General features: G+C 46.6%; 28 protein-coding genes and 1 non-coding gene across 34 annotated transcripts in view; 15 read left to right on the forward strand and 14 right to left on the reverse strand.

The window, feature by feature from the left end:
- Positions 1 to 25,351: 25,351 nt before the first annotated feature.
- Positions 25,352 to 29,572, reverse strand: NCU08331. 2 transcript variants are annotated; one of them, XM_011396008.1, is made up of 4 exons: positions 28,750 to 29,572; positions 28,115 to 28,652; positions 25,696 to 28,060; positions 25,352 to 25,633 (listed from the first exon to the last, which is right to left on the reverse strand). In XM_011396008.1, exons 1-4 carry the CDS (start codon positions 28,761 to 28,763, stop codon positions 25,524 to 25,526), a joined length of 3,027 nt encoding a protein of 1,008 aa, XP_011394310.1. In that variant the 5' UTR covers positions 28,764 to 29,572; the 3' UTR covers positions 25,352 to 25,523. The 2 variants fall into 2 exon arrangements, with proteins under 2 accessions (XP_011394310.1, XP_011394311.1); XM_011396009.1 differs by having other exon boundaries at positions 28,115 to 28,680.
- A 437-nt stretch (positions 29,573 to 30,009) lies between these two features.
- Positions 30,010 to 31,731, forward strand: NCU08330 (hypothetical protein). The gene is made up of 3 exons (XM_957450.3): positions 30,010 to 30,692; positions 30,774 to 31,278; positions 31,335 to 31,731. Exons 1-3 carry the CDS (start codon positions 30,557 to 30,559, stop codon positions 31,564 to 31,566), a joined length of 873 nt encoding a protein of 290 aa, XP_962543.1. The 5' UTR covers positions 30,010 to 30,556; the 3' UTR covers positions 31,567 to 31,731.
- A 190-nt stretch (positions 31,732 to 31,921) lies between these two features.
- Positions 31,922 to 34,575, forward strand: NCU08329 (mitochondrial ribosomal protein subunit L23). The gene is made up of 2 exons (XM_957449.2): positions 31,922 to 32,186; positions 32,377 to 34,575. Exons 1-2 carry the CDS (start codon positions 32,110 to 32,112, stop codon positions 32,984 to 32,986), a joined length of 687 nt encoding a protein of 228 aa, XP_962542.1. The 5' UTR covers positions 31,922 to 32,109; the 3' UTR covers positions 32,987 to 34,575.
- Positions 33,070 to 34,634, reverse strand: NCU08328 (hypothetical protein). The gene has a single exon (XM_957448.2). The coding sequence runs from the start codon at positions 34,461 to 34,463 to the stop codon at positions 33,282 to 33,284; it is 1,182 nt and encodes a 393-aa protein (XP_962541.2). The 5' UTR covers positions 34,464 to 34,634; the 3' UTR covers positions 33,070 to 33,281.
- A 4,736-nt stretch (positions 34,635 to 39,370) lies between these two features.
- Positions 39,371 to 41,314, forward strand: NCU08326 (mitochondrial carrier protein LEU5). The gene is made up of 2 exons (XM_957446.3): positions 39,371 to 40,030; positions 40,123 to 41,314. The coding sequence occupies exons 1-2, from the start codon at positions 39,785 to 39,787 to the stop codon at positions 41,047 to 41,049; spliced, it is 1,173 nt and encodes a 390-aa protein (XP_962539.2). The 5' UTR covers positions 39,371 to 39,784; the 3' UTR covers positions 41,050 to 41,314.
- Positions 41,315 to 41,405: 91 nt separating this feature from the next.
- NCU15631 lies at positions 41,406 to 41,521 on the reverse strand. Its single transcript, XR_897886.1, has one exon. It is a non-coding gene; the product is annotated as a 5S ribosomal RNA (ribosomal RNA).
- A 1,194-nt stretch (positions 41,522 to 42,715) lies between these two features.
- pho-5 (phosphorus-5) lies at positions 42,716 to 44,943 on the reverse strand. The gene is made up of 2 exons (XM_957445.3): positions 44,333 to 44,943; positions 42,716 to 44,269 (listed from the first exon to the last, which is right to left on the reverse strand). The coding sequence occupies exons 1-2, from the start codon at positions 44,804 to 44,806 to the stop codon at positions 43,031 to 43,033; spliced, it is 1,713 nt and encodes a 570-aa protein (XP_962538.2). The 5' UTR covers positions 44,807 to 44,943; the 3' UTR covers positions 42,716 to 43,030.
- A 1,456-nt stretch (positions 44,944 to 46,399) lies between these two features.
- Positions 46,400 to 48,985, reverse strand: NCU08324 (DNA-binding protein HGH1). Its single transcript, XM_957444.2, has 4 exons — positions 48,805 to 48,985; positions 48,585 to 48,734; positions 48,403 to 48,516; positions 46,400 to 48,329 (listed from the first exon to the last, which is right to left on the reverse strand). The coding sequence occupies exons 1-4, from the start codon at positions 48,823 to 48,825 to the stop codon at positions 47,547 to 47,549; spliced, it is 1,068 nt and encodes a 355-aa protein (XP_962537.1). The 5' UTR covers positions 48,826 to 48,985; the 3' UTR covers positions 46,400 to 47,546.
- Positions 48,986 to 49,184: 199 nt separating this feature from the next.
- On the forward strand, positions 49,185 to 51,412 carry NCU08323 (bystin). The gene is made up of 6 exons (XM_957443.3): positions 49,185 to 49,968; positions 50,030 to 50,158; positions 50,222 to 50,394; positions 50,463 to 50,681; positions 50,736 to 50,876; positions 50,953 to 51,412. Exons 1-6 carry the CDS (start codon positions 49,349 to 49,351, stop codon positions 51,111 to 51,113), a joined length of 1,443 nt encoding a protein of 480 aa, XP_962536.3. The 5' UTR covers positions 49,185 to 49,348; the 3' UTR covers positions 51,114 to 51,412.
- Positions 51,413 to 51,555: 143 nt separating this feature from the next.
- NCU16789 (hypothetical protein) lies at positions 51,556 to 53,349 on the forward strand (the record flags this gene model as incomplete). Its single annotated transcript, XM_011396090.1, has 5 exons — positions 51,556 to 51,631; positions 51,927 to 52,726; positions 53,012 to 53,094; positions 53,170 to 53,193; positions 53,319 to 53,349. 5 exons carry the CDS (start codon positions 51,556 to 51,558, stop codon positions 53,347 to 53,349), a joined length of 1,014 nt encoding a protein of 337 aa, XP_011394392.1.
- Positions 53,350 to 54,514: 1,165 nt separating this feature from the next.
- On the forward strand, positions 54,515 to 56,498 carry NCU16790 (hypothetical protein). Its single transcript, XM_011396091.1, has 2 exons — positions 54,515 to 55,389; positions 55,470 to 56,498. The coding sequence occupies exons 1-2, from the start codon at positions 54,802 to 54,804 to the stop codon at positions 56,109 to 56,111; spliced, it is 1,230 nt and encodes a 409-aa protein (XP_011394393.1). The 5' UTR covers positions 54,515 to 54,801; the 3' UTR covers positions 56,112 to 56,498.
- A 6,295-nt stretch (positions 56,499 to 62,793) lies between these two features.
- Positions 62,794 to 63,194, reverse strand: NCU08321 (hypothetical protein; the record flags this gene model as incomplete). Its single annotated transcript, XM_957441.1, has 2 exons — positions 62,794 to 62,936; positions 63,056 to 63,194. The coding sequence occupies 2 exons, from the start codon at positions 63,192 to 63,194 to the stop codon at positions 62,794 to 62,796; spliced, it is 282 nt and encodes a 93-aa protein (XP_962534.1).
- Positions 63,195 to 67,375: 4,181 nt separating this feature from the next.
- Positions 67,376 to 72,129, forward strand: NCU08319. 2 transcript variants are annotated; one of them, XM_011396006.1, is made up of 4 exons: positions 67,376 to 67,926; positions 68,979 to 69,755; positions 69,842 to 71,182; positions 71,247 to 72,107. In XM_011396006.1, the coding sequence occupies exons 1-4, from the start codon at positions 67,879 to 67,881 to the stop codon at positions 71,379 to 71,381; spliced, it is 2,301 nt and encodes a 766-aa protein (XP_011394308.1). In that variant the 5' UTR covers positions 67,376 to 67,878; the 3' UTR covers positions 71,382 to 72,107. The 2 variants fall into 2 exon arrangements, with proteins under 2 accessions (XP_011394308.1, XP_011394309.1); XM_011396007.1 differs by lacking the exon at positions 67,376 to 67,926 and having other exon boundaries at positions 68,950 to 69,755; positions 71,247 to 72,129.
- Positions 72,130 to 72,856: 727 nt separating this feature from the next.
- On the forward strand, positions 72,857 to 73,994 carry NCU08318 (hypothetical protein; the record flags this gene model as incomplete). Its single annotated transcript, XM_957438.2, has 2 exons — positions 72,857 to 73,291; positions 73,414 to 73,994. 2 exons carry the CDS (start codon positions 72,857 to 72,859, stop codon positions 73,717 to 73,719), a joined length of 741 nt encoding a protein of 246 aa, XP_962531.1. The 3' UTR covers positions 73,720 to 73,994.
- Positions 73,995 to 74,284: 290 nt separating this feature from the next.
- NCU08317 (hypothetical protein) lies at positions 74,285 to 77,951 on the reverse strand. Its single transcript, XM_957437.3, has 3 exons — positions 75,947 to 77,951; positions 75,271 to 75,870; positions 74,285 to 75,181 (listed from the first exon to the last, which is right to left on the reverse strand). The coding sequence occupies exons 1-3, from the start codon at positions 77,771 to 77,773 to the stop codon at positions 74,543 to 74,545; spliced, it is 3,066 nt and encodes a 1,021-aa protein (XP_962530.3). The 5' UTR covers positions 77,774 to 77,951; the 3' UTR covers positions 74,285 to 74,542.
- Positions 77,952 to 78,205: 254 nt separating this feature from the next.
- On the reverse strand, positions 78,206 to 83,417 carry NCU08316 (DUF221 domain-containing protein). The gene is made up of 2 exons (XM_957436.2): positions 82,232 to 83,417; positions 78,206 to 82,173 (listed from the first exon to the last, which is right to left on the reverse strand). The coding sequence occupies exons 1-2, from the start codon at positions 82,579 to 82,581 to the stop codon at positions 78,606 to 78,608; spliced, it is 3,918 nt and encodes a 1,305-aa protein (XP_962529.1). The 5' UTR covers positions 82,582 to 83,417; the 3' UTR covers positions 78,206 to 78,605.
- A 1,339-nt stretch (positions 83,418 to 84,756) lies between these two features.
- On the forward strand, positions 84,757 to 87,390 carry NCU08315 (monooxygenase). Its single transcript, XM_957435.2, has 3 exons — positions 84,757 to 85,732; positions 85,818 to 86,018; positions 86,119 to 87,390. Exons 1-3 carry the CDS (start codon positions 85,690 to 85,692, stop codon positions 87,210 to 87,212), a joined length of 1,338 nt encoding a protein of 445 aa, XP_962528.1. The 5' UTR covers positions 84,757 to 85,689; the 3' UTR covers positions 87,213 to 87,390.
- Positions 87,391 to 87,420: 30 nt separating this feature from the next.
- Positions 87,421 to 89,306, reverse strand: NCU08314 (hypothetical protein). Its single transcript, XM_957434.2, has 3 exons — positions 89,179 to 89,306; positions 88,273 to 89,093; positions 87,421 to 88,183 (listed from the first exon to the last, which is right to left on the reverse strand). Exons 2-3 carry the CDS (start codon positions 88,633 to 88,635, stop codon positions 88,121 to 88,123), a joined length of 426 nt encoding a protein of 141 aa, XP_962527.2. The 5' UTR covers positions 88,636 to 89,093; positions 89,179 to 89,306; the 3' UTR covers positions 87,421 to 88,120.
- A 718-nt stretch (positions 89,307 to 90,024) lies between these two features.
- NCU08313 (riboflavin biosynthesis protein Rib7) lies at positions 90,025 to 91,434 on the forward strand. The gene has a single exon (XM_957433.2). The coding sequence runs from the start codon at positions 90,271 to 90,273 to the stop codon at positions 91,234 to 91,236; it is 966 nt and encodes a 321-aa protein (XP_962526.1). The 5' UTR covers positions 90,025 to 90,270; the 3' UTR covers positions 91,237 to 91,434.
- On the reverse strand, positions 91,284 to 94,423 carry NCU08312 (Sec1 family superfamily). Its single transcript, XM_957432.2, has 5 exons — positions 93,990 to 94,423; positions 93,882 to 93,919; positions 93,524 to 93,809; positions 93,324 to 93,463; positions 91,284 to 93,261 (listed from the first exon to the last, which is right to left on the reverse strand). The coding sequence occupies exons 1-5, from the start codon at positions 94,027 to 94,029 to the stop codon at positions 91,654 to 91,656; spliced, it is 2,112 nt and encodes a 703-aa protein (XP_962525.2). The 5' UTR covers positions 94,030 to 94,423; the 3' UTR covers positions 91,284 to 91,653.
- Positions 94,424 to 94,844: 421 nt separating this feature from the next.
- NCU08311 (hypothetical protein) lies at positions 94,845 to 95,392 on the forward strand (the record flags this gene model as incomplete). The annotated part of the gene is made up of 2 exons (XM_957431.3): positions 94,845 to 94,848; positions 94,902 to 95,392. 2 exons carry the CDS (start codon positions 94,845 to 94,847, stop codon positions 95,390 to 95,392), a joined length of 495 nt encoding a protein of 164 aa, XP_962524.3.
- Positions 95,393 to 96,855: 1,463 nt separating this feature from the next.
- Positions 96,856 to 99,108, forward strand: NCU08310 (purine-cytosine permease FCY21). The gene is made up of 3 exons (XM_957430.2): positions 96,856 to 97,455; positions 97,554 to 97,721; positions 97,800 to 99,108. Exons 1-3 carry the CDS (start codon positions 97,106 to 97,108, stop codon positions 98,926 to 98,928), a joined length of 1,647 nt encoding a protein of 548 aa, XP_962523.2. The 5' UTR covers positions 96,856 to 97,105; the 3' UTR covers positions 98,929 to 99,108.
- On the reverse strand, positions 98,334 to 101,827 carry mlh-1 (mutL ortholog-1). Of its 2 annotated transcripts, none has more exons than XM_011396005.1 (3): positions 101,352 to 101,827; positions 99,017 to 101,292; positions 98,334 to 98,924 (listed from the first exon to the last, which is right to left on the reverse strand). In XM_011396005.1, exons 1-2 carry the CDS (start codon positions 101,445 to 101,447, stop codon positions 99,133 to 99,135), a joined length of 2,256 nt encoding a protein of 751 aa, XP_011394307.1. In that variant the 5' UTR covers positions 101,448 to 101,827; the 3' UTR covers positions 98,334 to 98,924; positions 99,017 to 99,132. The 2 variants fall into 2 exon arrangements, with proteins under 2 accessions (XP_011394307.1, XP_011394306.1); XM_011396004.1 differs by having other exon boundaries at positions 98,334 to 98,957.
- A 1,105-nt stretch (positions 101,828 to 102,932) lies between these two features.
- Positions 102,933 to 103,889, forward strand: NCU08308 (hypothetical protein; the record flags this gene model as incomplete). Its single annotated transcript, XM_957428.3, has 3 exons — positions 102,933 to 103,039; positions 103,326 to 103,498; positions 103,795 to 103,889. 3 exons carry the CDS (start codon positions 102,933 to 102,935, stop codon positions 103,887 to 103,889), a joined length of 375 nt encoding a protein of 124 aa, XP_962521.3.
- Positions 103,890 to 106,706: 2,817 nt separating this feature from the next.
- Positions 106,707 to 111,061, reverse strand: NCU08307. 2 transcript variants are annotated; one of them, XM_011396002.1, is made up of 3 exons: positions 109,173 to 111,061; positions 109,098 to 109,105; positions 106,707 to 108,698 (listed from the first exon to the last, which is right to left on the reverse strand). In XM_011396002.1, the coding sequence occupies exons 1-3, from the start codon at positions 109,775 to 109,777 to the stop codon at positions 107,500 to 107,502; spliced, it is 1,812 nt and encodes a 603-aa protein (XP_011394304.1). In that variant the 5' UTR covers positions 109,778 to 111,061; the 3' UTR covers positions 106,707 to 107,499. The 2 variants fall into 2 exon arrangements, with proteins under 2 accessions (XP_011394304.1, XP_011394305.1); XM_011396003.1 differs by having other exon boundaries at positions 109,040 to 109,105.
- Positions 111,062 to 113,367: 2,306 nt separating this feature from the next.
- Positions 113,368 to 115,485, forward strand: NCU08305 (hypothetical protein; the record flags this gene model as incomplete). Its single annotated transcript, XM_957425.3, has 5 exons — positions 113,368 to 114,205; positions 114,621 to 114,686; positions 114,935 to 115,000; positions 115,232 to 115,268; positions 115,457 to 115,485. Exons 1-5 carry the CDS (start codon positions 114,074 to 114,076, stop codon positions 115,483 to 115,485), a joined length of 330 nt encoding a protein of 109 aa, XP_962518.3. The 5' UTR covers positions 113,368 to 114,073.
- A 7,756-nt stretch (positions 115,486 to 123,241) lies between these two features.
- NCU08303 (LON domain serine protease) lies at positions 123,242 to 127,223 on the reverse strand. Its single transcript, XM_957423.3, has 3 exons — positions 124,180 to 127,223; positions 123,785 to 123,954; positions 123,242 to 123,679 (listed from the first exon to the last, which is right to left on the reverse strand). The coding sequence occupies exons 1-3, from the start codon at positions 126,733 to 126,735 to the stop codon at positions 123,592 to 123,594; spliced, it is 2,814 nt and encodes a 937-aa protein (XP_962516.1). The 5' UTR covers positions 126,736 to 127,223; the 3' UTR covers positions 123,242 to 123,591.
- A 1,432-nt stretch (positions 127,224 to 128,655) lies between these two features.
- Positions 128,656 to 131,042, reverse strand: NCU08302. 2 transcript variants are annotated; one of them, XM_011396001.1, is made up of 3 exons: positions 130,853 to 131,042; positions 130,705 to 130,790; positions 128,656 to 130,642 (listed from the first exon to the last, which is right to left on the reverse strand). In XM_011396001.1, exon 3 carries the CDS (start codon positions 130,557 to 130,559, stop codon positions 130,188 to 130,190), a length of 372 nt encoding a protein of 123 aa, XP_011394303.1. In that variant the 5' UTR covers positions 130,560 to 130,642; positions 130,705 to 130,790; positions 130,853 to 131,042; the 3' UTR covers positions 128,656 to 130,187. The 2 variants fall into 2 exon arrangements, with proteins under 2 accessions (XP_011394303.1, XP_011394302.1); XM_011396000.1 differs by having other exon boundaries at positions 130,705 to 131,042.
- Positions 131,043 to 131,487: 445 nt separating this feature from the next.
- Positions 131,488 to 132,481, forward strand: part of pp4 (protein phosphatase 4-like) — a 2,387-nt gene continuing 1,393 nt past the window's right edge. The window contains exons 1-4 of the mRNA XM_957421.3: positions 131,488 to 131,917; positions 132,006 to 132,129; positions 132,192 to 132,282; positions 132,360 to 132,481. The exon at positions 132,360 to 132,481 is cut by the window's right edge and continues 1,393 nt beyond it. Coding sequence (XP_962514.3) covers positions 131,901 to 131,917; positions 132,006 to 132,129; positions 132,192 to 132,282; positions 132,360 to 132,481 — 354 coding nt within the window. The 5' untranslated portion in view covers positions 131,488 to 131,900. The remainder of the gene's footprint in view (positions 131,918 to 132,005; positions 132,130 to 132,191; positions 132,283 to 132,359) is intronic.

Raw genomic sequence — 132,481 nt, forward strand, 5'->3', positions numbered from 1 at the left:
AAATATAGTTCTTAAAATTAAATTATACTTTATCGCTAACTCGGAACCTCTCTACCGGCTAATAATTATAATTAATGAACCTCTCTTATTCTTAAACTGCTATAGCTATTGTAATTTAATATAAATCTATAATTTATAATAACTTTTCAATAAACTATTAAGCCCGGATATCGGTAGGTGTATAGGAATTTCTAGTAGTTTCGGGGACTATTAGAACTATTAATTCTAGGTTAAATCCGTAGACTATAAAGAAGGGAGATATGCCGATTGAAGTATTAATATAGCTATTAATAGTAAGCTACGCTAATAGGTACTATTCGTACTAATTATTTTAAACCTAATTAATATATATTCTTAGGAAGGTTTATATTTCTTAATTTATTTATTCCGGGCCGCCGTTAGTTTAGGAATAATAAATAGTATTAAGAAGCTATTTAATTTTAAGTAATTTATAGAATTTATTTTAAAACCGCCCGGTTTAATTAGAACCCTAATTATTAATTATAAATTATAGCTATCTATAATACTTTATAAAGTAATTTATAAATCTCTCAGTGTAAATTTTGGCGTTTATTAATAATATTAATTCTAATATTATATTCTTACTAAGGCGGTCTTTAATAACGAATAGGTAAGTATTACCTCTAATTAATGGAAGGTCTATAATAAAGTTTATTTAAACCTTTCGGAAGAATTAATCCAATACTAGTATTAATTAAAGTAACCCCTTCCTCTAAGCTCTTTAGTATTTAATAGAGCTATATATATAGTAGTTGTATAGGAACTACCTTATATAAATTCCAAATAATAGCTAGTAAAAATAATGGATTAGGGCTATAATAGTACCTTCTCTATTAGGGTACCTGAGTGCTTAAGAGTTATATATAATTTAGATAATATAGGTACGGAATATATTAAGCTCTCGGTCGGTATTAAATAGTTTTATAATTTCCGCTTCGGTAGTTACTAGGTACCCGGGGATCTACAACCTCCTTTAATATTTTAAGCGCCTAAGGTTATTAATAAAATAGTTAACTATTTAGACTTTAAATTTAAAAGAGGGAAGTAAGTCCCTTGCGTCATTCTTTACTACTTTGAGGATTTGCTAATATATAACGTCCCTTCCTACTATAGAGTTTTAGAGCTATTATAAATCCGGATTTTTAAAGACTTTTATATTTTTCCTCCGAATTATTCGAGAACCCCGAAGACCTATTACTGAAATACGGATATAATTGTATAAAGCGGATTCGGGAATAAATTGGAAATTTCGAACCTCTCTATCGCCTTCGGTAGGACGGTCCTACTCCCTCCAAAATAATATATCTAGTATTACCGCTTCTTTACCCGGCTAATATTAGAATTCGAAAGAGAATTTGGAAAGGTATTCGGCCTAATAGGCTTGCCGTTTAAATAAATATTACCGAATTATAAAGTATTTTAGGTTATAGTAGTTAATTAAAATAGTAAAATTATTGTAATTACGTAATTTGGTTTACTACTCCTATAGGTAGTCGACGATCGCTAGTATTTCTTTATTATAGATAAAGTAGTTATATTCCGTTAACTTTAGTTTCTTCGAATAAAAGGCTACTATACGCTATTAGCTATCTACTTCCTATATTAAATAGCCTCCGAAAATAAACCCGCTATAGTCGGCCTCTAAGAATATTAAGTGTTTAGAGTCCCACTCGGTAAATATAGGCATTCGAATAAATAGAATCTTAAATAATTAGAATACTTCTTTATACACTATTAACTATTTAAATAGGATTCCTTTGCCGGTTAATATTATAAGTAGTACGACTATTATAGTAAATTCGGGTATAAATATTTAATAATAATTTACGAATCCTAAGAAATTCTGAACCCCCTTTTAGAATATTAGAATATTCTATTCCAAAATAGCCTTAACTTTCTCGGGGTCTACTTAGATACCTATATTAGTATAAATAATAAATCTTAAATATTTAACCTTTTTAATAGCGAACTTATATTTATTAGAATTTAAATAAAGCCCGGTATTTTAGAGACGTTCGAATACTATACGGACCTTCTATATATAGTCTTCTCGAAACCCGTTAATAAAAATAAGAATATTATTTATATACGCCGAATAGAAATTATTAAAAAATTCTCGTAATATTTAATTAATATATTATTAGAAAGTAATTAGGGTACTGTACAATCCGAAGGGGACTATTAATTACTCGAATAGGCTGTAGCGCATTTAAAACGCTATTTTATATTCTTCTCCTTCTATTATTCGGATTTTATAGAAGGCTTATATTATATTTACTTTAAAAAACTACTTTATTCCTTTAAGTATTCGGAATATTTTTTAGATTAATAGTAGAGGGTACCGGTTTATTTGAATAATTATATTAAAAATTCGGTAATTATAATAAAAGCGAAGGCCTCTGCCCGGCTTCCGAACGAAGAGAACGGGGGCTCTAGTAGCCGAACTATTAGCGTAAATAAAACTTTTATTTATTAAATCCTAAAGAGTCTTCTTAAATATTAAGAATTCCTCCCGAAATATATTGTATAATAAGTTGAAGGGGAGCGGGAGATCCCTACCATCGGGCCCCTTCTTTAATTTAATTTTCAAATTAATTCTAAGCTTATAATTATTAAGACGGTTAACTTCCTACTTCCTAAAGAAGGGAATAAAATCTTAGAAATCCTTAGGAATAATTTATTAGAGTTCCTTGTCGGTCCGGATTTATTTAGGTATTAAAGCCTTCTTAATATCTTTTAGCCGAACAGTAAATATAGAGGTTTCTATAGTAGCCCGGCCCGCCTTTTTCCTTATTTAACGAATATACTTAATAAAAATAGTAATAAAAATGTATTTAACTCCTTAAAGTTCCTTAAGGAATAGAATATTAATTTAAAATTTATTAATGTAATTTACCTATAACTATGTAATATTATACTAAAGTCTCTTCTTGTAAGGGATTGAATATATTTAGTTAATTATTAATTAGGGTTTTCTGAGAATAATAGGGTATTTGAGTTCTAGGACTATATATATGTAAATTAGCGAAACGTAGCTTTAGAATTCTATAAGGAAATAAGTAATACCCTAGATAAAAGTACCTTCTATAGTCGCTATAGCGCTTCGGATTTACTGAGCTAGGATTAGTATAACGGGGATTTGGAAATTCCGAATAATATTTTTACTAATAGCGGTATAATATTAGTAACCTTTATTAATAAAAGCGTAGAATAGATTAGTAGAATTAATAATAATTAGTATTAGGGTTAGTCCTATTTTTATTTAGGTTTTAAATTCTTCTACTTTATTTAATATATTAGGGGTAGATTCTAATACCCAATTTTGTACTAGAATTATTCTTTTTCCTAATTAAATTCGGAGTTTAAGATCCTAGATATTTGAAATTCTTCGTTAAGTAGCGGGGCTACTTAAATAATTTAGATACGTATTCCCTTACTTTAAAGGTTTATAGCCGGTAAGTATAGGCATTTAGTAATAATATAGCTAGTAGTACTACAATAAATATACCGTCCTTTAGTACAGCGTTTTTCCCTTTCGTCCTATAATACTTATTTAGCCTATCCTTTTAATTAAGCGGAAAGCCCCTTACTTCGAGCGCTATAAATATTAATTATACTTATAAAAATATTATTATCGGTATTATATTAAGTTTTAGAGGGTGTAGTAGAGGAAGAATTACGAATTTAGTATTAGTAGTTAGAACGATCCGAGCCGGCGGCGATAGGAATGTATATTCTAATTTACCGGTTATTTTGGTTACTATTTTGTAAATAATTTTAATAGAGCGTTTGGAACTCTATAGTTTTTTTATACTTATAAACGATATTTTAGAACTATTCTACGTAAGTAAAGTAGTTGTTAGAAAGTTTAATAGTAAAGAGGTAATTATTAAACTTTTTATTAATAGTACGACGAAGGAATTCTAATTTGGCGTAGTTATTCTAATTGTAACCGCCCGCTTTTAAGAGTTTATTATTAAAATTAGTAAAGAATTCGGAGAACGGTTCGCCGTCCTTCTACTTTATTTTAGTGAAATTATTGAGGGCGTAATCCTAAGTATAATAAGTATTAAAGATTTATTAGATTTATTCGAATAGTTCGGTCGGGTCTTTGTTGCTGGAGAGGGTACGGGCGGTTTAGTAACCCTCTAGCTGTTACTATTTATTAATTGGTAGGGTATTAAAGATTTCGATTTATACGGTATTAGGATCGGTACGTAGACCGGCCTTGAAGTTTATATTATACGTTTTAATTAATTTATTATAATAGAAGAGGAAGGTAGTAGGTTTATTATCCTATTAAGGGAGTTCGAGTAGCTTCCGTTAATATAATTTACTAGAATTACTATTAAAATTATTATTGGCATTAAACTTCTCTTTATTCTTACTACTATTATTAGAAGAATTTTACTTAGTAGGGTACATAAATTCCGGCTTTAAAGTAGGTTAGGAGTAAATAGAGAAAGGGATTATAAATTTGACCTTCCCTTTCAATTCGGAATTCGCTTATAAAATTCGGAGTAGATTGCTGAGTAGGTCGGTAATATTAGGGGGTATTTTAGCATTCCTAATTATTGGAGAATCGTAGGAAGTTTCTATATTAGTATCGGTATTATTATTATTGTTCGGTATAGAAAAAGAGACTATTCTAATACTAATATACGCCGTACTATTAGCTACAAATTATCCTCCCTTTTAGTAATTAACTAATAAGAGGGTAGAACCTAATGTAAGGGGATAGTAGAGCGATACGTAGGTGCTAGCCTTATGTATGTATATTAAGGTTCTACGAAGAAAGAAAGGATAAAATACTACCCTCTGGGTCGTTCGAGTGCTAGAATTTAAATGGCCGTACACTTTCTAGTAGCTACCTTATAGCCTAAGGTAATTAGAGAATACTCTAGAAGACCGGGTGCCGGAGGCTTAGTACTGTGGCTCGAGTTAGCTAGAGCAGTCTCAATACTAACTGCCGTCTTAGCACTCAAGTCTAGCCAATCAGAGCTAGATGTCTGGTCGGGCGCCAGTCCTATAACATCTACCAATAGGGATAACCGGCGCTTAATTAACGCTTCAATTTACCTCTCTTAATATAATATTAAATTATATTATTTACCCGGGAAATTGAATTTCGTACCTAATACTCTAAGCAGGTTAATAATTATAAACGATATATAACTATAATTAGAAGGTACTTTAATCCTAAATGATATTTAATTAATAATTAACTAAATTTACTTTACTATCGCTGAAATTATAGTAAATAACGATTTAAAGAACTAATTTATAACCACCTACTAAAAGAATACGAAATATATTATAATCCTCAACAATTTAAAGGACTTCAAACTAAATAATAAGGACGTTACCTCTTTTCATCGCCCAAGGTACCTGTTCTTTATAATTAATAATATAATTTATATTAACTAGCTAAATAAATTAAAGACCCTCTATATCCTATACAATTACGTATAAAAGATTTTAAAATTAGTATATAACGAAAAATACTATTTTAATCGAAATAAAATACTATATAATTTAAAGGGATTTTCTATTATTAATAAAACCTACTTAGTTAAGAAATACGTACGAAATTACCTATCGTACAACTTTAATTAAATAAACCGCTCCCCGCTTATAAGTAAATTTTAACCTATCTAACCGAAGTTCGATAGTACCCTCCCTATACGTACAGTAACTATTAACTTTATTATTAATTTATTAAAGGTTTCTACTAAAAATTCCCTATAGAAGCTCCCTAACTACAATATTTTCAATTCGCTTATACCCACTACTAACATTATTTCCAAACAATTACTTCTTATCCTTAGCTACTCCACCTATATTATAGAGGAGTAAAGTACTATATTCGTACGTTCGCTAATCTTATCCGACTAGGGTCTACTATTAGGGATTATCTCTAATCGCAATAGGAAGTTCACTTCTAACTTCTAATAAGGAATATAAAAAACCTTAGGTATAAAGTTATTAATAACGATTACTTATTACCTATAGGGAAACGGAGTATTAGAACAAAAAAACCAAAGTATTGAAATCGCTATTTATTTCTATGTATTTAATTACCCTAATAATAATTAACTCTTATTACTACTATCGTTATAATGGAACTTTAATAGCGTATATATTAAAGTAATTAAAGCCTCCCTATATAAATATCTCTTTGGATACCGTTTATATAGCCTACTAGAATCCTTCAACGACCTTACTTTATTATAAGAATATAATCCGGTACTCTATAATTATATTCGAGAAGAGGCTAGATTCGCTATAAATTTCGCTACTACCAAAGCTAAGTAATACTACGATCCGGGCCGGAAACCTATAAATATTAAAGTAGGAGATAAAGTCTTTCTAAAATTTTACTATAAATACTATTTACGAGACTAACTATTATATAAATTCTCTTAATAGTACATTAGTTTATTTAAAGTAATTTAGAAGATTAGTTACTTAACTTTTAAATTAGAGCTTCCCTTTAATATAAAAGGTATTTACCTAATTATTTCAATTGTATACTTTAAAAGAGTCCCTTATAAGGAAGATCCTTTTAGATAGGTTCCTCCGCCTTCGGGACTAATAGAAGATTCCTAAGAAGATTCGGAATTAGAATTAGGATTGAAATATAAGGTAGATCGTTTAGTCGCTTATAAGGAAGGAAGAGGAGGGAATATAAAATATTAGATTAAGTAGAAAGGGTATAGTAATAAATATAATAAGTAGCAATTAGAGGAGTAGCTTAAAAACACCCCTCGGCTAATTACTAAATATTAGACGAGGCGTAGCAACTAGCCTATTAAGAAGGATAAGAGGGATTCTAGGAAGAAGGAATCTAGTAAAAAGGAATTTAATAAGAAGGAATTTAGTAAAAAGGCCCTTTAGAAGAATATAAGGAAAAAGGATTAAAGTACTATTAAAAATAGTAGTCTTTTTATATATAAGTCGGGATTTATTACTAAATATATATAATTAGTTATAGAGTAGGGTGCTAGGCTAGTATAGAATTTAATTAAGCCTTACCTAGTCTAGTACTATAATTAGGGTACGCCTAGTACTGTAGATAGGTACAAGCTAGCCGCCTTCTATTAGCAGGTAGGCCGCGGGAAGTGGGACCTACCCCTACAAACTAGGGTAAATCCCTGCCCAAACTAGGGTCCTTATATAAAAGGATCCCTAACTGGGCCGGCCAATAGCCGTAAAACTTCCTACTACATTTCGCTTTCTTACTTTAATATTATTAATTATATTAATAGATATTTGGAGTTAAGAGCAAACCTAGCGAACCGTAATACCAATATATTTACGCTCAAAAAACAATCGGTAGAGTAATTTACAAGGCTAGGGTTTAATTACAACCTCTATATAATATTTAAGGACAGTATTAAAAACTTCCTTAATTTAGTATATAGCACTAGTAATATAATTAAACTATAATAAATATACCCTCTAACCCCTATTACTATAATTTAACTAACTAGTATATACTTTAAACCTACAATTTAATATTATACTTAAATACAACGTTACTAGAATTTTCGCTTCTATAGCGGGTAGTACTATTACTAACGGTCCTAACAAGCAACAACGATATTACAAGTCGATTTATAACGAAAGAGGGGGGTTTCTAGCATTTTAATATTATTATATAAATAAATACAATTTCTAACACTTCTAATACTTCTAACATTTTTAGCATTTCTAGTATTTTTAATATACAATTTAATTTAATACATATAAATCCATCTCTCCTTTCTATACTTTCTACCGCCGCCTAAATATAGTACCTATCTTTTTATATTTAATTAATTTATTAATATATAATTCGCTATACTTTTTATTAATATTATTAAATTAATCTATTACTAATTTTACATTCTTAAAATAACTACAAATCTATTACACTTTATACCCCACATCCTACACTAATCGCTTAAGAAACGTAATAAAATCGTCGTCTAATATTTTATTACCGCCCTCGTTATAATACACCCTCTTAAATTACCGTTTAAAATCGCTAAAATATACCTCAATAGGGTTAAATTCGGGAGAGTACAGCAACAAATACTACAATAGAACCCCCTTCTAATTATACGCATATTAGAATTTAATACAGGGGTACTAACTAATATTATCTATTACTAAAATACTATTGTAATTAGGAAATAAATTTATTTTAAGGAATAAATATTTTACTATCCAATTTTAAATTCTAGTTAAATCTATTACACTTCCAAATACTAATATATTAAGTAGCCTATCTACTACAATAGTTAGGAAGAAGTAATACTATATACTATATATAAACTTATTTAATACTATTATAATAATACTATAGGGTACCTAACTAGTACAACGAGTACCGTCCCTTCGGTCTATACTAAACTAATACGGATTATTTTATATATATAGATTAGCTCAGTAATTAACAGTGCATGCAGGTCGCTTAACCGCCCTACCCGCCTGCCGGGCTGTAGGGTGGGTCCAAACGATAAAATAAGGAGGTGGGTCCGCCTAGATGGATTATATTAATCTATCTACGTACGGCTCCCACTCTTCCTAATTCTTCCTTCTATATTACGCTTTATATAGGAATAATATTATTACTTTTGCATATTAATTGTAAGGTTGTTCTTTAAAGCAAAAGCAGTCTATATTATATAGTAGTTACAACGACTTTAATCCAATTACCTTTTCAATTATCCCCTTCTCTATTAATCGAATTGTAGTAAATCGTATAAAAACCTACAATCCAATTGAATTGTAGTAGGTTAGAAAGTATTGCGTTGTAATTAATTCAAGTAGGTTGTATTGCTCCCCCACCTTTAAATAACCTATTACCGCTTGGTTGAATTATAGTAGACTATAGCGATACGTACTTCCCTATTACTGTTAATTAACTAAATTGTAGTAAGTTAAGTAATATTCACTTCGCTTAATGAATTTTAAATTTTTATACAATTTATTACTTAGATTTAAGGCTTTTAACCGCTAAATTATAGTAAGCGTATAAAATACCCTTAATGCGAAAGGTTTCCCTCTACTCTCGAATTTGGGTAGATAGTAGGTATTCCTAATCTTTTATATTTACTTAGTTTTATTTCGTACTTAAATACTAATAATTGAAAGTCGATTCGGATTATTGACCGATATAGTGTCTCGATAATTAAATAAACTACCTAATAAGGGTTTACTGCCTAATAGACTAAAATCCGACGTTGGTATAATACTGCCCTCGAAACGATTTATAATTCCCTATAATCTTCGAATATTAGTGCGAAATATGCGTTTTAAATTAATTAGTAAATAAACTATGCTTGTAATTAGCGAATTAATTAGTTATAAATTTAAAATAATTAATTTACCCCTTGAGTAATAATTTTAAAGTTAAAATAAGGAAAAGTTCGATTCCGTTAGGCTGCCTATGCCTATTGCGCTTAAAAGGATTAAGAATAATATAAAAATAATAATATACGTATTGAAAAAAATTAATAGGAATATATTTAAATAAAATACTTAGTATTAAAGAATCGATTGTAATACTAATTGCTTACGAATAAAAATAGATGAGATTACAAGTTGTATTAAGGATATTGAAATTACTCTTAGTAATTTTAGTAAATCTAACGATTAGAGGTATTAGGCTATAGAATTAAGGATAAATATTATAAAATAAAGTATTAATAGTATGTTTAATATTATAATAGTAAAGATAGATAATCTTATAATATATTATACCCTAATAGTACTATATACTTAATTATTAAATAACTATTCTTCTTAATATTTAATATTTCCTTTATTAAAAATATTTACTACCTAGGTGTAAGGTGTATAACTTAATAGTTTTACGCCTACAATTTAAAGCTATTTGGCTAAAATTATAGTCGATGTAGTAAAGGATTTTACCCTTAGGCCGCTAAGTAACCTTATTTTACTACCGTACAAACGCAATTCCTACCAATTCTCTCCTTATTACTTTAAAACTATTAATAAATAATATAATAATACTTTTCCCCTACTTAATAGTTTAAAGGGTACTAGTATTGTCGTTCATTATAGAAATTTATTAATTTAAGGAGGCCAACCCTCCTTTAAACTATTCTTAGGATTTTCTAATTCCCCTAAGTAAAATAATTCGTACTTAGTAGTAACGGGTTTTCTACTAACTATAATTAAACTATTTAAGTACAAATCCCTATAGGTAGAAGATAGAAGTCGGACCCTAACCCTATTGCGTAGGAATCCCCTATAATTAATAGCGGCCTAATTGGCGATTCCCCCCTTCTAGAACTAGGGCAAGGCTTCTATTTATAACTTTTAAAATATTATAATTCCCTTCTATCGAAGTAAATAGCCAACAGTACCTTAGCTTAAGCCTCTTACCGCCCTATTAGTATTGTAAGGTAAATTACTAGCAATAATCCCAACCTAACTTTTATATAAAATTTAAGCCCTAATTATAGTATTTATATTAGCTTATTAGAACCTAAAGAATCCGTAGCAGTTAGCCGCTTAAACTATAATAGTTTAGCCGTAAATATCCTTAATCAATTTAACTTTACTAACTATTAAACTTATTGCTCCAACCTTATTCTAAATTACTAGTAATAGAATATTGTATAACGAATTATATAAAACTATTTAGGGTATAGAATTTAACCCTATATTTACTTCGCTTATTCCTTAAATAATTTAATAATAGACCGAAGAATATCCAAACCTTCGTATACTAAATAAATACAAGCATTTTATTTCGAAAGGATTGGCCCCGCCGAGTAGCGCCCTAACCGAACCCCCAGCGGGCCCGCCTCTAAGTAACCTACTTCGGAACTATATTAGAGGGGGTAGAAACCCGGATAATAGTAGAAGAAATAATAATAGCCCGGGCAATTATAGTAACGGGCGTAATCTTCTGTAATACCTATTTAGCGGAAACCGCCCCTCTCGTAAATTATAGTTAAATTCCTATAGTTTAGAGTTTAAATTAAAGAGAAAAGAGATTAGATAATTCTACCCTTATTAGGAAAATCCTAATAATTTTGGAATAGTTACGGACGGATGTAACTTAATTTATATAGACGTTTTTTATTTTATTAATAAATTACAATCCTTTATAGAGGACGACCTTATAGCCGAATTAGCCGAGCGGCAACTAATATCTATATTCCAAATTCTCTTAGGTAGCCCAGCTATATATTAGTAGAATATAGAAATATCTCTAGAAGCTAAATATACCCTTAATGTAGTTCTTTCGAAGATTTACTTAATATACTAATTAAACGATAGACCCCTAACCCTACTATTATAATAAGAAAATTTACCGAAGGATCTATCGCCCTTAAGGATATTACTACCGACGAAAATATACTTTTAAAATTTATTTAAAAGCAACTACATTACGCTCGTACAATAGGCATTTTGGGTAAGGATTTAACTAATTGGGCCGGTATTATAGTATAAATATAATTAAAAATAGATTTATATATTTAAATATATTTAAGGCCACCCAAATACAACTCCTTCGGCAAATACATTAAGGAAGTCAATAAGGCTAAGGCTATTTTAATAACTACCGCTGCTAAACGGTATCCTTTTATTAAGTACGTTACTTATTTATTATAAAAAGAGAAAGATACTAATACTAAATTAATAAATAAACTGTTTTAGAAAAACTTTTTTGCTAATAAGAAAGACTATTGGGGTAGTAAGGATAATTATAGTAATAGTTATAATTAAAGTAACTAAGATGGGTCGGACTGCAATTGGTACAACCAAAATAATTAGAATAAAAATAAAGAATAAGCGTATTATATCGCTAATAATAATAACGCGCTAGGAAGTAGCGATTAAACCTACTACATTAATACGGACGATAGTGTATTTATAATCTCGAATTCGGATAATAAAATCGCGAACATTGTTTGTAATACTACCCTTATATATTATAAATATTATAGTATATTCGTATTAGAACTCGAAGCTAAGCGGTATTAGAGGCGATACGAACTAAGCCGATGGGCGTAAGAAGAAGCAATAGTTCTTAAACCTATAAGAGATAAATATATCTATTGTAGTTATTAAGCTACTTTATAGAACGCTCTATTCTAATATACTAAGCGCTATTTAAAAGTTAAAGAAGGCTCGATTGAGGGTATGCCTATTAACCTATCCTATTTCGCCTACAATAATAAAGAAATAGAACCGGAATTAGAATTTTATAATATTAAGGAGGTATAGTTATTTAACGAATAAAATATTGAAAGTAGTTTATTATTAAACTATATTTATCTCCGAATTAAAGTTAAAGCGGATCCTGAATCTACTAATTCCGAAGTATATATCGATCCCGGTATAAGAAAATTAATAATCGACTATACTTTCCTATAAACGCTTAATTATATAATTAAATATAAGAACCTTCGCCGGATTAAAAGTATTAGAGGATCCTAAATAATTAAGGAATAAGTAACCTTCTACTTTTACCTAATTGGTACGAAAGATAGAAAGCTTACCTTTATGAAGCTAGTAAAATTAGCTTAGGTCGTCGATAATCTATCTACGAAAATACTCTTAACTAATAACTTTATAGATATTAAAAAGGGTCGTATCGATTATACTACTAAAATAATCCGCTTCGGAACTATAAATAGTTTTACCCTACTATTTTTAATTGACTATTAGTACATCCTATATATTCGCAAAATTACAACTTTAAAGAAGGTAACCCTACTACTAGGATAGTAAATTTACTTACTGGTAAATTATAAGCCCCTTCTAAAAAGCCGGAGTTTTTTATTTAACATAAAGTACTATTTAGCCGCCAATATTATTATTAATACTAAAATACTAATAATAGTTTTAGTTAAAAATAATACTAATAGTACCGCGACTATTAATAAGAGGTTCAATATTAGTACTATTACTAAGAATAACGAAGGCGCCTTCTTTAAAGCTTCTTAGGAAGGTATATAACATATAACTTCGTTAGATCAAATAATAATTGCAATATACGACTATTATAATAGCAATTAAAGAATCTGTAATATTATACTTAGCCTCCTACTAATACCGGTAGGAGGAGAATTCGAATTAAACCTATTAATATAGGCCGTAGCCTTAGGATTAAACCCTACTTCGGCTATAAGCGTTTATTACCTTAATATACTCTTTTAGAAGGTAGCGGAAGGAAATACGCTATACAAAGACTATAATAATAAAAAACTATACGTCCTAGAAAAGTATTCTATATTAGGAATATATATAAATAGTAATATTCCGGATGAAGTCTTAAAGTAAGGCGTTTATATATATAATAAATATATAAAGGCCTAACTATAGGAATTTATAGATTTAATCTATAAATATAAGGATATGTAGGAGGAAGGTTGCGTTGTGGAAGTTAAGGAGGAGGATATAATAAAGGTCCTATTGGTAGAAGGATAGTAAAATTAAAAAATTAGTATTAGAATATACTTACTAAATAAGAAAGATTAGGCAATAGTAGATAAAATATTTAATAAACTCTATACTTAAGGAAAAATGAAATAGTATAAAGAAGCTACCCCCTTTACGTATTTAGTCTTTGTAGTCTAGAGAATAATTAAAGATAAGGCAAAAAGCCGTCTAGTAATCGACTTTAAAGTATTAAACTATATTATAGTACTAAATAATTACCTTTTACTATTATAATTGGAGGTTATTATTTGCTTAAGAGGTAAGAAATTTATTACGGTAATTAACGTAGTGTTTTTCTTCTATTAATTTAGCGTTTAACCCCCCTACTGTAATAAATTTACCTTTATTAACTATTAGGGACTAGAAATACCTATTATTATATTAATAGGCTTCTACAACTCTCCTACCTATATTTAACGCTTTATAGACTACTTATTAGTACCCTATAAAGCGTATTATTAAACCTTTATTAATAATATTGTTATTACTTCCAATATTTTAGAAGAGTATTTTTAATATCTTAGGAATATCTTCAATCTATTTACAAAGAAAGGGATCTCTATCTCCCCGAAGAAATCCTATTTAAACTACCTTAGCATTAAATTATTAGGATTTAAAGTTGATATATTAGGATTAATAATTATAGCCGAATATATAGCGGTTCCAAAGAATTTAGCCTTCCCTAACTAATTTAAAGCGTTAGAGTATTATATTGGTAGTTTTAGGTTTTTAAGGCATTTAGTACTATATTACGTCCAATTATTTAAACCTTTCTAGGTATAAAAGGTTAGCTTATTAGCCAAAAGTCGAGAGTTAGGGAAAATAGTAATTAGAAATACGAATAAGAGGGCCTACTATTATATATTAATTAAATTTAACCTAATACTAGCCGAATTAGAATTATTTTATATACTATAAGAAGCTTTTTACAATACGGATAATAGAAAGAAGCCTAATATCCTCTACTATTATAACCCGGATAGGCAATTATTTTTGTAAGTAGATAGTTCGTTCGAGCGTAGGTGTAAGGGGACAGCAGAGCGATACGCAGGTGCTGGCCTTATATGTATATATTAAGGTTCTACGAGGAAAGAAAAGGATAAAACGCTACCCTCCGGGTCGCTCGAGTGCTTAAACTTAAATAGCTATATACTCTAGTGGCTGCCTTATAGCTTGAGGTAGCTAGAGAATACTCTAGAAGACCGGGTGCCGGAGGTTCAATACTATAGTCCGAATTAGTTGGAGCGGTTTCAATGCGGGCTGCCGCCTTGGCACTCAAATCTAGCCAATTAGAACTAAATACCTAATTAAGCGCCAATCCTATAATATTAACCTCCCCCTTTTCTCTCTAATTATAGTCGCGCATTATAATTAATATTTATATTACCCTTATTTTACCCCTCTAACCCTTATACCCTTTTTTTTATTCCTTTAACGAATAATTATAACTATATTATACGTATACCTTTAGCCCAACCTTAGAATACCTTTAAATATTTATTACTAATTTTTAATTATAATACTAATTCTAATTATAATCCTTTTAGACTCCGGCCTACTATTCTAATTCGTTACCGCCCGGCTATAACTACTCCTACGCCCGCGCCTACGCCCGTACTTGCGCTTATTCCTACGCCTATACCTATTCTTACGCCTATGCTTATTCTTACGCTTATACCCGCTCCTACGCCGGCTATTACTATTCTTATACCTACTATTATTACTACTTTAACGCCTACGCCGGCTCCTATTATTACGCCTACTTTAATTCCCACTATATTAGTCTCTCTAGTACCCTAAACCCCTAATAGTAATGGCAGCGGCGGTGGTAACTATTATAAATTTATTAAAGCCCCTATTAAAAGTACTATAATTACTTAATATTCCCGCTATATAGTACTAGAGGATTATAGTACGTACGTACCTAATGAAGGTAAGGGTTATTATATATTTTATATGTATTTTAAAAATTCTGCTATTTATTAGTAATAGCCCTCTACTATTTAAGAATAGTATTCTTCCTAATTGGAGGAGGGCTACTTAGGCGGTAAGGTTCCGTTTTACTAATTTTTCCAATACGCGGTAATTTCGGTTCAAAATTTCGAATAATTAGCGGCCGAGGGCTATATAGCTTTATAAGTTTTTTTAAATCCTTTTATTCTATTTTAATTACTAATTCGATTTTAAGAATATTATTTACTTTATATTTAATTATTCTGTTAGTAAAGCGCTACTAGCCCCCCTTTCTACTGTTATAATACTTCTAATTACAATTCCGGATACCTCTTCGTCCTTAACCCTAATTTTAATTATAATATTCGAGAGACTAGAGGCTTTAAAGGAGAATCTTAGGGTTCTTTATATAAATTAGGGTAATTTAATAATTTTATAATTATTATTATTCGTTAAATTATCTTTAATTAATTACAAATTAATTACTTTAATAAATACTATTATAGAATTTACTTAGAATATTAAGTATACCGTTATTATAATTACTATTTATTTAAATACCTTTATTATTAAAATTAATATTTAGATATTTAAAGTAATTTAATCCTTCTAAGAAAGGGTAGTGGCCGGGGCGGTAGGTACTATTTTTAGTGAATTAGTTGTAGAGTTAGAGGTTTGCGTTAGGAAATTAGAGGAGTAGTATAGGATAATAGAGGGGGATAGGGTATTACTAGGGGAGGAAGAGTTATATATTTATTTAGGTATATTATTTAGTAGGGAGGAGGTAGTAAATATTAGGGAATTAGAGGAGGAGGAGGAATTAGGGGAAGGGGTAATAGATATTTAGGTATTAGAGGAGGATTTAGTAGTATTAATAAAAATAGTATAATAGGAGGAGAATATTCCCGAAGAGAAGATTCGGTTGAAGAAAGTAATTCGGTTTTCGGATTTAGTAAAAGAAATTACCTCTCCTCTAAAGAAGAGAAGAAGATTATAGGTTCCTAGTGGTAGTATAATTATAGTATTATTATTTTTAAATAATATAATTAAATTAAATACTAAGGCGGCGTTAGGTACTAGAGAATTTTAAATATAGCGGGCTAGTATTAGCGGCGTTTTAAATTAGCGGCTATATTTTTTACTTCCGGGTACTAATTTTATTTATTTTTCTTACTCTACTAATATCTCTCCTTTCGTAAATTTATTTAATAGTCTATTATTAATTCGAACGTCCCTATATTACTTCTTAAAGAATTTAAACGCTTCGGTATTTTAAAAATCTCCGAATTAATATTATAAAGGTTTATAATATCCTTTCTACTTTATAAAGGCTATCTATTTAATTGGGGGCCCTCTAATATATAAGATCTTTTTTATATAATATTCTTTCTCTCTTTCTATAATTACTAACGGTAGTTAATTGTTAGCTATAATTTAACCCGGTAGGGGATTTCTAGTAGCCTATTAGAGGAAATTAATATAAAAAACGTTATAAATATTATTTAAGAGGCTTAAGAGCTCTATAATTAAAGGTAAGAGTATTTTCAAAATTGTGTACTTAGTATATAATTAATTTAATTTCTTTTTAAATTTTAATAAAGTATAGTTCTTAAAGTTAAACTATACTTTATCGCCGATTTAGAACCTCTCTACCAATTAATAACTACAGTTAGCGAACCTCTCTTATTCCTAAACCGCTATAGCTATTATAGTTTAATATAAATTTATAATTTATAATAGTTTTTTAATAAACTACTAAGCCTAAATATTAGTAGGTATATAGGAGTTTCTAGTAATTTCGGGGACTACTAGAACTACCAACTCTAGGTCAAATTTATAAACTATAAAGAAGGGAAATATATTAATTAAAGTATTAATATAGCTATTAATAGCGAATTACGCCAATAAGCACTATTCTTACTAATTATTTTAAGCCTAGTTAATATATACTTTTAAGAAGGCTTATATTTCTTAATTTATTCGTTCCGGGCCGCCGTTAGTTTAAGGATAATAAGTAGTACTAAAAAACTATTTAATTCCGAGTAATTTGTAGAATTTACTTTAGAACCGCCTAATTTAATTAAAACCCTAATTACTAATTATAAACTATAGTTATTTATAATACCTTACAAAATAATTTATAAATTTTTTAGTACAAACTTCGGTATTTATTAATAGTATTAATTCTAATATTATATTCTTACTAAGACAGTCCTTAATAATAAATAGGTAAGTATTACTTCTAATTAACGGGAGGTTTGTAATAAAGTCTATTTAAACCTTTCGGAAGAATTAATCCGGTACTAGTATTAATTAGAACAACCCCTTCCTTTAGGCTCTCTAATACTTAATAGAGTTATATATATAATAGTTATATAGGAACTACTTTATATAAATTTTAAATAATAGTTAGTAGAAATAGCGGACTAGGGCTATAATAGTACCTTCTCTCCTAGGGTACCCGAGTGTTTGAGAGTTGTATATAATTTGAATAATATAGGTACAAAGTATATTGAATTTTCGGTTGGTATTAAATAGTTTTATAATTTCCATTTTAATAATTACCGGGTACCCGGAGATCTACAGCCTCCTTTAATATCTTAAGCGCCTAAAGTCGTTAATAAAATAGTCGGCTATCTAAATTTTAAATTTAAAAGAGGGGGGCAAATCCCTTATATCGTTTTTTATTATTTTAAGGACTTACTAATATATAATATCCCTTCTTACTATAGAATCCTAGAGCTATTGTAAATCCGGATTTTTAAAAATTTTTATACTCTTCCTCCGAATTATTTAAAAACCCTAAAGACCTATTATTAAAATACGGACGTAATTATATAAAGCGGATTCGGGAATAAATTAGAAATTTCAAACTTCTTTATTATCTTTAGTAAAATAATTTTACTCCCTCTAAAATAATATATTTAGTACTACTACTTCTTTACCCAACCAATATTAGAATTCAAAAGAGAACCTAGAAAGGTATTTAGCCCAGCGGGCTTACTATTTAAATAAATACTATTAAATTATAAAATATTTTAAATTATAGTAATTAATTAGGATAGTAAAACTATTATAATTATATAATTCAGCCTATTACTCCTATAAGTAATTAATAATTACTAATATTTCTTTATTATAAATAGGGTAATTATATTCTATTAACTTTAATTTCCTTAAATAAAAGGCTACTACCCGCCGTTAACCGTCTACTACCTATATTAAATAGCCCCCGAGAGTAAACCTACTACAATCGGCCTCTAAGAATATCGGACGCTCGGAGTCCTACTTGGTAAGTATAAGCGTTTAAATAAACAAAATCTTAAATAATTAGAATACCTCTTTATATACTACTAACTATTTAAATAGGACTCCTTTATTAATTAATACTATAAGCGGCGTAGCTATTATAGTAAACTCGGGTATAAATATCTAATAATAATTTATAAATTTTAAAAAACTCCGAACCCCCTTCTAAGACACTAGAGCGTCCTATTCTAAAATAGCTTTAACCTTCTTAAAGTCTACTTAAATACTTACACCGGCGTAAACAATAAACCCTAAATATTTAACCTTCTTAATAGCGAATTTGTACTTATCGGGGTCTAAATAAAGCCTAGTATCTTAGAAATACTTAAATACTATATGGACCTTCTATATATAATCTTTTTAAGACCCGTTGGTAAAAATAAGGACGTTATTTATATACGCTAAGTAGAAGTTATTAAAAAATTTTTATAATATTTAATTAATATATTATTAAAAGGTAATTAAAGTACTATATAACTTAAAAGGGATTACTAGTTACTTGAATAGGCTGTAGCGCGTTTAAAATATTATTTTATACTCTTCTCCTTCTACTATTCGGATTTTATAGAAAATTTATATTACGTCTACTTTAGAGAATTACTTTATTCCCTTAAGTATTTAAAACGTCTCTCAGATTAACGGTAGGGGGTACTAATTTATTCGAATAATTATATTAAGAATTTAATAATTATAATAAAAGTAAAAGTTTCCGTCCGGCTTCTAAATAAAGAGAATAGGGGTTTTAGCGGCCGAATTATTAGTATAAATAAAACTTTTATTTATTAAATCTCAAAAAATCTTCTTAAATATTAAGAGTTCCTCCTAAAATATATTATACAATAAGCTGAAAGGGAGTAGGAGATCCTTATTATCGGGCCCCTTCTTCAATTCAATTTTTAAATTAATTCTAAACTTATAATTATTAAAACAATTAGCTTCCTACTTTTTAAAGAGGGGAATAAAATCTTAGAAATCCTTAAGGATAATTTATTAAAATTCTTCATTAATCCGGATCCGCTTAAGCACTAAAACCTTCTTAATATTTTTTAACCGAATAATAAATATAGAAATTTCTATAGTAATCCAGCCCGTCTTTTTCCTTATCTAACGAATATACTTAATAAAGGTAGTAGTAAAAATATATTTAACTCCTTAAAATTCTTCGAGGAATAGGGTATTAATTTAAAACTTATCAATATAATTTACTTATAATTATATAATACTATACTAAAATTTCTTTTTATAAGGGACTAAATATATTTAATTAACTATTAATTAAGGTTTCCCGAAAATAATAGGGTACTCGAATTCTAGGACTATATATATATAAACTAATAAAATACGGCTTTAGAATTCTATAAAGAAATAGGCAATACTTTAAATAGAGGCACCTTCTATAATTACTATAGCGCTTTAAATTTACTAAACCGGAATCGGTACAATAGGGATTTAGAAATCCCGAATAATATTTTTACTAATAATAGTATAGTATTAATAACCTTCATTAATAAAAATATAAAATAAATTAGTAGAATTAATAATAATTAATATTAGGGTTAGTCCTATCTCTATTTAAGTTTTAAACTCTTCTATTTTATTTAATACATCGGGGGTAGGTTCTAGTACCCAATTTTGTACTAGAACTATTCTTTTCCCTAATTAAATTCGGAGTCTAAGAATTCGATTATTTAAAATTCTTTATCGAATAGTAAGGTTACTTAAGTAATTTAAATATATACTCCCTTACCTTAAAGATTTATAATTGGTAAATATAGGCATTTAGTAATAATATAGCTAATAGTACTACAACGAATATACTATCCTTTAATATAGCGTTTTTTCCTTTCGTCCTATAATACTTATTTAGCCCGTTCCTTTAGCTAAGCGGAAGACCCTTTACTTCGAGCGCTATAAATATTAGTTATACCTATAAAAATATTGCTATTAGTATTATATCGAATCCTAGAGGGCGTGGCGGAGGAAGAACTATAGGTTTGGTACTAGTAGTTAAAACGATTTAAACCGGCAGTAATAGGAATATATATTCTAATTCGCCGGTTATTTTAATTACTATTCTATAAGTAGCTCTAGTAGAACGTTTAGAATTCTATAATCTTTTTATATTTATAAGTAATATTCTAGAACTACTCTATATAAATAAAATAATTATTAAAGAGCTTAATAGTAAAGAGGTAATTACTAAACTTTTTATTAATAGTATAATAAAAGAATCCTAATTTAGCGCAGCTATCCTAATTGTAGCCGCCCGCTTTCAAAAACTCGTTATTAAAATTAGTAAAAAATTTGGAAAACGGCTCGCTATCCTTCTACTTTATTTTAGCGAAGTTATTAAAGGTATAGTCTTAGGTATAATAAGTACCGAAGACCTACCGGATCTACTCGAATAATTTAGTTAAATCTTTATTACTGGAGAGGGTACGGGCGGTCTAATAACCCTTTAATTATTATTATTTATTAATTAGTAGGGTATTGAGGATTTCGATCTATATAGCGTCGGGATCGGTACGCAGACCGGCCTTAAAATTTATATTATATATTTTAATTAATTTATTATAATAAAAGAGGAAGGTAGTAGGTTTACTATCCTACTAAGGGAATTCGAGGGGCTTCCGCTAGTACGGTTTACCGAAGTTGCTATTGGAATTATTATTAGCACCGGACTTCTCTTTATCCTTACTGCTACTATTAGAAGAATTTTACTTAGTAGGGTATATAAATTCAAACTTTAAGGTAGGCTAAGAGTAAATAAAGAAAAGGATTATAAATTTAACCTTCCCCTTTAATTTAGGATTCGCTTACAAAACCCAAAGTAAATTACTAAATAGGCCAATAGTATTGGAGGGTATTCTAACACTCCCAATTACTAGAAAATTGTAGGAAGCTTCTATATTAGTATTAGTATCGTTATTATTATTCGGTATAGAAAAAGAGACCATTCTAATACCAATATACGCCGTACTATTAGCTATAGGCTATCCTTCCTTCTAGTAATTAACTAATAAGAAGGTAAAACCTAATATAAAGGGACAATAAAGCGATACGTAGGTATTAACTTTATATATATATATTAAGGTTCTATAAAGAAAGAAAAGGATAAAACGCTACCCTCCGGGTCGCTCGAGTGCTTAAACTTAAATAGCTATATACTCTAGTAACTGCCTTATAGCTTAAGGTAGTTAGAGAATACTCTAAAAGACCGGGTGCCGGAGGTTCAATGCCGTAGTCCGAATCAATTGGAGCGGTTTCAATGCGGGCTGCCGCTTTAGTACTCAAGTCTAGCTAGTTAGAGCCAGATGCCTGGTCGGGCGCTAGTCCTATAATAGTAGGTTTGGTGTAATAGCCTTTTATTTGAAGGATAGATACGAATAGTGCCTAAATATGTAAATACTAGCTAGCTAAATATTGTCCGTTATATTTTTGAGTAAATATTTAATTAAGGTAGAGATAAAATACGGCCTATTGGAATTAGAGGTTGCTTACTTAGTCTAGGCTATTCGAAGGTTTAAAACGACGATTTATTTAGTAAATTAGCCGGTAATTGTTCTAACCGACTATTCTACAACTAAAAGGATTATTAAATAAATAAACCTTCGAATAATATTAATAGATTGGGTTAATTAATACTTTATTAATATATTTATTTACTTATTATAATATAACTTTTAGATCTTCTACATCCTTAGTAAATTCAATTTCGTGCCGGACGCCCTTAGCCGCTTGTATGCAATTAGCAACGACGGTAAAAATCCCAATAGAGAACCCGCCTTAGATAATTTGTAGAAAGATGACGAGGTATACTTAGTAGAGGAATAAGCCCTCTTTATAATAGAGGCGAGGATATCCGACGATTTCTACGAACGTTTAATAAGAGGGTACTAGGAGGATAAGAAGTTTGTAAAAATTTTAAAGGATTTTAAAGGTTTTACTAAGGATAAAGGAGTAATTTTGTAGGCTGGTTACCCCTTTATTATTAATAATTATTTTATTTACTATAATTGATTAGACGGATTTTAGATATTAAATATCCCTTTTAATTATATTAAGGAAGTATTAAACGCTACGTACGACGAAAGATATTATTTCGGTAAGTAGTATATAATATATAATTTAAGAGATTTAACTATTCCTCACAAAACGAGCCTCGTTAAAAAGTATTTCAAATATTATTTAGACTACTAATTAAATTAAACTAGTAGGGACCCGCTAAATAGAAGTTACTAAACTATCCGTCCCGAGAATGTATATTTACTACCTATAAGCGTTATCGCTATCGATTTTATTACTAATTTACCGGAAGTCTCTATAAAGAATTTGCTATAGAAAATCGACGGCTACAATATCTTTAATTCCCTTATAACTATTACTAATAAAGTAATTAAGTAAATACTACTTATTTTTAGACATTCTATATATAGCGCCGAAAAATAGGGTAAAGTATTTGTAAAGCAATTTATCTTATTCGATTAGGGGATGTTAAAGGGTATTATTTCGGATTAGGATTGTAAATTTATATCCGAATTGTAGATAGGGTTATAGAAGGTATAGGGTACTAAGTTGATAATAATAACCGCCTATTACCTATAGGTAGACGGTTTATTAGAATATAAAAATTAAATAATAGAAATCGCTATTAAATTCTATTATTTTATATATCTAAATTCCAATTAGTACGAAATTCTTCTAGTACTTTAATAGAATTTTAATAGCGCCCTTACTTAGCCAATTAATATATTACTATACGAATAGCTTTATAATTTTAAACTATTAGGACTATTGGATACCCTATTACTTATAGAGTATAACCTTAAAGCTCCCGTTATTAAGGAATACTTAAAGTAGGATGCTATATTCGCTATAAACTTCGCGGCGGCTAATACGAAGAGGAAATACAATAACTACTATTATAATATTTAATTCTAGAAGGGAGATAAAGTATTCCTTCGGCTATACTACGGATACTATTATTTTAGTAATCCCTTATACAAACTTTTATAATAATACTCGAGGCTGTATACTATATTCAAAAAGGTTAGAAACTTCGCTTACTAGCTCAAATTATTTTGTAGAATGAAGATTCATCTTGTAATATCGGTTGCTTATTTATTATTAATACCTAATAGAAATAATATTTTCGGACGAAATTTGCTACCCCCGGGCCTAATTAAGGACTTATAGTACGATAACGAATACGAAGTAGAAGCTATTTTAAAATATAAAGAGGTATAAAAGAAATTAAAGTTCTTTATTAAATAGAAAGGTTAGGGATATTAATATAATTGCTAGATAACGGAGAAGAGTCTAGAGAAGTACTAGGAATTATTAATAGAGTATTAGGATTGTTAAGGAAGAAAACTTAGTTAGAAGCGTAGAAGAGGACGACTTAAAGAATTGGGAAAAAGGAAGGCTTAATCGTTGGAGGCAGCTAAGGATAGCTGCTTTTTCGTCCGGCGAGCCGGGACTTAATACGGATTATTTTATATATATAGATTAGCTCAGTAATTAATAGTATATATAGGTCGCTTAACCGCCCTACCCGCCTGCCGGGCTATAGGGTGGGTCTAAGCGATAAAATAAGGAGGTGGGTCCGCCTAGATGGATTATATTAATCTATCTGCGCGCGGCTCCTACTCTTTCTGATTCTTCCTTCTGCATTACGCTTTATATAGGAATAATATTATTGCTTTTGCATATTAATTGCAGGGTTGTTCTTTGAGGCAGAAGCAGTCCATATTATAAACTTATTATAAAATACAAATATTTCTATAGTAAATAAAAAGATCTTTAATATCCATTCGACTACTAATATAAGGAATTATTATAATACCTTTATATAGAATTACTTCTTCTTCTACTTCTCCTATCGAAGGTGCCGCTATACAATCTCAGTCGAAACATATATATTATACTCGTTAGTTAAAAAGGCACAAATTTCATTGAAGTATAAATCGGGTTTCAATATAAGGAAGTTTATAACTTCCTTTATAATATTAATTATAATTAATAAAATATAAGGAGTAATATAGTATATACTATACCTCAAGCGCCTATATAGGAAGCTTTTTAGTATTTTAGAAAGTTTGCAATAGTAAAAATACTTTACTAATATCTAATAGAATACACTTATATTTCTACGCACTCCTTATACTTATATTAGTAGTTTTAGCAACGTCGTTAGGATACTCGTTATTTATTAATATTATTATTATTAATACCTTTTAGCGGATATTAAGGTAGTGTACTATATTAATAATAGTTTAAAAGATAATGTAAATATTAAAATAGATAATTGTACGACGTAGAGCATTAAAATATTGACTTTTTACACTAGTTTTAACTAAATTTCAATATTAAATAATTAAATTAAGTTGTGTAAAGCGATGTCAAATGGCTAGATTTGTTAAATGCGGTGTGTGTGTGTGCACGCATACACACCTCTTGCCAAGACTGTATAGGCGATTGAGTGTGGGAACGGCAGGGGTAAGCCGAAGCGCCAAGAATCGTATGACTGTATAGTAACAGTGAACAGCCTCTGGACACTCGGACGAAATGACTCGGGAATTTTAAATAAAGTGTTATTACAAGGAAGAAAAGACTATACCAATCTTAAGACTTCAATTAATTTAAGCTAAGGGTATTCTGTAATAGTTGGGCCAGAGCAGGCAAATAACAATATTGTTTTAAGGTTATGTTGTTACTGCGTGCCAACTTTCCCAATTATGTTCCAAACTCCAGCATTGCTGTCGTAACACTCACACAAAGCCCCTCATCCCCTTGAAGGCAGGAAGACTCGACTTTTTCTTCTCAGGCTTATCTTCTTTCTTGTCCTTGCGCTCCTTCTTGAGAGCGTTCGCAAGTACCCCTGTTCCACCTCACAGTTAGCGGCTTTACTTAACCTAAACGTGGACAGAGATAGTGCCTTACCCTTTCCGTGGTGCCTTTCGACAATTGGACTGGTTCTTTGAGACGAGCGACTGGACGTATCACCGCTCATTCCAGCTCCAGGGGGAGTTCCTGGACGGCGTATCGAAGTTGGTGAGGAAACGGAGCTTTGTCTTGTTGCTGGTATTAACGAGGGGGTAGCACTTCGGAAGATACCTTCGACACTATCTGTGTCAGAGAATCCTCGATTTACCGTTCGAGATATAACCGGACTGCCTGATCTAGGCGTCATTGCTTCTGATCCGCCATACAAAAGAGCCGATTGACTCTCGTTGGCAAGAATTTTGCTGGACAGCTCTTCATTCGTAGACCTGAGATCCAGAAGAGACCCCTCCAACTCGGTACATTTTCGCTTCATTACATCGCATTCTCTCTGTAGCTCCATCTGCTTCGCTCTGCTTGTAGCGAGAGCGGATTCGAATACGGCCACCACATTGTCGACGTTCCTGCTTTGACTCTCCTTGACAACCTTGGCCAACTGATCACTAAGGTCTGCAATCCGCGATTCGTAGTGCTTCCTCATTCTCTCGATTTGCAGCTCGTGTGCGGTAACTTGCTGCGACAACTGCTCTGCCCGAGCTTCGGCCAAGGTAGCGCTCTCTATCGCTTGTTGCATTTTCAATTCCTTGCCGTGGTATGCACGCTCTGATTCGGTGAGACGCGCTACTTCACCCTTTAGCCTGTCGATCTCTTCTGTGCTAATGTCAATTGCCTCGTTGCTCTGCTTGTACTGCAGCATTGTTTTCTCGGCCAAGTCAGCAGCGCTACGCAGTCGCTCGCACTCTCTCTGGCACTCTTCAAGCTGGTGTGTCAAGGCGAGCTTTTCCGCTGCCCACTTCTTCTGTTCCTCGCGCAACGCCCGTAACTTGGTCGAGAGATCACTCTCCCACTTCTTAGCAATGCTTCTGCGGTGGTCAAACTCCTTCTTCACTTGTGCTTCGCCTCGTTTGGCTTCGTCAAGCCTTTGTCTCAGACTTCGGTTTGCCATGACAAGATTTTGCGTCTCAGCTTCGGTGGCAGCTTCTCTGACTTGTTTACGACGCAGTTCCCCCATATGTATCATGTGTTGCTGCTTGATATATCGCTCAAACTGCAAATCATTGAGAAGTAACAGATTCTGGTGGTAGAGAAGTGAGACATAATTGTTTGCTTCACCAGCGGGCAGTGGTTGGTTGAGAGAATCAGACGATGTCTCAACCTGCCCTTGGCTTTTATCCCCTACAACCTCCTGGGTTCCGAGGGCTAGCGAGGGTACACTGGCATTTGCTAGTGACTGACGAAGCCCAGATATGCTGGCCTTATACGTGACAAGCCTATCATGGAGTTGCGTGTGTGGAGCCGACTGCAGTTGATGAGGTGAGAGGACAGGACTCTCAGCAACTTCCTGGCCACCAAGGGAAACCTGATCAGACAAATGATTTGTGCTATCAGCTTGCTGACTTGCAGCGTCGATGATCGGACCATGCAAAGAAGGTTCTCTAGATGGTTCAACTTGTGAGCGCACTATGCTGGGCGTGGACTCAACCCCAGATGAAACACCTCCACGGTCCAACGACCCATTGAGGATGGCCTCCATGTCGTCTTCCCCAAGTTCTTCTCCAGCTACTTGATCCAAGCCCACGGGTAGTGGCGTGGTATTGCGAGCATCGGGAGAGTTGTGTTTAGACTCTAAGGAAAGAGCCATACACTCAGCAAGAACTTCATCCGCCTCACTGTTAAGCCATCGGCTCATATCCGTCTTCTCCGAGTCAATTGTCAGGTTGTAGAAGTTCGGATGCAAAAGGTGTTGTTTTCTGAATCTCTCGGACCTATCCCGGATTTCCATGGCCTGGACATCGATATCGTCGTCGTTGTTCGCATGACGCAAGTATCGCTGTGGCTTGCGGATGTAGTCGAGAAAATTTATGGGATATAAGCCGTACAGGACAGTAAAATACCCTGACAGGTAGGGGATCGAGCTTCCGTCATGATCTGGATCAAGAAGCACTCTCTCCCAGGTAACTTCACTGGATCCGCCTTCCGGCCCGATTTCGGTGTGCTCTTGCGCAAAATAGCTATCCCTATCCCAGAATAGAAGTCTAGCGTAAATGTTGAACAGTTTGGATAAGAACGGTACGAGCGAGCTGGGTATGTAAGGCAGAAGCATGATTAACGCCACCAGAGCCATGGTGACAGTGGCTGTCGACTCGTCTTTTTGTAAAGAGTTGAGAATGTTGTTGAATAGTGGTGATTGTAGAACAACATGAAGGTGTGGAGGTTGGCTCTGAACGAAATCGCATAGCAAGCTCAATGCAAAGTTACGATATTCTCTCTTAACGAAATACCGATCCAAGCAAGTCATGAAGCCCTATTGAGCGATTAGTCAAGAGCAGCATATGCGAGGAAAAGGGCTAATGCCAACCTTGGGATCCTTCTTTCCGAAGGCCATTAAAGCCTTCTTCACCATGCGGTCCTTGAAGTCCGCCATCGGAACACAGTTTATCTGGCTTGCACGGGCGTCCATCCATCTACTCAGCAGACGTTCAGTGAAGGGAGCAAGGCTAGCCTCAGACGAGTTTGACGATCCATCGAACTGGTCAATCATGAGCAGGTCCAATGTGTTCGAGGCAACTTCACGAGCCAAGCCCTTTTCTTGTCCGACGTATTCCAAGACGGGGTCAAGAAGTCTATCCCACCACTCGAAGATCCTGGCAGGCGTCTTCATGGCGGGACGAAGTTCCCGTAGAATCGCAAGAAAGGCGGCATATTTTTCGGGCTGGTTCTCGACGTTCTTGGTGTAGATGGCGAGAAGCTCCTCGTTCAACCGGTCTGCAGCTCCATCTTCGGCGTGCTCGTGCCGATCCAGATAATTGCTAATCAAAGTGGTGAGCTCATCGGGGAGAGGTAGGTTTGGTGTCTGGATGAAGCTAGTGAGAGCCTTGGTGAGATCCTTGGCAGACCTAGTTCACGATTATGGCTTGTCAGACTCTGCATCAATCATAGGGACCTGTAAGTCGATGCTGGACAAGCGATCACTGGATGCTCGGGCAGACTTACCCAGATGAGGCCATCGTGATCGGCGGGGTAGCGAGCACATGCACTCAAAGGTACGGTCCTGTCGCGTTTCGATGTTGGGAGCTTCCCGAGTCGCCGTTGGTCATTGGGCGCCCAGGGCTCTCGGAAAGCCGTAATACGGACCCGCTCTCTCTTGAAGCGGCAATCCAAGGATGAAGGTTCCTGTGAGATCAGGCGATTGAAAGGGAATGACAGGAACGAAAAGCTGTTGAGTATGCGTGTTGGAACTCGGAGCACGATATGAGGGTCTCAGTGGTGTACCCAACCGAGGCTGGCGAATTGGATGCCACAATCTCCGCCCAATCTTCCGGCGATCACTCCCGCAAGGCTGCCAGACTGTCCCGCACGATCTGAGGCTGCTCGAGGCGGCTCCGGAAGTGGCGCTCTGCAACGGCCCCTCCTTTTCGCTTATCAGAACTGTACGCTCTGGACAGCCCAGATGTCAGACCGACAGGTCTAGTGGTACCTAGCTTGAGATACCTATCTTGAGGTACCTAGGTTGTATCTCCCACGAAGGAGCTGTATCAGGCACCTCTACGCTGTGGTGATGTTTTGCGTAACCGCGGCGGTAACCAGTTAGTCAGTGAAGCTCCAGCTCCCGACCCCTGAGATGCAACAGCGCGACACGGCAATTGGTCTCAATGCCTCGATCAGAGTGATGGGAGGTTCAAAAAAAGGGACGGGAATGGCGTGTTCTTGATCCAACTGCCTAGGCGGTCTAGGTGGTCAATTGTACCGTGATTTGAATTGAGCCAGGGGGCTTTGGTCGTTGTTCCTGTCTTGCCCTGTCGTCCCAGGGGTCACAATGGGATGTTTGGTCGCATAACGAGTGGAATCCATCCGTTGAATCGTGCCACTGCCTGCCCTGGGGGCCCTCTCGACTGCAGGTGGCTCCCGAACACGTCCACTCCAAATTTCAACAGCTGTCCGGCATGCGGCACCTGCCCAAAGAACAGACCACACATCAGGTCGTCCAGCTCCACTACGACTGCGGGGCAGCTGCGATGGAAAAAGGACCCGCCTGTCAGCAGGTGACCCCCGGTCGCTTCCGGGCTTGGTGCCCGTGCACCAAGCTCTTTTGGCTCAACGCTACCCCGCATTTTCAACGCACGTCAGGTCCCACCAAGTGGGGTTCTCGAACAACCTAAGCTCCAGGACCTGGATGTGCAGCGGGGGCGGGTGGTACGACTGCCGCTACGGCACGCACCATTCCTTTCTGAGGTGTAAGTGAGGTTCCATCCAATTCACCATCGAGGTTCTCTGCCGCAAAGCTTGCCGGCCGCGGATGCAACCGACTGCTTGCGGACCGGAGGTGCACCTCATTGACTGGTACTCTGCTCTTCCCCGGAGAGGGAGCGGACGATCTGAGCTTTCATGTCCAGGTTGGTACGTCTGAGCCCTTGCTCGATCCCATCCCCTCCTCACGTGAGGTGATCATCTGGCACGATGCCCTCTTTCTTGTGAGTGTAGTCATCATGGTTCCTATCCCCCTCCTCAGCGGGCTCTGTCCATTGAGGTACGTCTCGCCTCATTTAAGAAGGAGCTTCCCGTGCACCCCGCGGCCACCCATTTTGTCCTGTTCAGTCCATCTCACAAAGGTGATATCATATACGTCTCTACAGATTCATATCAACACGCGATCTTTGAGAGAGCATTCCATCCTCCAAGACATTTCACAATCCTCGAATTCTATCTTTGTCGGTAGTTCACGGCCTGCCACATCGTCAGACCATTGCAATCCATTCTTCTCACTTACTTCTGACTTAAACACCACAACAAGGTCGTCAAGATGGCACACAAATCGTCTGCAGTGGCTGATGAGCCCATTGACGTTCTCTTCGCCCTGCATCCCAAGTTTAACCTCATGGACTTTGCTGGCCCTCTCGAGGTCCTTACCACCGCTCTGCACGAGGCCAATGATCCTTGTAAGTCAGCCATACGTCATACCCTCGATCCTTTACGTCCCTGTCGAGGACCAAATGGCTGATGTTGGGTTTATGATACAGCCTCCAGAGCCTTCGAAATCACCGTCGCCGCCGGCGAGTCCACCGTTCTCTCAGACCAGGGAGTCGCCATCCAGTCCCAGATCACCTGGAAGGAGGCCCACGAGCGCCTATCAGAATTCGACGTCCTCGTTGTCGTCGGCGGCAACGTTAATGATGCCATCTTGAAGGCCAAGGCCGAGCCCATGCCCCTCATCACTGCCTACTCTGAGATTCAGAAGGCCGATCCCACTCGCGAGCGTACCCTGCTTTCTATCTGCACCGGATCCATCTTCTTGGCCGAACTTGGTATCCTGTCTGGTCTTTCTGCGACCACCCACCCTGACTATATGACCCAGTTCGAGAATCTCTGCAGCCATTCGGCAGTCCGTGATCTTACCGAGCGTACCGATGTCATTGAAGATGCCCGATACGTGGTGAACAACTTGCGCTTCGACATTGGAGACGAGGATGAGAATCCCTACGTGCGACGCAAATCTGACGCTGGCCGCCGTCCTTCCAATGCCCGGTGAGTGCTGATACCTTCGTTCATCTAGCAAGAAACTCTACTGAAACCGTTCACAGAAAGGGATCTATGTCCTTCAAGGGTGCCACGCGTCGCGAATCTATTGCCCGCCGCGCAGCGATGCGCCTAGGTGGACTCCGTGTTATTACGAGTGGGGGAGTGACCGCTGGCCTGGATGCAGCTCTGTATCTGGTCAGCGTTATGGTTTCTGAGGAATCTGCTAATGAAGTTGCCCGTGTCATGCAATGGACTTGGACCAAGGGCGTTGTTGTTGATGGTCTTGATGTTTAAAGCGAGGCGCCGGTAGTTACACAAGATGGTCTCGGTTATGGAAGGGAAACCGCTTCACATGGAACTGTATTTCATCGAAGGATCAAAAGGCATACGAGGACAGAAATAATCATTTGAAATGAAATAAAAGCTGGTAATCAATCTCTTCTGACGATGCATCCTGCAAATTTCTCCCGTCGTTCTTCCGTCGTCGCGGTTGAAGATGGAGCAGGGAGTATGGCGCAGGGGTCTTTCACCCAAAACTAAAGTTTACACTAAGGTAGTCTCTAGGCCCACTCAGCCCACTTTCACCGGTGCGGGAGCTTGAGAGCTCCACTAGGTACGCGGAGGATGTTCTCCACCAGGTCCCCCTCACGAGGCCGCCAGCTGGCGTCGGTCCGGGGGGGATGCGGAAAATATTGTCGAAACCGGGAATCGCCAATCTTTCAATCGGCCGGCTGCTCCAGATTCTCAGGTGCTGTGAGTACGGATCCCCGGCGCGATCTCACTCATTGACAAGGCGCATTCCCTCCCGTCCTTCGTATACCCACCAGATCCGGCACAATGGCCTCCGTAGCGAAAACGGGTGCTGAGGCACTGAGGAATGCCCCCTTTAGGGTGGGCAAGAAGCAGATCTTCCTGTAAGAAAGATATACCAAATCTGCGATGCGATTACGCTCGTTATACCTGCACAGTCCGCCTCTCCCTCACTGCAAAAAGCTCCCGTTCTGTTCCCCTAGAGTTCGTGATATCGCAGACATGACACCCCATCCATCCGTCTCGTTTACCAGACTTCGGAGCCGGCCCTAACAAAGTGATGGTAACCAACAGGCCAAACCACGTCATCACGTTCGTCCGCCCGCTGCCCAAGCAGCCGCCTAACCTCGCGACCTTCATCGTCCCCCTCGAGTTCAACAAGCTCGACCTGCGCGACTACCTCTACCATGTCTACAACGTCGAGGTGACGGGTGTCCGCTCCTTCGTCAACCAGCGCATGCACGAGCAGAGACACGGCGATGTCGGCAACTGGCGCCGCCCCAAGTCGCAAAAGATGATGATCGCCGAGCTGGCCAAGCCGTTCGTCTGGCCCAAGCCGCCCGCTGAGGATGCCCGCGAAGCATTCGACTACGCCATGTGGAAGAAGCAGAAGACGGCGCAGGAGCAAGATACTAAATTCCAGGGCATCAGGGCCCAGGGTGAGGTCGTACCGCCGTCGCAGTTCGAGGTGACCAAGGACCGCAAGGCTATCAAGGCACGGCAGAGCAAGTTCCTCTCGGGTGAGGAGACATGGGCGCCCGGAAAGGTCAACGCATTTCTGAATTCGAAGATTGTGCCGGAGGAGGAGGGATGGTCCGAAGTAGAAGAGAACCTGCCTTTGGATGAGTCGGCGGAGTCTGCCGCGGAGGAGAGCAGCAGCAAAGGTTCGGAGACTAGGCAATGAATATGAGGGCCAGCCTTCTTGACTGTGTTGCAGCTATCGCATTGGGTTCTGGGCTGAGTAGGGAATGGGTGGGACGAAGGGAAGTGACAGAGCGGGGAAAATTTAATCGTTCATACAAAAAGAAACGATAATCTTGGAGCGGATAGAACTGGCTTGGCGGGAATCTGATTGTATGATATATGACGCACCTGTTGGACGGGACATTTGCGATTTTACCGTGTAACATGTAGGATACGATATAGAAGTAGACCGGGAGCAGCACTAGAAGGCGTTCCGGTTGTCTATACTGCTTGCCTCATCGTTCTTTTAATGGAACGGGCAGCCCTTCTTCTTTTTCTTCTTCTTTTTCCGCAACGAGTTCTACCCAACGACTACGGTGCTGAAATAGCAGACACTGGTCGCCCCAGCTCCACCACCCTGCCGTCAGGTTCCGGGCAAAAACCTCCAAAGCTTGATAATCGGGCGGCAGAAGGTCGGCGAACAAACCTCGTAAATTGGGTTTCCTGGAATGGAGGTCCGGCACTGTTACGATGACCTTGGTCTCTATAGGGCTTCGTTTCTTGACACCCGGACCGGTTCCACGTTTCCTCGCGAGCAGAAGTCGTTCCCACGGTTTCCTCCAGGCGCAATCAAGACTCACAATGGGCTCTCCGCCGGTGGTCACCTTCAGCCATATCCACTCGCCGATCAGTTCGACTTGCCACTCATCGAAGATACCCTTTGGGCATGTGAGAAGCTCGGCGGCTCGCGCCGAGTTCGTAACCCATACAGCTACGAGACCGTCCTCGGATAAGTGCGATGCGACAGGAATCTGGGAAAGAAGGTCCCTTATAGAGTCCGCGTCACGCGCCGGTTGGTAGATGCCCCTTTTCCTCTTTGCGGATCGGTTAGGCCAGGGCGGATCCATGAGGATCAGATCAAATTTCTTGGGCGCCGTCGCGAGAAACTGAGATCTCCGAGACTCCACCGTGCCAAGCAGGTAATGAGATGCCTTTGGAATGGTGTAATGGGAGAGGTCTGGCGGCGCCTCACCAGAGGCATCGTCAAAGCTTTTGGCATTGTCTGAGACGTTAAAAACCTCTCCGTCAGGACCCCGCTTCCCGTTCCGGTTGACTGCCGTCGTTAGGCGATTTATCCTTGGCAGACATTGACGCGGTAAACACCATTCTCCGTGATAGGAATGCTGAATGTCTTCCAAGGCCGACTCGGCAGCGGAACGGGCCATCAGTTTCGCTATGTGATCGGAAGCAGATGGAGCAGCGCTGGCCGGGGATGATTGCGATTTCGACTTGGGCTCCGGAGTCGGAAACGGGGAGGACGGAGGTTCTGCCGAAATCAGGGTCCGTAGCTTCAGCGGAGTAAGCGCGCCATCATCAAGCTCTCTTGGGAGAAGCTGAGCTTCCTCGATTGAACGAGGCAGATCCAGCAGGAACACTGTTCGATTATCGTTGTGATATAGAACAGATGAGTGAACCATAGTCACTGAACTGATCCAGCCTAGATGGAATAGAGATCTGATCAAACCGGTTGTGCCCGGGCTGGGGGTGAAGGGACCCCAGTTTGTCACTGCACCCCGCAAAAACAGAAGCAGAGACGGGAGCCGGAGGGCGGAGGGATAATTCAGGTCGAAATCCAGGGCAAAGAACAGTAGGATTCCCGACTGGTCGTTAGTAGTGCATCCGCCGCAAGGTTCCGTCCAGTCACGATCATGTGTTCCCACACTCAATCGCCTGTACAGTCTTGGCAAGAGGTATATATACGTACACACACACACACACCGCATTTAACAAATCTGGCCATTTGACATCGCTTTACACGACTCAACTCAATCGTTTAACATCGAAATCTGGCCAAAACTAGTGCAAAAAGTCGATATTTTAATGCTCTACGTCGTACAGTTATCTATTTTAATATTTATATTATCTTTTAAACCGTTATTAATATAGTACGCTACCCTAATACCCGCTAGAAGGTATTAATAATAATAATACTAATAAATAACAAACATCCAAATAATATTACTAAAACTACTAGTATAAATATAAGGAGTATATAGAAATATAAGCGTACTTTATTGGATATTAGTAAAGTATTTTTACTATTGTAAATTTCCTAAAATATTAAAAAGCTTCCTATATAGGCGTTCAAAGTATAATGTATATTATATTACTCTTTATACTTTATTAATTGTAATTAATATTATAAAGGAAGTTATAAACCTCTTTGTATTAAAACCCGATTTATACTTCGACGAAATCTATACTTTTCTAACTAACGAATATAATATATATATTTCAACCGAAACTGTACGGCGGCACCTTCGATAGAAGAAATAGAAGAAGAAGCAATTCTATATAAAAGTATTACAATAATCCCCTATATTAGTAGCTAAATAAATATTAAAAATCTCTTTATTTACTATAAAAATATTTATATTCTATAACGAATTTAGTACAAACCGAAGGGACGGTGCTTGTTATATTAGCTAGGCACTCTGCAGCGCTATTATAATAGTATTAAGCAAGTTCGTATATAGTATATAATATTACCTCCTTCTAATTATTATAATAAATAGGCTATTTAATATACTAGTATTTAGAAGTACAACAGACTCAACTAGGGTCTAGGACTAAATAGTAAAATACCTACTCCCTAAAATAAATCTATTTCCTAATTGCAATAGTATTTTAATAATAAATAACGCTAATTAATACCCCTGTACCGAACTCCAATATATATATAATTAGAAGGGGGTTCTATTATAGTATTTACTACTGTACTCTCCCGAATTTAACCCTATCGAAATATACTTTAGCAATTTTAAATAGCAATTTAAAAGGGTATATTATAATAAGGACGGTAATAAAATATCAAATAACGATTTTACTACGTTTCTTAAGCGATTAGCGTAGGATGTAGGGTATAGAGTATAATAAATCCGTAACTATTTTAAGAATGTAAAACTAATAATAAATTGATTTAATAATATTAATAAAGAGTATAGCGAACTATATACTAATGAGCTAGTCGAATATAGAAAGACGGGTACTATATTTAGGCGGTAATAGAGAGTATAAAAGGGAAAAATAGATTTATATATATTAAATTGAATTGTATATTAAAAATACTAGAAATACTAGAAATACTAAAAGTGTTAGAAGTACTAAAAGTGCCAAAAATCGTATTTATCTATATAATAATACTAAAATACTAAAAACCCCCCTCTTTCGCTATAAATCGATTCGTAATATTATTATCGCTTACTAGGACTATTAGTAATAGTATTACCTACTATAGAAGCGAGAGCTCTAATAATATTGTATTTGAGTATAATATTAAATTATAAATTTAAAATATATACTAATTAATTAAGTTACAGCAATAGAGGTTAGAGGGTATATTTACTATAGTTTAACTATATTGCCAATACCGTATATTTAATTTTAAGGAAGTTTTTAATACTGTCCTTAAATACCGTATAGAAATCGTAACTAAACCCCAGCCTTGTAAACTACTCTACCGGCTACTCTCTAAATACGAATATATTAGGCAGTGCTTCCTTATTCTAGAATTTATTCCTCAAAGTAATTAAAACTCTATATACTAATACTACTTTAATTAATAACCTAATACAATAACGCTTATAGAACGCCTTAAAAAACTCGGTAATAATCTCTTTAGCCGGCCGACTAAGTAGAGCGGGGGGTAGTAATAATAAATAAAAACCGAAAGTCGAAGGTACGGGCGGATGTAATACAAATAATTCTCTGGCCTCCACTAAGAAATTTCTAATTTTCTTACCTTTATCCTCCTTACCCGCTACTAATAGTAATACAATTAATAACGGTGCTAGTAGTTAAATAAATATTGTAATCGCTATAAAAATAAGAGGAGGGTTAGCATTAGCACGTTTAGCAACGAAAATCTCGCAGTCGGTCGGGTGCCTATAGAATATAGTAGTAAAATACTCTAATAGCGTATACAAATTAATAATTACCGCTTTGCCTAATAGGGGGAGAGTGCCCGCTATATTATAATTATAGCCGCTAGCAATTGCCGAATTAGTGATAAAACCGCCGGTAGTATAAGGTAGCTAAATTTAGGGATATTGAAAGTAGGAAGGAAAATACTAATATAGTAGCGGGTATAACGGGTATAGGGGAGGAGGGTATAATTAGTATAGACCTCTAAAATCGTCCTTCCTTAGCGTAGCTTACAATAAACTATTTATAATCTTTATATTAGTACTACTATTACTGCTATTAATATTATTAATAATATTAACGTTAATTAGTAAACTATTACCTCCTCCCCTATATTTACTATTACTATCGCCAATACTAAAGGTAGCTACTACCTCATTACTTAATATATTTCGTACTAACTTAAATAGTAGGTTAATTACCGTAGCCTTCCCTAATAATATAGCGCATACCCACTTACCCACATCTTTAATATTAAAGTTATAATAGGTTATACTCCTATTTATAATATAGTATATCTAATATTTAATAACTTTATTATAATTCTTATACTTATAGCTAAAACCGTATACTTATATTTATACTAACTCTTAATATACAGTACCGTATAATTTTACCCCCGTACACTCCTCTCGCTACTAATCCTCCTTTAAATTCTTTTCAATTTCTATTAATATAATATTTATTGTAATATACTTAGACTTTTCAATACCGGCTAGAATCTATAACCCTTATAACGATAGCGTATTAACCGTTTATAATATTAGAATAACGAAAGGATTAATTAAACTATAAAAGGGGGTAGAAATAAAAGGTATACTACTATAGGAGGATAGGGTAATAAGGATTTTACTAGCGGACGGATTAATTAACTAAAATTTAAATAATATAGTAAAATAGTAGTACTAACTAATATAGTAGAAGTACGACTTTATAACGGTCTCGTATTCAATATTATTATACTCGTTATAAAAATCCTTCCTAAGAACAATCTTATTATATATAATAACCCGAGCACAGCAATTATTATAAATAATAGTAATATATATAACGTTATATAAAAAAACTAATTACTTTATCCTTACAGCCATATTATCACTAATAATATCTTCTACATAACTTCACTATATATATAGAATCTCACTAAATAATATCGTCCCAAACCGCTACTTACAAAGCTTGCCGTTATTTTACTTAACCTCAACCTCTCTAAATAAACTATATTCTTCAATAGTAGGTAATTTAATATAGCTAACAGTAATATATAAACCGACTATATTAAATTAAACTTATATTAAATTAGAATATTTAGAATACAATAGTAGTAGTACTATAGCGATTGGTTTACAGGTAGTACAGAACTAAGCTAATAGTACCGAAGTAATTAATTTAATTAAGGAGGCTACTTTATTATTATCGTTGCCTAATAAATAAAATAAAATATTAAGAGCTTATTTTTTAAGGGTAAAATAGACGGGGAACTATTATTTAACCTCATTATCGTTACTAGAATCCTCTTTGCTATTAGAAATTTCAATAGGTATCGCAGGCTTAGGGGAGGACGACGGCGGCTCTAGGATTAGAACTAGGACTAACTTTAGCGCAATAGCCTTCCCCTTCTTAATAGCGGTCTTTTTAATAATAATTTTAATAGGAACAGCCTTCTTCTTAGGTAGAGTAATCTTAAAGATAATTTTAATAGATTACTCAATTTTACAATTCTTCTTTTTAAGGCGGGATAAGGCATATTATAAAATTATTAGGCTAGGATCTTCCTAGTTTTAATTTTTATCGAAGTAGACTACTAACGCGCCGCTTCGAGTACGGGATCGTTTTACGCCGGCGGGTTTTAAATTGAGGATTGTTTTAGGAAGTATTATTGCAATGAATTTAATTAATTACTAGTATTATAATTACTTTGCACGTTGAAATAGCTTCAAATTGATATAGAAATTGTTGTAAAATAATGAATTTTGACGAAGTTGTACAATACAGAAGTGCGGTGTGTGTGTGTGTGCACGCACACACACCTCTTGCCAAGACTGCACAGGCGATTGAGTGTGGGAATGGGTTGTGGGGCCGCGTTCATGCGGGTAAAAGGGTCCGAATCTGGCAAAGAAGACGGCGTACGTAACACTGCAATCGATAACAATTCAGAAGCCGAGGAGAAATGGGCGGTCATCAGGCGACGCGCGACAGTACTCGTTTCGTCGCTCGCGTGACCAATACGAATGGTGGTTTCTGCAGATTACTCAGCGCCGCCGTTTTTAGGTATACGGGCTCGACAGGTTTTCTTCGGCAATCCTCGGCTGGCAGGGACCGGCTGGCCGGGGAATTTGGGAATTTGGAGGTCGAGTGAGTGCATCTCACCCGAAGCGGTGTTGGAGAGAAAATGGGGGAACTTGAATGTGCCCTCCAAGGATTGTCTTTCCCCGGCTCCGCTACAAAGTGTGTGATGTAATAATCCCAGTACCTGTATCGATCCTCCAAAATACCTTCAGTTCCTGTAACACACAATCAACAACAATTCCCTAGACTCACTCCTGGAACCAGCACTCTCTTCCCAGTTAAATTCCGCATCCATTGCCCTCCTATCCTCCAATCTCGTTGCCGCAACTCTAGGGTTGTGCTTCTGGCTTTTGATCGCAAAGCAAAACCGGCAACCTCTACCGTCGCATCGACGAGCCCGCATCCATTCACCTAAAGACTTCTCCGCCGGCAATGCGCTAGTAGAAAGGCGCATTCTCTCTTTCTCCTAGATTGCGATCCTTCGCATACGATATTCTGAGCCCCTTCGAGGCCCGCGTCAGAGGGAATGCCCCCGGCGCTCATCAGCCATGCCTCCATGCCGGGGAGCGCATCAAACGAACCACGAGAGGTAACAGCTGATGCGTTCCGACTAGGGGCCAAGATGCAGAAGGAGAAAGGTGAAGCGGCGATATGCCCAACAGACGATGAAGCGTCCGTACCGCGGTCCAAGAAGCATTCGAGTTCGCAAAAGAAACGGAGTTTGGATTACCTTTGGAGATCGGGAGTAGCAGGGGGCTTGGCCGGATGCGCGGTAAGTATTTCCAATTCCATCGGCACTACACTGGTCGCATCTCGTGCACGCTTTGACTGTGATGGTCGCGACTGACTCTTTTTGTTTGGCAGGCCAAAACCGTTGTCGCACCGCTTGATCGGGTAAAGATCCTATTCCAGGCTCACAATCCACACTTCGTCAAGTACGCGGGCTCGTGGTGGGGCTTTGGGGAGGCCATAAAAGAAATATATCGACAGGATGGGGTTAAGGGTCTGTTTAGGGGGCATTCAGCAACCCTCCTAAGGATCTTTCCGTACGCCGGTATCAAGTTTCTAGCCTACGAGCAAATAAGGGCACTCGTCATCACTCGGAAGGACCACGAAACCCCCCTACGGCGGCTTGTGAGCGGCTCGCTCGCCGGCGTCACGTCCGTCTTCTTCACCTATCCCCTCGAACTCATACGAGTACGGCTAGCGTTCGAGACAAAACGGGAAGGCCGGTCATCCCTCCGATCCATCATTAGGCAGATATACAGCGAAAATGCCCTCACGGTTCCCAAAAACGCACCGGCTTCAGCACACGCGCCCGCTCTGATCCCGCGGACCGGGCTCGCCAACTTCTACCGCGGCTTCTCTCCCACCCTCCTCGGCATGCTTCCCTACGCCGGTATGTCCTTCCTCACACACGACACGGTTGGCGACATCTTCCGGCACCCGAGTCTTGCAAAATGGACAACACTACCGCAACCGGAAAACGCGCCGGCCGGTAAGGCTGCCCCCCTGCGCTCATGGGCGGAGCTTACGGCCGGTGGTATCGCGGGATTGGTCTCGCAGACGGTGTCGTACCCCCTGGAGGTCATCAGGCGGCGCATGCAGGTCGGCGGAGCGGTCGGCGATGGTCATAGGTTGACCATTGGCGAGACGGCCAAGCTGATCATGCGGGAACGGGGGGTCCGCGGCTTCTTTGTCGGCTTGACTATTGGGTATGCGAAGGTAGTTCCCATGGTGGCTACGAGCTTTTACACCTATGAAAGGTTAAAGACATTTTTTGGCATCTAGAAAGGTCTCTCAATTCTCTCCTCTTATTGCTAGGTAGAGGGTCTCGAAACGGGCAGTCAAAGCTTGGGTTGTTTACTTATTACAAGGGTTATCTGTACTTGGGGTATACGGGCGAGACACATGTTCATGGTGTTGGTTGGCTTTGTTCTTGATAGGCACATATATACACACTTAGAGATATTCTCGGCGTGTCCATGACTACCGACCGGATCTTCTATCGCAAGCAACGATAACCGAAAATCCTGAAGCCTATCTATGTATCCAATCATATCGAGTTGCGAATGTGATGATGTAAAAGAAAATAGAAAGCCAGCTCTTATAAGAAAAACCAAAAAGGAAAAAAGAGAACGAAAAAAAACATACAACACCAGGGATTCGCTGGTCGTCACCGACCCAACTACTAGTCTGGCCCTCACTGGCTTATCTATGGGAGAGCGGACGGGATCCCGAGTTTTCCAGTGGGTATGGTCGTATATGCTTGTTTTTCACTCGAATTCTGGTTATAATCTGGGGCATGGGGAAATGGGAGAAGGGGGTGTTTACAACAACTCCCCTTTCCAGGGTCGACGAACAGCAGCAACCTCCAAACACCAAGATATGTGAGCGTTATCGTACAGAATTAATAGCCGCGAACATGTGAAGAGCTATCAAGCGACGCCAACACTAGAATATTTAGACAAGTACGTGTTTGCGGACTTGCACTGTTCGTTTCAAGGTCACAAAAGATGTTGAATCAAGCAGACACATGGAGATGACGATTGGAGAATGCAAGAGCGCCAATGAAATGTAGAGGAAATCGATACCCTCTAATATTATTTAGTTGTGACAACTTGGAGGCGACAAACACAGTCTTGGAGAGGGAAACCACTGTATCTGACCAAACAGGTCGCATGAATCGATAACTTCACTAAATGGGCAGAGACGAGCTAAAGCAATCGAAAAGACGAAAGCGTAGTACCTAAGAAAGCAGTGACAGAGAAGTTGTCAGAAGATAACTGAAGGCAGGTTCGAAATAAGAGGGCAGTTACGAACGGAAGTGGCGCATTTTACCTTTATCGACTAGTACCCCTACGAGCGTCTTGCCCACGGTTGTCTGATGAGTGTCACAGTACCTCTCAAACACGGAGTTGAAGTACCGTGTAGCTAAATGGGTAGCTGTCAGGCTTTCAGCGAGGAGGTACTAATTTATCTCAATCGAAGAAAATTGAGTGCTGATTATAGACCTACAGAGACCAAAACCTGCAATGATATGCTCGATTTTTGTTCTTTTTTCTTTGCTGATCATTGCTTTCCTTTCTTTCTTCCTCCCCTCTTCTTTTTCTTTTCCCCCCTTATATTATTTATCTGTGTCGTGACATTTGCCAACTCTCAAACCGAGCTTAGGCGAAGGTAGCCCCTTCCAATAAGTACAGGATGATGCCGAGATGCTCGACTTGTAGTAAGAGCGCAAGTCACCGGATGGGGTGTACAATGCAGAGGTAAGTAACCATTGTGTCATGGACGGATTGAGGTTCTTCTCGCAAGATAGAAACTTCAGTCTAGTGTCTATATTAGATGGACAAAGCGTAAGACGATGTTACTTACAGTTGCGATACACATCTCCAATGTATTACGAACAAAGTCGAGGCACGTGAACCTTCTTGAGACACTCTCGTCTTGTTCGTCTCATTCTCAATACATCACATTATCAACTACATACAGCGAAGCGCAAGTTCATGAGATATTCCAAGTAGTCATCATCTCTTCTTCATTGGACATTTCCGGGTATTATCGATTCCTCCCGCACCAGATTCTATCACTGCTCCCCTTTTGTTTTTGCCCCCACCTCCCCCCACCCCCACCAAACAGACAACCATTCTTCTCTCTAGGTTCTATCGCTCCTGCCCTGGTCTGCTCCCCAACAAGCCATTATATCATAAATCAATAAAAAGAATGGAAAACACGTGCCATTACCAACAACCCTTGATGGGCCGACACCTCCTCAAGCGTTCACAGCAGCACTACTCGTGGGTGCCTCCGTCTTATGCTCAGTGAGGGTCGTATCCCTCTGCGCCTCCTCCTCACCACTCATATCGAACTCGCCCGACAACTCCTCCAGCGTCTTCCGCTTCGTTTCGGGAATCAAGAAAGTGGTACCAACACCAAGCAACATGAAGAGAGCATAGATCTCCAACACGTGGTTCATCCACGGGTTTGGGTTTCCTCCCTTGACAGCGCCCCTGGTACGCAGGGGCGCAATGGCGCCCTGACCGATGATAGAGCCGATCTTGCCCATGGCGGCGCTCAAGCCGTGCGAGGTAGACCTGTAACGAGTGGGAAACACCTCGCCGGGCACGATAAAGGTGGTAGCGTTGGGACCAAAGTTGAAGAAGAACTGGGCAAGGACGAAAATGGCGAGCAGCGCGTGAGGCGAGAGGTGCTTGTAGGCGAAACCCATGACCACGAAAAGAATGGTGAGGATACCGAAGCCCATGAACTGGATCGGCTTACGACCGACAGTGTCGACGGTGAAGACGGTGACCCAGTATCCGGGGACGGCGCCGGCGAGAACAATGATCAAGTTGCCGACGGCGGTGTTATAGAGGATCTCGTACGTGTTCTTGGCACCTGTGGTGGAGTAGCCGATGACGTTGAGGATGGTGGCGTTGTTGAGCGAGACGCCGTAGTAGGCGATGTCGAGGAAGCACCAAGACAGGGCGGTGCCGGCGAGCAGCATGGCGTTCTTGCGCTTGGAGTAATGGCGGAAGAAGTCGCCCCAGCTGGCCTTGGGGATCTCCATCTCCTTTTCGGCCTCCTGCTTAGCGACGATGCGGGTGGCCTCGTCGGGCTGGCCCTTGGGCTTGCCCGTCTTGAAGGCTTCGATGTCGTCACTGGCCTGCTCAACATCCCTCTTGACGTCGAAGGTGTAGCGAGGAGTCTCGGGGATAGTCAAGCGGTAGTAGAGCGCGATGCAGCCGGGAACAGCACCGACACCAATGACTGTCCTCCACATCTTGTCAACGGCAACGGCACAGTCTCCGGTGCACGAAGCCAGAGTAGGGGCGGCCTCAAGCGACTTCTTGAAACCGAGTGTAACGAACAACATGACGAATGCGGCAGCAAGCTGGCCAAGACCTTGCATAGCAAAGACGGCACCCATCATGGCACCTCTCCACTTGGTTGTAGCAAATTCGGAGGTGATAATACTGGAAAGAGGATAGTCTCCACCGATACCGACCCCCTGTTGTAATAGATGTTAGTTATACGTTTCTTGTGAGAGGGGTTCGTCTGAATAATTGCTTACCATAAGAACACGCCAGAAGATAATGATACCGATGATGTTGATGGAAGGTGACCCGGAGGCCAAGGCCTGAGCGAGAGTGGCAAAGATGATGAACAACAATTCCAATCCGTACATGCTCTTACGACCAAAGACATCAGCAGCGGCGCCGAAGCCGACCTGCCCAATGACCGTGCCGGCCGATGTTGCGAGCTTGATGGCTGTGTCGGAGGTTGTAGGCATCTTGCCTTCGCCTGGGAAGTAGACAATGCCGAGCATGAGGGTCAAAAGAGAGACGGTGAAGATGTCGTAAGAGTCTGTGAAGAAACCGACACCGGCAACGGCAACGGCCCGAACGTGATACCATCCGAATGGCGCTCTGTCGACTTCGGCGAGGGCGAGTCGTCGCCTCTCGTTGGGATCCTTGATGTGAAGAAAGTCATTGTAAAAGTTGTGGTAGGCGTTGTTGCCTCCGGCAGTCTTCTGAGGGGTACTCATGGCTTGTTGTCGCGATGGCGGTATCGGATACTTGAGCCTTTGTTGGTCCTCAAGACAACGAAGTCGGACTTGGTCAAGAGCCTTGGTGGTCCGATGGGAACCAAGGGAGGTAGAAGGGCGGAAGGACTTGGCTCTTGTGCTGTCGAGGAAAATAGGAAGAAAGGAAGGAGTTGGCATGCGTGGGAATTTATCTTATAGCGTTGCAGGAGGAATGGGACTACAGTGTCCCCAGGATTAGGTATTCACATCGGATGGCGTGAAAGCTACTGACAATTTCCGAGACATCACGCAGTCCCGCGGGATATCCTCAATAGTTTGTTTGACGCACCCACCTCCCACACCAATGATCAGTCGATACTTTGCCTTTACGAGCTAGCAAATCCATCCTGCTCACTCTCCCCTACAACGAGCACGATAATGCCCTTGCCATCTTCCTCCCACCCGAGACAGAGAACCTGTCTTTACGGACACGTGGGTAGCGTACCATGTCCAGCGAGCTGTTCAACCACCACGCACTCAGTTTTGGCCAAGACAAGACAGTGGAGGTAACTAAGGCAAAACTCTGAAAGCTTCGATTACTTGGCATAATGCCCCAAGGTGCAGTTTTGCACTCGGGAAGCGTCTTGGATGCCTGGGCGCCCAGTGCGCCTCTCACAGCGACACTACCCTACGTCGTTGAGCGTGGTCCGTATGCAAAAGAGCATCACATACCGAAGACCAGACCCAGCCGTTGGCTGCAAGTGCTCAAGTGCAGAAGTGCTTGGCTGATGCTTGGGTATCCAGTGTCAAGGAGGCATGAAGCTCGTGGGCTCAGCATTACACCTGATTGGCCCGTTGCTCACGGGGTGGGGGTTCCCTCATCTGGAAACTCGACAACAAGCTTCCTCGGCTTTGGGACAAGATCGATATCGACGCCCGGTCTAAAAAACTCTTTCCAGAAGCTTATCCCGATGTCCAGCTCCTCTATCTCCGGGTCCCCTCCTCCGACCGGACCAACCGTCGGCCGTAGGGGAGGAAAAGGGAGAAAAAGGTCGCCGATCTGTCGTTTACAAAAACGTGTTTCTTGTGCCTGGCCTCCTGCAAACCGGAAGTGCCCGAGTGCTGCATAATGGGCGAAGTCTAATACCTGTTTGGCCCACAGCGCCAGGAACATCATACACGAGAAGGGAGCATGTTGGATGCCTGGTGTCCGAGAACGACTCCACAAAGCTGATCTCATCATCGGTTTTTGGTGTAGTGTACTGCGTACGGTCGAGGCAAGTCTCAGGTAGCAAAGTCTGGACTGGTCTGTTGCCCCGTCCTGCCCCGTCCTGCCCCGTCAAGACCCCCGGACGTTGTCTTCGCCTCTAACCTCACTTGGCATCTTGGCACATCCACCTGCATGGGCCGCTAGGGGCCACTACAACCCCAGAAAAGAGCCGCTCCCACCTTCAGAAGGGTCTTCCCCGCGAATCGCAGGGAAAGAGACCACACGTGTGAGCACAACGCGCGGTGGTTCGCCTTTCCACCATTGGTTCGATGGATCCTTTAAGGTTCCGTAAGCCCCTGTCACAGCAGAATCCACCCACCCACTTGCCCACGCGAGCCACGCACTCGGTTATCCACCAAGACCAACGACCATTGTTGATCTGTGAGTGAGACGTCGAAACATGTTCTTTCAGAGCACGGAATCATCCGTGATTTCGCACACAACAGAAGACATGAGCGACATGTCTTTCATCTTCACCAAATCCTCGTTTAGGGCATGTGCTTTTCCATCAGTGGGGACTGGAGCAGTCCTCGCGTCAAGGCATCTCGCTTTGAGCTCCAAGGTTGGCCACCAGCTTGTCTTTATGCATGTTCGAGCAAGCACGGGGGCCGCGTGTGTGACTTTGAAGATAGGGAGACCCTTCAATTTCAGGCTTTCAGCACGTATCGTGTGATATGCATTGGCAAATCCGCAATGCTCGGCCAATCACAGCGCTGACTTCGACCACGGCATGGGCATATCAACTACGGATTATTCCTCTCGTTAACAACGACCCATTCTGGAGGTTGATAGACCTACGAAAACAACTCGCAGTACCGTGAAGTCTGAGATTCAGTCTGGTGTTGTGGTACAAACCGGTATAGACAATCCCGATGAATCTGGTGCTCAACCTGCGTATGCCAAGCTGATCTGACAACCCAAGTGCCCGGTGCGTCCCATGCCTCTGTATGTTGTGCGGCAAACATCATTCAGCGAGCCGTGCCGGTGTCAATAAACTTCCGGGACCATATCGTGAGCACGTATAGTTTTTGTGCCACTTCATTGGCTCTGTCATCCAAAACAAGCTTTCCAGTCCATCGCACAAGCTTTCCCTCCTTGACACACAAGCTTTCTGTTCTCTGCAGAAGCACTCTTCCAGTGCGTTGTTGGTGGGCTTGGATGACATCATGACACAGATCCGAAAGAAGGGCGTCTTCGTCGATACAAGCACAGGAAGATACCCAAGACCCTCAAGCTTTTGCCAAGGTTGACGGCGCTGGTGAATGCATAACAATACGGTGCAATGGTGACTGTGGGGAGCTCGACCCAAGGGACAAGTAAAGTCTTGGTAAGGCTGTGTGTGTGGCGGTGTAACAACTTTCAGCATCATAGTACCCAAAGTGCTTCCAGACGGTATGTAAATAACGTATGGGCATACCAATCTCGGGCTGTCGGTTTCGGGCAGGCGCTGATGGAGCGAAACCAGCTGCGTTTGGTTCATTCTCAAGATTTTTAAACCTCAACGATGTCGTCCTCTTCTTCTGCTGTCGCTGCTCCTCCCTCAATCTCTTCGCCCTCAGCTTCGTCTCTCATTAGTACATTTACTAACCGCTCGCAAGCATCCTGGACAGCTTCATCATTAACACGCAGGTGGGTTTCCCGAACAATGGGGTAAACACTGATGCTCCTCATCAAATCGCGGCCAGCTCTCGTTGTGGTGAGGAGAGTAAGAGTTTCTAGGTGTGTCAGGATGTTGCTGCTGTCGGGATCGCGCTGCTTGTCTGGAGGCAATAGCTGAAGATCGGTAAGCATTTCCAATGCCTCATCCTCGGGATAAACTTCGCCGCCCATGATAGGAAGTAAAATGTAGGGTAAGATATTGACGTCATCCTCATCCAAAAACGCCGGGTGCGAAGGAATGTCAAAAGCAGCGTTCTTGATAATGCTCGCCACTCCCTTTCGCCTGATATCGGACTTGTGTTCGGTAAAGACCTTGATCTTGTTGATTGGAATAACATCGTCGTAGTCCTGTCTGTTGACAAAGTAGTGCCGGATCTCTTCATGTTTCGAAAGGTCGGCAAAGACGTAGGAGAGGTAGTCGTAATCGGCGTGCTTGTTGTAAGTCCCGTCGGCGCCCTTGACGAAGAGGTCCATTAGTTGGTTAATGACCCTATCGTCGGACTTGAGCTTCTCTGGAGCGGGCTGTTTCCGGTCTAGAAGACTTTTGAGTCCATCCCACTTGGTCAAGTTTGCCAGCAACATAGCCATAAGATTGGCGTTAACCTCCTCGGGCTCCTATAGGAACGGGATCGAAGCGGTTAGTCCTTGCTGCGCACGCACCGTAGGAGCTCAGAATGGATACACATACGACAAGAAGCCCGAGGAGGATTCCAAGGAAGCGATCATCGGTCGCGACGTATTCCAGCACATCCTTCTCGGCAGTCAAGTTGATCAAGCATGTTAGGGCGTGCTCGGCGATTTTCTGCACATGGTACCGACGTCTTAGCTGAAGCTGCTTGGGCGCAAACAAGACAAGTCTGTTGGGCCTACCGGGTGGTCGCGGATCAAGAACTTGAGATGCTTGATGGGGGTGAGCTCGTCGGTCTTGAAGAGGGCGGGCTGAGACGCTGAGAAGGGCACCAGGTTCTCTGTCGCGAGAAGGCGGATGTTGGCGTTCGGCGAGGCAATGAAGCCCACGAGCTTCAGGCGATTATAGCGATTAGTTGTCTGTCCACTGACATTGACACTGCACTGGTTCTGGCAGAATTACCTCTTCAAGTTCGGTCGGCATGTTATCAATGGTAGCTGGATGTATGGTTGTATTGGACTTGCTATAAGCTCGTAACCGTGGCGAGCGAGGCTATGATGTCGCGACTTCCCTTGCTCTTATTCATGCAGTGGGCCAAGCTGCAAAAACTGTAAACACAGGGAACAAAATTCCAGGAATTTGCAACCGAAGAGGGGCACAGTGACGAAAATGCGGGGCAATAAAATGTTTATCGCTGCTCCGCCGGGCGCGTCCAAGCTAGACGATAAGCGATAAGAGGTATTGTACCGCTTATCATTTTCACCGCCCTGGCATCAGAAAATAAAGTGTGCCCACACAGCAAAGAAGTGACCAACCACAAGCGTAGCGCAAGCCTTTCAAGTGCCCAGACTTCTCCACGGCGGGAACAAATTGTCCAAGGGTCGCCGAAAAAAATATCCCCAATTGCCGTGTGCAGCCAAGTCGACATCGCAAAGAGAGGGGACAACCAGGAGAGCTCCGTATCATCAACTCTTCCCCCGATTGCACAACCCTACCGCCATTCAAGATGCCCAAGACAACAGCGGCGACGTCGAAGAGGCGCCACAACCCCCTCGAGGCCGACCTCGTTTCTACCGGCGTCCTTAAGAACAACTCCGGCAAAAAGAGCAAGAACACTCGCGCCGCCAACGACGAAGATGAGCAAAAGTATGTCGACGCCAAGGCTTCGCGCAACATTTTGGCTATGAGCCGTAGCCTCATCGAGGAGGAGGAGAACCTCCGGACAACACAAAACGCAGCCTCCGGATCTGCTCCTTCGGCGTTCGAGTTCGATCCATCGAGATTCGACCGCAACGATGACGAAGACGACAAGTTTGAGAACGACGAGGCCTGGGGCGAGGAAGAGGAGGAGGAGGTAGAGGAAATCGAAGTCGACGCCACCGATCTCGAGACATTCAACCAGTTTATCACACCCACAATGAACGAGGACCCGCTCCTAACACACGGATGGGATGGAAAGCCAGAAGGGGCAGAAGAGCAGGGTCAGAGCGTGAACCTGGCGGACCTTATTCTTGCCAAGATCGCAGAGAAGGAAGCCGGCGGCCCCCAAGGCGGGTACCGCGACGAGCCTGGCCCAATTGATGAGGATTACGAGATCCCCCCAAAGGTGATGGAAGTGTTTGAGAAGTAGGCTGGCCGTTATTTCTGTTACCCTCTTGGCAGACTACTGACAGACTCCTTCTCGCAGAATTGGCATGATTCTTTCTCGCTACAAATCTGGGCCGCTTCCCAAGCCTTTCAAGGTCCTTCCTCAGATCCCCCACTGGGAGGACATCTTGCCCATTACACAACCCGAGTCCTGGACTCCCAATGCCTGGTATGGTTGCTTCTTCCTGTTTTCGGGAGCCAGAGAAACGCTGCTGACATTTGCGATTGTTAGCTACGCGGCCACCAGGATATTTGCGTCCGCCAAGGAGGCTGTTCTTCAACGGTTTATGGAGATGGTGATCTTAGAACGCGTCCGCGAGGACATTCACGAGACCAAGAAGCTCAATGTCCATCTTTTCAACTCCCTAAAAAAGGCCCTCTACAAGCCTGGTGGTTTCTTCAAAGGTGTGTTATTTACTGCCTACGCTTAGTCAGGTTTGCTCAAAAGGGACAACCCAGCTAACCGTTGGCAGGCTTCTTGTTTCCTTTGGCGGCTTCCGGAACGTGCTCGCTGCGTGAGGCGCAGATCGTAGCCGGTGTTTTGACCCGGGTCACCATTCCGGCTGTTCATTCCGGTATGGCCATTAAGGGCTTGTGCGAAATTTCTTCTGCGCAGGCTTCTCAGCGCCTCGACTGCGTTAGCGCTACGAATTTCCTCCTCAAGACTCTGATTGAGAAACGTCACGCCTTGCGTAAGTCCAATTCCTAGCGTGCCAATGATTGTATTCTCTGACTTTGTAATACAGCCTTCCAAGCGCTCGATGCCCTCGTCTTCCACTTTCTTCGGTATCCCGCTTTCGCCACCGGCGGGCATATGGCACCCAACGCTTTACCAGTCATCTTCCATCAGTGCATGCTCTCATTTGCACAGAGATACAAGACGAACAGTGAGTTTGCTTCTTCCGTCGCTGTTTCACTATGCGTCCCTATTATTTTTGAGTACTAACCGCGGTCTTTGTGTAGTTACTGAGGACCAGCGAGAGGCTCTCCTGGATCTTCTCCTAACTCACGGCCATGACAAGATTTCGCCCGAGATCAGGCGAGAACTTCTCGCAGGTCGCGGAGGTGGTGTCCCTGTCGCGCAACCCGGATTTGATGGCGATGACACGATGCTGGACGCTTGAAGAAACATCGGTGATCCGGTAATGACTTATAGACGATGAACCCTTGGTATGCAACGAGGACATGTGGCTCATTTTTACCTGGTACGCGCATAGAGATGGGAGTCGTGTTGTTTAGTGACCTTGGTGGCTTGGGGCAGTCCTTAGACATTGACCCCTTTGATAATACTATGTCACGCCTCGACAGTGGCTACTACTCATCACGCCGCTTGAAGAGGAAGTGGTCATGCCAAGTCAGTCACCATGTACTACCCTTTGTATCTTAGTGGTGCTGACCAACCAGCAACATAATTGTTGACGACCTGTAATGCTTTAGTGCACGAAATTATAAATTCAAGATACCCGGTACAGCAACAGGAATTGTCGAGGAGCCTTGGAATAATCATTTTCAGTTATGTGAAGGAAGCTGCCTTTTGACTTCTTTGTTGCGTCAATCTGGCTTGGAATGCCCTTCTCCCATTTTTCCAAGTCCAAGGCAACCGCGATCCTCTGCCACGTTGTCGGAATCCTGAGAGAACAGTGTAAAGGGAAAGAAGGCAATGTAGCTCTCGCCTACTTCGATATCTCGTGTATCTGATGGCATCATCCCGTATTAGGTGCTTTTACCATACGAGTTTCTAGTGTTCTCTTCCTAACACCCGGTCAACCCGAACATTCTAAGCACTCCGCCCCTCTCGTTTCCCTATTTATTCTTGAGATTGCTTTCTTACCCCGAGACACCAAGTTCTACTCAGTATTTCCGCAAGATCAGGATTTTCGGCGCTGCTTTCTGGCGTTTCGCCTAAGAATCCCGACACCACCTCAACCTCAATATAGTACTTTCCCCCGTTGGGCAGATAAACAGCGATTACATCAATACAGCAGCACAACAAGGCATTGCCCAACCTTCGGAACCCATCGGTCGGGTGGCCACACTTTCAAGGCGGTTCAATTCACTTGCGATGAGCCTCTCGTCGTCGCCTTGGTATCAAGGCGAGAAACGGAGGAGAAGCTCTTTACCTAGCCTCGGTGGCGCAGTGTTGGATGGGTCGTTGAGCAGGGTGCCATCGATCAGCGGCGCATCGGTTCGTAACTCCAAAGACAATTCTCTTCGAGGGGTGTACGACCTTGACCCCCCTCGGCCACCCAAAGAAGGATATGAATGGGTTTGGTATCCGGAGGGGTACTGGGCCGAGCGCAAGTTTCGACCGATTGATTTCGCTGCAGCCAGTAGCAGAACCCCTGAGGCCAAAGTTTGGAAATGGAGAAGACGGTCTAGGAAGACTGGAAGCGGAAGCCACGACAATGACGCGTCTAGAGCTTCACCAAAGACGAACCAACCACAACAGCAACTATCGACGTCAAACAATACGCCTACCTCCCCACATAGCCCCTTTCGTACCGAGGAGGCTCATATCCTTGCTTTACAAAGCCCAGGTGTACATCTATTGACCAGCACCAGCCTTGTGGAAAGCGAGTGGCTCGCACCAAAACACAGCTTCCAAACTCCTAGGTCATTAGATCTATCACTACCTGCTGAAGTCAGCCCAGATATCCCTCCCGAATCCCGAGAGACTTTTGGGTTTCTCTCCAAGACAGGAATCAGCGCAATGTCTGTCTTTCAGAAAACAAAGGACGTAGGTTTCCAAGAGCCAATTATACAATCAGATGTATGCTGACGTTGATCGAACGTGATAGAAAGCAAAGAAATATTCTGGATCAGGACCAGCAAGTGAACGACGCTCCGACCCTGTGATATATTCATCGAATGATGGCTCTATCACGCATAGCAGGGGAAACAGTGATGAGCAGGAGATGAAACGGACTCCGGAAAAGGAAGAAAGCCGAAGGGCTTCTAGACTGAGTTACATTAGGTTTCCGAGGCGCGCATGGTCTGAAAGAAGATCCTTCCACTCAACAAGCGGCGGAACAGCAGCGGTGACAGAATCAGTAAGCCCTGCAAGCAGCAACTCATCTACACTGGGGCCAAGGATCGCGTTCTCAGGTGTGATCACTGGCACAACCCTGCTCGCTGTTATGGATGGGATCTGACTCTTGTCTAGTCATACCACCTCTGCAGACTACCAGCCAATATCCAGGAGGGGTAAGTAACTTAAGCATCGTAGAGATGCGCTTTCTTATTGATAAGGCATTTCGTGCCTTGTTTGCTATCAAACCTTTGGCTACGCACCTTACAGACTCGGACATATGCTTACGACGAGATTACAGGAGGCTACACGAATCCACACACCCCCGCTGAAAGAGGACACAGCTGATGGACGACCGCGCGGATATTTCTTCAATGTCTCAATACCGATCGGTGCAGATAATACCGAGTCGTCTGCTTCAAGCAAGGAAACTAACTTCTCAGGCACTACGATGCCTATGTCGTTGCCACCCACGCCGTTGCGCCATCCGCAGGAGAGAACTGAAGAGGAGCAAGGGGGATACCGAGGTCCTCGTAGGGGTGAGTTTTCACCACCACCAACGCCCGGCTTATCTGGGTTATCACCAACGCCCGGGGCATCCTCATTGCCAACAACACCCGGAACGACCGATAAGAAGAGAAGAGAATGGTGGGACGCTCCGACAAGATCGGCTGAAGCCAGACGAGCAGAGCGGACAAAACGCTTGGCCAATGAAAGAAGTCGTGGTGATGGAGAAGGTGGGCGCCTGCGCAAGAAGGGACAGTTCACGTTTGACGTCCCTGAACATTTACCAAATAGCCCAATGTGTCCGGCCAACCCAAAACACAAGTCCAAAGGGAAGGGTGTCTGTGTGGTGAGTGCCAGTCTTTCTCTGCGAGCTTACGTAGTTCAAATCCGCATGAATGGTCTTTTCATAATCGCCGTGTTTAATCTGCCGGCGCCATGAAAGAAATACTAAGTGTGATGTACCAGTATCACGGTCGGAGAAAAAGTGCCAGTTTGTCCGATGATGCTTACGATAGCCGAGATACAGCGAGCGAGTCGGTAAGTCCAGATACCAAGAACAGCCCCGAATTCGCTGCAAGGTATTGAGCTGCGAGAGGGAAGTCGGTAGAAAGATCGAACGAGAACGGGCATTGATGCGAAAACAGGGAGAGAGGAAGGAGAGGGACCGAGGGATATCCGCAAATGACCGCGCGTGATATGCGGCATCAGATTGTCATGTGACAAATCTTCACCTGTTTCGTAAGTCGTGACAGATCATTTACAAAGTATGAACTTGAGGTTGCGAGAAGGCCTAGAAGATACCCCTAGGTAATTGGAACCTATCCCACTCGTGTCACTTGTTGCTTCAACTATTACCCCTTTATTGAGCCCCTCGTCTGTCAACAAGTGAAAGGGTTAGGGTCTTGAGTTTTCACGGTTTCATTGCAACCTTGGACCAGGTTGTGCCGATAAGATAAGATTGAAGTGGAGCGCGCCGCGTCCAGTCCGAGACCTACACCTAGGGACCACCAGCCGGTCAAGTGAATCCATCACCTAAGCTTAGTACATGCATTCCGGAATCGTCAAACTGTTTTGGGCATCCTCGAGCTATTCTTCGCCAAGCTGCGCTCTTTGCATCGCCTCTTTGTGACCCTCGACTTCAGCCCCCCAATTGAACACCCGCTACATCTCTTAGCGATCGGGTCAAGCGCGTCATCCCTACCTCGAGGTCATCGACCAATCCACCCGCACGGCCTACCATTACATAGTCGGCTAAGCGTCCCAGCGTGAATCCCAAGATGGCGTCAGTCGATCACGATCCTCTATTGCTCCTGCGGGGGTCAATCGCATCCAGCAGTGCCATCATCCCGACAACATCCGCCGATACCTCTTCCGACAGCAGCACCGAAGTGCCGCTCTCCCAGGCCACTCACCTTCTGTTCACCCACCCAGCCCGTGTCGCCATCCCCATCGATGCGCCGACGCGCTTTGTCTCCAACGGCAGCCCTGTCGACCTACGCAGTATCTATTTTGCGTGGTTGAACCATGAAGTCGCCATTCCCGAGTATAACGCTTCCGCTACCAAGCTCAACGAGGAACTGGGCGGTGCCGGCGCGGTCCACAAGTTCGCCTTCGTCGAGCGTCTTGAGCTGATCGCCTGGCTGGAAGGTGGAAGTGAAGAGAGCGAATACATCAAGCCGCTGGCAGGCGAAACAGGTGGGGCTTCCGCGACTGGAGCTGCCAGCACGGCAGCCGCTTCCAAGGCCGCTCCTACTGTTTCCGCGAGATCTGGTCGTGGGACACTAGACCCTAGGCTGGCCCAGATTTACAACGGCGAACGGCGCATGGGGGATCGGAACAGTGTGCTCAGGGGAATCAAGCCCACGGTGAGTGATTGAACCTCTTGATAGAGAAGTGGATGGTGATTCGCAAATCGCAGTGCAACTAACTCGGGTGTTGCAACCAGGACTTCTCACACGTTCGCAAGCTCGCGCAAGCCTTCATGTCGAAGAAGCCCGGGCCTACAGCCATCACGAACAACCCTGCTCTGGCCATCAACCAGAAGCCCGCGCGACGACCTGATCCCATCATTCTCCTTTCGCCCTCCGCCTCTTCACTTCTCCGCATGTCCAACATCCGAGACTTCCTTGAGAACGGAAGGTACACGCTGCCAGATCACAACGCTTCCATTTCGGTGCTGCACGTATCGCGCATGATGAAAGACATCGATCCTAACCGGCCCATGCGATTCATTCTCGTCGAAGGCCCGGAGCAGTTCAAGCCCGAATACTGGAACCGCGTGGTGGCTGTCTTTACAACCGGCCAGGCGTGGCAGTTCAAGAACTACCGCTGGAGCCAACCAACAGACCTGTTCCGCCATGTTCTAGGTATCTATGTCGGCTGGCGGGGCGAGCAGCCACCTGAAAGTGTGCGATCGTTCGGTCATCGGGTTCTGGCTACCTCCGTTGACAAGGTGCGCGATCCGGCGGCGGCGGGCGCAGAAAACCGCTGGCGTGACCGGGAGGTGGTGGAGAGCATTTGGAAGGCTATTGAGGGGAACATGCGTTCTAAGGGCTGGCGCAAGGATGCTGCCCCGACGTCGATATAAATACAACAGTCGTAATCTTTCGTCGGGCGTGGAGGTGGAGGACAGGAGAGGTATTCCGCAATTTGGGCCCACAAACATCGCGGTATGTTACGGATACGCTGCCCTCCGGATGATGGCCTCTTCCCTCCTGATATGCTCTGCCCCTCCAAATTTCATAGATTAAAGCGTGTGCCGCGTTGTATATGGTCTTCCTATCGTGTGTTTTATTAGATTGATAGGACATTATTTAGGCGTTCAAGTGGCGTTTTCGAGAGGGTTTCGAGACGTTCTTGTCTCTGGAGAAGAGAGGAAATTGGCGGGCCTATGCGGAGTTACAGTTAGGAAATTTTGATCAAGAGACACCCATTCTGCTAGCTTTTGTTGACTTTTCAAAGCTCCAATCTTCGTACATATACAGACACGCGCTTGGACGAGCAAGCGAAGCAAAATTACACGCCATCAGAAACGGCGGAGCCAGCACATCACCTCGTCTTTATCATAACTTGAGTCACGCTTGGTGGTGTAAGTATACGACAAGTATACGGACATCCTGAGTTCTTAATTCACATTCGCCTTCTAGGTACGCTGTTTTCCCTCACCGCCTTATTCACGCGCAATACCATCCATAGTGTTCATGGTTTCTTCCTATGTCCTACCGCACTCCCCATTAGTCCACGCCCTAAAATTCCTGCCACCAAACATCCAATGTCTTCCATCGGATCTCTGTGCTAAGCTTGTCGACTTCGTTCAAGACACTGGTCAGCAGTGCTTCTACTACGTACGTTCACAAGTTCAAGTGGTGAATCCATCAATCACGATTGGTATACTATTGCGCGAGATGCCTTTAATTGCATCAAAACGACCATCTAATCCGCTGAATAGTACTTCGTATATTAAACCTTTGGGAAGTGGAATGTAGTCGTGCCGCCCACTAATCCACGTTTACGGCCGAGACAAGTGAAGTGCAGTTTGAGAGATGGGCATTACATGCCGCTAACTGTAGTATGCTCCCTTGACAAGTGGTTACAATCCCTTGTACACGTCAGCCCGCCCTTTGGTTCTCCTCCTTTTGTTTATCGCGGCAGTCGCACGTGAGTGGTTCTGTCAAAGGCTCAGCAGTTGCTTGCCCGCCTGACTGAAACACTCATTCTCCTCTGACTTTGAAAAGATTTCTAATCATAATCACCGCTGTGTTCTGTTCGGTCAATTTTCCATCATTCCGCTCTATAGTGCAACCGGTCGTCCAGTGTTGTTCAACTTGTCTGTCAATCAACAGCGAAAACGGTCTTGTCGAGTCTCATGTGTCTCGTGGAATAATCCGCACGCTGTATACTGTACGATGATATACCTCCCTCTGTCCTTTGTTTTGTACTGGCCCATTGGCTGAATTGCGCGTCATCGGCTGTCTCCCACAATGACCTTTGATGACACCGAAGTGCCCTGTTTTGTCGTTTCTTGTCTTGTCTTACTGGTTCGTGTCATGGTAGGGTTAGGCTAGATGAATGTGTGCGTGCTCAAGTACGACACCATCATTGTACTACTCGAAAACATGTGGTTTTGATTCATGGCTTTCTGACAGGCAGCAAAGAAGGAGGGTTCTGAAGGGGTTGTTGGGTCTAGATGAGTCCATAGTAGTAAACTCACGAGCTATTCCACCACCTTCTACGCCTCTCAAACTTTCTGCGGGTTTCTACATCTACTGAAACATCAGAAAGAGTTCCTTAGTCATCGCGATCCAAATGAAATTCCATGTTCCACTGCCCAATATGGCCTGAGGTTTGTACCTCTAGGTGGCTCACCGTTGTGGCTTTCCAGGTCAGAAATAATCAACAGCTTGCTGGATTTAGCAAAACTGGTATTGGGGTTTGACAAAGCGGTCGACATTACAATATCCTCTTGGATGATGAATTGTTCGATCAGCACATATCCTGACACCTGTTCAAACAGCGTCAAAGGATGCTTACCGCCTCTAACTTGCTTCAACCTTAATCCTCACCGAAGATTCTTTCCTCACCGCAATCCAAAACGTCCCTTCCTCACCGTAACCGAACCGAGAAGAGACACAGAGCGAGACCGACGTCACCCACCTAGCGAGGTCCCACCCAAGCGTCAAATAAGTGGAGATAGTAGTGGTACTCCCAACTGAATCAATGGAGATGGTTCATAAGTATTTCGTTCCATTTCGTACTTGCATCCCGGCTTTGCAGACACCCGTCCCAATACATACCTACCTAGTCATCGCCGTCTCACGACTCGCGCGAGTTACAAGAGACAGAGAGAATGATATCTGCCCCTTTCACCGAAAATCCAGCCCTGTTCAGGGGTATTTTCCAATGTGTGTATTCCGGGATCAGAGACTGAGTGCCTCCGTCCGTTTTGTAGTATGGAATCTCGATCGCAGACGGCAGGTGAGTAGAGGTACCTACCTGACACCTGTCCAGATAAAGGAGAAGACGAAGAAGAAGAAAAGAAAAGAAGGAGAAAAAGAAGCAAGACTAGAACAAGTGACAGGAAATTAAAGAGGGCAGGGGCATACCTACGACTTTGACTTACCCTGCTAGATATCGTAGTGTAGGTAGGTAGGTATACGAACAACGTTGACTTCGCTTCCATCTTTCTGTTCAGTTCTGTTTTGTTCCGTTTATAGGTTGTTTGGTTTCGGTTCAGACCTACCTGCATGTAAAATTCCCTAGTAACTTCAATCAATGATCAAGTTACACCAAGATGAATGGCTACCTGCACAGATTCACTGACTGCCTCTACGTAGGTACTGGATTACCGACCATCGCTCTCTCTACCCGCCCCTGCAGCGGGCGGCAACCCCCCAACCGTGTCAGTCGGTAGCGGTTGGTTGCTTGCCGGTCGTATGATGTTCGTGTGGCCTTCAAGGATAAAGCCCCATGGCGCCTGGGAGGTGTCATGCTACTAGGCAGGCCTGTCAATTAGTTGTATGAATACAGTCCGAAGAAAGCAAGATCTACTATCTAAAGGTACACTCTGTTCTTGTGGGAGCTGAAGGGTGTAAATGTCAGTACGAACAAGGCAGTTGGTATGTACCTGATGGTGGCGTTTGAAACATTACGTCAAGAGAAAAGAAAAAAAGAAAAAACAAAAAAAAGCAAAAAAAAAAAAGAGAAGAAAGAAAAAGAAAAAGAAAAGGAAAAGACCATGGATGCCAACGTGGAAAGGGGGAGATCTCGGCTCCCCGCGACTCTTTGATTAACCTATCTGCTTGTAAGTTTGATTACATATGTTCAATGCTTATAGTACCTTCGCATGACATAGGTCACCAGCACGTATTAATGGTGTTGGTGTTGTTACTAGCTGCTTTCGTTACGCCGCTCCTGTGACAGGAGGAGGCTGGGGTGATTACCTACGATGGTACAAGGTAATTATCCAAGTGGGCACTGGCTGACTGTTCATGAAAACATCGTCCGTCCGTCCCTCCGTCAAATATCGGTTGGTAGTGGTTCATACATAGGCACCTGGACTGTCAGTGCAGATGTCGTGGGTTATCGACGCCCGTCTTCCGTATTAGTTGCATTGCAGTCAAGTCTTAGCCTACGGGTAGTGAGTCTTGTGCATGATTCATTTAAGTGTCTCTTATAGGAGAGATTGGCGTGATAGCAACAATCGTTATATCCGAGTTTCTGGTCATGCCTGTGGTCATTGTCGGCACTGGACAAAGATACCTCTACTGTATTCAAGGGGAGAAATGTTCAAGGGTAGTTGAAAATACCGAGGCCATTACGACCTCTTCCTTTATAGCGTACGTCCAGAGACATCAATTACATTCCGATTGATCACGACACTTTTGGTTTTGGAGGTCATCAGCTCAGAGCATTCTTGACCAGATGACCCAGAAGAGATGGGGGTGGGAAGATAGGCGAAGGAGATCAGTTAGCCACATACAATAAATTTACAAATGTCAGTGTGTTCAGTCATTGGTCTGAGCAATGACTTTCTGATCTCTTCCCGTCCATCTACTCTTCAAGCGTGAAGAGTAACGGTCAGGGTCCGAGGATAGCAAGTGTGATATCTGTCGAAGTATTGGGCTGAGCTTCGTAAACACTTCATCTTGACCAGTCAGGTTCCTTACCGATCATATCCCCTCTCTACTCTCTGCCCACGTTTCTCATACGGGTTTTGGTGAAGCACAACATGGCCAAGCAACGCAGCCCAAGCCATCCTCAGTAAGACCCCTGACTTATCATCTGTCGGTTGGCGGCCTATTCTTGCCTGGTTGGCTTAAAGGATAAATTGGGACAAGGCATGGCATGAACCTGGACACTGCCACGCGACAAGGGAATTCCCGACCCTAATTAAGGCCATATAATTGATCCCAGTTCGTAACGTTGTTGGCTTGCTGCTTACTTCATTTCACACCTTCTTCTTTGCTTTCTTTTTCTCCTTTTTTGGACCCTGTTTTATTATTTTAACGTTTTATTTACTTGTTTTGTAAACTTTTCAACGGTTTCTTCTGTTCTTCATTTATCACTGTTCCTTGTTTTTTTTTTGTTTACTTGTTGGGGGGATATCCGGATCCTCTCGGCTTCGGGATCGGCCGGCGTGCTCGGCCTTCCCATTACATTACTATGTATATCTTCACCAACTACACCACGCATACTTTCTTCGCGTGTCCAGGCACCAGCCTGTCTCCGGATTCGCCGCATTTGTGCTTGATCCCACAACTTCCGAGGAACCGGGAAGTTGAAAGAGAAACACTGTCAGTTGAATCTTGGATAAGACACTGAATGTCGACGGTTGTGAAAGGCAAGATAAAAGTGTTGCGCTGAGTTTTCCATCCCAATACAACCGGCGGGCCTTGGCACGTGGTTGAAGGTGACCGCAGTAACGGCCTATCGACTGTTTAAATGCTACACGACCGAGCATTCACGAGGAGAGACCGGGAGACCGGTTCACCGGTAGTCGGTGGACTTACACCGCTCCTAACTGCGTGACGCACCACTGTCTCTGGACACTGTCTATCTTTTCGGCAAAGATCGCCGGGAGCGTTATTGGAAAGCGAGTCATCGCCGTCCATGCATGGAGACTTGTCGAGAAGGCGAGATAACGCCGTCTTTCCTGACGGGACGAAGTGCAATCTGCCTGAATCGCCTTGATTGCAGAAAGGATTGTCCCGAAACGGCGCAACTTCTTTTTGGACGGTCAATGAATCAGGGCAGTGGATCCATCTCGTTCGACACACGGGCGAAGCAGGCAGGCCGAACCTGCCTGATTACCATGAAACGAGATATGACCCGTCACATCTTTTCTTGGTCATTTCTGACTTGTTGTGCTCAGCCAAAGCCTCAGCTGTGCATCACATCTGCGCCGAGTCTGAAACCCAATAGATGAACATTCAGTAGCCATGGCACAAGCCGCGCCGCGCCACTATCTTGAATAAAAGGGGAGGCGTACCATAGTATCAGTAAGTTTTCGGATTTCTCTTCACGGCTGGCTGAAGTTCAATGACTTGATAGCCATGACTAGGTTACACATCCTATCAGTAGAAGAGTGGAGGTGTAAGCACTAGAGGTAATGATAAAACATCATGATCGCTGTCTGTAGTCTGAAGCCAACCGTGCCTCTTGCGCCAACCAACTGGACGAGCTATTCAGACCAGACCTGTTCGTATCAATGACCGCTTCTGTCGCCAAGTAGACAGTATACTGTCATAGGTTCAACCCAAACCAGGCTACCGTAGCCTCCTTGCGCGTTGAATTAGACCCGAGGAGGTTCTCGCTTGCTTGCCTAGCCCAGCCATCCCACGTGTAGCGGTAGCACCCGAAGTTCTGGAATCGTCAAGAACACGCCACCCCGCCACGTGCGATGCAGAAAAAAAAAAAAAAAAGGAAGGGCGAGATGGTGGGAAGGGAAGCAAAATTTTGTTTCAGGTCCGAGGAAGTCGGGAATCGGAAGCGCCGTTTGAACTTTAGAATTTTTTTTTGGAAAAAATATTTTTTTTCTTACAGCCGAGACTCGTACATACGTAGCTGAGGTTTGCTTGGATGATTTCCTTGCCAAGACCCACTGCAGAATAGACAACTCGGTTCGTCGGCTTGTATAGTGTACTACTGGATCGCAGGCGAATCGTCGGACTTTTCACCGGCCCAACATTTTGAAACGGCTAGCCAGCGAATCCGAGGCTATGAGGTTGGTTCTCGCAGCGGTCCGTTTGCGCAAACATCGCGAACCTGGGAGAGCCCAGAAGAAAAAAAAAAAAAACGGCGTGGCGATGCCGGTCTATCACATCACGGCCAGCCAGTGATCAACATCCCGAGTTCGCGATACCGAGTGTCGCGGGCGTACGGTGGTCTTGAGCGGCATTCGGCTTCTCTCATTGTGTCCGCAAGTGTAGCAGGGCTACCAACACCATTGAGTCCGGGTACGCGTCCAGGCTTTTCGATTGCAGTTTCTGTCCCAGGTGGTTGCTTGCAAAGGTCCGTGCTACATATAGCGTGGTTACAGTTGCATTTTGCCCTCAGGGGGTGGCAAGTTTCCCACCAATCCGTCAAAGATATGTACACCCATCGAAGGTTGAACCGCATGATGATTTTTGTGTGTTACCAAGACCAAAAGACTATGTATATGGTACACGTGTGGACTTGTCCGGAAGGCCAAGACGGATAGGGACGTATGTAATAGTGGAAGCGGACACCAACAGTCATGTGACGTGCTGTTTCACGGAGCCGGCACGCTTTCAGGGTCGGAGGCTCGCGGGATTGAGGCTGGGATTCGGAGCAAGCACTCCATCCGGTTCCACGTGGTCGTATGTCAACTGCCCCTTTTGAGCGGCAGCTTGCCATGTGCCCGATCGTTTCGGAAGGCCTCTGTTCGTCTCATCTGTTCAGTTTTCCATCCGATCTGGACTGGATAGAGGGATCGTCCCGAGCGCTGTCAACTCACAATGAGCGACAGGGCTCCAACGTCCCCTGTCAAAGTTTACACTACATAGTACATACCGCGTCCGAGAACGGCCATGGCTTCTTGTCGCCCTGGCAAATCGGGTGCAATCTTCACATGTGGGGCCATGGAAAATGGTTGAGCTTCTAGAAACAGAGCAAGAATGGCCACAGCCAGGGACGGCGGCAGCAATGGCATGGCATGGCAGGGTGGACAGAAATGGAATGGATGGCAGGTTGGTCGACCCATGGGCCCGCAACGGGCAAGTTTCTCTTGACATCACCCCCGCGGCAGCACCAGGCCCGGCAGCACCCAATCGTATGTAGTGAGATAGGCCAAATTGCGCAAAACTGTGATTATTAATCTTTTTGTGGCCGACTCACGACAATGCAATGCTCGCTCACCTGCGCAACTGTTTTGGCGGTGTTCTTGAGGATCACCAGAGTCAGTCCCTTCATGTTGGCAACGCAGGAAAAGGGAAGAGGCTCGTCAATAGATTCGCTAACGGTGGGTACCTAGGTACTCATCATATGGGCCGGCTGAGATGTGGCAGAAAGCGGTGCGAAGAGGCCGGGCAGCAGAGAAATGGCACGCCAAAATTGTGAGACTGCCCAACCTCCAAGTTTGTGGAGCCAGAAGCAGACTTCTTGGTCCTTTCCCATTTGAGAGCTACCTGAGAAAAAAAGGGAAACCCCTGTCTACCGTTGGATGTTTTGAAATCTTTCTCTTCCTGGGCGGGTTAATTATAGTTTTGACCCTGAACATGGGATCCTCTTTACCGCCCGAGGTCTTGAGCAGTTGTTGGGTTCTCTTGTTCGTCACGTCGGTATTTACCTTGCCGCCAAATCGCAAATACCGCTGATACGAGACAGCACCACAAGGTAGAGTATCCCGATCTTAACAGCAGTGATATAGCTCCCGCCATCTCTCCACACCGATGATACGATCAAAGTAAATCAAAACCCTTTTTTTTTCTTTGACGGTGACCCCGCTTCTCCTAATACCACCTCGTTACCTGTGTCGCGGACAGATTGCACCCGCCCGCACTCATCCACGTGCGTATTGAGCAGAGATAAGCACATGCAGTACAAGATCGCAATGAATCCGGTAACATGCTTCGAACCATTGGGCAATTAGAATGAAAGCTACGTTTGTGTTGGGTATGTACACCAAACCGCCAGACGCGTAGGTAGTCGGACTGAAACTTGGAATCTTGCAGCACATTGCATGGCGAGGTTCATGCCGCATAATGGTCCTAGAGGGAATCAAAGTAGGTTATTGGCGGCAAGGAGAGATACCATTTCATGCTGTACTTTTCTTAGCACGCTTGGCCGGCTGCATAACCTGTGCCCAGCCCCTGTTTACCGCACCAATGTGTTGTCTTTGTTGTTGCAGAAGGCACTGCAAATGGTCATTGGCTGCCAGAGTTTGAGGCGTCTTGTTTTCGGGATGATTCCCACGTGCTGTGAGCACTTTTCCACGTGAGTTTCAGCGCCATGCAGTGTGGTGTGTGTGAGATCAACCTTTTCCAAGTTCGGTTGACAGCATGCTTCTGCACACGTGGAGGCGCTGCCGCCGTCCAGCCTTTTCCGACGGCCTACCTACTACATACGCAGACATCATCCAAAACCATACCTTGTCCAGACTCACGTCGCACAATATAGATCAAAAAGGAAAAAAGACCAACAGGCGAAGGACGTGATACTCTCCAGTAAGATGGGCCCAGACAGTTTTTTCAGAAGGGGTGAGAAAAACAGACGTTCTTTTCGTTCTGACGGTATCGATGGCGCAAGCCCTTTCCCCACCCACCGTTTGTTCAACTGATCTGAGCGGGAATTGACGCGATTGAAGCAAATCAAAGTAGAGGCATGTGGCTTGCTAAACTGGGATGTGCCTTGCACCCAGCTCAAAACCATCGACAAATTCATGATTACGACATTACAGAATTTCGCAGAGCCCACAAATTTTGCGCAGGGTTCACTGCTGGCACAGGTTTGCTTGCCCTCTACAAGTACACTACATAATACACTACTGCGTGCTATGCAGCATGTATTACACTTATAGTACGCTGTAGCCACTCTCTTATCTGGTTCCATTGGCACACCGTTTCCACCATGGCACTCCGTTATCATTGTCGTTTTTCCAGCGAAGAGACGTGTGTGAGATATGTTAATGCGAAACGTGAGCTGAGTGGTCCCTTAAAGGTTGATCGTAGTCCTGTGGTTTACGTAAGTGGTCACATAATAGATGAGATCTGACATTGCCGGGCGGTTTTCATCGAATCATTTGCCCGTTTTCTCGCGAGATCAGTAACGAAAGCAAGGCGTCAATCAATGCTGTTAAGACATCACGTTTCGTGTGAAGCAACGAGCAACTGATATCCTATCGCCGGCGCGTACGTTGCGTTATGGGCTCGTGCGAGAATTTACCCATGCGACTGGGCCAGCGATGCATGCTGAGGTATAGCGCATAGGCGACAACACAATCACAAAGTGTAACAATGAAAAACCAACACGGCGGAAACATTGTGGCGGGCGGGATGACAGTCATTGATTGAGTGAGTGGCATTTCAAGTCATGAAATGGGACGTTCCAGTCGCTTTTCCAACGAAGAAGGCCTTTGGGAAGTGAGGAACGGGCTAAGGATGCCGAGGAGAAAATGAGGTACGGTTGCCCATTGGACTTGGGCGTGCAATTATTAGTGGATCAGTTCTCGGCGTGCTCCGTATATTGCACAGTACCAACTACTAGTTCCTGCAAGACCTCTCATCTGAAGCAGCAGCACACATGGCGTGGTTTGCAAAAGATCCCTGAAGCCACGCGCAGATCTTGCACCCTGTAACGAACGTCCTGAAGATTTCGCCAGTTCCCCAATCAGATTTTTTTTTACCACAAACGCTTCGTGTTGCAAGGCTCACCACTCATCAGCATTCAGGGAAAATCCCATCGTCGCAATGCTGACCGCCGTTTTTCGGCTCGGGAAAGATCTGTGTGTTTCTTGCCAATCTCTCCGTACCCAGCCTTTCCCGGCTTCACTCATGGAGGAAGCTGTGCAGATGTTCGGTCTGTGTCCAACCTCAATGCACCCATATCTGACTGTTGCAAGGGGCCGCTACCGATCGCATTCAAGGGTATCGATCATGCAGACGGAAGACAAAATTCAGGTACCTATCTCCATCCTGCCCGCGCCAGCTGTCTCTCTTGGCGCCCAATCCAAAGTCGCCTGCCTTTTGTTGCTTTCATCACAACTTCACGAATATTGATTGTATCCAAAAACGGACTGGGCGAGTGAAATGAGCACGAGCTTATATCGGGGTGTGGTAAAGTTGATGGAGTAGTTGAAAGAAAAAACGGGAAAAAATAACTTGGTATACTTGGGTTTTGGCGTGCTGGCTGTAGAAAAGTACAGCAGCCCGGCAACATGGGGAGGCATGGAAGTACATAGTATGACGATCCCATCTCCCACAGTCTATTCTCCGAGTCTCCGGTCCGGTCCACGGTTCTTACGACACCAAGCGCATGGTTATCTTGCAAGCGAGCAGGGACTCTGTGTGGATTTTACGGAGCCAAATATGCAGTAGCGTCGACATACTGCAGTGGGAAAGAAACTCACCACCAAAAGAGTACAGACGAGACTCCATCCCACTTGACTGCGTGCCAGTGTCTGCGTCGCATCGCCGTTTGAGATTGCCGAGACAGACAACATCAAATGGGCAGGCAAAAGCAGTAACTCGAAAAGGACGGTGATGGTTTGGCAACGAACCGAAGACATACCGCTTGAATCTTGAGACACGTGCAGTTCTGTAACAGGGTAGTTTGGCCAGTTTGGTTTCCATAAAAAAAGACACCATCAGACGAGAAGAGAGTCGCGGTGACCCTTTGGCATCTCGGCTGCATACCTTACCTTGCAGCCATGCCATTGCCACGCGACACGATCCGCCAATGCGGAAGCCGCAAACTGGACCATAAACAGATGGGACGGAAGACGGGCGGCTTCATTTCCAAAATTGCCATCTTTGCTTGGTTTCTGTCATCATGACGCTGAGTTCCTGTAGTAAATATTTACCATTACGATCCTTTCTAGTGTATGTACTAGGGATTGAGCAGAAACGTTTGACCACTTTCTCGCTGTTACCTTCTCATTGTGTGTGTGCAGCAAACCCCGGTGTACTTTGTACTTGCCCCCCCCCCCCCCCCCCCCCTCAATTGCGGCCGACATGACGCCTGCGTCGACCTGCGTTGACAAAGTTGCCGTTGCTGTAATAGCAACCTCACAATCGTAACACCCGGTCACATCCATCTCGACATTGCACATTAGTTTGCAATCCCTCGGCTTCACACAAGGCTCTTATTGCTCCAGGGCGATTTTCCTACTTTATTGTTTTAAGAAAAAATCTACACCTCGCTGCCTTGCAATCTTCCATGGGGAAGACGGAGAAAGAAAAGCGTCCTTGCGTAACCAAGCCCGGCCAACTCATCACCCATCGCACGCCATTTCGCTCCGCGGTTATTTTGCGCAGGCCTTCTATTTTCAGAAAGCCCCAGACCGCGACGACGGACGTTCCGACCTTATTTTTTTCAACCGCAAGCTGCTGAGTGTGATTTTCCGTGACAGGAGCTCAGATTCCGCCGCCTGCTTCCCTCACCCAAGGGGTTCGCTCATCACAACACCGAAGCAGCGGGTGCGCCTGTCTCTTAGCTGATCGGTGCGGTCGTGCAGGGTGCCTCAGACTCCTTCTGTCGCCGTCGTCCTTTCACGCAAACTTTTGGGTGTCCTCGCGTGTGGTTCTGGGCCTTCATACACGGTTCGCTCGCACAATAGCAGACGCAGGCTGCGGCGAGATTTCGTCCAACGGTAAGTGACAGGCGAGACAGGTTCAGAGATGTCACACGAGGGCGTGGTCCATCAGTTTGGGGGAATTGGCGGAAAGGTAGGTGTGTTCCTCAACCGTTGCTTCCTGTATCTTTGTTTTTTTCTTTCTTTTTTCAGGTCATATTTCTTCCCCCGGCTCTTTGTCAGGCCCGCAAGCTGGCTGGGAGCCTGGGGTTTATGCCGTGCTCACTTGGTGGTGGCATCCACGATCCACCTGAATTTCACAATGGTCCCGTCCATCAGCCGTCTTGATACCACGGCGTCCCTACCTTACCCTCTCACCGATCATCTCCCTCAGTCGCTCTTCCCTGGAGGGGCCTTTTTTATATTTTTGTATCTTTTATTTGTTTATTTATTTCATATTTTCCCCCCCTCTTTGGTTTATTGTTTGGGAGGGTGTGGCTTTTTTTGGGAGAAGCTCAGGCTGGGATCACTGCCCTTGTCCTGTAAGAATGACGGGCATGCCCCTGGTCCATCGTGAGCTCCTGGCAAGCCCAAGGCCCGCTGGCATCCTAGCTTGGGTGCTGGCTTGCGAGCAAGTGGTGTGCAAGAGTGGGTGTGTCGCAGGTTGAGAAGAGAGAGAGAGAGAAAGAGAGCCTCCACTCGGGGCCACTTTGGTTTCTAGCTGCTGCTAGCGCAGTGCTCGTGGCCTCGTCGTGCCTTGTCGATGGAATTGCCTTTTCGGAGGAGAGTCTCCTTCTTTGTGTGTCCAGTCCCAGTGCCCCCTTGTCACTCCCGCCCACCGTACCCGACACTGGACTAGGTGCGCCGGCCTTGCGCCAGTCTGCACCAGGACCGGTCCACTGAACCCACCCCGTCTGCACTCGCAGCCTGCTGCAGTCTGCACTCGCTCTGCAGCGCTGCACCCACCGTACCTGCTCCACATCGCATACGCCCCACTGAAGATGCCCTGGCTGGTTCGGTGCTTCCAGTAGCATTCGAGCCCGGCATCCGTCCCATTGAGCAGCAAGCACTGGACAGACAGCCAGCTCTGACCAGTCGGCTGCCGTGGCCGACCATCCCTCTTTTATTTGAACCGACGCTTGCCCATCCCCGACCAGGCACGCCCACTCTTCTGTTACATCTACAAACTAACCCGCTCGCTGTTAGATGGCCGCAGGCTCGTCGTCGTCCCGCTCAACCAACTCTGATTCTTCCTCACCAGTAGTCGCATTGCAAGCAGGCCACCGAAGCACAGGTAGCACCGTCAACAGCAGTAAATCCAGGAGTGCCAGCTCCAGCATCAGCACTATTAGCAGTAGCGCAAACACCGGCAGCGCACCAGCAACAGGAACCTCGGGAACCGCTTCAAATACCCCCTCCTCCCACTCCTCCTCCTCCTCCTCCTCCTCCTCCACCACCGTCTCCGCTCTCGCCGGCAACACAATCGCAAAGGCCAAGTCGAATTCTGTCCGCGATCCCGTTGCCAAGCCCCCATACCCGGCGGTTTCAGGCTCCCAAACCCGACAGCAGGCGCACTCGCACTTGAGCTCACTGTCTGTTAGCTCCCAGCGCACTGGTGGCATTTTCGCACTTGCCGCCGCCGCCCTTGACAAAACCTTGGCCGGTTTAGGAGAGCCTAGAATCCGGTCACGTCAATCAAACGGTCGTCTTTCCGCCGGCCCCGAGTCCCCCGTTGGCGGTCCTCTGCTGCCCGGCCCGGACAAGTCCTCCCGCTCCAGGTCCGCTTCCAGGTCTTCCCCCGAGGACGAAAGGTACTTGGCCTCCTCGCTAGTGCCCCGGGATCCCAATCCCCCTTCCCAGCCGTACAGCGAAACCGATCCGAACAGACCTCTGCCCGTACGCGTCAGCCGCGTTGACAACAAGATGCACCAAACTTCCTCGAGACTGTTGCGCATGACGGATGACGATCGCCCGTTCACAAAGGTTAGCATGATGAGCAAGCAAACGAGGTCCATGAGACACTTGCTTTGCACCACTGAAATAGTCTGCCGCTAACTCCACATGCGCAGGATTTCAAAGATCTCTTTTCAACGTTGATCGTCTCTCTTCTTCCCCTCTCCGCCCATCGTGTTCGCCTGACCAAGGTAGAACACACCTTCCTGTCTGAGGATGCCATCAATAACTTGGGCTCCCTCAAATTCTCGCAGTCCAACCGCATGCCGGACCCTAAGGATCCTTCGCGCATCGTGACCACTACGACCACAACAACCTTCTCAATGGCCAAGGACATGGCCCGTTCGATATGTCAAAGATTCCTCGAGGCCAGGTTTATCGAGTCTGCGGATGGCAGATACCAACAGGTATACAGCATGAAGGGGTCCGTATGGCAGCTGACACCCAAGGGAATCTCCATTTTGGATCGCTTCTGCTCCAGAAACGGCATTCAACAGAAGCAAGTCGCCGAGCTCATTGGAAATTCGTTGCCTCAGATCGTCATTTTGGAGCGCAATCCTCAAACTGACAAGGTGCTTACCGACCGCGCACTGATTGAAGTCATCTTCCGCCGGTTTATTGGACCCAATGGCTTCAACATCAAGCAGAGCGTGAGCTCGGCGGACTCGGATTCTCTGAGTGACTACAGGGATGGTCTGACGGGTGTCAAGATGGCTGCGGAACGCAAAGTGAACGGCAGGACCTACCGAGACACATTCACTGGAAAGGCTGCAACGGACTGGTTGATGGACTGTTCGACCGCAGTCGACCGCAGGGAAACAATCGAAATCGCCTCCCTTTTTGTCGAGTATGAGCTCATGGAGGCCGTTCAGCAAGACAAGGCCCACATGCAACAAAACCCCGGCCACCACCTATTTCAACCCACCAAGCACGCCATCTACCAGGTTACACCCAAGGGCAAGGACCTTGTCAATGGAGCGTTGGTTCGCGGACGGCCTTCTGAAAGTGATGGCCATTCTGCGTCCCGCTCTGTTGGCATCGCGCGTGATTCCAATACCCAGCGCCTAGACAAGATCCTCAACGAGAATTCGTTGCGTCTGCTCTTCCGCGAGAACCTCCGTGAGACCCACTGCGAGGAGAATCTTGCCTTCTACTTGGATACCGACGAATTTGTCCGTCAATGCAGAGCAGCGATCGACCTTGCGCAAAGAAGCCCCAACAGCGCGGCTTCCTTGGATGGAATCAAGGAGATCATGGCTCAGGCCTACGGCATCTACAATGCCTTCTTGGCCCCTGGTTCTCCATGCGAACTCAACATTGACCACCAGTTGCGTAACAACCTCGCGACACGTATGACCAAGGCGGTGGGCCAGGACGTCACCATGATTGATACGCTTCGAGAAGTCATGGCGCTTTTTGAAGATGCTCAGAATGCTGTCTTCAAGTTGATGGCGAGCGTAAGTTGAATTCAAAACATAACAGAAAGGGGATTATCGGAATCATCAGCTAACAGAGACACAGGATTCGGTCCCCAAATTCCTTCGCAATCCGAAGTACGAGCAGACGCTCAGGAACTACGACTTTGATTCGATTACGCCCGTTCATGGCCAGGGACGCATGGTGGAGCGCAGCCAGAGCAGGTCGAACCGCACGTGAAGTCTACACGCGTGTGTGGCCGAGAATAGGTAGGGGACGAGAGACTATCGACCCTGACCCAAGTCTTGGAATAAAAACCCGATTTCGAACACGTTCAGCATCTTCTCTAAAATATGGGGAGCAGGCTTCTTGTCCTTGTGCATAAGGGAGTCTAGGACTCCCGTGTTACTTCACTTGTCCTGGTGGCTAAATATCTACTAATTTTGTTACCATCTTTCCGGTTCACTTACTCTTCTTTGGAGATATTCGGCGTTCAAAGGATAACACGCGACATAGATGGGGGGGAGCTGGTCACCTGCATATAGTCTCCATTTACTTTGTCATCTTGGGGAAGGTTTACGAACTGGTCAAGGGGGGTTTCTGACAGCATAGGGAAGGTGGGCAAGGAAACGGACGGTTTGTCAAGGGAAAGGGAAGGGGTGATCAATTGCATTAAGTTCGATGGCACCATTGTCCTTGGGGGCTGCACAATATTGTTCAGGCCAGGTGATAATCTACCCATTACTCTATAGAGGGCTTCCATACTGGGAAGATCCGTGTATCAATCAGTCTGCGTGCAGAAGAAAGCTGGCAGGGCCAGCTTAAGAAAGAGAAGGTATGAAGGCAGAGGCCAACAAGACTTGTTTGTGTTGGTTGGGGGGAATGAAGGACCGACAGTGTGTGGAAAGGCTCACTGACGGTGCTCTGTCCCATACCTTGGACTCGCAAAATTAGAATCAGTTCAACAGTCTACCAAATACACAGTTCAATACTGATTTGTTTGTTAGCTCGAAACCTCGGGTCAACTTCCCAAGGCGTTTTCATGCTGTAATAATGATCTATTCAAAGTGAAATGTACCGTATTGGATCTTGTTCATGCCTTTTGGATCCATACCCGACTATTCATTGAGTTCTTGTATAGTTTTGGACAATTCGGAAAACATCTCATCCAGTGGTGTGCTACACCTAGATACCAAACCAACAAAACAGTCAGCACTATATTGTAGGTTTAGTTTGGAATTTGTAATTCAATAGTCAGGAATGTGCTGCGGTGATCAGTCGTCATGGGAGGTGGCCGTGGAATGAATTGTGGGGGAGTCTCTCTCGCGCACATTCTTGAGGCATCGTGAGTGGTAGTCGTAGCAACATCACAACAAACATTGGGATCTGAATTCAAGCGCTGCTTTGTTTACATCTTGAGTTTGTATCCCTGGGGTGATTGATACACTCATCAAAGTCCATAAAGATGCGAGACCTCTGCTCACTTGGAGGAGGCTAGCCCATCATCATCCAGCTTACTCCAACCTCAGTCATTCTCTAAACACATTCTTTCCAGTCACTCATTAGTTCACCTTTGGTGTCACTCACTTCATCCACACGACATAATCTTCCTTTCCCTGAGAAGACTCGTGGCTCTTTCCCAACAAGACATCACAGACATCCCGTCCTTCAGCCATCGCTATCACACCTTCATTTAATCTCACCACCTAGTCAAAATGCAGCTCACCACGCTCGTCGTCACTTCTCTCGCCGCAGGCTCCGCCTCCGCCTTCCACTGGGGGACCAGCGCCCCTCCCGCGGGCTTTGGTGCTGCCGCCGCCGCTACCGACGCTGTCGCTCCTGCTCCTGCTGGTTTTTCCAGTCCTCCTTCTGGTCCCCCTTCTCCCGGTGCTCCTGGAGCCAGACGTCCAGTCCAGGCTGATATGGAGGAGGAAGATGCCGCCGTCACTGCCACTGCCGAATATGAACCTGATTGTGAAGAAGATGAAGAGTCTGTCGGTGAGGGCGAGGACAACGACGCCGTTGTCGCCTCGAGCACCACCATCTTCTGCCCTACGCCTACCAGCTTTATTTGGAATGGAGCTCCTGTCGCGGTGACAGCTCCAACTGTTCTCACCCTTCCGTGCACTACCGATGCTGCGGGTGCTACTGTAAGCTTTTTTCTTTCTCTTTTTTTCAGTCTCTTTCCAATTGTTTTCATTTCTACAGTCGATATCCACACCACAGCCAAGGTAGATTGATACAAATACTAACCGCAAGAAACAAAAAAAAGGCCGCTCCCTTCCACCCCCCTCCCGCTCGTCCTCCCCACGGTCCTCACGGCCCTTGGTCCGCCTGGGGTTCCGCCGCCCCGGCCCCGAACTCGTTCTCTACGGCTTGCGACTCGTTCGTCACCCAGACTGCCGTCGCCACGGCTACCACTACAGAGATGGTTATCCCTGTTACTCATGCCGAGCCAACTTGGACCAAGGCTCCTGCTCAACCTAGTGTTGTGATGGCTGGTGCCGCACGTGGTTACCCTGCCGCTGCCGCTGTGTTGGCTGTGGTTCTTGGTATGGTTGGAGTTTTTGGCTTTTGAGAACACGATCTGGATAAGTTTCTTTTGTTTGCTTTTCCTGGGTCATGATGTATGGATGAATGGACTGTCACAGACAATTGGTAAGCGCTGATGGTGTAACTTGACATCTATCTAACTGCCTTTGAGATGATCGTGCTATCTTGGGGATTTCGCTTCTCTCTCTTTTTTTCTTTTTTTTTTCTTTGCTAGGGTTTTGCTTTCTTGTTTAGATTTGTATTTTGAGAGTAGTTTCGTCCCATTCTCGTGCTGTGATACTTTGCATTTAGAGTACTTTTTGAGACAATGCTAGAGCGGGACACACTTTTGAATTCTGTTCACCTTACACTTCTGCCGGCACTAAACTTATTAGCGTGGTAACGAAACTGGTATGAGAACCATTCCAAGGCGTTATGAGTCCTGACCTTGGGTGCATTCCTTCTGCAAAACAAACGTAAACACAACTTATTGATTTGCAAGTTTGATTCGAGTGGGTAAGTGCCATTGGACACCTAGTAGAAATTGATTATAACCTAGACTGCCGCCGAGCCAGGACACCAAAACCATGACATCGATGTGAATATCAAGACGGGTTACATCCCTCTCATGACCTTATTCCTTTCATTTGTCATCAGAGTCTTCCATAGTCACTGATTGCTACGTACATTCCTACGCTCTCGTTGGTGTCTTGTCAGTTTCGCCGTTGACATGGTCTTCCAAAGTCGACGTTCGCTTGTCCTAGACGAGCCTGCGAGTAATTCACTTGATCCCGTCCTGACCATGGAAGTAGACCCGACGCAACAAGGCAAGCCTACAACACATATTTACTGTCTTTGCAGAGCAACATTCAAATCTCCCTACACCATCTCGCCAACACATTCCCCAACTTCACCGCCCCGGGGATCTCCTCCAACGCCACATCAACCCTCCACATCTTCCCTTCCAGGCCACCTCCGCTCTGCCCCAAAGTCGCTCCAGCTCCCCTAGCATTCGCCCCGCCTCCGCCCAGCGAACCCGCAGCAGGCACCAGCAAACCCAAGGTAACCAGCCTTTCCCATGCAATACCCGCAATCCCGCGACCCCAGACCCTGGACCCGCCGCCGAGAGCGAGCAGACCGGCGCTAGCGCTCTGCACGCGCACCCGGCTCATAAGTGATGTGTACTCGTCGTAGGCCATGGCAAAGTTGACCGTGTCGGTGTGGGCGACGATGTCGAGGCGGGCGGCGGCGATGAGCATAGAGAGATCGAGGTCGGAGAGAGAGGCGAGGAGGTGGAGCTTAGAGTCCGGGGGTTCGGTGGTAGGAAGGGTATAAGTGAGGGAAGTGGAAGAGGGTGCCGCTGGAATTGGAGGTACCCTCAAGGTTGGAGAGGAGGGGGAGAGGCTTGATAGGGGGAGGATGCAAGAGGTTAGGAAGGCTGGGACGGATTTGGTGCTGTAGAAGTGAGATTCTAGGTGATATTGGAAGGCAGGGGTTTTGTGGAGGGTCTGGCGGTTGTAAGTCAGCACAGAGGTCTACAGTAACAAAGTAGAGAAAACAAATAGCATAAAGAGGATGCGGGGGAAATGCAACTTACCGTGATCTTTCTATTCCACCATTCGAAAAACTCAGTATGCCCCTCCACCGCCTGGTCGATCCCCTCCGTTTCCATGTCCTCTTCATCAACCACCAAACCCTGCTTGCAAATCTCCCAGTACGCAGGCAAGCTCTTCGGTGGAGAGAGATACACATATCGATGGCTAAACCGACTCTTGACGCGCTTCTCCAGACTCTCGACAACATCAATCCTCGTTGTCAGGCCCAGAACGGCGATGGGCGCCTTCCTTGCCTGGGCAATGTCAAACAAGTTGTACAGTAAGGTTTGTCTGGCATGTGTGGCAAAGAGATCGAACTCATCGATCAAGAAGATGATAGACCTAGATGTCACTCCATCCTGCGGTACCAGACCGATTTCCGCAGGGTGAGATAAAAGCGCCAGCAAGGACGCCATGGTGTCGGCGTGGTTGTTGGTGGTCTTGTTGATGAGCTCATCCTGGACGGCCATCTCCTTACCGAGCTGACGCCATATTTCCCGGAGAGCCAATTTGTCGTCTGTGTGGATGAAGCCGTTCAGCCTCACCACGTGGAACTCATCCTTATGCTGCGAAGACATGTCGGACATGATAGACTCGACCAGCTATGGCGATTCACTGTTAGAACTAGCCCACTCATGTGTTGTTTTCAAATTTGCAAACAACGAGACCACTGCTTACCGTCGTTTTCCCACTTCCTCGGGCGCCAATGACCATCATGGAGTTACCTTCACCTGCCACAATAGTTTGCTCGACCAACTGGCAAGTCTTTGCATACGCCTCTTCCTGACCACGCAGCTTGATCCGCCGCCCACCCGTGCAGCGTTCGACCAGGACTCGCTGCAGAGACCGTAGATGCCGCTCAAAGTTTGGGATATCCGGCACCTTCTCTTCGGGTACTGCCTCAACCGTGGCCATCGTTTCGTCCTCTCTGCGCGTCACTGTTACGTCCGCTGATGCCGATGGTACAGCCTTCTTCTTCTTCTTCTCCTTGTCTTTGCCTAGCTCCAAGCACTCGCGACAGAACCAGTCTCCTTTGGGAAGGCGAGGGATACCGTAGCACTTTTGATGAATAGCCTTGTCACAGCCGTCGCAGAAGACGATCTGGTTACCTTTTCTGGTATCTGGCTTTGAGCAGATCACACAAACCTCTTCATCATCGTTGCTCCCAGCCTCTTCTGTGTCAAATTCTTCGTCCTCCGCTGCCGCATCTTCGGCATCTTCGCCGTCCACGGTCGGTGATTCAGGCACGATTCCGTTCTCTCGGGGTGCTGGCTTCTTTTTCGTCGGCGGGTCATCAAACATAACTTCAGTCGACATCCCCTTTCGTTCCTCCTCATCCTCTTCGTCTTCGTCCTCCACCTCCTTGGACTTGCTAAAAGCCACAGTCTTGCGCAGTAGATCGCCATCACCACCCACTCTCCTTTTCCGGGGACTCAATATCCCTCTGAGCTCTGGTTGTTTCTGCTGTCCGGCCCGTTGATGGCTCTTCTTTCCATCCTCGTAATCCAGGTCCGCCAGAAGCTGGTCATCGATAGCGTCGTCAGGTTCCTCTTCAGAGTCGCTGATTTCCACCAAGTCTGCTGATTTCTTCTTTGTTGACCTTGGTTGCCGTCGAGAGACCTTCGCTGGGGCTGCATCGGTCACCTTTTCCGCCGCCGTGATCCTGTCAGCCTTCCTCGGCCGGCCGCGTTTTTTGGGTGGGGGTAGATCTTTCGTAGCGTCATTTGACCCATCAGTCGTTACTGCTGTTACTTCCTTCGGTTTCCGCTGCGGGCCCCTCTTCTTCTTTCCCTCCTGTTTCTGCTGCTTCTCCTTCACCCGTTGAAGATCCGCCACCCCATTGAGCTTCAATTCATCCTCCGAATCATCAGGGATTGCGTAGATATCGTCCTTCGTTTGGACGGCAGCAGCCGCAGCTCTGGACTTCTCGCTTGTGCCCCGTCGCTGTTTCGCCTGTTGCCCTTCCCCTCCCACAACCTCTTCCCCCTCGCTATTAACCACCTTAGCGGGGGGAGGCGGAGGATTTTCCGACCCCTTGCCGCCCTTGCCGCCCGCCTTATCGCCTGCCGGACCAAGACTCCTCCATGTTTCCTCAAACACCAGTTTCTTAGCCGGTGGTCGTTCGACGATGAACCTCTTCTTGGCATTGGCGGCGACAGGAGTGTGTTGTCTTGCCGCTTGCTGCTTTGCTGCGCTGCGGCGTGCTGATGTCCTGACCCCGGCTGGTGTTGCTATCACAGGTGGTGTAGCAGGCAATCCGAGGACGGGGCTGCTAGCTGCAAAGGGATCTAAACCTCCTGTCGTGCCGGGTGGCGATGAAAACATGGTCTGATCGAAGACATTGCTTAGTCGCTGTCTTTTGGATTTGCTGATGGCACTGGCCATTGCTCCTCCCGGCGTCGATATTGGTGGTGCTCTGTTCTCATCGGTGATTTCTTCGTCCTGCAGACGCGATCGGGGTCGTTTCATCCCTGTTGTGTGAGTGTCGTTGCTTTTGGGAGGCATGCTGCTGGAGGAGAAATGTGGATGCTTTGTTTGTTCGGCTGTCCTTTGTTGATACGTTCAGTTGGATGAATGGCTAAGCGTTGATAGCTCCGTTGAGTTGTTGGTAAAAGAACATTGGCTTGGTGTGACTGCAGTGCTTTTATTTCCAAATCTTCAAAGTGAGGTCAAGAGTGAGTTGCAGTAACGGTCGAAACGGTCTCCAGACGCGTCTTACTGCAACCAACTTGGGATGCCAAGCACGGTCCACTTTATTCGGCTGGGCTGCCCTGACTATTCGCACAGTGCTCTGAAATGGCTTTGTATCGATGTACTTCGTTGCCCAGCCAATCGCAACCCATCATCACCTATGGTATTCCTTTCTTTCCAAGGGACAATGTGCAAGTTTGCTCCTTTGGCTTTCTATTTTCCCTAATACACTATCATTTCAGATACCGAACTACTGGTGTATGTGGTAAACGCTATTCATTATCATTCCCCTTCGAAGGGGATTCGTTTTGTGCTCTATATAACTGTATGCCCACCCAAGTTCCATCAAGCACGCCGTACGAAGAGTCGAGAATAATGTCTATCTAGATAATGATGCAATGCAGTTTTTTATGCAAGAAGGATCCGCGCACCGTCACCACAAGGAGACGAGTTGTACGTGAAAGGCCACCCCCCCAAAAAAAGAGAAAGACGAAATGACAAGTTCACGGGCATCTCCCCTTCGTCCACAACCTCTTCTTTCCAGTACATGCATGCAAATCTTACGTCCACTCTCCTGCTTCTCGTTGCTTTCCTTTGAATCAGTAATGCACCTCAAGCTGCCACCGACACATTCTTCACCCCTTCGTTACAGGTTGATGATGTCCACCTCCGAAAAGTCAGGCGGGTTGCGACCATAAACTACACGCACTTTACTGTCTAGCGCAGTGCCTTCGTTGCTGATCCAAATATACTTGCTAAATTCCTGGGTCCGCTTGATCTCATCGTCGCTCACGCCGATATCATCACGAGGAATCCAGACCGTGGGGCGGCGGGCTCGTAGCGCATAGTGTTGGAATGCTTTGCGTACAAGTACGTCACGCTCCTCTGGGGTAAGATCCTCGATTTCGTCGTGATAGCCGCCGAACAATGCATCTCCTATCGCCCGTTGTGCTTCTATGTCCTTCTGGCGGCGTTCGTTGCGATAGATGGTAGCTGTGCGCAAGTTCTCTTCCGCCTTGCCAAACGCCGCTTGCCGAACCTGCCTGCCGCCTCGTGCTGCCCAGCTACCAGCTTGAACGATACCCCTGACTGGGTTAAGCTTTCCCAGTCGAGACAGGCTATCGGCTTCTGACTTGGTTCTCTTGTGCAAGTTCCGAAGCTCAATATCTTTCCCATCGCTCGCACCAGGACCTGACCGATTAAGCGCAGTGGCTTCATCGTCATCCCGGATAATGCCCAGTCTTCGTTCTTGGGCGCGCTGGAAGGCTTCGTCGCGGATCACGGCTTCGTCTTCAAATGTGATGGGGAGGTACCGAAGGAGGGGCCCGAAGGAACGGTTCAGCAGATACTGGTACAGAATGGTGAAGATAAGGGCAATGATCATGATGATGGCCTGAGGAACGCAGGCGACTTGATCGTTTTCGTCCACTGCCAGAAAAAAGAGACCAATAAGGCAGAGCTCCATGACATAAAGACCAGTAAACGTCTGGTTGATAGCCCGCGGGTACAAAACACCACCGGTATCGGTCCGGAAACGAGTAACGTAGAGCATGTTGTACCTGTGCGCACACCATAAGAGTGCAAAGGTGATGATGGCAAAGATTGAAATGAGAGGCGCCACAACGGAGTAGATCAGAGCGATGCAGGCGAAGTTGGTGTAAACCGGGAAGAATGATCCCCAAGTGACGCTTGGGAGTTGAGTATTGCGCGTCCATTTAGCCCGTGCCGTGTTGTCCAAGATACGAGCCATAATGTACCACATGAACAACGTGCCGATCTGAAGGAGCGTTCCCGAACTGGTTGACAGCGCCTGGAGAATCATGTAACTGAAAAAGTAGTTCGCGGCTTTGGGCAGGTTCTCCGCCAGAACTTCAGGAGTACTAGTAATATCCTGCGTAATGTTGGCAATCGTCTGAAACGTACTTGACGTGATGGAAACGACGAGGAACACCTGTACGAAGAGGAATGCAAAGTAGTATGTCTGCACCGTCTCCGTCGTTTGCGAGCCAGTCTTTGCGCCTTGGAAAGTTGCGAGCCAGTCCAGTGCTATTGGAACCAAAATCAACAGGATCGCAAGGACAGCAGCAGGCAAAACACCAGCCACACCCTTGATGACGTTGTGGATTGTTTTGTTCTCGACCAACCAGTGGAGCCAGCTATACTTCTCCACCAGAGCATCGAGCTGCGCCAGCGACGCTGTCCACGCGACGGGAAAAGCCCACAGGACAAGCATACCAGTTACCACAGCGAATACGAGAGCACTCCGCGCCCATTCGTGCCACCATTTGATGGCCATGTTGTCCCAGATGACGTCGTTGGGCGAGATTTCGACCGTGCGAGGGGCCATTTGCTTAGGGATATGGTAAGTAACGGATTGACAAGCCATATGCGCCGCGACTTGGTGGTTGAACTGGATAAAAGCGGAGTTCATGATGGGGTACCGCTCCGGATGCTGCTGGTCCTCCTCGATTTCGAGGTTCAACTTCGCCAGCTCGGCCCGGCACCAGTAGATGGTATCGACCTTCTTGTTCAATAAAGGCAAAGCTGGGAGCCAACCAGGTGTCCAGTCGAAGAGCGCCAAACGATGATGAGGCCGGTCCTTAGCCGAGAGCCACTTTTGCCATTCGGCGCCTTCCTCCTTTTCTGTAGTGTAATCCTTTGTGAACGCGGGAGGATACTCCACATCCTCAATATCGCTGTGGTAGAAGGGGATAGCAGCCTTGAATTTCTGCCACTTTGTCCTCTCGACCTTCCAAGGGTAGTCCTCGCGTTCATACCCTTGGGGGACCGGAGACACATAACCCCCCGATGGAGGCTTCCAGAACTCGTACCACCTGGTCTTCTCAGTGACGTACATATCGTTCACATTTGAGACTTTGCGAGTGGTGTTGCCGATTGTTCGTGTATCCGGCCCTTTTTGTACCGTCGAAGCTTGGGTGGCTTCAGAGAGGGTATGAGCGTGGCGAGCTTGAGATGCTTGCAACGGAGTCTCTGATGCAAACGACGGTTTAGGTTGCGCGTCGTCGTCTCCTGGATGCAGTTTGGAGTCGTATTCGGAGCTTGTAGAGCTTGTCGGCGATGATTGTGCTCCGTCTTTGATGAAGTCAAAGCCGCCCGTACGCTCCAACTCTCCTTCGACATTGTGTTGAAGGGCTTTGGGAAGGACAAGAATGTTGTGCCCGGTTTCTTCAACAAAACCAACTCCCTTTCTCAGTCCTCTTCCTAGGTTTTCGCCTACTTTGAAGAGGCCGTTCCCGCCCCGCGGGCCGTGATGCGGAGACCCTTCGCTCTCGCCCTCTTGGATATCCCCCAGTCCCTTACCCTCCAGCTTCTCTCCCCCGTGAACAGCCGTCGCAACGTCATGCGGCACCGCATCGTCGTCCCCTACACTTAAGCCTCCGTTGTCCTCGGCGCGTCGTTTAGCCTCATCGTCCTCGGCTTTTGCACGATGTTTCCGTTCCTTCTTCGATTCTGCCTTGACCTGATGAGCTTTGCGGATCCTCTTCTCCTCCAAACTCCTTTGCTTCAACTGTCTTCGCTTTGCCTCGCGGATCAGTTCTGTCTCGGCTTCTTCAAGCTGCACATGGATTGCATCACGCCTGTGAATCTTTTCGAGAAGTTTGGTAAAGTCCCGCGTCAGCCAGACATTTCTAATGCCGCCAGGGAAGACGTCGAATAAGCCCCGCAAAGCATCTTCGGTGAGCCACTTGTCGGGAATCGAGCTCACGAGGACTGTGTTGGCAGATGCGCGCAATCGATGTTCGGCACTGGTGAGATAGTCCTGGCGGATTTTGACGTATACGCGGAGTTCGGCGAAGAAGACGCCACAGACCCAGATTATGACGAGAAGAGCTAGAATCAGATGGGCCCAGCGTCGGCGGTAGTGTTCTGGACGGACATTGCCCCAGGCCAATGTATCCAAGCCCGTGGGGACGTCAGAGTCATCTGTATCCGTGGTGTTGGTGTCCACAACCTGGTGGCCGAGTCCCCCAACGTAATTGATAGGTATCAGGATGGGGATGACGACAATGGCGATGGGAATGAACAGGACCAGCAGAGTCTGGAGGTATCGGAGGAAGAAATAGGCATCGAGACCGCATTTCTTGATGATTTCACGGTCGTTGTATCTGAGCACGGTAGATAGTAGGTTCCATGGACTCGCAGGTGGAGGTTCTGTTCTTTCGCGTTCGGGAACGAGGTAGGTTTTGGGTTTACTGTTGCGCAACATTGTTAGTAGGAACCAGTCTGGGCTGCAAGGTGATTGGTACTTACAAGATCCTGGCTAGCTTATGTCGTAGGAGCAAGAACAGTCCCATCTGGACGCCAAAAACGACCAACGAAGTAGCCAAGGCAGTAAGAAAAGCCACAAGACTGATGCCTCCAAACTTTTGGGCTGAGCCCGCTGCGTCGGTGTTGGGTACTTGCTTGGGGGGGACGCTTGTTGTTGTAGTAAGCACCCTCGATGATGTCGAGCTACTCGAAGATGTTAAACTCGCTGACGTTGTGATTGTCGACGCTAAGGCGGATGATATCGTGGATAATACAGATCCTGATATGGATGCTGTCGATACCGCGGTAGTAACGGCTGTTGCCAGCGTCGGAAGAGCTGTAGTGGTAGCCATGATGGCTGGTGAAATTTGACGGCCTCTCGGGGCGTCGAGGTTTATGGTGGAAAGATATCGGTGGTATGACTAGATTGGTAGATGTATCTAGACAGAAACACTCGATCGGGAAGGAGCTGAGTAAGGTATATTAAGTTCGAAGCAATGGGTCGCAGACCGCTGTTTGCAGGCGAACCCGAAGCTAGAGCGACGGCGCGACTAGGAGGATGTTGTCGGCACAGGCATCGGCTGTGTTTTGTGCTGTTTATCCTGACAAAACCTTGGAGAAACGGAGAGATGATTGATTCTTGGCCAGGGCCATATGCCCCTTTCCCAGCCAGTGGGATGGTGTAGGAGCGGTCGTCGATTCTTAGTTGTGTGTTGCTTTGTGGTATCCCGGGGAGGACAATGGGAACAATGGCAGAAGGCGAGATGGGTGTCCAAAGGCGAGTCGAAGGGTTGCAGAATTAGGCGGGGGGATAGACGATTAGAGGAAGGAGCCCTATAATCAATCTAAGGGACTTGGGGTAAAAGAAAAAAAAAATGGCGGAGAACCAGGAGAACGGGAAGTATGATCGACAGACAAGAAGAAGAAAATTAGAAGTGAGGTCCGAACAAGCGAGACTGGAGGTGGTTGTGTGGGAGGAAATCGAAGAAACGGAAACCGGCGAGTTATCGCTGTAGTGACGCTAGTGTATGTACGTATCGGTCCCCCATGACGAGCCAAACTGAAAGGAGCCAGAAGGATGGACGGTCTCCGGGAGCACTTGCTTAGGTCGCTGGAGCACGGGCGTGGTGGCCTTTGAAACTTGTTCGTTTTGTTGGCTGAGTTCATCTCATCTGAAAGACGACCTACCTACCTACGCACATTAGCGACCAAGATCGGGGCCGCCATGGAGCCAAGCGGGACGGGTTCCAGTTAGTTCCAGTGGGCCAAAATGTCTTGCTTCTCCCTTGTGATCTGATTGGGCCCGACACCAAAGTACCCTGGTGACGTCTGCGGCTCCTCTGTTGCTACCGTCGTGGCCAATCATGGTGCAGTATCAGTGCCACCCCATGCCGGGCGTCACTTTGCAGCATGCCCCTGAATCCAGTTGATCATTGCGCGCCTATGAATTCTGCCCGACTCCCTTTCCCTCATGTCATTCAGTGGCCGTTTGTTGACATGGTTGGTTGGATGACATGTCCATTGCACCGAGGACAACAAAGCCGCAGACGCGCGCTTGATTTGGACTTGGTCTTCACGCAGACTTACTGATGAAAAGGAACCACAACGGCTACCTGATGAAACATCCTTGCGCAACTACACCCCCCACCTAACGGACGAGCCCGTTGTGGCCCTTCACCACGAACTGGTCTTGGTGCCCCTGAACGACCAGGCGTGCATGGCTGTACAACCGCAACCGAGCTCGAAACACGAACTTTGACAGCTTTCGATTAATTTCCGCTGGAACTTGGCACGCAGACCTTCTCTAGCCGGCACTCTCCTTTCTACCTTACTACAGTATGTACACAAGAACATCCAACGGGAGGATACTAGTCGAATATGCGGCGATTGATTGATAAACGGGCACAGAAAGTTGTGCCCTCCCAATCTTGAGGTTGTTCACAGAGGGTATGACGCCACAATGGGAAACAACTTGTTGAAGAGTTGGTCATGGGCCTGCACAATGCAATCCACACAGCAAAGCATTGCAGCAAAGTGCAAAGAAGTGCCACCGCACCGCGGTTCACTGGCCGAGTCACACCGTGGCAGAGGCACGGCCGGCAGTCCATGCCAAGCACGCGTCCTTACATTCGTCCATTGGATTTTCGAGGTACATACGGAATTGTGAACTGGGGAGCGAGGAGGGTCGCGCGATAGTTGTGGACTTTCCGTACTGGGGCTATGGTGTTGCACGTGCATAGGTGAATGGAGACTCGTTGGCGATAGGAGGCCTCCTTTGTATTGACTTGACAGAAAACCAGTACTTAGATTGCCGTGGTGTTGCGCGGGCTCTCTGTCTCCTGTTGTTCGGGATATCGGGGCAATGATATTAGTGGCAGCTGCGCTTCGGCTTCGGCGTGCGCCGTAGGTAAGGAGCAACATTTTTCCTGCAGAAAATCCCGTCCCCAGACCAAACACCAACCAAACAGAGGCCATTGCAGCAAGCGTCCGGCACCAACAACGCCGGGTGCTTTCAAAGCCCATGATATGCTTTTCTTTTTCGGAAATAGCTTAAAACTGAATAACATCAGTCTATCTCGCCCCCTCCCCACCTCCCCAACCGTTCCTGGGATCACTAATGACCAAGCTGGTGGCCAGGGGCTTTACCTCAATGTACATAGTGTACAACTCAGACGAACGACAAGACCATCTGCCCAACATGCCAGGGAAGAAATGGATTGCATATGATAAAAACCTCCAGGATAACAAGTCAGGATCGCTGGTGTTGACATTTTCAAAAGCAGACAAACCTCCATCCCGGGCAAACTTATTTCCCCTTTAGTGTACAGCGTCAAGCAGGTACGTAGACTAGTCGGATACACTACGGGCACTGGTACCAACACCCGCAAAGAACGGCCTAGAAGATCATTAGAAGCCCTGACTGGTATGTACCGATGAACCGGCAGTTCCCCCGCACTTTGGGGACCTCCACGTGGACCTGCCTCCTCCCCCAGGTTTTTCAGTTACGCCGTAGTCCCGCGCCACATACAACCTCCAACGATCACCACTGTCCACTCTATCCTGTCTAGGAGACCCCGACTGGCCACGCATAAGATGTCGCGGGGTTCGTCCCGGACGGATGGTGGGAAGGGAAGTGGAAGGGAGGAAGTGCTCATGATGAAGCTATTTACACTACCTACATACTGCGTTGTATGGTTTTCCCGCGTTCTCTTATTCTGGACCCCACCTCTTCCGTTTAGTTACTACCTTGCATACTCGAATCACATGGATGTGTTTCAGTAGTTTATACACAAGCCGGCCGTCGATAATATAATGGATCACTTCACCCGGTTTAGCTGCCGAGATGGGATTTTATAACACGGCTTCACCCTCTTCCTCCTTGTTCGCGACTTGAATTTTATTCTGTCCTCTTGGATTTTAACCTACTGTCGAATTACCCCACTATCTACCAACACACCACAATGACCGACTTTCGCGATCTCCGTATTGCCATCATCGGCGCAGGTAAGCTCACTCCGGCGGGGGAAACCCAAGAATGATGTTTCCACCTCACCGGGTACCGAGGATGCTGACGTGGGGGATCACGCAGGAATGGGAGGGTTGGGCACTGCCCTCGCCTTCGCCAAAAAGGGGTTCAAGAACATTAACGTCTACGAGACAGCGTCGAACCTGGGCTTCGTCGGTGCTGGTATCCAGATGCCTCCAAACGTCGTCAGGATATTGGATCATCTGGGCTGCTGGGAAGAGATCGAGAAGGAGGCCACAGATGTCAAGGAGACGAGCATCAGGCGTAAGTAGCATGCAGAAGCACCCCCTTCCTCAGGCCGCCTTTTTTGGCCTCGGTCCCAGAAAATAGAACAAAAGACTGAGCAGGTCTTCCCAAACTACAGAAGGAAGCACAGGCGAAGAGCTCGCTCACGTATCCATGCCCGACATGCGCGAGAAGTACGGATTTCCCCATTGCACCGGCCACCGCTCCTCTCTCGCCAGCGGCCTCTACAACGGCTGTCTCAAGGAGCCGGCCATCAAGTTCAACTTTGTCACCTCACTCGTCAAAGTCCTCTCATGGGGGCCTAAGCCACGTATCTTGCTCAAGTCGCGCGCGCAAGACGAGCCCTTCGAAGTCGAAGCCGACATCCTGCTCGCCTCAGACGGCATCAAGTCCGTCACGCGCACGCAGATGCTCTCTGAGCTCGGGCTCATGTCCGAGGAGGAAGACACGGGACAGGCCGCCTACAGAATCATGCTGCACCGGGATCAGATGAAAGGAGACCCGGAGATGCTAGCCCTGCTGGACTGCGACACGGTAGTGCGCTGGATCGGCGAGCGCCGACACATCATCGCCTATCCCGTAAGCGGGCACACCATCTATAATCTGTCGACGGCACACCCAGACACCAACTTTGCGGGCGCCACCAACGCGACGTACACGACGCGCGGTGAGAAAAAGGCCATGTTCGAGGTATTTGGCACCTTCTGCCCGCTGGTGCACCGCATGCTTGACTTGGTGCCCGAGGGCGAGGTGTGCGAGTGGAAGCTGCGCATCCACAAGACGCTTCCCACCTGGGTGCACGGGTCCGTCGCGCTGCTGGGCGACGCCTGCCACGCGACGCTGCCGCATCTAAGCCAGGGCGCCGCCATGGCTATCGAGGACGGAGCGGTACTGGCCGAGTGCGTGAGCAGGATTCCTGCAGATAAGCTGGATGATGCCGAGACCGTTACCAAGACGCTCAAGGTGTTCGAGATGCTACGCAAGCCGTATACGTCAACATTGGTGGACTTGGCATCACACTCGGGCCGCGTGCTACATCTCGGTGAGGGCAAGGCGAAGGAGGAACGTGATCGGCTGTTCCGTGACAACGGCAAGTCCGGCGTTGTACCAGATAAGTGGGCAAGCCCGGATGTGCAAAAGATGATTTATTCATATGATTGTGTAAAGGAGGTGATTGGAAAGTTTGATGAGGTCTTCGCAAGCATTGCATGAGGGAGGGAGGATCAGGTTGCGTGTATAATCTTGGTTCTGTACTTTTGACGGTATATGTAGCGCGGCATAAGTGCTGCCTACGATCGAGGGTTTACCTAGCTTTACCTACTTCTTATATAGAACTGGGTCCAAACAAGCCGTCTTCTCTTGTAAAAGCCGTCTTCTCTTGTATAAGCCGTCTTCTCTTGTAAAAGCCGTCTTCTCTTGTATAAGCCGTCTTCTCTTGTATAAGCCGTCTTCTCTTGTATAAGCCATGCGTGTAGCAGGAAGAAGTGAACGAAACTGTGGAACTGTCATTGATACCTCCGTGAGTGTAGATATTGTCAACATTTGCCCGCCCCTAGAACACATCCGCGGGATCGTAAACGAGAGCTGTTAAAGTGTGAGGAAAATTCAGATGCACCGGTATTCGTGAACACACAAGGACGGGATATGCAAAGGCGCTGCGTGGGAACGCAAGGAAGATAAATGGTTACTGGTGTAGGAAGAAGAAATAAACCCAACATGGATGTGAAAGTAAAACAAGCTAAAAGCAACTGTGTAACCAGGCCAGGTTCCCCCATTGCGCCTCCCAAATGCATAAGACAGTCAATCAAGCCTTGAGAGGCTTATAATTAGCCCTGCCCCCCATCTCGAAAAGAACCTCGTGCTAGAGTGAATGTTTCACATGCCCGGCTTGTAACTGATAATCAGCGAGACAGTGACGTCGATCTCGAGCGCCACCAGCACCTCCTTATCAGCGCGCAAACGGACCCTTTTGCTGCCCGTCGCGGCCAGAGGCAGCAACCATACATCCCACAACCATTCCTCTCCTGTCTCGCATCGTTTTTGTTTTGATGCCATTATTTTGTGTTGTTGTTCGTTTCTGACATGGTCCCGTTACGGTATTAAGCGGTTTCGGATTGCGTTTAAAAGATGGCATCCAAGCAGCAGCAGAGGGCGCAAGTGCCCAGAATCGCCATGCAGACGCCCTAGGAAAGATAGGACCCAGAAGGTTAGTGAGGATGATCTAAAGCCGAGCCACGCCATGCCCACGACAGCCACCTCGGACAAGACTCACATCGGAACCGCTCTTCTGCTCTACCGGCTGTTGGTAGTACCCTTGAGGCGGGGGTCCCTGCTGGTAATACGCTCCCGGTGGTGGTTGCTGTTGCGGGTAGTAGCCCATCTGCGGTCCTTGCTGATATGGTCCTGGCTGTTGCCCGTATTGACCCTGCGGCGGATATGGGCCTTGCGGCGGGTAGCCGGGACCCTGAGGAGGATAGCCCTGTGCCTGAGGGGGATAGTAGCCGCCTTGTTGCGGCGGGGGCTGGCCGTAGGGGTAGGCACCTTCCTGACCAGGCGGGGGAGTGCCGTAGCCGGTGTAAGCAGCCTGAGGAGGCTGAGGCTGGTTGTACGGGGGTGGATCTTGCTTGCCGGACATTGTGTCTGAGATCTCTCGTGGTTGCGTGTGCGACGGAACGGTGATGTTGTGGGTTTGAAAGCTGGACGCACAGCAGCAGACGGTTTAGAAGGTGACGGGTTCTCAATCGCTCCCCAAGACCCGAGTCATTCGTTCGTTCGCGGGGCGTGGAGAAAGTTCGAAATTGTTGGTCGATCTTCAGGTGTTTGCGTGCAGTTTGGTGGATATGGCTAAAGCAGATTCCAAAGGCACTAGCCGTTTCCGTCTGGGACCTTGGCTATGCTTCAAAGACTATACTAAGTGGACTAGAGGGGTGGTAACTGAGGGAGGTCAACAAAGGTCGGTGGGTGGATTTTGGTCGCGGGATGAACGGAGTTTAAAAAGCACCACGGCGAGCACGGGAAAAACGGGGGAGACTGTCTTGTTGGTTCTTTCGAGGCGCAGCGGTGGTCGCGTGGCAATCTGCAGTTAGACACCTGCTAGTGAGCTATAAGCCGTTATGTACCAGCACCAACCTAATACATGCCGTTAATCTTGCTGCACTAACGAATGGGTATCTCTTACAGTCACTTGTCCCTCTAACGGAACCCTACACTAGGTTCTCGAACCGAACCACGTCGACATGCGACGTTTCGCTATAGCACCCATGTTAACGGGTCGAGATGGTGAATTTCATTGTCAATGAAATGAGACATGGTTGAAACGGGATGGGAAGTGTCCTGTTGCAGGCCGAGGCTCGAAAAGGGGCATCTTGAGTGGAAATTACCTCTAGATAGCAAATTGATGAAGCGTTGCCAAGTCGGGCAATTCGAGAGGTGGGAAATCAATCATGATGATTAATTCCCTGGACGTCTTTACATCTTTTGACGGGTTCCATACTTCTTCCATGGCCTCCTACAAAGTTCCTCGCGTTCTAACATTCGGTTTCGTATCTCATAAGGATAGAGCTTTTACTGAAGTTGTTGGGTCATCAAACGTTTCATGTGTCAGCTGCTGGTGATCCGTCTCCCCATTGGAAAGCTTGCGCCACAAACGGTTTCGGCTTGCTCCCTTGAGGACTAACGATCCGTGCCGCTGATCGTTCGCTAGATGATGCGTATATGTTCAATGAGACGGATTGAGGTATACATATATACCTGCTTTTGCCGATAAATAACTCTGTAAAGATTAGCAATCATCTCATGCGGCCCTGTGCATGATATCGAAACCGAGGCGGGTCTGTACAAACAATAATTAGATTTGAGCGGATGTTTGTGCTTATTTTGTAACAACTTACGGTACCTATGCAAGAGCTCTTGCAGTGTGTGCAAATGAGTGGTGCTTTGCCAACGGCTTGGCAGAGTACTCTCTCACTGCGTGTTAGTGCAAATCCATGAATCCACCATCGTAAGCTTCACCAATTGGCCTTGGCATTGATCGATCACACATTCTCTTTTCACCAATATCAGGTTTCGACAGTTACCACTCCTCAGTTTCAATAACACAGCGAGGGGGGAAAGAGAAGAATTAAACAAGCCGGTCAAGATTTTGCATACAACACCTACTTGGACTCTCAGTTCGCTTGTGGGAGGTGAGAGTTATAGCTAACAGTCACCTTGTTATGAACAACAACATCACCATTTTCTCACTACAGCAAAACAACGGCCCAAATCAAAAATGACTTCCGCCGTCTCTACAACAGAACATCAAGGGACACCCTCCCTCTCTGACGGGCTCCTTCACTTCCCCGCCTCCTCGGCAGTGAAGCTCGAACCGCATCTTCCACCGCCGCGTCCATCACCATCTCCCACGATCACCACCACCACGACCAACAGCAACCCCAACAAAAGGCCCTTTGTAACCCTGACCTTCGCCACTTCCCTCGACTCCTCTCTCTCCCTCGCGCCCGGTGTCCGCACCACCCTATCCGGCCCGCAATCCAAAGCCATGACACACTTCCTACGCTCTCGCCATGCCGCCATCTTAGTGGGAGTTGGGACCGCCGTGGCTGATGACCCGGGGCTTAACTGCAAGATACTTTCCCCTTTGTCCTCTTCGCCAGACGGGGTAGGAAATGGAAAGCGGGAACAGCATCCCAACCAGCCCCGGCCTATCATCCTCGATCCATCTGCGCGGTGGGAGGTCTCAGAGAAGAGTAAAGTTATTCAGCTTGCTAGACTGAAACAGGGATTGGGCCCGTTTATTTTTACCGCGAAAAAGGTGGAAGAGGTGCCGGAAGAGAGGAGGGCGGTGGTGGAGGGGATTGGGGGAAAATATGTGCGTGTTGAGGGTTTGAAAGTCAAGGGCGAGGGCAAGGGCGAAGGGGCAACGAGTAGAGAAAGTTTCGCCTGGGTTGATGTGCTGCGGACGATTAAGGAGGAAGGCTTGGATAGTGTGATGATAGAAGGGGGAGGAAGTGTGATCAATTCGTTGCTGTCGCTGGAGCAGGCAGGAGAGCAGGAGTTGGTGGACTCGGTGATTGTCACAATTGCGCCGACGTGGTTGGGGGCTGGAGGAGTGCTGGTTTGCCCTCCGAGGGCGGTAGGGAGGGATGGGCAGCCGGCGCCTCCAGTGAGACTTAGGGATGTGTCGTGGCAACCGTTGGGGGAGGATGTGGTGTTGTGTGGTAAAATCCTGAGGTAGAGCATGGGGGACAAAACATGAAGTCTAGCTAACAAGAACTTAAGGGCGTCAACTTGCTGTCGCAATTCACAGACTCCAGACTGATCACGCATTCCTATCCTCCTGGAGAAGCTTATGGCACCCAGCTCCGCGGGTAAGGGTCTAATGCTTATCATATCCACGTTGATTTTACCTAGCCACTTAAATACCAGAATCGCCTCGCTATCGCTTATAACGGAGGAGCATTCAAGCTCAGAACTTATTCTGACACTTCCATCCATGTTATTGTATAGTTGACGGTAGCCAATCGAATCCGAGATGATCCAAGACACTATCACCAACAGTGACCTGACCGATATCTTTCTGAAGGCATCAAGGTCATTCCTGCCTACCGACCGCTTCCACCCTGTAACCCCGTTTCGCTCACATGTTTGGTGCTCAAGACTTCTTCAATCCAAACAGATTTCTCTTCTTCTTTTCCTTCACTGGCTTCTCTGTCTTCCCGGCGGGCGGAACTGGAGGCCTTGCGCCACTTCCCCCAGCATGCGGAGAAGCCGTACCACTGTTCATTGTCATGGCACCCATTGCCTGCGTTGGGGGATGTACCGATCCAGCTCCGGGAGGAGCGGCTGCGGGCGGCTGTTGCATGGGCTGCGGTGGCGGTTTTGGCTTAGCATAAAAGTGCTCAGGGACCTGGGGCTGCGGTCGGTCCATCGGCAGGCCGAGCCTTCTTCTATCCATCGAAAGGTCCTCCAGTTGTCTTAGGTATAGTTGTGGTGTGAGCATGTGGCTGGTTACAAGATAGATGTCGCGGTTTCGCTTCTCCGATTCTTCGTAGCATATCCGCGCCTCTGAGTAGGTCGCCCCACCGGCCATGAACACGATGACCCTTTGTCGATTCTCAACCTGCCGGCGATTAGCTGATGCCCACCTCGGTGCTGCCGAGCGGAGTGACCCTCCTGTTGTCATAGCAGCATCGGCAGCCCCACCATCGGTTGGAGGTCGTGTAAAGGGGAAAATCGCTGGGTCGAGACAGTTGCTAAACAGATCCTCAAGCATGTGCTTGACAGCGGGTTCGAATCGAGAGAGGAAATTGTCTTCGTCCGCCGGATTCTTTACTTGGGTCCGTGGGAACAACGGAGGATGCGGTTTTCGTTCCTCCTTCAGTTTCCGTGTAGGCCGGGCACCCAAGTGCTGGAGATTGGTGATTTTGACCTTTTCAGCGGGCTGCAGGGCCGCATGGTTGAGCAGCCTGTCAATGTCATCAGTGATTACCCCGTCGCGGTATAGCACGTAGATGGCAATTAGCCGCAGCCGCTCCACCCAGGTAATAGCTTCATCATCCAAAAGCCGCACCATCTGCTCGAGAATATCTTTGGGCTTCTTATAATCCTCATCGAGACCGGTAGCCAATGTCTGCTCCACTGAAGCGACGTCGGGCAACTTGCGACGCTGGAAGATGTTCATAGATTCCTGAGCCATGGTGAGGTGAAGCGAGTAGGCCTCTTTCATTTCCTGGAACTGCGGCAGGCCCGCCAACATGTCTCTGATCGCATTCAAACTCGTCGTATCCTGATTTTGGTTGGTGAAGTTGGGGTTCTGCTTGATGAAGTTTTGGAAGTCGCTCATAAGTTTTTCAATCGTGTCCTTCATATGCCGGTGTCGGTTCTCGACCCACACCTTGTCTTTATCAGACAACTCCATGTCCTTCTCCTCGGCCTCTGGCGTGCCCTCGTTGACGGTCATGTGGAAGGTCACTTTGTCGCCTTCCTTGATAGGAAGGAGGTCGTGCGCCATCGCCTGGTATGTGAACTCGTGGACTAATGGTGCCATCAAGTCCATTGACCTGTCCGCAATTAGTAGATATCCCTGCGGCCGTGTAGTTTGTGGCGGGAAGTCGCCCTTGAACTGTTTGTAAGCGTCAAGCTCGTCCTGTACGAGCGCAGCAAGGCGTCCGCACAGCGCGCTGGCACGATATTCGCTGTTCCTGGGTGCGAAGAACCTGATCTTTGGATACTCGCCCAGTGTGATGCATACAGCGGCGATCTGCAATGGCTTTAGTCCATGGAACAACAGATGGGGACGGACTGGACATGGATATGCCCTACCTTTTGAGCCAAAGCGTCCAGATGTGGCATTGCAACGGCCTCGCAGCTCGGATTATACAGAATGGGAAAGCTATAGGGGTCCTTAAAAGACACCAGGTGTGACTCGCGAGGGAAAAAGTCAACCAGTAGCGGTCGCGAATCTACGTAGGTCTGATTAGCAAAAATGCCCCCTTAACCTTGTCCAGGCTTAGGCAAGGTACCTATTTTCTGAGGAGCAGAGGCCAGTCGTGCCCTTAGTTCCCTCCCAAGAATGCCTGTCCAAAGCACGGTAGAGTTACGATAGCGGCCTTTGGCCAAATCAAGAATTAGGCACTCGACAATATGCGGGCGAGGCGACAAAATGTAGATAGCATCCATGCCGGAATTCTCGTCTCTCGGTTCCTCGATTTCTTGTATATTAGCGATATTGACGTTGAGAATGTCATCTTCTTTGACGGAGCTTTCGATTATCTTTTTGGAGACGTCGTCGACTACCAAAATCCTCCACTATAGTGCACAGTCGTATCAGTATAGGACTCCTGATGGCCGCGGTGGAAGGACGAGGGGAGTGGTGCTCACGTCGCGCTGGACAACACTCTTGATGGCATTGATGATGGCTGTATAGCGAGGGGATTAGCAACCGTTCTCCTTGCGGAAACCCCACGCACCACGGGAATTGTCGCATACCATCGTGATGCTCCTTTACTATCGAGGCTGCTTGGTCCATAACTGCTGAGATGGATTCGAAAGTTATGATTTGGGCAGAGCCGGCTCTTGCCTTTGATTACAATGGGAAGCCCTGGGGAGATGAAAGCGCAGAGGCTGATTGACGTGGCTATTCGAGTTGTGGTGCGTAGAGGTAGACCATCCAAATGCGACGACTCGACGAGGGGATGGCGATGCGCGCGGCGGCGGTCTGTGACAGGGTGAAGCTGTTTGTTGGTTGTTGTTCTTTGGTAAAGGGAACGGATCCGCGGGCAGGGAGAGCAAGCGGGACGGAACAAGGTCAGAATGTTTCGATGAACTCGGTGAGTGTCTTGATTTGTGTTAATTTCGTTTGGATGGGGGAGAAGTGCGCATCACTCCCCAGCGAGCCGCGAAGGAGGTTCGAAACAGCCGGCACGGTTCCAGGTTGAAGGAGGTTCGTCTCGCGGTGTAGCATTGCGGGTCAGGTACCTCCATAACTGGCGGGGACCATTGTTCGGCGGTGCAGGGGTATGACGGCTGTGATTCTGCGCGCCAGGGACCACTACGTTCCAACCAGAGGGGTCTTTGTCCATCTGCTCCGTGTTATCCAGCGACACGCCGATACCTCTACCTTCACTGAGATGATATCGCACCGAGTTCCACGCCGTCGTCGCTACACCCACCGTCAACAGTCAACCATGAATCTATGACTGAAGTCTCAAAAGGATGTCCAATACAGTTCGTGTCACGGGAATGGTGAGCGACCATACATGGCTTTCAACGCCATATCCGTTTCGCCTTTCACCGGTTATATATGTCTATATATATAAATATTTATATAATATATATCAATAAATGTGTATGTGTATGTATATGATACAATCCAAGCTGAGACTAGCTTCGACCTGCGAGACCCGTATCAACGGCCGCTTAAACTTAAATCACCCAAACCCACGCGAGAACCGCCGGCACGCTCCGACGGGGGGGCGCTCCAGGGGCAGCGCTCCATGGCGGGGCCCGCAACGGACCTTACCCCACCGGCTCCCGAAGTGTGGAGTCCTCCCGGCTTAGCCCAACCTCGGCGCGGGCCCGACCCGTCTGCCACAATCATGAGGGTCAGCGTTGATTCCATCAACATCGGGGAATCACTCAAAATATTATTCGCCAGACCCCGAGGAGAAGACTGGGCGACTGACGAAGGTCTAGGAAGCGACTCTGTTGGTAACCCATGCAGTCGGCAACAATCTGGAGCAGTGATGTACATCCTTGTCTTCGCAGCCATCCGCCGAGTCGCTACCCGTAACAGGGACCTTGGCGAGACGTCGTTAGGTGTCGATACATGCCATCAAGGTTGCTGCTTCACTGTCACCTTTGTCCAGGAATCGGCAAGCTTCGTTGGATGAGCCTTGTTACGAGAGAGAGCGAGTGGGTGGACTACTCTGCCTTGCTTGACGCAGCTTTAGCTTCCAGCAACGAAAACCGAGCGTTCCGAAGCTGTCATGTCTGCAAATGAACATGCTCTTTTCATGAGGCTCCATTGCTGCAGACCAGCCTCTGTCCTTTTGGGTATAAACGTAGTCGGGACACTTGAAGCATGAAGCAATACAGCCACCATGCAAGGGTAATATGTATCACCCTTGCGTTGATCATAGAGATGTGGTCACATCAAGCGAGTATAGGTAGAGAGTGTATGTAGGATGCTGCTTTACTGCCGACTTCAGTTCGTGGACCTGTACTTAAGTGTGTAAAAGACCCACCTGTCTAGGAGCATCCGGATGGCGATGGCCACCCAAGGACTACTATCACTGGTACCATCTCTGCCGCTGTCTAAGAATACAATCTCGGAAACTCCGATACGATTAAGAAGTCGGTAAACGACCGCGGTTTATATCGAAGCTATCTTTTGCAACGTTTTTTGTTCGGACGACTGGAGCTGTCTTCACCAAATTGCTCCCGTCCTTCTCTCTCTCTTTTTTTCTCCACTCTACTTTTCTTTCTTCCTTCCTCACTCAATCGAAAAGCAGGGAAGAATGACAAGAATGACAGAGACGGAAACGCATGATACGGCAATAAGAAAGCGGTGGATAAAACAGCGGTAGAAACGGCGACGATGGAGACATGGTAGAGAAAACAACGCTGAAGAAGGCGATGCTGAAGAATGAGACTCGCGATAAGCTTATCGATAGGCGACATCGACTGAGGACGATACCTACCTATCGTGAATAATTTCAGGAACTGAAAGGCAGGATACAGAGCATTTTGGGACGATCCTGGACGACACGATTGACCAATAAAAATCTGGATTGGCAAGATGCCCTGACTAGCTGTAGCTGTCTGACGAATGAGAGTACAGAGAACAGCATTGTACTGCGTAAGAATATCTGGCTGTACGCTAGAGGAACCATCCATCTACTCCGCTTCGGTGGATGTAGGTTATTAGGTAGATCCCCAGACTTTAATGTAATCCACCTCTTCATCGTTAAAGCACGCTTCGATGACTCCATGTACACACATACATTCAGTACTTGTGATAAAGAGAGGCGCGCTGTTTTGAAGTGCACTATGGCAAAGTGGTGTTTGTTTGTTCGTTTGTCCATAGTCATCTATGTTCACTCTAGAGATTTGCCAGCGTAGTGACTTCCCCGAACATGGAGGGAGGGATTTAGGATTTTTAGCAACCACCAAAGAGGGGGAAGCGATGGTGATGGTGATAGCACGAAATTCCTTTCAATGTCGCTCCTTGCAAAAGTAGGAGGGGTTAACCTCATTTGGGTTAGAGAATCGTCACATTATTGAGGTATATAGTCACTTTATCCACGCTTACTTCTGAGTTGTTGAGTTCTTACCAGATGGGATGAAAATCCCATTCACCCTGAAATCCAGTTCACGCAAAAACTGAAAAGCCCTCGAGTCTTATTCAAAGCGGCTGTTGACTTGTCTCTCTCTCTCTCTTTCTCTCCCTCTCCCCTGTCTCCTCCTTCCCTCCTCCTCCCCTTTCTCATTACCTCAACTCTGCTCACGTCGCTCCCCCTTTCCCAACCCAATCAAGATATTCGTTGCCTCTTTTCACGCCCACACATCCCGGACCCATCTGGATCTCTGTCCCTAACTCAAAGATGTCTACCAACAATTCCACCGAAGATGACGAACCAAAGTTACCACACGGCATTGTTTTCCAGGATATCGAACGCACAGCTGGCGAAGAGGACGATGGGCAAGACAAAAATCAAGCAGAGACATCTACTCGATTTGGTTCGCTATGTTGGCCGAACTTCTTAAGCACTCTGAAGGAGGGCGACGCCGACGACAACCGCTCCAAGAAGGGAAATCCAACGTGGTACCAGAAGCTCATCGACGCCGGTATAGAAGAAAACGGGATCCAGCCGGTTCCGCTTGAAGGGAGGACTTCGATGCAGTATAATCAGTTGTTTACTGTCTTCTTTACTGGTTTGTTGTGTTTATTGCCGTAAGTCATTACCCTATCCTTCGGTCTTTGAGGATCACAACCTAGCCTAGTGTAGCTGATCAGCTGCTGACTCGTCATTGTTCTTGGCTTTTGAAAAGGATACCAACTGGCATGCTGGCCACTCTCGAGTTTGGCTTGAGTCTGAGAGATGCTTCGTTGGTTATCGTCTTCTTTGCGCTGCTTACATGCCTCCCGCCTGCCTTCATGGGAATCGGAGGTATGGAGACCGGCATGAGGCAGTTTGTGCAAGCTCGATATTCATTTGGGTGAGCCTCAACCTCCATCGCACCTATTCCTCCATTTTATAAGAGCCATGTCCTAACCAACACCCATCCTTCTCGCAGCCTCTACCTAGTCATTATCCCCCTCCTCCTCAACGCCGCCACCATAACCGGCTTTACCCTCATGTCCGCCATCGCGGGCGGGCAGACACTCGCAGCCATCAACCCCTCCCACGTCAGCATTAACGTAGGTATCGTCATCACCTGCCTCGTCGCTTTCGGCATCTCCCTCCTCGGCTTCAACTTCGTCCACTTATGGGAACGATGGACGTGGATCCCCAACTTGATTGCTCTCGTCATCACCGTCGGCTGCGGCGGCCGTTATCTCCATCTGCAATCGCAGCCTGCAGCACCGGCCACTCCCGCACAAATCCTTAACCTTGGAAGCCTTATGGCAGGATATTTCATCACGTTTGGCGGGATGGTGGGCGATTATTCCATTTACCACAACCCAAGAGGCGTCCTCTCCAAGTCGTTCAGCGCCAGAGCCCGCATCTTCACCTACCTCTACCTCGGCTTGTTCCTCCCTTCTGTTCCACTCTTCATATTGGGAGCCGCCATAGGCGGTGCTGTTCCCCAAGTTCCTGCGTGGCAAGCCGCTTACGCTTCGACGGGCATCGGGGGCGTGATGATGGAGATGCTTGCTCCCGCGGGCGGGTTCGGCAAATTCGTGCTGGTGGTGCTTGCGCTCAGCGTGATTGGAAACATTGCCATCTCCATGTATACCATCTCGTTGAACCTCGAAATGTTGATGCCGCCGTTGCCCTTCAAATTAAGGGTCCACCGCTTCGTGTTTATCCTGGTGACGATGGCGGTTATGATCCCGATGGCGATCAAAGCGGCCATGAAGTGGGAGACTAGTTTGATCAATTTCCTCAGTATCATTGGGTATTGGTCTGCGTGCTTTGATATTGTTTTGATACTGGAATTGGTGGTGTTTAGAAGAATGGACTATGCGACCTTTGATCAAGCTATCTGGAACGTGGGGAGGGAGTTGCCACCTGGGTTGGCGGCCTTAGGTGCCTCGATGCTGAGTTGGGCGCTGGTGGTCCCGGGGATGGCGCAGTCGTGGTATGTTGGCCCGATTGCAAAGAGCACTGGGGATATCGGGGTTGAGGTGGCTTTTGTGTTGACGGGCTTGTTTTATCTACCTTTGAGGTGGCTGGAAATCAAAATTCGGGGCCGACTCTGATGGAGGACGTTAGTACGACTATAGTCCCGCTAGTTACAAACGGTCAACTTGGGTTGCTAAGGTCAGGAAATGGTAGAGGTGTACCTACCATAGCCATCAGGTAACAGATCAAGGAAACGAACATGTCGGCTACTCATATAGTTCAAGTCGAATATGTGACGTATCTTATTATGGTGCTGATAAGCTTATTGGTATCGACAGGTATTAACATCTTTCGAATACCCTGTACAAGCCCTTGAGGTTCGCGACCTCGAGAATGCCCGTCTGCATGAGCGACTTGGTCGCCACAAGCCTCGATTTGAAAGCCGGAAAAAGATAATGTTCCAATGCGAACCGAACATGGTGTCTGCGAGCAACTGTTTCGACATCGACATCCTTGTCACCACCTTGCACAGACGATAGATCATCAGTACCGATCGTCGCTGGTAATCGCTCAGGGACATAGAAGATGGCCAGTTCTTTGAGGAAGCCCTCGAAACAGGCCTTCTCTTCTGACCAGTCTACACGCGGCCCAAGCTCCAAAAGGAAACGCGGCAATTTGGCCATGGACGGCGTGTAGCCTTTGATCAGTAGTGGGATGCTTAGCAGCTCGCCGGCCGGAGATATTTCAAAGGAGAAATACTCGAGAAGCATCTCTCGCCGTTCAACCAACTGATCTGCCACCAACTCGACGATTTCGGATACGTCCATCTCATCATCTCCATCTTTATCCACTCTTCCAGTTGCATCTGCTGTTGCCGTTCTCTCGGATTCGGCGGCCATGCTCAGCAGCTCTCGAAGATCGAGAGGCGGATCGAAACGTATGGTACCAAAGTTACCAAAATCCGTCAACCCCAGTTGATAGAAGTATTCATAGCATACCCGTCCATAGTCAACCAGGTACAACTTTACACCACCCTGGATGGCAGCAAGACGACGACGTTCATCTACAATTCCGACAAAGGTGTGATTGGCAAAGATCTCGGTCAGTTCGTGGTGCATCTCTTCGCGGACTTCGGCGCGCAGTTCGCGTACACTGATCAAGCGACAGGCAGTAGCCTCACGCTCGACTGTCTCGTACTTGATCATCTCAACGTCCATGTTTGTGCCATTAATGGTTGCTTTGACGCCAGACGTGGAGGGAATTTCATCTCCTCTTGATCCTGCTGCCATGGTTGACGCCGGCGGTAACATACTGGTTATCTTACGCATGTTGGTATCAGTCCGCACAAGACTGGATTCATTGCGTGCTGGGGTCTTGCGGGCTCCTGAAGCCGCACCGCTGGTCTTGGATGGTGTGCTTGAAGACGCTTGTTGATCTGAGGCCGACCATGTGCCACCAGGGAGAAGGGTTTGGGTGAGAAAAGTTCGGCTAGTGTCGACAGCAGCCAACTTTGATCGGATGTGCTCGCAGATGGCCTGGATGATCTCATGTTCATTGAGGAAGTTCACTTCGCGTTTCGTAGGGTGAACATTGACATCGACCCGCTCAGGGGCAATTTCTAGGCTGAGGTAGACAAAAGGGTGGCCGTTCTTGGGGAGAAAGGAAGCATATGTTTGCTCAACTGCCTTTCGAATGTTGGAAGACTCGACACATCTATGGTTGATGAAGAGCAGCAGAGTTGTCTTTTTGAGACTGTAGTTGGCGTTAGTCGCCAAGCCCTGAGCCTTGAAGCCCCAGCGGTCATCGGATGTGGAGTATTCGATGAGTTCATTGGCGACGCTGCCTCCGTATATCTGCCGGATTCTGTCGGTACTCGAAGCATTGGCCTGAATGGCAATGCTTGTCGATGACTCGCCGTATTTTTTGCACGAGAAAGCAACGTGCGAACAATGTACAGCATAGCGGCCAACCATGTCGATGATCTTGTTGTATTCGTCAGAGGTAGATCGAAAGGCGCGCCGGCGGGTTGGAATGTTATAGAACAGATCTTCGACGGTAATTTGCGTGCCTTGTCGTCCAGCGACGGGCTTCGGATCGGGCGACTGGCCGGGTTTCGCGGGGACCAGCTTTCCACTCCCGTAATGAGCACGCCAGGCGCAGTTGGATTCCTGAGTCTTGGTGGTGACGGTCAGATGTGCAATGTGGCTTATGCTGGCAAGAGCCTCACCGCGAAAGCCGTATGTTGAGATGGACTGAAGATCCTCGAACTTTTGCAGCTTGGAGGTGGTGAAGCGTTCACATAGAATGGGCAAATCCTGCTTGTCGATACCGCAACCATTGTCTGTGATTTGGAGCAGCTTGAGGCCACCGTCCTTGACCACAATCTCCAACGAGGTAGAGCCGGCATCCACGGCATTCTCCATGAGCTCCTTGAGAGCATGAACAGGAGCAACAATGATCTCGCCAGCGGCAATCTTGTTGACAACGTCTGGGTCGAGTGGCTGCAAGTACTGGTCAATAATGTCATTGTCTTGGAAGATGGGGGAGCGTGTCTTCTTACCCTGATCCGACGTGGAGCATGACCGCTATCATCGCCGAGCACGCTCGCCTTGCGCTTTTCACCCCTAGGGCCATCAATGGCCATTGCATCAGCCATCCCGCCCAAGTTGACCCTCGCAAAGTGAATGAGATTGCCAACAGTAGGCTCAGTTAGGACCGGCTATGAGGCTAGGTCGCCCGTTAGAGCCGTTGGCCGTCTGGCGAGAGATAAGGACCGCGTAAAGAAGCCGTCAAGTTTCCTCTGCTAGACGCGCTGGGCGGTTTGCAGACGGATGGTTTGCTACTAACAAACACGGTCCATCTGTTCCGAAGGAAAACGTGATCCCGTGAAGCTGCCACTCCACCGCAGGCAGCGATACTAGTCTACGAGGGGATCAGGCTAGTTGGAACACCGTGAAGGAATGAGCCAGTCCTACTTTCCCCTACGGACGAACCTGAAGACTCCGTCGCGGTTGTCAGTTGTATGTACAAGGCAGGTACGAACTTGATGTTCTACAAATGGAAGGCAACAGCGGAGCCCGGTCACTGAAGTGACCAATGCAGCGTCCCAAGCAGTTCGACACCTCCACTGCCATAGCAGCCTACAAGAGCGGGACAATGTGGGCCTTGGGCACGTGCGTCACGCTCGATTGGGCCATGCAGGACGGACGGGCTACACTATGAGGTCTTCTCAGGCATCACAACGAAGCCCGATTTCGACCGACGAATTCGTCACAACCAACCGACAGTTTTCTCATCATCCTTCACACACCAGACGTACAATCAGAGGCAACCCAGTATCACCACCCTATTCAAACCACGGCTCGCGAACATTTCAAACTTGACGATCGCCTCAACCATTCGAAATGCGGGACCTTTCCACTTCGCCATGTCTATGGCTAGCATGGGGTTGAGGTTGCGAGTCTACATATTTGGCTTCTGCGATGCGGTTCACGACCACGGATACTCGCCTTCGTTAACAAAGCACGACACCTTGCAAATTGGCGGAACATCCACATTTTGCTCTCCTTATCTGGTGCCTGTCTGACCTCAGTTCAGCTCGACTGAGCCACAACTTCTCGGAAAGGCCATCATCTTCTCCGGTCATGGAATATCTCAATCTGTGCCGGATCTGCCTCTGCGGCCGGGGTTCGGAGGTCTCCAAAGCCAGGCTTCCATTGGGACTGATGTCACTGATTTTGTCAAGTGACAAACACATTACTTTGCGCCTCAAAATCGCAGGCAGATATCATGTCTAGCCTATGATTGTATCTCTTTATCATCTCTGGCCTTCTCGAGTTCCTCCCGTCACTTTTATTCCTGATATCGACGAGGTACAGTGTCTTGCATGCCACCCTCTTTCGCTCTGGCTTCATCGGGACCCCTGCTCAAGGGCTGGAAGCCACGCTTCGCACCATCCTTTTCGAGGCTTCCCGGAGGGCTCTTCTCAGCGCGGAGGTGAATATCTTGCCAAACTCGGTGGGCAGGGATATAGCAGCTATTTCCTGCCTTTGTCATGTCGACGCCATCAGCATCACCAATTCATTTCATCTTCGACAAGTCATACGAAAAGTAAACTCAATATCAAACTTCATACCTAAAGATGGTTGCGAAACAATCACCGGAATCTGCGTGGTCGTTTTCTCTGGGATCCACTCCGAGTGATGCAGGCTCCTCTGTTCAAGTCCATGCGGACAATGGAAGTACCAGGTGCGTATGCTGACTTCATTGTCCCTCCGGCTAGGTTTCGTTTCTGACCTTTTGGCAGAACACAGAGCCTATCAGGAACAAAACGACCGTTGACACCCTCTGTACGAGATCCAACACAGATAACTCTCGACCCTGTCAAAGAGAGATTATCTCGGACGGGTCCGCCATCACCATCTATTTCATCGCATAGCAGCGAGCCACCTCTTCGTGATGACCTACTGAGAGATCTTATTCATTCCTACGATACCCGCCTCGTCACCACTGCTTCACTACCCGTCAGCCACAGCCTTAAACGTCCACATGATGGGGCGCTCACAGACACCGAACCCTTAGCAAAAAGAGACAGGCTTATCGAAGAATTAGAACAGATGGCATCCACTGGGAGTAAAGCACCCATTGAATCCTTACCTACCGGACAAAAGGAGATCAATGAGGACGGCGATCCGGTAGCTTTCACTCGTGCTGAGACCACAATACCGACTATAGAAGGGCATACCAGAGTCATTCTACCGATAAGGTCGTCCACGAAGAGACAGACCAGTCGGCAACAACGCAGACAAACAACCGCACTGCCTGAACAGCATGAGCATGCGGAAACGAACTTAGAGCAAGGCACCTGAGAAATCCGCCTGCTTGATGATTCTCTGCAGTGACCAACAGCATTGATGTGACTTCTGGTTGATGATCTTGTGTTTCTTTTTTCCTCTGCCCATGCAAGTTCAACTTGACATAGGCCTTACGAACCAAACAAATAGTCCTCAAGGCGTCGGTACCCCAGCTGGTCGAGTGGAGGTGCATCGATGTCTCGATCACGCAGAAGGCGGAGGAACAACTACAACAACGGCAGTAGCTGGTCGAATAGGGTCCAACCGATACCTCGGCCGCGCAGCAGACGCAGCAGCAGACACAAGTTCAGCAGGACCCCTCGTCTTTGCCCTCGCCCTCTTTCGGGCTTTATCAACAGGTAGCTACCCCTTCTTCCTTGACTTTAACGCAGGGATCCAATACCAGTTTCAGTCCCAGCTCCAAAGGTCAAGATCCACGCTATACTCGAGGACAACGAGGTCCAACTCCACATAATGCTTGGCATGATCAACAATGTGTCTCGAAACATCCGACGAGAAGTCATCACGCGCCATGAGGAGGTCAGGGATATGTCAATCCGCGACCGCAACGGCAATTGCAATGAAAATGAGGACGACAATAACAACCACAACCACAACGACAACGACAAAGGGAAGGGCACTGACAATGGAAATGGCAGTGGCCATAGAGACGGTTTCCACCATGGTTTATCGCCTTCAGCGTCACCTGGTCCTGGATCCTTATACCCGAGTCCTCGTTTTCCCGATGAAGTTCGCGCAACTGACGCCATGATGCATCCAGGGATCTCATCAGAACAGACGGGAGTTTCCGTGCGATATATATCTCTTCTCTGTAGTAACCAGGAAAGTTCGGCAAGTACAGGGAGACATTCAGAGTTTTCTACAGTGGCTGCAAGCAGAAAAGAGCTTAAGTCGCAGGGAAACAATCAATCAGAATCCAGATCGCGAACCAGGCGCCTGAGGTTTCGCCTCGTTCGTCAATCAATGGCACCGAAGGTCATCAACATAGCAGTCGGATACCAAGGGGTAATGGTGTATGTACCCGTTTGTTTTTGTGTCCAGATCAAACTGTGTAAGCTGAATAACGGCGGCGCAGACAGTACATGCATATTGTAGAAAGACAGACGAATATAGGAGTTATAAGTGGCAATGGGTTGGTGGGTGCAGAGGCAGGAAAGGAAATTAGGACGAAGGAAAGTATGAGTTGCGTGATAAGAAAGCTGGAGCTTGAGAGAGAAAGGGGCAACAGGGAAGGGGGCAATAAAGAAATACGAGAAATGCATACAAAATTGCGATTTCCCAAATCTATATCCCCCTTGCAGCATGTCACGAAACGATCAAGGTGGACTGACTGCTAGGGGCATCTGGTGCAGCCATACTGTTACGTACACAAGATGCGAATATTTTCTTCCCAGAAGTACCTTCAATCAGCTGGGCCGGCACGCCTTATCCTCATCGTCAATTTCAATATCAAGGTATGCCGCAATGAACCCCATTTTCTGCCATCAAAGTCATCTTCGTTACAAGATACGTAGCTATCTGGCAAGTTGCTATTGACCAGAGGTCAGGTAGCACTATGGACCAAACCATATCAGCTATCGACGTACCAATTTGCTACTTGACGATCCAATCCCAGACTCTACACTCAAAGAAAAACTACCACCGCATCGCCTGGGCTCTTTCACTTTCATGACTGAAATATACTATATTCTTTGTTGACGGTGATGCCAACTAATCTGAATAGCTAGGCACAAGCACCAGGGGGATGTGGTGTTTCAAGTTGAGTACAGTAATGTACACTACCCCGCCTTACCCGCCTTCCACTGACCTGACGAGGCTTATCTTACCTAACCCTACCGGACCCTTAAGGCAGCGTAAGAAGTGTGTGTGTGGTGTGAGAGAGGGAGGGAGAGAGAGAAAGAAAAATTCCCGAAAGGTGGGATTTTCTCCGAGATTAATTAGGTTGCCCGTACTTACGTTGGACAAACCAATGAATGAGGGATGTTCGCAGCGGGTGCAATAATCCTATGCAACAGGGTGTAGACTTGGCCTCGCTGCGGCGAGGTACCTACCCAAGTGTATGTAGTACGTACAGATCGGTGAATGTTGGAATAACCTAATGTTAGGTGTGGAAATAGGTACTGACACCCGTTTCTATGCCTATACAGAGGGGGCAGGTGGTGAAAGAAATGGGGGGCGCAAGTTGCCCCTGCACTCAGAAATTGCTGGTAACCGACGCCTCCCATTTCTTACACCACTTGGGGGGTTAGGTAACTATGGGGCCTTGCAGAACATTGTGTGAGATTGTGATAGGGTGCTAACAGCCACCCGCCAGATAGCAATTGGCTCTCACATCTTGGAGCCTGTACGGATTACCTACCTCTAGGTCACTGTGTAACTGCGCGCCGTCAGCGTGCATGTATTCCTGACCATCGATCCATACTGCGCATCAAGATGGGAGTTCTGAATTAAGGGTAGTTTCTACTGCCACCTATTGTATTTATGTACAAAGTTGTCGTTCTATCAGTGTAGATAATATTGAACGTCGTTGGTGAGAGGAATGAGCCGAATAGTCACGTTAGCTTATATCAGTCAATTCAAATAGGTCAAATGCAAACTGAAATAAGAGACCGTTCCCGTGTGCCCTTTGAAGCATATTAATGCGAATGTTCAGAGCTTGGTGGCTTGTGTTTCGGAAGAAGAAGAACGGGCATATGCCATGGTCAAAGTCCGTGAAACTGAAACGGTATTGTCTTCGGGCACTACTGTAGGAGCCACCGCCTAGGTAACATGACCGTGTGCGTGGCATGCGTCTGTGTACTTTTTTGTGTTGCTGCGGCTCCCGAAGCAAGCTTCGTTGCTTGAACATGCGAAGGACGTTTGGGTTTCTTTGTTGGGCTGTTCCTGTTGTTTGCTCTCTGGCCAGTTTGCCCGAATCACGCTTGCCGCAGCCCTTGCTCCTTCGACCCTGAAACTTTAATCTAACGTCGGTTGACTTTCACCTACCTAGCTCAGTGCCTTTTTTTCTTTTTCTTTTTTTCCTCTTCTCATGGTGTCATTACGCGAACATCACGCAATGGTCAGTCCAGGCTGAACAATGAGACGTCCACCTTGATTCACCGCACCGCTGAACCTCAAACCGTCAATCGGCGCAACCTCGTGTCTGGTTTGATCATCGGCCCCCGTTGCCTTATAACATCCTCGAATGGCAAAAAGCGAGCGGGTTCCGTTTTCTTCAATCCACGCATAGTATTAAATAGGAATTCTCCCCATGCAACGACGTAACATCAAACTGGTGCGGAAGAATCAATTTCGGACTCGCCGTTATTGATGGAAATATCCGCACAGCGTCAACAATAGCCGTCAAGCCACCAATTGCAGTACACGAACCACATCGGTTTCAAATCATAACGCGCAGAAGCTTGGGTATAACCGGAAGCCAAAAACGAACGCCAGGACCTCGCCGAGCCCAAAATCAGAGGATAATGCAGGAAGAACATAGACGAAATACGTATCGAGGATTACATCAACCGGCAGGAGACAATATGCTTGGAAAACTCAGCGACAAACAGCCCAACCAAGAAACCATGTGCAAGCTTTACATCGGTATAGTCTTGATGCAGGCGGCACACGTTGACATTGGATACTGAGGGGGAGAAAACAAAAACAAGAAACACAAACGAGAAGAAGATGCCCAAAACCAAGTGAAAACCAATTAAATTCTTGCTCCAAGAAACAGTTTGAAACGCGACCGAAGAAGTACCATTCCCAATATATCAGAGTGTCATCATAAAACCCTTCACCCATCGCAGGCTAGCTCTGTTCTCATCAATGAGAATGTAGCTTACACGTCGTCTATCGGCGGGCGTGCTCAGCTGGAGTGGGATGGTCGAGCAAACCGCCAATATCGAATCGCGCCCGTTCCTCCCGGTTTCGGTATTGCAGTTGAACAGCATTCGGTTGGTGATTGCGTATCGGCGGTAGCTGAAACGCTGGCAACGGATCAGGTCGGCTTGGCGAAATCAACTCGCTCCTTGGGATTTGAAAAGGCGGCATCGCATTGGAGTATTCCGTTCTGCGTGGCGACGAGATATATGCCGATGGCACGTTCGCCCCAAATCCCGTCATACTTCGTGGTGGCGGTGGGGCGGCCGGCACATGTGCTCCTTCTCCATATTCGTTATCAGCAGGTCGCGAATGCCGGAGACCAAGATCTGTCGCGACGGGCGGCCGTTGCGTGTATGGCTGGTATGCCCGAATTGTCTCTCTGATACTAGGTGAGGACTCAGAATAATTGAACGGTCGCACCGGGCTCATCAGCAGCAGAACGACATAGTATATGGAGTCTCGCTTGGACAATGCAGTCCGAAGTGACAGCTGCCGCGGGAGTCCATCTTGTCCCAGGAAGGTGAGGATATCTTGTCTATCCAGCGGGTATTTTGAGATTTCCTCCAAGGAGAAGCTCAACATGTCCATGACCCTTTCTTCCTCTGCTTTTCCGAAAATAGGTGGAAGATAGTTTGGTTCGTTTCTCCTTTGTTGGTCCACCATCTGTCGCTGGATATACGCTACCTTCTCTCGATCATGCCCCACAACCAAATCAGCGAGTCTGAGGCCATGAACAGACGCTCTTCCGATCGCATCCATGAATGTCTTCGATGCTTTTCCAACTTGAAGATCGACTGTCAAATAGGCCACTGGCTCGGGAGGTGTGGTTGGCATAGCCAAGGGCGCCAGGAAAACGTTCGAATCATGCGTTGAGCCTCTTTCGGCGAATCGCGACATGGCGGAGTCGGGCGGCTGTGATTTGAGGACGCGGAATGGCTGTGTTCGGCGAAGGGCGTCGTCGAACGTAAGGGTTGGCGAAGAACCAGAATGATATTGAGATGACAACGGCCTTCTCATCCCATCCGATGGAACACCAAACCTTGCACTGTCGTATTTTATATCCGCTCTGTCATCTCGCAACCGTGGGCGGCCACGTTTCTTGTGTTGAACGTCGATGCATGCGTCATCTTTGCCGCTACTGGAGCACCTCGAACATGGACGCCGTGCTGCAATCAGTTAGTGAAGTCCTGACGCGGGTGAAGTACAAGCCAACAATCTGTTATTTATTTGAAGCGCCCCACAGCCCTGATCGAGAAGGTGGGCAAAGGAAAGGAAAGGGAGGTTCGCTTGAACACAGTTTGTTTTTTGTCGAAGTATCGACACACTGGATTCCGGCTGCTGCATCTCTCTCCCAAGGTCCCGGGACGCCAACACTGGCAAAGCTCTGATCCGTCACAAGCTCGTGGAACGCTGCGCTAGCAAGCGATCGAGCTTTTTTAAGCTAGCCGTCTCACTGATTATAATCGCGGGTTTTCACAACTCACGTAACCCATTCGGAGGGCCATACCTTCGAGATTCATGGTATCTGGAAGAGGCATCGCGGGAAGAAGAAAAATCTCACATACCATCGCATCTATCAAGTCATTAGCACTCAACCTCCGGCAACCTTCATCATCTCCGGTAGTATCGGACCAACTAACCTGAGGTGGGCTCTTTTGCAAGGCACGCATGCAGATGCCACATGGCCTTTCGTCTTCCTTTGAGGCTTGGGTGACGTCTGCGGGTGAGAATCATGCCCAGGATGATACAGAGCCGTGGAATGAGGCAGCTGACCAGGCAAAGAACCTCCTGCACTGCCTGGTCCAGCAATCGGCGGGAAAGAAGGCTGAAGGGTTGTTGTACCATGCGGTGCATCGTAGAGATGCGGTCTTGTCATCGATGGCTCTGCGCGCTGATACTCGTACGACATGCCTTGTGGCGGATTTGGAAGAAATGGGCGTGTGTGAGTCAAGGCCCCAGACTGAAGTCCTTCACCTCCGTGGGTGACTGCAATCTCTCGATAGCCATCTCGAGTTGTCGCCTGGTATACGCTCTGACGTCTTTCGGCGGCCGCTTGGCTTGCTTTCGGGGGAAACGGTGGGGACCCTGACATGGGCGGAGAAGGGTAGCTCTCCGAGCGAGCAGTGCTCTTCGAGTCTGCCCTGACCCAGTTGAGGTCGAGAGCAAATTGAGCCAGGTCGGTGATTCCCCGGCGTTTGCCGAGAGTGTTGCGGAGGGCGTCAGGCCTCTGACTCAAAGGTTGCATGGAGGGATTTGTGTCAAGGTGACAGAAGGGATTAGATATCCCGACCGTCTCTACGTCAAAGACGGCACCGGGATTCGATCAGCGAAGACCTCACGGACTATACGAGGAACCGAAAAAAAGCCGAGTACCAAGTTGACAGCGGACATTCCCGAATGAATATGCGCAGTTTTGTGTTTGGCGCAAGGGGTCGTATTTGGGATTCCGGTTGCTTCTTGTCCGTGCCAGTGCCTCCCGAATCTACACGCAAGTTTTGGAAGACTGGTCTGAGGGAACCGGACAGAAAGATATCTGGTTGCGGGATAAGATGGCTGATAGAGTGATAGCGAAGGCCTTGGGCCTCTGGAGCTTGAACGCCAAGGCTGTTGTCCTGTTGAAGCCTTTATCAGCGTCGACGAGGCAAGCTATACGGCCAGTGAAGACGACAAGCACAGACTGCCAGGCCGTTGGGTTGGACAAAGATGATGCAGATGATTCTGGTTCAGTGAATCTTCGGGGCGCCAGTGGCACTGTATGCAGTGTTTCGTGCGAGTTGGGTTGTTGGATGCGAGGAGGTCGTTGACTCGTCGTTGTCGGGGGGCTGCAGACCGAAACGGCGCATTCCTTGGGGCCTCTGGCGTGGACGACAATAGGAATAGAGGTCGAACCAGTTGAGACTAACAGCCGGTGGAAGGCGTGATTTTGTGTTTTTGGGTCTTGTTTAAGGTCGGCCTTTTTGTTGCTGGGATATCGCGCCCGTAAGTAGTTGGCGGCCAGGGCAGTCCGTCGACAAAGATCTGGTGTCAGTGGCACCAGGTGGTTTTTGTGCAACTTGTTAGCAACGGCGCAATTGAGATGGAGCCAAGATGGACCATGGATGGATAGGCGTATGTCAAGGTACCCTGACCAGTAACCGTGAATGGGTCGTTGCAAATCGAAGGGTAGAATAGGCAGGGGAGGCTGCAACGCCAGCAAGCCGCCCTTGTCTCTCCCATGCCATACCCAACTTCTTTTCTGAAGTTGCAGGGTAGCCAAACGGCCAAGGTACACGCGAATTTGGTGGATGGATGATGATGGATTGGGCCCGGGGTGTCAAGAACAGTGGCCGCCGGTCCCAGGTCCAGTCCCGGCAGCAGGGAAGAGGGAAAGGGTTGTGGTACTTGTTTTGATGCAACCCATCTGGGTGGTGCTCCATGGTGGTGCTGTTTGGGTACTGCTTGGCTCGCAGACTCCTACCTCTCTCTATTCTACACTAGAGGCTTGTTGCCATGCGCTTGGTACTTGGTGGACAGCTCCGGTCAAGTTTAGTTAGTCCTCTCGCTCGCACGGCTAATATCGACGTCGACCTGAGACTGTCATGACTGGCAGCCATCATGAGCAGTGAAACCGTCCTAGCGCAGAACGACAGCACTGGGCGGCTTCGTCTCCGCCTTGGGGGAGAAGGAAGTGGAGGAGCAAGAACCTGGGGGAACAAGAGTCGAGACAAGTTCCAAGACCAGAACACGGAATAATGCGCGAAGAAGCATGTCTCGCGTCGCCGCTTTTTCAGGTATCAGCGTGTCTGTCGGCGGCCGATCCCATCAGGACCAGCGCCGGGAAGTCAATATGGTCGTCAGCACCCGGGAAGTATATCCGCCCCATGCAAGATGGCGGTTGTCCAGTGCATGCGGCCCTGGCTGTGTACGGTTGCAATGGTCTAGCAAGCACCCACGAGCCACCCCGGTTGGCTACTAGGTATACCTTACCTTGTCAATCTACCAGGGCGCTATCTGTTGGTGGTGGAGGTGTATACCGCAGCCATATTGGGTCCCCATGTTGATGTAGTCAACCGAATCGACCCAGTTGCGGAATTTGTGCATGCACTGCACTTACTGCACAGCGGGTCGCTGAGAACAACGAGCAAGGATGCGACGAGGGCTGTAAAATGATGTCGAGGATGGCCGATCCCTCCGCTGTCGACGGCAAGATGTGTGAGATGGGGGGTTTGATCTTGATCTTCACAATATTCCGTGTCCGGTAAGGGTCGAGATGTCGAGGGTCTGCAAACGGGCCGAGAAGAGCATCGGACCCTGAGCTTGCCAATTTGGAACCTCGTGACTACTGAATGAATGTCCGTGGCTGAAGAACGAAGATGATGGGCTGAGGCAACTCGCTGTCTGGAGAACAAGCTTCGTCAGACATAGTAACATGGCCAGCCCAGTGCGCTTCTTTCCACTTTCACAACCCGGGCGCGTCTCCTTCCGTACTGGAGAGGTAACCTCCGCCGTTTGTTTGCTCTTTCCGGCTCAAAAGCTAAACCATATGTTCTGTGCCTTCCCAGTTTGTGCGTCACAACCCGCGTCAAGGCGCTGTCATTGATCACGCCTGTCCCAGAACGGAAGGAAACCGGCTGTCAGGGGCAGGTGTGCCGGAGAAGGTGCAGCAGCAGCAAGCCATAACTTTCGACAACAATCCAACCTCAGCTCACGACTTTTGCCTACTTAGTTAGAGGTACAGTTGAGATGCCTGGCTGCCCCGATCGTCCGATATTTCATGGTGTTGATCTGAAGGTATGTAGCGCCTTTACTTTTATTCCCCGAAGCTCAATCACTCTGGCTTCAGCCGAAATTCGACAATGGTCTCGACCAGGCAGAAGATTCGCAAATCAAAAGTGCTGATACATACCAGTACGGTATCTGGTGTAAGGTATATATGGCTCCAGTCTGTGCCCCATGGTTGCTTCCATAGCGGGACGGAACACTAAGCAGCGGGGCAGGAACCTGGAGCCCAGGATTGCCAAGAAGGCAAGGAACTCCATGATCTCCTTCCCTCCAAACACTCATTGTCCTAAAGTGGCCGTTGTCGAGTAACCTAGATCGATCCGAGTCATCTTTACCTTTTCTACCTTGGTTACAGCCATGCCCCAAAATGAGATGCGAGCTTCCGGACCAAACTGGGAATTTTCCATGTCCTCCACCCCAAACCTTGTGTCCTTCATCTGAATCGGCGCATCGCAGATCACTGGCAGGCGCCCAGCAGTGTACCACTTACCGGAATCTAGACCCCTGTACTGGAGGTAAGATAGTTTCCGAGTCACGGATTTTTTTCTTTCTCCATCCCTCCATTAAAGCTCCCTACGCAAAAGGTATTTGTTCATTCTGACGCAGCCTTCAATGGCGACAAGGCGTTGGCAAGATGGGAGGCCAATGAAGACGGGGAGGTTGGCCCTGATGCTGCCTCTCTGGGATCTACGAAAGGGAAGTAAGACGGTCCGGTCAAGACAAGATACGGACCTTATCATCGTTACATACTGCGTATACCAGTCGGCCCAAGCATCGTCATGGTTGTGGTGCCAAATTTCCCTTGTTCTACCCGCTGGCACAACCTGGGGCTACCTCTACACTGCAACTTGAAGCCGTGAGGTTCCTAACCGTGAGTAGAACCCCTGTGTGGTTGTGTGTTACCACAGGCCCTTGTTGCCTCTTTCGGTTAGGTTTCTCTATTGTTTTTCCTTTAAAACCCCATCAGCCTAGGTACATGCAGCCATCATGGTATTTCGACACTCAATGACGTCTAGATATCTTACACACATATACTACGGGACGATTTCCAAACCGGCCAGGTCAGGTTGGGCAATAGAGGCGGTCTTGCTACGTTTACCTTGCTGGTTGACCACTAACAGAAAAGACTTGATCCTCCCGGGCTGTTGCCTCTTCCCGATATCCCGGAGAGTTCTGGCCGAGCGCACAAGATGTGATACTGTGCATCGATTAACGTGCTAGTGAAATCAACACATGCCTAGCGGGATTGCATTACCTACGGCCTGTCTACAGTTGGGAGTCAAAATCACAGAAGACTGACCCGAGAAGCGGCGCATCAACAGCACAATGCTCGGCCGTTGCAGATCCACCTTGTCTTGTCTTACAATGTTGTACACTGCAGGCAGGTGACAGCATGTACATGGTACGGTAGCGAGCGCTTCATGGTGGTACCGGAATGGCGGGAAAAAAAGATGAAGGGCCCAGCGCTGAGGCGTGCGTGCAAGTTTCCTACTATCATCCCCAATATTAACAACTGAGCACACTCCTGTTAACAACCCCTTTTTCCATCGTCAATGCCTCAATGGTGTTATATTCAGAGGCATGGTACTTGCCATGGAAAGACGGTGATTGACTCGGCTATGCATAATCCTTCACTGATCCAGACGATCCATGAACCGGGATTGAACTACAAGCTTTCCTTCTCTCCTCCCAGTCAGAAATACATAGTTTACATATATGCAGCACGGTCCACGCTTGTTGCAGACTCGCTGCGGCCCGCTACGAAACGAACGGTTACAAAATGGCCGCAGACATGGGCCGCAGACCAAGCGATGCACTTCATCTACCTCGATCGGCTCTTATGATTGCATCCGCCAATGTCATCCAAGAAGCACCAACCTCCCCCGGTCCCGCCTTGAGGGTTCGCTCGCAGGTACACTAATTAATTTGGTCTACTCAACGGCGCCTATTGGTTTGAATCCCGCATGCTCTTTCAGCACCACGAGTGTCTTCTATCACCCGTATACTAACCGGTGATCCCGCACTGATCAGCGGCGATGCTGACTCTGGGGAAATTGCTTGGACGTAATCACCATTGCGGCATGTCATGCTGCCCTACTTGACATACTCACCCATATCCTATATCGTCACTCTTTGATTCGACGCTATGGCTCATCTGGAGATGGCCTTTGAAATATAGCTATCCGTCTAACTTCCAACAATCCGAACCCAGCGCCACTACGCAAGTCCTAGCGGTAGACATACGTCTTTGCCGAAATCAAGGGCGACGCAACTGACCTAAGGATCGGCGGCTGGGCTGCCATACTGATCTACTGTGATGAAGTTAGCCGCACACCTTCCTATCTGAGTCTCGTGATGAATCCGATTTCTTCGTCACTGGCCTACACAAGCAGGTATGTACACATCAGTCCTGAAAAGTTTGTTAGCGCCATACACGCCCCACATCTTCTTACAAGGGGTTAGCAGGGGGGTTGCAGGGCGGGACTGGTCTATCTACGAGTTCTGATTGGTTCAAAAAGCCTGATTCCAAAGTTAAGAATCGGTTGATAGGAGGGATTCAACCACCCGTACACAAACCCTCGCCTCCAACTAGAACTACTAGAATTACCCGGCACACCCTCTATAATCAGTGTAATTATAGGGTATTGATAGGGTACTTTCAGCGGGCTGTTACATTCCCCGTCTCCCCTGCTTAAAACCCCTGTCTGTAGGTACCAAGCTAACGAACTTACCAGGGCTGATGTGTAAGGAATTTTGAGCGCTTGGTCTCTGGAAACGTCACATCGCGTAGCAGGTCATGGCGATCTGATAGTTGCATTCCAAACGAGGGCCGTCATTGGAGTATCATCAAAAGGCACTCCAAATGAAGAATTTTGACCTTTATGACATGGCTAAACCACTATCAACATGGATCATTGGTTACTGACACGCGGTCAAGTTGATCTTCCGGACTGCTCAAGGGAGGCGAGTGAAAAGTACGTCTTATGGTTATCAAGGTTGCCATCCAGGTACAAGAAATGATGACCTTTGTTAGCTTGTCATGCCTGTAAATTCAATGGCCCTGTAAGATACGGTAAGAAAGGCCATTGCGAATGTAGCCACCTGACCAGGCTCCATCATCAATCCCGGGCCATTGGAAGTACGCTAATATCCCATTGGCTAGTGTTTGTACATGGCAACGGGCATCGTTGAGAAAGTGCTATGATAGTTTGCCATGACAATTGATTTGAACCTTGGCCCAAAATTCTCTTCCGGTTTGGCTCTCCTCTTCCCGGCTTGGCTCCATGAAATGAAGCCATTTCGACTTGCAGCCTGTTGAGACATTTCGCCGTTGTTTGACCCACCAACGTCTCGACATATTGTGATTAAAACCGGAGCCGACGGCCTCCAGGGTCCTGGTGCGGGCATGTCAGTGAAGTGGGTGTTGGCGATGGAATCTCCAATGCGAAGTTTTATCACTTGACAATCTATTGTGCGTGATACTTTGACTTGGCGCCCGCTGTCAGTCATGCCATATGTTGAGTTGCCGTTCTGATATCTGATAAATAAAAAGCAAAACCAAGAAGAGGGCTGGGAACCAGTCATAAAGCCATAGCCCAGCCCCGTATTTCTAGTCTGAGTGACCTGATGACGCCCGGGATGACAGCGAACTGAAGGACACCAACAAGAAGTAATCTGCGTTGGTCTCTTCTACCTTAGGCGAAGAAGAATTGGGACAGCAAGTGACAAGGCGGACATTTGTTCTTGTAGTTCTCAACTCACAAAAAAAAAAAAAAAAAAACCAAAAAAAAAAAAAAAAAAAAAGGGCCACGTCTACCTCCAACGGTGAAAAATGGAATTGTCATGCTTATCGACGTCCGAACCGCTTGTTACGGTGTTCGTCCACTTCATTCCCAAGATTTTCGTGGCGTTCCACTTAAAAAAAAAAAAAAAAAACGAACCACGTCTGTGCTTTTCCATCAGCGCACCGCCCCGGCGCCATCACTTCCACCGCCTCGAGGCCGGGCCACTCAAGTCCAGCAACTTCTCAAAACATCTCCATTGCCCGGAAGAGGATAGGGAGGTTCCCAGCTTGTGGGCGAGCTTACGAGCCACTAGATTCTAGAGTACCAAGCTCTAGGTGAGCTCTCTCAAGGCTCTGTCAGTCACGGGGAAAAAAAGCAAAAAAAGACCACAACATCATCAGCGACAATCGCCGCCTACCTCAATGGGGAAACAGAAGCGAGAGAGGGTAAGGGTAGGGAAAAAAAAAAAAAAAAAAAAAAAAAAAGGAACATTAAAATGGATGTGATGCCTATACTAAACAGGTAAGGACAAGGACGACTCCTCTCGGGCTTGTCCTCGAGAAACGGCGGGAGCTTTGGGGGATCCAATTTCATTATCCCTCCACAAATTCGACCACATGCCCCTGTCGAATGGAGGTTACGCTGTCCCTGGCTCGAGCCTGGCGCTCATGAGATGTCCAAGCTCTTTCTTGGCCAGAGATCGGCAAGATTGGGCTTGGACCTTGCCCCACCCCCCCAAGTTACGAGCTCAGGCGGGCTGCGCAGTGCCCTGCAACATGCAGTCCTCCGCATATGTACACTAAGGTAGAATAGTGGACTGCACTGGGCATCGGTAGTTACCCCTGGAGGTTGATCTTATAGATTACAGATTACATCTACGGTCATGAACCCCAACCATGGGATATGCGGTCTGGGAATCCAGGTACCTCGATCATCTTTTTACACTAATAGGGCGCTGAGCACAGACCTCATTGCACAAGATGGGCATAGGGTATTCCCAACCTGGCAAGCCTGGCACTAACGCTTGCTGGGCGCCCCCCGACCAACCTTTCACCTTGCAGACAATGGATCCGGAAAAAAAGGAAGACGACGGAGATTGACAGGCAGGTACACCACTTCACCACAAGGCCACAAACACATTCTAGTGTACGGAGACATTCGGAGATTTTGCACATCACGCTTTCATGACGGATCTTTATTAGATGGCTCCACTATGAATTGCCTTCCCGTCCTGGTCGTCACAAGAAACTCCGAGTTCCATGTCTCCCTCCTTTGTGGACTACCCGCGGATGTCAGTACGTGACTAGTGGATTAGTTGTGAGTTACGGCGGCGCTTCCCTCCGTGACTTCATGGCAAGGAAACAACAACGATGATCATTTACTAAACTCCCTACCTACATGAGGCGTTCGCCAAAGTGTAATTACCTTCTGGTTGCCACTCTTGATAGGCGAGGTCTAGATGCACTAGAAATGATACAATCACATTGGACTGACCCGCATCTGGCATTGGCAATAAATTGCACGAAAACGCCAAGTAGCGTTTATCGTCCCATGGATCTGATAGGCATGTAGCTCGAACGATAATGCTAACCTGGGTCAAGGTGTCCGTATGTTGGGCAATGTCTTCTTCTGTTAGCATCAAAGGTGGGTGGGTGGTTCACAACAATGCAGTTGTGCACTACCGGAATTTGGGAGACTTCTCGGCAAACTATCATCAGGTACGATGGCGTCACTGTATAAACCAGAGATATTCTTTATTTTTTCTCGGACGATATGTTGGGGTCCAATCAGGATACATCCAGTAGTATCAACACCCAGGACACCCTCTTCTCTGAATGGTCCAGCCCAATGATCACCCTTTAGACTCTAGGGCATGCCAATCATGCATTACTTCATGCACAGTTGATCATTTCAAGGTGGAAGTGAGACACATGATGACGAACTACAAAATCGATTGAGGAGAAAGAGAACGACGACATGCCGCCCGTCCCCCATACGCGCCTCTCAACGAGAAAAAAGTGCAAATCCACTTGGGATCGGTGGAAGAACCGGGCCGGACCATGCATAGGTAAACCCGCATGCATTACTTTATGATTGTATTTCAAGCACCGAGTACCGTAGGTACGGAAACGGCTGCTGTGGCCTGTACGGTCAGGTAAGGCAGGGACTATCCTTGTCAGACCCACCATCACCACGCGAGCAGATATCCGACCTCTACACTACCTACACTACACTGCCGCCGTCTGCAACCGAACCGACCCGACCATGATCACCAACAGCAAGGTGATGCCCATACAGAGAGAGGTGTACGGTGTGATGACGCCCTCTGTCTCTCTTCATCTTCCACTTTCTTCGTTCCTGCAGGACAATGGAACGAACCTCTAGACTAAGGATCCAGGGCCACAGCTGCCCTGCCTGTATCCACCCCTCTCGTGGCCTATCGCTCGCTCTCCCACTGGGGACCTGGTACCTGTAGTAGGTCGGGTACGCGACAAGTCAGAACCTTACATCATGTGTAAACATTATGACCCAGGTCCGGAGCTCCAGTAGACCAAACATCCACCAGGCTCGTGTGGCTTGTGTAGTTGAGAGTATGTAACCCAGTTCGTTATTCGACAATTGCTTCTCTTCTTCTGAGACATTGAGCTTGCTGAGATCATGGAACTCAAAAAACCATTTGCGTCATTGCACTAGGGTTCTTCATGAGCAATATCCTCTGCGGCGGAAGTTGGGTGTACTATCAACTTGCCCCTATCCCCACAGCTCAGGAGCGCCAACGAGAACAGAAGAAGCAAAACGAGGTGTTCAGGTGAGGTCAACTTTTTTTTATGCATCCTTGGAAATTCCAACAGTTACTTCTAAGCCCCAATTGTCGATAGAAGCTTACTGAAACTTGATGTCCTTGGTCAAAGCCGAAAGTTGCCTTGCCGGTCCCGGTCATGGCCTTGCTCCAAGTTTTCCATTGTGTATGTTCCTCTTTGCCATTCCAAGTGTAGGTACCTATAATCCCGCATCACGATCTTTCTGCAGATCATCTCTGAAGAATTCAAGCCAGGCCTCATGGCCAAGTAACAACTTCGTGATGTGATTCTTTGCGACCTGACTCTAGGACTTGCTGCCCGCCTATACTCTGTCCAAATGTCTTTTTTTTTTTTTTTTTCTGCTCTTTTTTTCTTCTTCAAGGGCAAGCCAATTGCCTGGGAACAAAAGGATGTTTTGGATAAATCTTTGGGCAAATCATGTCAGCATTGAGGCTGATAACTTCGGAATTGTTCTGGAATTCTTCGGTGATGGAACTTCTAGACGGGTGGATGACGGCGGCATAAGGGACTTCAAATTGGCCGATTGTTTTAATACTCACACCCTTCCAGGCCCATCAATGTTTTTGTGTGGTTGAATAGTTTCCCTAAATAGAATGTTGGAGATTGTGTTTGTGACAATGGCGTTTCTGAGTGCAGCTCCGAATATCATTCCCACGCGAGTGGCCTAGGCTTCGGATTAAGGTCAAGAGGGAGGCAACATCTGGCCACTTGTTTCCGGTTATTTGGTGCCCGTGCCATGATTGTGAGCGGCCTACGATAATCTCACACGTTCTTGTCAGCTGAAGTGAGTACAGTTAGAAGGGACAGAACTGTTATTTTGCACGTCTGTATAAGACATCTCCTCGTGGGCATCTAGGGTAGCCCATGATCTCAAGGAAATGATCTTCATCTGGCAGTAGCCCCCAGCTGCATGATTCCACAAAAGTGATGACAGCGAGCAACTCGCTCATGAAAATGTGAACAATCAGAAGCTGAAGCGAGAAAGCAAAATAGCTTGGACCCCTAGCATACGAGACGAACATCACAGCATTGCCTTGGGAAGATAAGGGTAAAATACTGAGGGAAACGTCAGTGGAGATAGCCGAATCAGGGGTGTTTGTGCTTGCGCTGCTGTCTACATTGGAACAAATTAATCTGGCTCTCCTCCACATTTCAATGGATCAAACTTCGTTCTGACGCCAAAAGTTATACAGGCTGCTGCAGCTCTCAACAGCGATTCAATGACAAGCCGTGTGCGATCTGGCTTGCTCCAGAACGTATATGTACTTGGTCTCGAGATTTGACAGGTTTGGTGACAAGTTTCGAGCGATTAGACATCAGCTATCAATCAGTCAATTCCAGTCCCATATGCCAACTGTGGCTGAATCAGAGCCCTTTGGATCATGTTAGATTAGTTTTCTTTTGCCTTCCCAGAACAACGTCAAAGCCCCCGTCATGTCCATCATGAGTAAGGAAAAGAGCTACTCAGTTCAAGTAACCCCGGAACGCGCGAAAGTTTCCTCGGCCTAAGGTAAGAGCACATCAATCCTCGAGGTATCTGTGATAACCGAATTCTTTTAGAACGAATGCATCATCTACTTTGCTTTATTTTTCCAATCTTCTTTTACTCATGATATGCACTCGACCCAGACATATCATTGTAAAATCAGCAATTGCGCGGTCTGATGGAATTGTTCTGTGCCGAAAGAAACTGTTTATTTTGGGTCTAGGTACCCAAGCAAACACACATCACGCTTCAACCAATTTTGGAAGACTTGCCGATAAAGTGGAAATTGCGCTGATTTCTATCTCTGTTCACATTGCAGCACTACATTATAGATTTGCGTCAGGAAATGTATCCAATTTTTGACATGAGTCTACCCAGCAGTTGAACCGATATCGCTTTTGATCCGAGAGTTTCTGATTGAGCAGCCACTCCCTGCATACCTCCTTACGTACGACAGAATGTAGTACAATACACCAAGGCCAAACTCCAAAAAATCCCCGGTGTCCCTAACTCTTGTCATAGCAATCATACATAAAGCATGGGAGCGCTTGATCACTAGTAGTAAGAAATGCATTATTGATCTAAAGACAGCTGCGTAATGAAGCAGGAAGTGTATGCCCAATGTGAAGCAGCAAGTAATCCTGGAGTCTTCTTACTCTCTGGAGTGTGAGCCCACGACTTTCTCCAGAGCAAAGGATCAACAACAGAGAAAGACGTTACCACACGCACCAACACCAGACCACCGAGTGTCACGCAACACCATATTCAGGGTGTGGTGATCCCAGAGGAGGGGAGTCAAAGCGTCCATTTATAGGTAGCTATCCGTGGACATGACCATGAGGCAGGTAGACGCCAGCTGAATTAAAATAGAAGTATATTCTCATTCAATACGTAGGTATCAATGAAGTTTCCTGTATACCGCCTACTAGATATAGACTATTCAGTTCATCCAACAAAAGCCTCTACCACCCTTGAGACACTTGTGTGTGTTCAACCTGGTTCGACTCCCCAAACGCATCCAAGCCTCCCTACCTTCGATCTAGACCATAGGTCTCCACCAAGCGTGATTGGTACTGACCTCACTCACGAACTTCCACTCCAACTTCAATCTTCGTTCCTTCCTTCTTCCCCCCCTCTGGGCCCGTGCCTGCCACATCCCAAAACCATCTACGCACCTGTTAGTACCGATAAGGTCCACATGTGGTACGTCGCTCGGGGCTGTACGGTAAGTGGTACTTAGTGGTGTCACCCCTTCTCCTCGTACTGCTTTGTTCCTTTCCCTGGGCTTACCTTGGCCGTTTGAACCATGTGTGGTGTCACTTTTGCTTCTCTTTTCCTTTTTACTCGGAATTTCGTCTTCTTCTCCTATTCAGCATAAACAAATGACACGAGAAGTGGCAGGATATGGCACCCTTCCCATGGACACCACGGAGGACACAAGGGCCAAAGAAGCTTGTTATACCGAGCTTGGTTCTGGAAGAATGAAGTAGCTGGAATAGTTGATTTCTACGAGGGTCATCTGCCTCCTAAGCCGACTTTCATCCATGGTGTAAATGGAAACAGCTTGAAAGATACCTAGGCAACTTACGTTATGTATGTACCGTCGGCCATGTGGAGCGGGTAGTAATCTATCGAAAGACCAGTTTTCATTCATGTCTATGGCACGGGTCAATACCGTGAGCAAAAAAAGGGGGTGTCCCCTTTTTACAGGCTAGAAAAACACAAACAGAAAGAAAAAGCCTAGCCCATCCGCATGCATGACGATGAGGGACAAGGTGGAAACAAGGCCCTATGCGACCTTGCAGAATTTTTTTTGATGAACTATCTAAATCTTCCACATTAGACCGACCACCATCCATCTAGGGGTATGTCTACCGAGTCAAGTTGTCAGCAAGTCATATGTCATCCTTCAGATGTGCCACAACGACAAAGCAAACCCCCTGTCTAGCTGAGCTTTCCATCGTCCAAAGTCAGCTCACTCTCTCTTTGCTTCACCAAATCAGCCGGCCTACCACGCACCAAAAAGTCATGTCGGTCCAAGCCGACCAACATCTAGTTCCTTTTCAGGCGGACAGGGAAACCCTCTCTTTCTCGCTACTATGTTCCCAACGAAGCAATGCGAGATATGTTTTCTACACAATCCTACCCATTCTGCACACCATGAATCTGCTGTACAACGGTCGCACAATTCTGTCATGTGGCATTACACAGCATTTGTATGCCATCTACTTACTACCCTACCTACTCGGGTTTGTCTGGTTACCTGCCTAGGTACCTAGAGGTATTACTGTTACGTCCCCTCTACACTACATTAGACCACAGCACGCTTGCCTTGGCCGACTCCTCCCAGGAATCCCTCCATATCCCTTGCCCCCTTTCCCGCGTCCCACCACCTCTACCGTCGTAAGCCCCGCGGCTGTGCCTACCCGCCATACTTATAATGCAGAACATATTTGCATTGCATCTACATACACCCATTTACATGGTTCCCTTCCACTGTAGTTGGGAACCGGTCGGTAAAATATGCACACATCCACACATCGCTACACATCTTCGTTGTTGGTTCCGATGCAAGGAACCACCGCAGCTGTCTCGGATAGTTACCGAGCAATGGTAGTAGGTAATAGGACATCGCGCTTCAACAGCAGCACTGCAGACAGCACTTTATCTGCGACGAAAGTGACACCGGAGACTCGGGCAAGTTTGGCGAGAGTTATGTTGGGGGGGAATACAGAACGAGAGGCGCGGGCAAAGTCGGTTAGCAGAAGTGAGAAATAATAAGATACATCCCGACGTGAACAGAGGGATACCAAACCGCTGTTGACCTACCTGGGTTTGGAAGTGAACATCAAATGCATTGGTACAATTGACTCTGTTGCTATCTAATGCTTCGCTGTTGTCCATATATGAGGACGGGACACTACACTACCGGCTGGCTGAACAAATGACTGTATGGTAAAAAAACCGAGTAAACTGCATGAGTCCATTATTCGTTTCAGAGTGGGAAAAGAACTGGGAATGACAGAAGGAGTGGAGTGGTTCAGTTACACTGAGTATGGTCGGTGACCTTCGAGCACCAACACGCACTAACGGCAAGCCGCTGATACCAACCACAGCACCAGCTATGCAACGAAACTAAAATCATAACTCCGTGACTACAACGCACACAGATGGCTGGCTGATGTGAGAAACGAGATAGCCCAATTCAAAGACGACTCTCGATGCTCGGATAATCGTGCTCGCTAGGCCACTGGCCGTCCGGCCAAACGTAGCGAATGGCCTCCCAGATATGACTACGGTTATGATAAGGGTATGGTTAGCAAATCAGGTGCCTGAAACAGCCAACATTGAGGAGAGGGTTCTGCGGAAGGAGTATCAGATATCAGACAACAACCTACCTGACATGGATGATTTCCAATCCATCCTTGACTTCCTGGGGTAAGTCCTTTGCGTCCTTGCGGTTCTGCGCTGGGAGTAGGACTGTCTTGACACCCGCCCGGAGCGCTCCGATGAGTTTCTCCTTGATGCCTCCGACGGCCGTGATCCGTCCTCGGAGGGAAATCTCACCCTGTGACACAGAAACAAACGCCGTGTTAGCCTTGCACACATAACATGGAGGCACGGTATTTCGTCCTCTTATCCATATCGGGAAAGTCAAACGGACGTAAGATCCGCTTTGCCTTGCCCTGCTTTCGTTGTGTTTCGAGTCCCAAGAGAAGGAAAAGTCAAAAGACAAGTAATGGAACTAAAAGGGGGTGAGGGGACCGAAGTAATGGGATTGGGAAATACTTACCGTCATGGCCATTGTTGGTGGGACAGCCTTGCCGGAAAACAGAGAAATGAGAGCGATTGCCTGCGAGATGCCGCTGCTGGGTCCATCTTTGGGAACGGCACCGGAGGGGCAATGCACATGAATGCTCCTGTCCTTCATAATGTTCTCACTCGGGCTCTGAGTGAGTCCAAGCTGATATGCGTGCGCCTTGACCCAAGTTAGGGCCACCTCGACACTCTCTTTCAACACATCACCCAGTTTGCCCGTTAGCTGGACGCTGCCGTTGCCTGGCATGTCGGCCACCTCGATAAAGAGAATACTACCATTTCCACCCGAGCTGTACGCTACCAGACCAGTCACTATTCCTGGACGGCTAGTCTTCTCGGCGATTTCCTCTTCAAACTTTTCAATGCCCAAAAACTTCTCCAGGTCATCCACGGTCAGCTGTGGGTTGTAGTTCTCAGGGTGTCCCGAGTCCTTGGCGTCGGCGAACTCGACGGCTTTGCCACGCGCAACGGACGAGATCTCCCGTTCTAGGTTGCGCACGCCGGCCTCCCGCGTGTACGACTCGATGATTCTGGACACGACCTCTGGGGTAAAGGAAACCTGTGATTCGTCAAGGCCGTTGACCCGGAGTTGCTTGGGGACTAAATGCCGCATCGCAATGTGGCGCTTCTCGAGAGTCGTGTAGCCCGGAATGTAGATCGTCTCCATTCGATCCAGCAACGGTGCCGGAATGGTGTCGAGACTGTTCGCTGTGGCGATGAACAGCACCTTGCTGAGATCAATCGGCACGTTCACGTAGTGATCGGTGAAATTATGGTTCTGCTCAGGGTCGAGAACCTCGAGCATAGCCGCCGAAGGGTCGCCGTGAATGCTTGAGCCGCCAACCTTATCAATCTCATCAAGGAGGAAGACAGGGTTTGCTACGCCTACTTTCTTCAAACCCTGAACAATAAGACCTGGCATGGCGGCGACATAGGTACGTCTGTGACCGCGGATTTCTGCTTCGTCTCTCACACCACCCAGAGAAATTCTATGGAATTTCCTTCCCAAAGCAGTGGCGACTGATCGAGCAAGACTCGTCTTCCCAACGCCTGGAGGTCCGACAAGGAGAAGGATGGGAGACTTGTCCACCATGCGCCTGCTCTTCAAAGCCTCAAGCTTGTCTCCACCGGCCTTGGCCTTTTCATCAACACCAAGGTCGATAGGGGTAGATTGAGCAGCGTCTTCTTTACTGCTCTCGGATGCTACCCCGAGTTCCTGTTCGAGCTGTTTAATCTGGCTGTCCACGTCATCGTTGATGGCTTGCTTGAGGCGAAGGACTGCTAGATATTCGAGCAGGCGCTTTTTGACCTTGTCTAGTCCATAGTGATCCTCGTCGAGTTGCTTCCTTGCCCGGTTCAGCGTATCGGGACCTAGGCGATCATCCGTAGTAGTTGTCCAGGGGATCTCTGCCAAAGTTTCAAGATATGTCCGAGTCACAGCATACTCAGCCTGTGCGGGATGGATCTTTTTCAGTCTCTTGATCTCCCGGTCAGCGACCTTGGCAGCTTCAGGGCTGAGTCGTGCGGCATCAAGTCGTTTCTGCAGCTCCTCAATCTCGTTGGGCTCCTGATCTTCATCCGCATTTCCACCTCGTCCCATGAAACCGCCCTGTGGTGAAAACGGCATTCCTGCGCCATGCCCTGGAGCCTTTACAGGCGGCTTGATTTTTCCATGTTTCGCCGCATCAGGGTCCATCGGGAATGGCAAGGTCGTGGCTGTGATGGTGGTGACCCTCATGCTGTTCTTGATGTTTGTTATCTGGCGGTCAAGCAGCTCAATAACCTTGGCCACACGTTCCTTGACGTCGATCAAAGTCAGGATCTCGAGCTTTTCCTCATATGAAGATTCGACAATGTTGGCCATAAAGTCTGCGAGGGCACCGGGATACTTCTGCTTTGCGATGTAGAAGTCGAGGCGCCGAGCAAGCAGAGGTGAGAGGCCAGGCGTGCCAGAAGACTGTGGCAGAAGTGAGGACAGGCGGAGGATCGTAACAAACTGCCTGGACAGAAGCTTGAGAGACATGAACAGCTCCTCGAGGGCGGCGTCTGTGATTAGAGCGGGATCGGCGTAACTCGAGACCTTGCCTTCCAGATAAGCCTTGTCCGAGATAACCTTTTCGACATGGATTCGTGTCACACCCTCGACCAGCAAGGTAAACTCGCCGGTACCACGCCCCTCGACGCCGGTGATCTTAGCAGCAACGCCATAGGGGAAGAGATCGGCCTTGGTAGCCTTTGCTGGATCAACATCGTCGGCGGTTTCGGTTTTGTCGTCGCCGTTCTCGATTAGAAGATGCCCCTCTGGTCCGATCAAGGGTGATGCCAGGGGCACGCAGGCAATGGGAATCGTATCGATACGCCCATTAGGGGTTTGGGAAGCCGCCTTCGCGTAAACGGCGGCGAGTAACGAGGCGATGTCGGGTCGGGTAGACGAAACTGCAACGCGTTGGACAACGCCTGGGAGGAGAACAGTCTGTTTGGGAAGGGGAAGAAGCGGTATCGTGACCGTCGGTGCTCGTATGTGAGCCATGGGGACGTCGACTTATAGTGGAGTTTGATTTGATGTCGAGAAATCCGGGGAATCTGGGGAAACCAGGATCGGTCTTGTGGAACGGCTTTAGAGTCGGTATTGATGTGTGATTATCGGCTTGCTTCTTTGTTGTACGGGGTGCTGATACTCGTAACGTTTTATGTTATCGTGGTCGATGCTTCGTATACACAAAGTCGAAGGACTCCTATGTGTGTATTCCAGCACCAAATGCGACAAACGAGATGACGGGTAGTACAGGTAGAGGCGGGTTTGTGGTGTCGTGTTGTTATGATCAAGGTGCCGTTCCCCGCTCAACGGAAAGGAATATTATTTAACAGTAGAAAGTTTATGCAGTGCGCCTTGGTTGACGTAGGGTTCAACTACAGTCTTCGTCTATGATTTGATGCAATGTTAGAAAGTTCGATTCACTGACATCTGATTGCGCCACGGGTTGAAATGGATGATGGGGTGAAACGGCGGCGAGGCGGGGGTGACGGGCGGGAAGTCACCTCCAGGTCCGCAGTCCAAGTCGGGCATCTGCCCCTGTCATGGAATCGGCAACCCTTGACCCATCCTAGGTACCCATCAACCCAGGGGCACAATCACCTCAACCGAGGCACTCCAGCGGCAACGTGTTGGAAGGTCCCGCTTTCTCGTGCTGAAAGCCCCAGAGTTTCAGCGCATTTCGAACTCAGAATCCACTGGAAACCGTTCGACCCCGCCTGGCAGTCCAGTGAGGTTGATTCTCGGCGAGAGGGGCCAACGTCACCCACGCAATGGAAGCGGCCCCGAAGTGGAAAAGAAGGACCTAAGGCCGGGCATGGATAGGTGACACTAGACTAGTCCCCGCGCCCGTCCTCTCCAGGCGGCAGTCCCTCCATCCCGTCCCGCACGCACAGAACTCCCGGCCATGGGTTTTAGTGTAGTGTACGTACATATTTCAATCGTCTACGTAGCATTCACGTGAATCACATGGCTTCTCCGATACAATGTTCTAGAACCCCCCGGTGGCTCTCTCCAACGCTTCGAAGTCCAATATAAGATGTGCTTGCCCAACACAATAGGCAACCAAGCTACCGGAGCTCCTGAACTCTTGATAGGAAGTGTGCACTCTGTTTCTTGCGAATTCCGGCGAGACTTCCGGAATATCTACAGGTACAGTAGTATTGGGTGGATACGTGGTTGGTGTCCTATGGACCTTGGACGGGAGTTTCTGCTAGTATACGTAAACTACTGCATAGTAAACTTCACCTCCCCAATTTGCTCGGGTTAGGGTTTTACCAGCAATCAAACTCGACTACACACATCTACATCCCTTCACGTTGAATAGACTTTTGATCCAATATGTTGTAGTTTGATAGTCAAGATGAGTACATTAAGTAGCTTCATATTTCAAGCCTCCTCTTTTCTCTGCTGCTAGCCATAAGGGAAACGAGATGTCCAGACCCGGCCATTGGAAAATCCCCTCCATGGCATTTACGTTCTCATCGTTGCCATCGTGAAAGGGCAATTCAACGATCCACCTTGCAACTCGGTACTCATCCTAACCAGCCACCATCTTTACCTGTCCCACTACACCCCCAGGCATGACCTGCGCAAGATGTGCCTTGATTTATATTGCTTTGTGGTATCACGAGCTCTTACCTGGACGCAACCTTGAACTTCAAGCTCAAAGAGTGAAATGTTGGACTGAGCACAGCTGTACACACATTAGCATGAGTAGCAGTAGTCCAGATCTGATGACGGGAAATACTGCCTCTGTGAATGAACGAGGTGAACATAGAAATCTGACAATATGCCACAGGACGTTCAGGTGCGAGATAGACATATATAGCACCGAATTATCGTCATCTTCAGGTGGTCTTTATCACAATACAAGCTTCCAGACAAAAGCACGCGAGCTTGCATAAGCGCTATCCACTTTATCTTCGTGCCAAGTCTAGGGGACTCGTGTGGATGTCAGAAAACAGAACAGGATGTGCTCCGGACTATGGTATGTGTTGTAACAAAAGCTACCTTTAAGAGTCCCGAATCGAGGATCATAAGCAAGGAGGATATAGAATGGCTAGATACATAACACTTGTCTAGGTGTCAGTCCCTTATCCACTGGACTCATAGCAGCTGCAAAGTGTTGTGCCTCGAAAGAGTACACGGCAGAAGAGCCTGGCTTGTCAGGATCTTGATTGAAGCTATGACCCCGGAGCTTGATGTAGTGAAGAACACCTGTGTTGAACAACACCGTACCTTCATTTCTGAACAGCTTAGCTATAGAAGGGGGGAGGCGGGGTTACCACTGCGACACTTCAAGCTGATGGTGATTCATGTTTCGTAAAGCCCATAGAACAGCTGACGGCCATTCCGTGGATTCTCAGTTTTGGTTAATTTGAAATTCCTGGAAGTTGACAGTGAAATGAAGGAAGTAAATGAAGTCAAGGTATGGACGAGGGAGCTGCATGTCCATTGACCAAGATCCACCCCCACGTTGAGGTTGGATCTGGGGTGCATGAAAGAGTCCCATCCGCCCCCGCTGCGAACCCCTGATCGCAACGCCAAGCTCTAGCAGGGTTCGGGTTCGACGGATTCCATTGATGAGAGCATGTTTTTTGGTTGATCTTGTGCCCTCATAACCGCATATTTCGGTCTACTAGCGCTCTGAGCCTAAACAGAATGTACAAGCATAATGTACAAGGGTAGATGCGTTCCGCAAGGGGACTCTCGCGTATCCGAGCTGCTAAGATGCAACATCCCAGATAAAAGAAAGCAAAGCCGGCTGCGTATTGCCGTCTGGACTTTTTGGCGGTACCAAGCTACGAGTTGAACTCCTGTTGGGGGTGGATGAGGGAAACGACTGGAGCCACCAAGACGCGAACGATGTAGGTAACAAGCTCCTGGGTAAACCTGGACAGACCGGTGGTGTATTAGACTTCTTTGACGACATCTCAAGAAGCAGGTATGTGGCCAAGCAAGGGCTATGTAGTCTTCGATTGTATCACCCACACAGGACTGTATGGTTGAACAGAAATTCCTGCCGGTCTCATTCTTCGATGAGCTCCAACATGCTGAGAAGGGTTCATGTAGGAATTCGTATGAGGAGATGATTTATTTGAGCCAGATAGGGTGCTGGTTAGTCGGGCTTTACATTCTTCATAAGGCGTGACCTGAACCGTTGGTTGCTGAACAGAAGGCTCGTTTTGTGATCGGGCTACATGCCGGCCGCCTTTTGACCACTCACTGCGAGCAATGTGACCCGGGAAATCTGATTTTCCAAACAAAAAAAAACCAAGGAACGGCCAACACCATGATGACTCCGTTCGACATATGGCCCATATCCGTGGATCGAGCAGCTCGTAGGTACAAGATTGATCACGAACGTCGTCTAGTTACAGAGCGTTATTATGGGGTCATTGCGATCCCATTCCCCCGGAGATCCAGCATTGTGTACGGTGTGGTCATCACCTGTTGGACGGAGACGAAGGGTCGTTGATATCGTTGTCTTTGTGGAAGCCGAGCATGCTGCCGAGCATACCCCCGGGCTTGGGCACTGGGCACTCTCTCTTCAGAGCTCGTGCCCTGCCTACGTCGCCAGACCCAGGCTCTGTCTCAAACTGCAGGATTTCGTCTTTGCCTTCGGTGTTTTCCACGCGTCTGCGTCTGCGTCTCTTGGGCTGTCCGTCGGCAGACATATCTCCATCGGCAAAAGCGACCCTGGGGGCGGGACACGGCAGGATGTGAGGGACGCCGACAACAAGGAAGCTGGCCACAACAGTTGCTGCGAAGAGGGAGGAAGTCATACGCGACCTCGGGTGGAGGTGAGGTGGTGGCATGATGAGTGGTATTCGGATTGGAGGGCGGGCGGGGTGCTTGACCAAGAGAGGTCCAGAGGAAGGGGGGTCTAAGTTTAGGGGAGCTTGCGCCAATTTCATCAGCCATTGAGGTTCGCGTTTTGGGCTTTGGGCCGACGGGACTCACTCGTGGCTTTTGCAACACTTAAAGGACCATCATGCGCGTTGGGAACAACCTGAACCCTTGAATATCACGAGATTGCAGCGGTTAACCTCAACGCGCAATGAGGAAGTCAGTGAGGATGAGGTATGTGCCACACAGGTGGGCAGGTTACTTGTCAAGATCGTCGTTGAGCGAACTGGACCGTGGACGGGACCTGTCGTCAAGCTCCGGGAAAATGGAGCTTCGATTGCGCTTTAGTTCCGTTCTCGAAAATATTTCGTCAGTGGACCCCTCGTCAGCTTCAGCTCTCAAAACTTCAATGGGCAGCTTCCCGCGCTGTCCCGCACTGGAATGGAAAGTGCATCTTCGCTCCTGCACTCCCGCCGCCCCAAGCTTCCTCCACGGCAGCTACACAGTACGTACCTAGGTACTAGCGCACACTACAGTACCTGAGCTCGTCTGGTGCCGAAATCTAACCAATGGCAGCTAGCGTGCTTGTCTCTTTACAAGTGCATTATGGGCGACGGCTCGCAACACGTGCACTTAACGGGGCTTTTGCACTTGCTGGTATCTCTCTCTCATACCAAACTGGGAATCCGGGCCGCCATAGGCTTGCACTTGATGGGCTACTTCTACCTTGCATGCGTTTGTAGAAAAGGGTACTGTATTTACCTCAGATGATGTAAACTACTATGCAGAAGGTAGGTATCTAGCACCTACGTACTGTGTACTGACCCGTTCGACGTTCACTCTCCCCACCAGACAGGGATTTCTACGGTTCACTTGGCAGTTCCAGGTCCCTGGGCCTGTCGCTAAAACTCCTTGCTCCCTGCTTCTTGCTGGATTGGCGACCGCCGCCATACCATTCGTGCCATTGTTGTCGAGGTTGTGGTTTCGCGCCATCCCCAGTCTCCCGTCGCAAAAAAAACAGAGCCGCCAGCCTAGAACACCTCAGCCCTGTCAACAGATCATTCGCCGCATCCCCACGACAACCATCAAGACCGATTCCAAAAGGGTTACTATCTGTGCTTGTTGCATCTGCAAGACGGACCACCAAACATTTCGGCATAGCATGACGCGAAGCTGACGCGACCCTACGAGACACCGCATTTCAACTTCTATTCTGACATACAAGCCTCTGCCCGGCTCAGTCCTCCTAACTGCGCGGCATCCACTCGCAGCAAAGCAGCATTATCTGTTATTCATAAGCCTCTACAGCCATGAGTGATCTGGACAGGTTAGTGCCCCGGTGGTCTTGCGATCGGGCATTCGCAACCACCCGCCGGCGACTATTGCTCGTGGTGTCTGACCTCTTTGGTGGATAGGGCGATCGCTCAGCTGCGAGCATGCCGGCCAATACCAGAATCAGACGTCCGCGAACTCTGTCACAAGGCCCGGGAAATCTTGATCGAAGAAGGAAACGTAGTTACAGTCAATGCGCCGGTAACGGTACGTCTCGAACTATCCAGATCGAAATACACACATGTCGAATCTAACCCAACGGCAACAAGATATGTGGAGATATTCATGGCCAGTTTCACGATTTGATGGAACTGTTCCGCGTCGGCGGCGATCCTCCCGATACCAATTATCTGTTTATGGGTAAGGCTGTCCCTGGTCTGTCAATCATGTCGTCAAAATCATGTTAAGCTGACTATTGTATTGTCGGATGTTGATAGGTGATTTCGTTGACCGTGGCTTCTACTCGCTCGAAACATTCTTACTTCTTCTCTGCCTTAAAGTTCGATACCCCGACCGCATGACCCTCATCAGAGGCAACCACGAATCACGACAGATTACA

The sequence above is a fragment of the Neurospora crassa genome, linkage group IV (genome assembly GCF_000182925.2).
Source record: "Neurospora crassa OR74A linkage group IV, whole genome shotgun sequence".
Lineage (NCBI taxonomy): Eukaryota > Fungi > Ascomycota > Sordariomycetes > Sordariales > Sordariaceae > Neurospora > Neurospora crassa.

What these genes read in the sequence shown, in the direction of transcription:
- NCU08331 (XM_011396008.1), bottom strand. An exon ending in TCGGAAAGAAGGATCCCAAG is followed by an intron (nt 28,061 to 28,114) that starts GTTGGCATTAGC and finishes ATCGCTCAATAG; the next exon opens with GGCTTCATGACTTGCTTGGA. An exon ending in CGAAAGGCACCACGGAAAGG is followed by an intron (nt 25,634 to 25,695) that starts GTAAGGCACTAT and finishes GAGGTGGAACAG; the next exon opens with GGGTACTTGCGAACGCTCTC.
- NCU08330 (XM_957450.3), top strand. Translation starts at nt 30,557, where the DNA reads ATGGCACACAAATCGTCTGCAGTGGCTGATGAGCCCATTGACGTTCTC. An exon ending in GCACGAGGCCAATGATCCTT is followed by an intron (nt 30,693 to 30,773) that starts GTAAGTCAGCCA and finishes TTTATGATACAG; the next exon opens with CCTCCAGAGCCTTCGAAATC. An exon ending in CGCCGTCCTTCCAATGCCCG is followed by an intron (nt 31,279 to 31,334) that starts GTGAGTGCTGAT and finishes AACCGTTCACAG; the next exon opens with AAAGGGATCTATGTCCTTCA.
- NCU08329 (XM_957449.2), top strand. Translation starts at nt 32,110, where the DNA reads ATGGCCTCCGTAGCGAAAACGGGTGCTGAGGCACTGAGGAATGCCCCC. An exon ending in GGCAAGAAGCAGATCTTCCT is followed by an intron (nt 32,187 to 32,376) that starts GTAAGAAAGATA and finishes GGTAACCAACAG; the next exon opens with GCCAAACCACGTCATCACGT.
- NCU08328 (XM_957448.2), bottom strand. Translation starts at nt 34,463, where the DNA reads ATGGTTCACTCATCTGTTCTATATCACAACGATAATCGAACAGTGTTC.
- NCU08326 (XM_957446.3), top strand. Translation starts at nt 39,785, where the DNA reads ATGCCCCCGGCGCTCATCAGCCATGCCTCCATGCCGGGGAGCGCATCA. An exon ending in GGGGCTTGGCCGGATGCGCG is followed by an intron (nt 40,031 to 40,122) that starts GTAAGTATTTCC and finishes TTTGTTTGGCAG; the next exon opens with GCCAAAACCGTTGTCGCACC.
- pho-5 (XM_957445.3), bottom strand. Translation starts at nt 44,806, where the DNA reads ATGAGTACCCCTCAGAAGACTGCCGGAGGCAACAACGCCTACCACAAC. An exon ending in TCTTCTGGCGTGTTCTTATG is followed by an intron (nt 44,270 to 44,332) that starts GTAAGCAATTAT and finishes CTATTACAACAG; the next exon opens with GGGGTCGGTATCGGTGGAGA.
- NCU08324 (XM_957444.2), bottom strand. Translation starts at nt 48,825, where the DNA reads ATGCCGACCGAACTTGAAGAG. An exon ending in TGCCGACCGAACTTGAAGAG is followed by an intron (nt 48,735 to 48,804) that starts GTAATTCTGCCA and finishes AATCGCCTGAAG; the next exon opens with CTCGTGGGCTTCATTGCCTC. An exon ending in TCTTGATCCGCGACCACCCG is followed by an intron (nt 48,517 to 48,584) that starts GTAGGCCCAACA and finishes TACCATGTGCAG; the next exon opens with AAAATCGCCGAGCACGCCCT.
- NCU08323 (XM_957443.3), top strand. Translation starts at nt 49,349, where the DNA reads ATGCCCAAGACAACAGCGGCGACGTCGAAGAGGCGCCACAACCCCCTC. An exon ending in TGAGAAACGTCACGCCTTGC is followed by an intron (nt 50,682 to 50,735) that starts GTAAGTCCAATT and finishes TTTGTAATACAG; the next exon opens with CCTTCCAAGCGCTCGATGCC. An exon ending in ACAGAGATACAAGACGAACA is followed by an intron (nt 50,877 to 50,952) that starts GTGAGTTTGCTT and finishes GTCTTTGTGTAG; the next exon opens with TTACTGAGGACCAGCGAGAG.
- NCU16790 (XM_011396091.1), top strand. Translation starts at nt 54,802, where the DNA reads ATGGCGTCAGTCGATCACGATCCTCTATTGCTCCTGCGGGGGTCAATC. An exon ending in TCAGGGGAATCAAGCCCACG is followed by an intron (nt 55,390 to 55,469) that starts GTGAGTGATTGA and finishes TGTTGCAACCAG; the next exon opens with GACTTCTCACACGTTCGCAA.
- NCU08319 (XM_011396006.1), top strand. Translation starts at nt 67,879, where the DNA reads ATGTCACACGAGGGCGTGGTCCATCAGTTTGGGGGAATTGGCGGAAAG. An exon ending in ACGATCGCCCGTTCACAAAG is followed by an intron (nt 69,756 to 69,841) that starts GTTAGCATGATG and finishes CCACATGCGCAG; the next exon opens with GATTTCAAAGATCTCTTTTC. An exon ending in TCTTCAAGTTGATGGCGAGC is followed by an intron (nt 71,183 to 71,246) that starts GTAAGTTGAATT and finishes ACAGAGACACAG; the next exon opens with GATTCGGTCCCCAAATTCCT.
- NCU08317 (XM_957437.3), bottom strand. Translation starts at nt 77,773, where the DNA reads ATGCCTCCCAAAAGCAACGACACTCACACAACAGGGATGAAACGACCC. An exon ending in GAGGAAGTGGGAAAACGACG is followed by an intron (nt 75,871 to 75,946) that starts GTAAGCAGTGGT and finishes GAATCGCCATAG; the next exon opens with CTGGTCGAGTCTATCATGTC. An exon ending in GGTGGAATAGAAAGATCACG is followed by an intron (nt 75,182 to 75,270) that starts GTAAGTTGCATT and finishes TACAACCGCCAG; the next exon opens with ACCCTCCACAAAACCCCTGC.
- NCU08316 (XM_957436.2), bottom strand. Translation starts at nt 82,581, where the DNA reads ATGGCTACCACTACAGCTCTTCCGACGCTGGCAACAGCCGTTACTACC. An exon ending in CATAAGCTAGCCAGGATCTT is followed by an intron (nt 82,174 to 82,231) that starts GTAAGTACCAAT and finishes GTTGCGCAACAG; the next exon opens with TAAACCCAAAACCTACCTCG.
- NCU08315 (XM_957435.2), top strand. Translation starts at nt 85,690, where the DNA reads ATGACCGACTTTCGCGATCTCCGTATTGCCATCATCGGCGCAG. An exon ending in TATTGCCATCATCGGCGCAG is followed by an intron (nt 85,733 to 85,817) that starts GTAAGCTCACTC and finishes GGGATCACGCAG; the next exon opens with GAATGGGAGGGTTGGGCACT. An exon ending in CAAGGAGACGAGCATCAGGC is followed by an intron (nt 86,019 to 86,118) that starts GTAAGTAGCATG and finishes CCCAAACTACAG; the next exon opens with AAGGAAGCACAGGCGAAGAG.
- NCU08314 (XM_957434.2), bottom strand. Translation starts at nt 88,635, where the DNA reads ATGTCCGGCAAGCAAGATCCACCCCCGTACAACCAGCCTCAGCCTCCT. An exon ending in AGCAGAAGAGCGGTTCCGAT is followed by an intron (nt 88,184 to 88,272) that starts GTGAGTCTTGTC and finishes TATCTTTCCTAG; the next exon opens with GGCGTCTGCATGGCGATTCT.
- NCU08313 (XM_957433.2), top strand. Translation starts at nt 90,271, where the DNA reads ATGACTTCCGCCGTCTCTACAACAGAACATCAAGGGACACCCTCCCTC.
- NCU08312 (XM_957432.2), bottom strand. Translation starts at nt 94,029, where the DNA reads ATGGACCAAGCAGCCTCGATAGTAAAGGAGCATCACGATG. An exon ending in CTCTGCTCCTCAGAAAATAG is followed by an intron (nt 93,464 to 93,523) that starts GTACCTTGCCTA and finishes AGACCTACGTAG; the next exon opens with ATTCGCGACCGCTACTGGTT. An exon ending in TGGACGCTTTGGCTCAAAAG is followed by an intron (nt 93,262 to 93,323) that starts GTAGGGCATATC and finishes AAGCCATTGCAG; the next exon opens with ATCGCCGCTGTATGCATCAC.
- NCU08310 (XM_957430.2), top strand. Translation starts at nt 97,106, where the DNA reads ATGTCTACCAACAATTCCACCGAAGATGACGAACCAAAGTTACCACAC. An exon ending in GGTTTGTTGTGTTTATTGCC is followed by an intron (nt 97,456 to 97,553) that starts GTAAGTCATTAC and finishes GCTTTTGAAAAG; the next exon opens with GATACCAACTGGCATGCTGG. An exon ending in CAAGCTCGATATTCATTTGG is followed by an intron (nt 97,722 to 97,799) that starts GTGAGCCTCAAC and finishes TCCTTCTCGCAG; the next exon opens with CCTCTACCTAGTCATTATCC.
- mlh-1 (XM_011396005.1), bottom strand. Translation starts at nt 101,447, where the DNA reads ATGGCTGATGCAATGGCCATTGATGGCCCTAGGGGTGAAAAGCGCAAG. An exon ending in ATGCTCCACGTCGGATCAGG is followed by an intron (nt 101,293 to 101,351) that starts GTAAGAAGACAC and finishes CAGTACTTGCAG; the next exon opens with CCACTCGACCCAGACGTTGT.
- NCU08307 (XM_011396002.1), bottom strand. Translation starts at nt 109,777, where the DNA reads ATGCAACCTTTGAGTCAGAGGCCTGACGCCCTCCGCAACACTCTCGGC.
- NCU08303 (XM_957423.3), bottom strand. Translation starts at nt 126,735, where the DNA reads ATGGCTCACATACGAGCACCGACGGTCACGATACCGCTTCTTCCCCTT. An exon ending in CACCAACAATGGCCATGACG is followed by an intron (nt 123,955 to 124,179) that starts GTAAGTATTTCC and finishes TCTGTGTCACAG; the next exon opens with GGTGAGATTTCCCTCCGAGG. An exon ending in TTGGAAATCATCCATGTCAG is followed by an intron (nt 123,680 to 123,784) that starts GTAGGTTGTTGT and finishes TCATAACCGTAG; the next exon opens with TCATATCTGGGAGGCCATTC.
- NCU08302 (XM_011396001.1), bottom strand. Translation starts at nt 130,559, where the DNA reads ATGCCACCACCTCACCTCCACCCGAGGTCGCGTATGACTTCCTCCCTC.